The following is a 127,766-nucleotide window of genomic DNA, read 5'->3' as shown; positions in this document are numbered from 1 at the left end:
GCTTGTGTTTGACAGAATCAGTCATCACAGTCTTGAAGGTTGAGAAGGAAAAGCTCAGTGGATGGAAAACAGACTTTGAGAAGGTCAGAGGTCAAACATAAACACAGCTGTACACATGCAAACACAGCAAAGAATATTCATCTGTGCATTTTAGATATTTTAAAGTAGTTTAAGTAGTTTATATCAAGTATGATTAAATAAGATGGTGAGAAAATATTGTAACTACGATGTTCATTATGTTTACACTAAAATATGCATTGAAATCTTATCATAAACATGACACAGTCTCATTCAGTGTTGACAAAATCTAAAGATGTTTGATTTGTTTGCAGGAATAATGTTTGGCATTTAAAAGTATCAAAACTAAAGAGTTTTCCTATGTGTGAAAAGACTCTGGGTGTCACATCTCCTGGTTTTTGATCAGTTTTGTCTGTTTCTCTTTTGCTCACCAGTCATCCCCTGACTCTATTTTTGTGTTTGCCTTTTGTGTCTGTTGGTTGTGTTTGTCTCCCTGCACTTCCTGTATTCCCAGCCCTCCTTGTGTCAGTCCTGTCATCCGCCTCACGTCTCCTGCTCTCCCCTGTCACCACCTTCCTGCACCAAACCTCATCCAGTCATCTGTCACCTCACCTGCTCACCTGTCTCCACATCAGCTCCACCTTTCTGCACCGCTGTTCTTCCAATCATCTAACCTGCTAACTAACCCAGCAGTATTAATCCCTGTCAGTTCTCTGTAATCTTTGCCAGTTTGTCCCACTGGTTTCACCTGTGTGTCATGCCAGCCTGTTTTGTCCCATGATTGTGTTGAACCAGCAGGTGTGTTTTCTCTGTGTGATCATACAGGTTGTATGTGTTTACAAGTTGGATAAAGGCGACTTTTTGTCAGGCGGCTGCTTTCCCCTGTTTTGGCACTGAATCTTTTAGTGGAACAAAGTACTGAACTGTGCTGGCCCACTTTCACTTCAGGATGTCCTGTGTAGCGAATCTGAGTAAAAAAAAAAACTGTTTGCTGTTTGCCAGTTGGCACATGGAGCTCATAATTCACTACCAATTTTTTTTAATGGAGGATGTCAGTCAGGACAGTTAGAGATCACACCACAAACGGGCACAACTGTCCTCTGCATTTCGGGGAACTTTCACTTTTTTGAGCTTAGAGGTGGCTGTTAGTGACACTAAAATTCACAAAATTCTAAATTACTGCCAACACAGTCCTCTGTCTTTGTGTGTGTGTGTGTGTGTGTGTCCTCAGTGAACTGTATCAGTCCCTGCAGTAGCTTCCAGCTGCAGCAGTCACTTCAGTTTCTGTTCAGTCTGAATGAGGGAGGTTTTTGTACGACGCTTTTTCACTGTGTGAACAGAGATTTACTGTTGATATAGTGGTAACTCTGACAGTAGTAAACTGCTGCATCTTCAGCCTGGACTCCACTGATGGTCAGAGTGAAGTCTCTCCCTGATCCACTGCCTGTAAAACGACTTGAAACTCCAGACTGACGGGTTGTAGCACCATATATCAGGAGTTTAGGAGCTTCTCCAGGTTTCTGAAGGTACCAGTTGAGGTAGCTAGGATTTGTACTGACTTTACATCTGATAGAGACAGTCTGTCCTGGACTAACAGACTGAGATCCAGGAGACTGAGTCAGAGTGATTTCTCCTGATGAATCTGGAAAATATCCAAAAGAGCAGAAGGGTTATTGAGACAAATACAGCTTGGAGAAAGATGATGAATATGAAAACAGAAGAGGAGGATTTCTTTAACATGGAGAACAGATGGAAGAAGGTGAATGCTGCTGGTCTCAGTGTTTCTCCATCACAGCAGAAGATGATTGTGGTAAAGCTGGTTGCATCCTGAAGCCAAGTTTTCAGAAGAGAGTCTCACCCTGAACAAGGAGCCCCAGGGTGCCCAGCAGGAGAATGTGTGACATCATCATTGTGCTGCCGGCGTGTCAGTGGCTCTGAAAGGCCTGGACAGCCACTGATCAACACTGGCCTCTTAACGGGTGGAGAGCAGAGAGGCAGGACACATATGCAAACACACACACGCGGACACACACACACAGTGCTGGTGGAATTGACTATTTGAATAATCCTCATGTATATGTGGTTACTATCATGTTTTAATAAAGTGTAGAAAAGTGCTGTTCAGTGAAGTTTAATATTATCTATTTTTAAAACCTGTCAGTAAAATGCTCTGATCTGCTTTCCGTATTGTTATTTTCCTCAGCAGTCTCCTTGTTCTTGCTGCTTGTCTGTATTTCAGTGGCTTGGCTTTATTTTCTGATGCTCAGGTTTCCTTCTACAGTCTTCCACCACATTCTCCTCTTCTGCTCTGACTCAGTGTCTGTACAACAGATGAATTACTGGCTTTTCAGTCCATGTGGAACCAGCACACTTCCCTGCTCACTGTTTGTTCCACATTCTGTTGGAAACCCACTAGCGCCCCCCACAGGTTCAATACTGTCACCTCAATCCCTGTTGTGTGAGTTTGAAGGCCTCTTGATGTTTCTCTCCTTTTCCAATGCGTTCTTTTTTATTGTCTCATTTCAGTTGAATGTTTTCTCCATTTTCCTCAACCTGACAGAAAACAGTGCTCTTTCAAATGTCAGATAAATCCATGTGTGGTATTCTGCTGAGACATGACAGCTGTTGTAAATTGGGGGTGTGGGTTGCTCAGTGATTTGAAATGACCAAAACATATCAGGTTGTTTATTAAAGAGTATAATTCCATGGATGTGGAGCATGAAAGCAGTTTTACCCGTTTCAGTTCTGGCAAAGAGAAGCTGCAAGGAGAGCCGCTCAGTAGACCTGGTCCAGTGTGAACCGACTGACCAGCAACTCACACTGAGGAACATTTTTATCTTCCCATTCTGTGTGAAATGCAACACAACACAAAATATATATTCTTATAATATATATTCATTTTGTACAACAAAGGCTTTTCAATTCATTTCTCATGATTTGGCCTTTTGCACTATCAACAATATGCCACAACAAGACATTTCTAATCATAAATATATAGGCATATATTAATAGAAACTTTTCTTTTACAAACAATAACACCCATCATATAACTGAAATAACAATCAGACTTGAATTTCTTTTGGTGTATGGAGATTGAATATTCTGCATGCATCATCAGCTGTTTTGAAACTCCTACGTGTGTGTGTTTGTTTGCATGTGTGTGAGTGAGTGTGTGTGTGTGTGTGTGTGTTTAGGTGTATAACTGTATAGACACAGAGCTCAACTGTAAAATTTGTCTTAATTTGCCTCTTTACTTTTATACATTTCCTGTCATTGAACAGTTGAACATGTTGATTCAGGTTCAGTCGGCTCTTGTCTCTCTTGACTTTCCTCTGTCTAAATGAGGCTTCCTGATCCAGCTGACTGAATGATCATCCTGATCTGTTTGGATCCTGACAGTCCAGATGTTCCAGCAGCAGCGTGGATAAGCTGTTTGGATCATTCAGCAGTGGTTTGGGGGTCGGCATCAGGGCAGCTCACTTTGCTCCATGTTGTTGTGCTTTTAATGTTTCTGATTGGGCTTCTTCACTGGAACTGTCCTCTTCATTTGGGGGAACTTTCAGCTTGTTGAGGTGGGAGGTGGCTGTTTGAAGCTCAGAGGGAAAACTGACACTGACAGTATGAACAAGATGATATGTTCTCATCAACCGTGTGTGTGTGTGTGTGTGTGTGTGTGTGTGTGTGTGTGTCCTCAGTGAACTGTATCAGTCCCTGCAGTAGCTTCCAGCTGCAGCAGTCACTTGTTTCTGTTCAGTCTGACTGTGGGAGGTTTTTGTACGGCGCTTTTTCACTGTGTGAACAGAGCTTGACTGTTGATAACGTGGTAACTCTGACAGTAGTAAACTGCTGCATCTTCAGCCTGGACTCCACTGATGGTCAGAGTGAAGTCACTCCCTGATCCACTGCCTGTAAAACGACCTGGAATCCCTGATACTCGATTATTAGCATAGTAAATAAGCACCTTAGGAATTTCTCCATCTTTCTGTTGGTACCAGTGTAAAAAGTGGCTGCTTCCAGCAACATAAACATCCTGGCTGGTTTTACATGTGATGGTGATGGAGGCTCCCAGAGCAGCCCTCAGTGCTCCAGGCTGAGTCACTGTGACCTGGCCTCTGGACTCTGAGGACACACAGACAAAAACAGAAAGCAGCGTCATGCTTTTCTCCGCTTCATTTCAGAGGGACGGATCTTCATAGAGGAGAGGACTTTGATTCTCTGGACTTTACCTGTCAAGCAGCAGCAGAGGAGAGTCCAGATGAGGATGGAGCTCAAAGTCATGTTTGGATGAGGAGGATTTCTGGGGCTTCTGTTGTCATGAAGGACAGCTGTCAGTCATCCAGTCTTCAACTCTCAGGACTATAAACTCTCCCAGAGCACTGGAGCATGGTGCTGCTGATGCAAAGTGGCTCTCTATGGAAATGCTCTGACTCACTCCAACAGGGACACACATTACTCTCATCAGGACGTTAATCAATGGATAATTTTCAATAAACTCCTGATAAATAATATTCCTAAGTTATATTTCCATTGGTTTAGTTTGATGACTCAATATGTTTTCAAGATGGTTTTATGTGTGATAATTGATGTCTTCCAAAGCTAGACTAAAGACTAAAGACGATGGATAGACGATGGAAATGGATCATAGAAAATAAAGATTTTCTCTGATCAAAATTTCAACAGCCTGCTGTAGTAGAAGTAGAATATATTCAGTTACTTTTCAATTGTGAAGCCTGTCTGTTGGTGTCGTTCAGTGGCAAACACAACTGCAGTAAACGATGGTGAGATGTTGGTTTCTGCACACACACACAAAAAAAAGTGGTAAAAAAGACTAAATGGCCTCACATTCTTGTCCCAGTGCGTAAATGTAAACTACATTTTTCAGCGGGTAAGTAAAACCTTGGTACTTTGAAGGTCATGTGGCTCTCAGCCTTTATTTTTAACAGTGAAACTCGTCTGTTGCCATGGTTGAGCAGTGACGCCTGTCTGTTGCCACGGTTACTGAGCTCAGAGAGGGAGGAGAAACCTTGAAGACCAGTTTCATCAAATCTCTCCCACTGCTGAATCATCTGAGAAAGATCCTCAGGACCAGCAGCCTCAGGTTCGAACCCGAGTTTCCTGTCTCTCTCTACGGTGCCTGTCAAATAAAGCAGAAAGGGAAAAAAAAGAGTGAGAAAGTCCATGCAGGGAGATGGAAAGGGAGGATGGACAGCGTGTATGTCAAGTTCCATTCCCGTTTCCAGTGAGATCTTTCATTTGTGACCGAGACTGTGCCCATAAAAAAAAAAAAAAAAAAAAAAAAAAAAACATCAATAGTGAAGCAACAGAAAAAAAAATGAATGAAAAAAATGAATTTGTGGTACAAAACAGACATGCAAGAACATGTGTGGTTATGTGCAAATTGTGCAGCTTACAGTGGCGCCATTCAGATACAGCTGTCAGAGGCAATGCATTGTCAGGTGTTTTACTGCCACCTAGTGGTTCAGTTGGAGACTGCATTGAACTTGCTGGTTCCCTTCAGCAATGACAATAATTAGATTTCATTATAAAACTGCCATTATTATAGTCCTCGAGTGATCCATAACCAATAATGGTGTGACACTTTTATCTCTGAAATTTTTGTTTAGTATTATTGTCCAAAACCTCTGGTGCTACTACTACTACTACTACCTCTACTACTACTACCACTACTAATGCCACCACCACTACTACTACTACCTCTACTATCACTACTACTACTACCACTATTACCACTACTACTGCCACCAGCACTACTACTACTTCTATCTCTACCACTACCACTACTACTACGATTACTAGTGTTGTAGTACTCGAGATCGGTCTTGGTCTCGAGACCGGTCTCGAGACCACTTTTTGAGGGTCTCGGTCTCGTCCCGGAATCTAAGGCATTTTCACTCGGTCTTGTCTCGGTCTCGGACTGGGCGGACGGGGGATTTTTGATCAAGACCGGTCGAGACCAGGCTCTCAATACTTTGATAAGAGAAAAAAGAAAAGTGCAGCCTCTGCCTTCCCAGTGTCACACAGCCTTTGCAACACCTTGAGTGACACGCCCCCTGTACACAAGAGTGGATAAAGATGGCTGGAGAAGCGGTGCTTATGTTTGGCGTCCCGGGAAATCGCCATGAAAAATGTCAGCAAACTCTGGCTGGCTTTCTCTCTTGTTGCATAAGTTCTTCATGGTCATTAGGGTATTTTGGTAGTCCTTAAATTGACAATTAAATGTTTTGCAATTTGTCCCGTATTTTCATAAATGCCACATACACGTCTGTCACACACACATCAACACTGAATAATGAACCAAATAAAACACAGGAAATGTTAAAGGCAGCTAATGTAATCGTGGCAGGACCCGCTTAGTGAGGAGCTGACGCGAGGTACAGCGGATAGACCTCCACCTCCCGTGGCTGTGTCTCTCTCTCTGTGACTGTCTGCCTTCCTACCCGCTCCTGTCATGGGTTGCCTAGTTACACACACGGACGCTGCGCACTGCGCGCACCAGGGCACCCGCGTGTTTTAAAGATGTCGGCTACAACCGACACTCCACCACAACTCCAAAAGCAAAAACGTTTGCTAAAGTACAGACGTGAATGCAAAGAGGGAGAACCCGTGGCCTGACAGCGTCAGTGGCAACGAGTAGGCCTACAAGGCAAATTGCAAGACGTGTCGGCGAGTGTTTCTGTGCCTCATGGTGGACTGGCTGACGTGCGGCAACATGCACGAGGGGATCAACATAGAATAAACATGAGAACGAGCAGGAACCAAATGGCAGTGTCACAGTTTTTCATAGCTGTCATGGCTCCTGAGGTCGATACAGTAAGGGACATCATTATATGATCAACTTGATTTCCTATATGGTTGTGTTTTTAGCAGAAGATGTCAGTGCTTATGCTGATGTGGGCATATACCCTACAGCACAGTTTCTCAAATGGGGGTACGAATACCCCTGGAGGTATGTGGAGGAACTCCAGGGGGTACGTGAGATTTTTAAAAATTATACAACACGTAGATCCAACCGAGCAATCTGACTGGTCAATCAGACATTTAGAATATGCTCAAATGAGCATGACAGCAGGGCTAGCCATGCTCAAATGAAAAATACCTCATCACTGAAAATATTACTCCGCCTATAGCTTATTGCCCGAGTCTGTGTGGTTTCTATGGCAATACGGAACTTCTCACTGAAACCTGCATCAAAAGCCACTGTCAGCTTTGTTAGTCTGCATAATGGACCGTTTTGTTGTCAATTTTGATTTCTTTGGAGACCTAAGTTTTGGTAAATTGCTGAACGAGGAAGACAAGACAGAAGAGGGCCGTCAAATGTCTACAAGACTACCTGAAAAACCCCGGGCAAACAGCTGATTTCGCAGGTGTAAGTAAAGAAGAGCTAAACAAATTAAAGCCCCATAAAATTCATGGAGGATCCGTGAATTTTATGGGGCTTTAATTTCTATAATAAAGAGAATGAAATGCACGGACAGTACCTGCTGATGCAGTTTCAGCACCACGGACAGTACCCGCTGAGGCGCATTCAGCACCACGGACAGTACCCGCTGATGTACATTCAGAACCACAGGCAGTACCTGCTGAGGCAGATTCAGCACCACGGACAGTACCCGCTGATGCACATTCAGAACCACGGCCAGTACCTGCTGAAGCAGATTCAGCACCATCGACAGTACCCGCTGATGCACATTCAGAACCACGGACAGTACCTGTAAGATTTTCCACAGAGATGTACAGGCTATAACTTTCTTCTTGTTATTAATGTGTTAATGTTATCAGTTATCAGTTATTAATTAGCCTATTAATCATTATTCATTTGTTTATTCTTTATGAGTTGCCTAGGCCATTGATTTAATTAATTTGTCAATTTGTTTGCATCTGTACATTGAAAGGAATATTTAATAAATCAGCACATCTGTGAAAACTGTGGTCTTTATTTCAGAGGTAAATTGATAATAACCTGAAAAGGTGATTAGCAAAGGCCCCTGAAAGGTGGGGTTGAAATTATATAACTCTGTTCAGGAGTGACACACCCCCAGCTGAAATAAAACATCTGCTGGTGAGTTTATGAAAAGACAGATGTTTGTTTTGGCGCTGACACTGGAAAGCAGTGGCCTATATGTAAATATAACTGTTAATATAAGTTGGTTGTAGATAAAGATCAGCTGTGTTGCTGAGTCGCTGTCACGGCACCTGTTAGATTAAAAATGACTGAGAAGTTGGCAGAAGTTTAACTATCAGTCCATGAAAAAATGTTTTTTTTTTTTTTTTTTTTCCAGCCAATATTCTAGTTGCAATATGATTAAGCTAGCAAAGCAGTTTTGTGTTGCTATGTGTGGTATTTATTCAGTTTCGATAAGCCCAAGTTGGCTGGCTGACAAGGACTAGTTAATGTCAGATCTCATGTATTTCCGCTGAAGTGGAGAGAATGCTAGCAAAAAACTTTTATATTTTGAGAGCAAAATGCCCACAGTATGAATACATTTTGATTATACATTTTATTTTGTTGGTAATAGTTGTATAATCGCATTATTACACTCGAGGGTGTGCTTGACCGTCATTATTGTAACTTCACACCCTCTCGTGTAATAATGCTGAAATATATGTTAAAAAAATAGCATCCATGCAAGGTTCCTTAAAAATCATTATTTAGCCTAATAAATATTCATTAAAATATAAATGGAAGCTCATAAATGGAATTTTATATTCAGTATTCAATTTCATCATCCTGAAAAACCCCGACCCTTACTTTTTTGCATCTTTGGAAATCTACTTGTGTCTTTTATAAGACCCATGCAAAAACTAAAAGAAGGTGTATCTTATTTCAGATGAAGGTGTATTAATCTCTTTACACTCATTATAAGCAATATTCACCTGACAAATCCAGATTAACATGTTATTTCAAGATATAAACAAAAAAAAAAGCCTTAATTGCTTGAAATGAGTCAAACTATAGCTGTCAAAGCACTAAAATGCAAAATGTTCTCAAATTGCTTAAGCTGAAGACCCATGTTCAAGAAACCTTGCTTAAAAGTTTTTTTTTTCTACTTAGTTCATTTAATTTAGGCCTTATTCCTTTTTCTTTTAATCTTTCTTCATGAAATGACATATTTATCATTGCTTGTCAGGTCAATGCAATTTTAAAAAGTATGATGGGCATACTTTTTACAAAAAGTCAGACAACAAATTTCCTTAGATTTGAGATTCGTTTCATTGTGCTGCTACTCTCTAGTCTCGGTAATGTCTTAGTCTCGGTTGGTGCGGTCTTGACTACAACACTATCATCCAGGTTTCACAAAGTAAAATGAATTTCTGTCAGATCATTCCTTCCACAGTGAGAGAGCCGTGTCATCTTGACAACCATGAGGTTTTCAATGGATCAGTCGCTCTCTGGACTTTTAGCGGAGAACCAAAACTAATTGTTGAAAAAGAGTTTCTGCATACATGTTTAATATCATTTGTTTCATTAAATCATTTTTCCTGCTTTCACCATGATGTCTGACTCACAGCTGCTTTATTGCACTTTTCTTTACACATTGTGGACAAACTAAGAAATGTCAACAACTTACATGTCAGGTACATTTCACTTTTTAACCTGAAATTCTGAGCTCTGTGAAAACTAACTTAAGCAGAATGTGGATAAAGATGAGGGAAAGAAAAAATAAATCAATCTTAAAGTCCCCAAACCCCAAACCCAAATGTGTGTGAGGCCTGACATCTGCTGGCGGACATCAGGACACTGAATCGGTGACATGCTATTGGCTGGTTCCAGGTGATGTCATCTGCTGCATAGCACAACAGGTGGTGACATCACCTGGCTGGAACCACAGATCAGCCAATTACAGTTGGCCAGTTGAGCTCACATCTTCTCATAAGTAGACATGAGGCCTTAAAGGACCATCCCAGTGACTCTGAATGTTCAGTGTCAAATCTACAAAATGTTCCTGCTGATCTTTTCCCAAAGCAAGCAGTGGTATTTAAGAACTCACATATCATTTTCCTCCCTTTGATTACAGCCATTGGTTTCCATTCATTCCACTATGACATGAAAATGGATTTTCAGAGACTTCAAGCTGTCATGCAGCAGTGGTTTGGGGGTCGGCATCAGGGCAGCTCACTTTGCTCCATGTTGTTGTGATTTTAATGTTTTGGATTGGGCTTCTTCACTGGAACTGTCCTCTTCATTTGGGGGAACTTTCAGCTTGTTGAGGTGGGAGGTGGCTGTTTGAAGCTCAGAGGGAAAACTGACACTGACACTATGAACAAGATATGTTCTCATCAACCATGTGTGTGTGTGTGTGTGTGTGTGTGCCTCCTCAGTCAACTGTATCAGTCCCTGCAGTAGCTTCCAGCTGCAGCAGTCACTTCAGTTTCTGTTCAGTCTGACTGAGGGAGGTTTTTGTACCACGCTTTTTCACTGTGTGAACACATCTTTACTGCTGATATAGTGGTAACTCTGACAGTAGTAAACTGCTGCATCATCAGCCTGGACTCCACTGATGGTCAGAGTGAAGTCACTCCCTGATCCACTGCCTGTAAAACGACCTGGAATCCCTGATACTCGAGTTTTAGCATGGTAAATGAGCAGTTTAGGAATTTCTCCATCTCTCTGTTGGTACCAGGCTAAATAATGGGTGCTTCCAGAAGAATAAACATTCTGGCTGGTTTTACATGTGATGGTGGCGGAGGCTCCCAGAGCAGCCCTCACTGCTCCAGGCTGAGTCACTGTGACCTGGCCTCTGGACTCTGAGGACACACAGACAAAAACACAAAGCAGCGTCATGCTTTTCTCCGCTTCATTTCAGAGGGACGGATCTTCATAGAGGAGAGGACTTTGATTCTCTGGACTTTACCTGTCAAGCAGCAGCAGAGGAGAGTCCAGATGAGGATGGAGCTCAAAGTCATGTTTAGATGAGGAGGATTTCTGGGGCTTCTGTTGTCATGAAGGACAGCTGTCAGTCATCCAGTCTTCAAGTCTCAGGACTATAAACTCTCCCAGAGCACTGGAGCATGGTGCTGCTGATGCAAAGTGGCTCTCTATGGAAATGCTCTGAACGACTCCAACGGGGACACAGATTACTCTCATCAGGATGTTAATCAATGCATAATTTTTAATAAACCCCTAATAATAATATTCCTAAGTTAGATTTCCTTTGGTTTAGTTTGATGATTCTAAATATGTTTCCAAGATGGTTTTATATGTGATAACTGATGTCTTCCAAAGCTCTTAACAAAGACTAAAAACGATGGAAATGGATCATAGAAAATAAAGATTTTTTCTGATCATCATTTCAACAGCCTGCTGTAGGAGAAGTAGAATATATTCAGTTAGTGCATGTTTTCAGTTGTGAAACCTGTCGGTATCCCTCAGTGGCAAACACAACTACAGTAAACCATTGTGAGATGTTTTCAGCACACTCACTCACACACACACACACACGCACGCACACACACACACACACACACACACACACACACACACACACACACACACACACACACACACACACACACAAATGTTGATAAAAAAGACTAAATGGCCTCACATTCTTGTCCCAGTGCGTAAATGTAAACTACATTTAATAACATATTCATTTTCAGCGGGTAAGTAAAACCTTGGTACTTTGAAGGTCATGTGGCTCTAAGCCTTTATTTTTAACAGTGAAACTCGTCTGTTGCCATGGTTGAGCAGTGATGCCTGTCTGTTGCCACGGTTACTGAGCTCAAAGAGGGAGGAGAAACCTTGAAGACCAGTTTCATCAAATCTCTCCCACTGCTGAATCATCTGAGAAAGATCCTCAGAACCAGCAGCCTCGGGTTCGAACTCGAGCACGGGCCGTTTCCTGTCTCTCTCTACGGTGCCTATCAAATAAAGCAGAAATGCAAAGAAAAGAAAAAAAAAAGAGTGAGAAAGTCCATGCAGGGAAATGGACAGGGAGGATGGGCGGTGTGTATGTCCTTCACACACGAGTTCCATTCCCGTTTCCAGTGAGATCTTTCATTTGTGACTGAGACTGTGCCCATTAAAAAAATACATAAATAGTGAAGCAACAGAAAAAAAAATGAATTTGTGGTACAAAACAAACTTGCAAGAACATGTGTGGGTATGTGCAAGTTGTGCAGCTTACAGTGGCGCCATTCAGAGACAGCTGTCAGAGGCAATGCATTGTCAGGTGGTTTACTGCCACCTAGTGGTTCAGTTGGAGACTGCATTGAACTTGTTGGTTCCCTTCAGCAATGACAATAATTAGATTTCATTATAAAACTGCCATTATTATAGTCCTCGAGTGATCCATAACCAATAATGGTGTGACACTTTTATCTCTGAAATTCTTCATTGTGGAAACTTCTGTTTTGTTTAGTACTATTGTCCAAAACTACTGGTGCTACTACTACTACTACTACTAATAATAATAATAATAAAACTTTATTTGTATAGCACCTTTCATACAAGAATCGCAGCTCAAAGTGCTTCACAATAAAAAGAAGAACACTTGAAAACATTAAATAAAACATTAAAAAGAATAAAACACAAATTAAAAGGAAAAGGCTAAAAGCAAGAACTTTGAAATAAAACAAAAGATGCAAATAAAACGATAAAAGACAAATAAAACAGGAGCTAGTTAAAGGCCAGAGTGAAAAGGTAGGTCTTTAATCTTCTTTTAAAGATATCTAGTGAGCTGGCTTCCCTGATGTCTAAAGGTAGTGTGTTCCAAAGCTTAGGGGCGTAAGTAACAAAGGCGGCATCCCCAATTTTCTTTCGACTTTTGTGGGGAACCAATAAGCCAGCAGCAGACGATCGCAGTGCTCTTTGGGGTGCATAGCCAATAAGGGAGTTGGCAATGTAGCTCGGTCCCAGCCCATGAAGTGCTTTGTATACAAGTAGGAGAACCTTAAACTCTAAATGTTACAGGGAGCCAGTGTAGGGCAGCTAAGACCGGACTAATGTGCTCTCTCTTCCTGGTTCTGGTTAATAAGCGAGCAGCAGAGTTTTGGATGAGCTGAAGTCTGTCAGTGGTTTTCTTTGGAAGGCCAGTAAAAAGTATGTTACAGTAGTCAAGTCTGCTTGAGTTAAAAGCATGTATCAGTTTTTCAGCATCTTTTTGATTTATAAATGGTCGCACTTTTGCGATGTTTCTAAGGTGGAAGAATGATGTCTTCGTCACCTTGTTAATGTGGGACTTAAAACTAAGATCTGGATCCAATACAATGCCAAGACTTGTAACCTCAGATTTAATCCTGGCAGCCAGTTTCCCCAAGTTAATGGACAGCATCTCTCTTTTTGTTTTGGGGCCAACTAACAGGATCTCTGTTTTGTCTTCATTTAGCTTTAAAAAGTTATCACTCATCCATTTGTTCACTGCCATGAGACAGGTAGTGATGGAATTTATCGCTGTAGCATCATTTGGTTCGGCAGAAATATACAGTTGTGTGTCGTCTGCATAACTGTGAAAACATACATTGTGCCTTCTGATGATGTCACCGAGTGGCAGCATGTATAGTAAGAAAAGTAATGGACCAAGGCAGCTCCCTTGTGGAACTCCATAGCAGTTGTCCTGTTCCCCAGACACATGATCTCCCAGTCTGACATAAAACTTTCTCCCTTTGATGTAAGTTTTAAACCAGTGTAACACACAGTCAGAAAGACCAACCAATTTTTCAAGGCGATTGATTAAGATGTCATGGTCAATCGTATCAAACGCAGCGCTAAGGTCTAAGAGGATAAGAATTGAGACCTTATTTTCATCATAGTTCAGTCTGAGGTCGCTGACGATTTTAGCAAGCGCTGTTTCAGTGCTATGATGTTTTCTAAAGCCTGACTGAAATTCCTCTAGGACTTTATTTTCTTTAAGAAAGACATTTATTTGCACTGCAACTATTTTTTCAAGTATCTTACCAATGAATGGTATGTTTGATATTGGCCTATAGCTGCTTAGTGCATTACTATCTAGGTTGGGTTTCTTTAGTAAAGGTTTTACAACAGCTGTTTTGAACTCATTTGGGAAGATGCCAGTTTGAAGTGAAATGTTTATAATTGCCAGGACATGACCTGATACACTGTTGAACACCCGTTTAAAAAATGCTGTAGGTACTGGGTCAACACATGAAATAGTGGAATTGCATTCATTAACAGTCTTACAGAGCTCAGATAATGTTATGCTGTTGAATTTCCCCATGGTTGCATCGTTTTTACAGAATTTTCTGGGATCACCTACGTTTGCATTGGTGTCTGGATTAACAGCAATAGTAGTTCTAATTGATGTTATTTTGTTATTGAAGAACAGTGCAAGTTCTTCACATCTATGCAGAGATCTGTGGTGGAGCGGGAGCAGTGTTGAGTAGCTGGTCAATAGTGGAGAACAATATTCTAGAGTTTCCTGAATTCTCTGTGATAATCTTGGAAAAATAGTTAATTCTTGCCAGACGTACTTCCTTGTTATAGGTGTTCAAGGCCTCTTTGTATATGTTACAGTGAACTGTGAGCTTGGTTTTCCTCCATTTTCTTTCAGCTGCCCGACATGTTCTCTTTGCCTTTTTAACACTGTTATTGTTTAACCATGGGGATATTCTGTCTGTAAACTTCTTTTTCACCTTTAGTGGGGCAACAGTATTTAAAGCAGCTGACAGGGCGTTGTTGAATTGCTTAACCATGTCATTTAGAGTGCAGTCACCACTTTGTGGCGCAAATAATCTCATGAGATTAGCAAAATTAGCTTCGGCCTCATCACCAGGAAATCTCTTTGTAACCAAGTACTCCCTCTTAGTTTTCGTTAAGGTTAGGGTGGCATTGAAGAGCACACAGTGATGATCAGAAATGGGCAGTTCAAGTACTGAAACATTCCCAATGTGTAGCCCTGTTGTTATTACCAGGTCTAGAGTGTTGCCATGCTGGTGAGTGGCTTCAGTTACATGTTGAATGAGTGCAAAGCTGTCCAGTATGTTCATAAACTCAATGGCATTGGAGTCATTCTTTTTGTTGATGTGAATATTCAGGTCTCCATTCATTATTAACCTGTCATATCTAGTGATGGCAAATGAAACCAACTCTGTAAACTCCTGTAGGAATGCTGATGAGTATCCTGGTGGCCGATATAGTGTAATCGTAAGTACTGCTTGTTCTGACTTGAGCTCAAAAGCAAGATATTCAAATGATGCAAAATCACCAAGGTCAATGTCATTGCATACTAACTGTGTAGAAAAAATGGCTGCAATCCCTCCTCCTCTCCTGTTTTGTCTGACTGACTGATAGAACTGAAAATTTGGTGGACAGGCCTCTAACAGTGTTGCTGTACCAGTAACACTGTTTAGCCACGTCTCAACTAAAAATATGCAATCTAAGTTCCTTTCAGTTATCAGATCCCTAATCAAGAAAGATTTATTGGCCAATGATCTGACATTAAAAAGAGCTAGTTTCAGCTGTAGGGATGATGTGACAGGAAAGGAGGATGACTGCTGTTGAACATTGACAGACTTCAGATTGTTAAGACATTTGCCATATGGTCTGTAAATACTACGACGTGTACCTATTATCACAGGGATTGAAAAGGCTATTTGACCTCCATAGGGCCCTGACTTTTCCTGGAGAACATTACTGATATCAGTATCACAGCCTGGACCCGGCACATATCAGTCTGAATCACAGTCGTGAAGGTTTATGGGGGGTGGAGGGGCCCGATGACTTTTGGTTGATGGGTGTTTCAGGCGTGGCGGAATGGGAGGGGCATGAGGGGGGTTTCGGGGAGAAAATATGGGGATTTGACGGGGTGTAAGTTGGATTCCAATACTAACAAGGTCCTTCATCCTGTCAGTGAAATCCAGAAGTGGGGAGTCAGGACTGACGGGAGCAAGTGGGGGGCTTGGTGGGGACTGGGGTGGTGAAGACTGGGACTCTCTACTACTACTACTACTACTACTACTACTACCTCTACTACTACTACTACTGTCACTACTTCCACTACTACTACTACTACCACTACTACTACTACTACTACCTCTACTACTACTACTGTCACTACTTCCACTACTACTACTACTACCACTACTACTACTACTACTACCTCTACTACTACCATTACTTCTGCCACCACCACTACTACTACCTCTACTACCATCACTACTACTACATCTTACACCACTACTACTACCTCTACTATCACTACTACTACTACTACCACTACTACTGCCACCAGCACTACTACTACCAGTACTATTTCTACCTCTACGACTACCACTACTACTACGATTCCTACTACCACCCCCACTACTACTACTACTACTCCTTCTACTACTACTACTGCTACCACAACTACTACTTCCACTACTACCACTACTACTTCTACCTCTACCACTACCACCACTAAAACTACTCTCTCTACTACTACTACTACAACCACTGTTACTGCCGCCACCTCTATTACTACCACTACCAGTCCTGCTACCACTACTGCTACCAATACCACGACTACTATGACTACAATTACAACTACTACCATTACTAATACCACTACTACCACCACCACCACTAGTACTGCTACTACTACAGCAACTACTACTACCACCACTACCACTACTACCACTGCCACCACTACTACTACTATTACTACTATTACTACTACTACTACTGCTACTGCTGCTGCTGCATCTTCTGCTACTGCTACCTCTGCTATTATATTATGTATGTTGTCACTGATAATTAATAGTAGCCTACGTCTGGGAGTATTAATTAGTATCCACACAGTACTGGTGTTTTATATCTTTGACCAGAGCTTCTCAACCTTTTTGGTGCATGACCTCCTGAAGAGTGGCGGCTTTTTCAGGTTGTTTTATCGCTGAATTTTTAGAGGAGGCCTAAACATCATCCAAACTTTACACATGTGGATACCTGTGTGTGTGTATGTGTGTGTGTGTGTGTGTGTGTCCTCAGTGAACTGTATCAGTCCCTGCAGTAGCTTCCAGCTGCAGCAGTCACTTCGGTTTCTGTTCAGTCTGACTGAGGGAGGTTTTTGTACGACGCTTTTTCACTGTGTGAACACATCTTTACTGTTGATTTCATGGACACTCTGACAGTAGTAAACTGCTGCATCTTCAGCCTGGACTCCACTGATGGTCAGAGTGAAGTCACTCCCTGATCCACTGCCTGTAAAACGACCTGGAATCCCTGATTCTCGAGTAGTAAACGAGCAGTTTAGGAGCTTCTCCATCACGAGCAGTTTAGGAGCTTCTCCATCTCTCTGTTGGTACCATGATAGATAGTATGAATTAACTTGATTACCATCATCATCATATTCAATAACAGCAACATCAACATCCTGGCTGGTTTTACATGTGATGGTGACGGAGGCTCCCAGAGCAGCGCTCACTGCTCCAGGCTGAGTCACTGTGACCTGGCCTCTGGACTCTGAGGACACACAGACAAAAACACAAAGCAGCGTCATGCTTTTCTCCGCTTCATTTCAGAGGGACGGATCTTCATAGAGGAGAGGACTTGGATTCTCTGGACTTTACCTGTCAAGCAGCAGCAGAGGAGAGTCCAGATGAGGATGGAGCTCAAAGTCATGTTTGGATGAGGAGGATTTCTGGGGCTTCTGTTGTCATGAAGGACAGCTGTCAGTCATCCAGTCTTCAACTCTCAGGACTATAAACTCTCCCAGAGCACTGGAGCATGGTGCTGCTGATGCAAAGTGGCTCTCTATGGAAATGCTCTGACCCACTCCAACAGGGACTCACATTACTCTCATCAAGATGTTTCTAAATGTGTACATCAATTTAATATTATATATGATGGCTCCTTTTTTCCAGACTTCTGCAGAACAACGATGATATCAATTTATTTTTACTTTGACTTTTCTTTCAACAAATTAAAAAAAGTCATTTTAATGTGTTAAAAATCAGATTTTCCTTTTAGCCAGACTTTTTGAAAATAAAATATATATATTCACTGATATAGAAAAGAAAGTTTAATATTTGCTCTATTTAAGGTGTGTGATGTTCAGAGGGAGACGAGAGGCTTCTTAAAGGGAAGTGAAACAGTGTGTGAGTGAGTGACTGCTGGAGCAGAAAAACCATCTGACAGAAACTCCTTAAAGCCTGATGCTTCAGGAGCATCAGCTTCTTCTCCAAGCAGCTGACTGCTGCTCCAAGCCTCATCCAGATGTCCCAAAATGTCTGTGCTCTATAGAGGCCTCCAACATCAGGAGTCCGTTTTGCCTTCCCATCATTTTTCTCTCAACACTGCTTCTTCTCTCCATTTCTATCAACATTATTCCCTGAGGTTGACACCACCCACATAACGCCCACACACTCAAGCCAAGTTTCTGCTGGCCTCCTTCACTTTTCTCACATCTTCCATATTCAGAGCCTCAACCATAGAGTTCCACCTGTCTGCTTCCCCCTGCATATTCCACCTGTTGTTCTCCTCACAATGTTCTGGTCTTCTCACTGAAATGGACAGAGACCAATCAAACCCACCCACCTCATGTTTATTCATCAGATGTATCCGTCTCTCAGTCCATTTGAAATCCTGGCAAACAGCCTCTCCCTTTAAAGATCTGAGATTCCTGCTCTTTCTGATCTGCTCTTCAGCTCAGAAAGCGCTCACCTAGCTACCTGCCCCTGGTTCCATTCACACTGACGGCAAATCCTCCACGTCCTAAATCAAGCTGCTTCTCCAGCCGTTCCTTCAGCATTGGAGTCACTATTCCAGCTTCTCACCATGGTGTTTCTCAACACATTATCCTCGTCATGAGTCACTTGTCTTCAGCAGTTTTTCTCTGTTGCCGCTCAGATGTGAAAGACCTTTGTTATTCACAGTCACCTCTATCTTCTCAGCAAGGTTTTGGGGGTCCGCTGTTCCCTGGAGGATCATTCAAATAGTTGTGTGTGTTTGCATATGTGTCCTGCCTCTCTGCTCTCCACCCGTTAAGAGGCCAGTGTTGATCAGTGGCTGTCCAGGCCTTTCACAGCCACTGACACGCCGGCAGCACAATGATGATGTCACAGATTCTCCTGCTGGGCACCCTGGGGCTTCTTGTTCAGGGTGAGACTCTCTTCTGAAATCTTGGCTTCAGGATGCAACCAGCTTTACCACAATCATCTTCTGCTGTGATGGAGAAACACTGAGACCAGCAGCATTCACCTTCTTCCATCTGTTCTCCATGTTAAAGAAATCCTCCTCTTCTGTTTTCATATTCATCATCTTTCTCCAAGCTGTATTTGTCTCAATAACCCTTCTGCTCTTTTTGATATTTTCCAGATTCATCAGGAGAAATCACTGTGACTCAGTCTCCTGGATCTCAGTCTGTTAGTCCAGGACAGACTGTCTCTATCAGATGTAAAACCAGTACTGGTGTTGGTAGCTATCTCGCCTGGTACCTTCAGAAACCTGGAGAAGTTCCTAAACTCCTGATATATAAGGCCACAACCCTTCAGTCTGGAGTTTCGAGTCGTTTTAGTGGAAGTGGATCTGGGACTGACTTCACTCTGACCATCAGTGGAGTCCAGGCTGAAGATTCAGGAGTTTACTACTGTCAGCAGGGTTACGCACCGAACACACAGTGAAACAACGTCGTACAAAAACCTCCCTCAGCTGGAGAGGAACTGATCTGACTCAGCAGCTGCAGAGATGCTAAAACACTAGAGACTTTGTGAAAAAGACACAAAGTCAGAGGTGAACAGGATTGGAGTGTGTAATTTAACGTCAAATGTCGCGTTTTACTCTTTTATTTGTTTTTCTATTCAGAAATACTTTTCAGACATCAGAAAATAACTCAAACACGCTGCACAAAACTTTCATCAAATGAACAAAGTATTTATTTTTTTTAATGTTGAAAGCATTTACACATTCTATGTTAGTTCTTCAAACAACCTGTGTATTTTTCAACTCATTGGATCTACAGATACCCCCAAAAATGTTTTTGTGGCGCTGAATTGCACAGGTTGGAAACGATATTTAAGTTCTGACATACTGAGTATTCTTTAGTAAAACCTAACCCTAACACAGATGTGATGTCAGCTTCTTCCTGTGAGTTTAATTTGATATCAGCTTTGAAGGAGAGATGTTGATTCTTGTTCAATCAGTCAAACTCTCACAAAACCTAACAAACATGATCACAGCAAACCAGAGGCCTGTATCACGAAGCAAGCTTAGTTTTCGCTGGATTCGCCAGACCTATCCGTCTACACTAATCGAGATCCTGGTGATCAGGGATAACCGGTATCACTACGCTGGTTATCAACTCGCTCACTCGATCCAGGTTTGCCTCATCAAGAGCCGTGAACGCGCACGTATAAGGGGCGGAGTCTGAGGCAGCAGACCAATCACAAACATGAACCACAAGGGAAAAAAGCACAGCGTATGTCACTGTGGAGGAGCAGCGTATTATAGCCTACTGCAAAAGTATGAGGAGGAAAACAACATTTACACACTAAATCGAACACCGCGGCTGCCGCCAAGAGAAGGCGGAATGCTTGGCAACGAGTTGCCGACTGCATAAATGCGCAAATTACACATCAGTGGCTCAAGTCCACATCTGACGCTGAAACCCATGCACTGCACTGCACAGATGTGTTGCGTGTATGACAGGTATAGTTGAATTCCCCCACGTGTAACCCCTCAGCTGCCAATCAGGCCCATTCTCTCACACAGGAATAATTTGCCCCCCAAAAATATTTAGAACTAATTAATTGTGCCATTTTAAATGTCCCTAAAATGTTGTGAAACGCCTCTAAAAATACTTTTAAGTATCAAATTTCCTTTAATGATCTCTCGTGTGTTTTCCTCTCCTACAGGGTGTCAGCTGTGTATAGCAGGCAGCTGTTAGCCAGGCTGAAGCTGCTTCACATTACATACATTACATTACATCCTTTCTCTCATACAGAGAGTCATCGGCAAAATCTAACGGGTTTCATCGGTCAAGGAAAATCCTTTCACGCCATAATCCTGAAAGTTAGCCTGCCCCGGAGCAGGCTAGCATTCAGGAAAGGATTAGGACAGGTTTTCTATCCCGATCAGAGGTGAACCAGCTTTGTGATACAGAAAATCCGGAGTTGTGCCTGAAGTTATCTCGCTAACACCTTAATCCTGCTTCGTGATACAGGCCTCTGGAGTGTGAGGGTCATTGTCAACTTGCTCCATCAAACCAGGTTTTTCTAATTTATTCATGAGCGGGTTCATATGAAAGACATCACATGTCGCATGGACAGATCCAGACACGGTGAAAAAGGATTATAATATTAATCCCTGAAGCAAATTTTGATCACTGCAGCAGGAAAAGTAATTCATCAAGGACTAGGACATTGAAAATATAAATACAGTATGACAAGCAGCAATACAAAAACAGGGATATAAACAATAAAAGCTATAGTAAATAGGTTTATTTGTGGGATTACATTGATCTTTACTTATACTGTATATATATTCATTTTCTATTCCTTTAGTCAGCAGGATTTTCCTAAAAGCGACTAGACTGATGGCAGGCAAGGACTCAGTAACATGACTCAGCGGCAGGAACAAAGTCAGCCAGCAGAGTTTACTTGCAGATGTTCATCACACAGGTTGACAGGCAGAACATCAGGGAAACAGAGTCTAGAAAGGCCATGACTAAAGCCAGGTCAAAAATACACTGAGAGAATAACACAGTACAGATAAAGTTGGTGTGACTGACACAATGTTCAAAGACTGACTGCCTCAAAGTGAAGGGAACACAGAGACTAAATACACTAAGTAATGAGACACAGGTGAAACTCATCAGGGCGTGGCAGCATAATCACAGTGGAGCGAACACACAGGGCAGGAAGTCAAGTTGTCTAAAAGGATTTCAACAATAAAACAATGAATGAAAAAAGAAAGACGTAAGTTGGGAAACAGGGCGAGACGTTAGACCATAAAGTTTACAAGAAGCCCTGTTTTACTGCCAGCGGGCTCCAAATGGTCCAATCCAGAGCATGTTGATATGGAAACATCTGTATGCCTGATGTTCAGCTGCTGGCTGTGGGGTTGAGGCCAAACTATCTGCCTCAGGTGTTTTCAGCCACCATTGTTTTCCTTGTGTACGTTTCACCGTCGGCAGTGGTGATGTCACTCAGTCCACCGTATTGGACCTTCAGACACGGCATCCCAGAGCACTCCTCATAATAAATGGAGATTTGAATCATGTCAAAAGCTGCAAGACCCTGAAGAACTTCATCCAGAACGTGACCTGCAACATTAGAGGGGATGAGACCTTGGACTTCCTGTCTGCTGATGTGAAGGAGGCATACAGCGCTGTACAGGGCTACCAAAACATACATCTCTGATATAATAACTGATGGAGAGCAAAGTGCTTCTGCAGGTCTGCACACACGTCTCCATGTGAACAGCACAATCTGTATGGCAGGTCGACTGACGCTTTCATTTGAATGCAGCATTTTTGTCCACACCGGGATCCTGTAGGGAAGCAGCTGAATGGGTGGATGGTTTACACGTTTGGATCACTGAGCCTGAACAAAACCTGCTCCACAGCAGGTTAGCTCTGTGGAAACAGTTACCATGGCAACCCAGGTTTTCAAGCCTCAAACTGTATTTTTAAAAATGATCAAAGTTATGTCATATGTTCTTCAAGGTTGATACATGCATGTTTTCTCCAGAAATGTTAACTTTCATGTTTTATTTTACTGATAAAGAAAACAATTTCACTGCCAAAAATTAAATATATTTTCAAAAATAAATATAATCAATTTTGATCATTTTTGACATAGTTTGATGGCTAGTGATGATATGTCAGTCAGTTGTTAGTAAGTTTTCAAACCTGAGGCTGATCTCAGTGAGTTTGTTGTTTTCAAAGTGAGAGAGCCGTGTCTCTCTACAGTCAGAGGTTTTTGTACGGCGGCTCAATGAGTTTGTATCACTGTGGTACACTTTTGGTGGAGGAACCAGACTGGATGTTGGAAGTAAGTTTAATTATTTCATGTTCTTACCAATCTATGAGAAAAATATTTATTTTTTTCATATTATTTGCACTTCATGAAAAAAACTGCCGCACTTGACTTTCTGTGTTAATATCTGATTTTAAACCAACAGTGATCTCTAAGTAGTGAAATCAGAGGAGACTTTGAAAAACTGAATCCAAATGATCGATTAAATTTCTGTAATTTGAGGAAATTTTAAATTTATTAAAATGAAGTTCATTAGACTCTGAAGAGAAAGCATTTATTCCAGATTATTTCTTTAAAGTGGCATCTTGAGGGCTTGTAGTTGTTGCTTTCTCTGACAAAGTGAGAGAGCCGTGTCTCTCTACAGTCAGAGGTTTTTGTACGGCGGCTCAATGAGTTTGTATCACTGTGGTGGACTTTTGGTGGAGGAACCAGACTGGATGTTGGAAGTAAGTTTCTGCACAAATGTCTTTAATGTGTTACTGCTTGCTGGGTTACTTTTATTCTTCTGTGTGAGTGTTAGTGGTTGGTTTTAATATGTATTTTGTTAATTTCCATCACTTATAGTCACTGTTTTTCCTTGCCTGTTTTTCTCCTTAACCACTTAGTTTGACTCAGTACTTCTTTAGACTCTTCATTATAAATTGTGAAAACTGACCAGCTTCAAAGTTAGAAAAGTTGAATGCAAGGCTTTGGTTCCTTCAGACTGTTTGACCAAACTGATTTTAATTTAGTATTTTTACATGACATGTGAAGCTGAATGAAAACTAATTTGAACCGAGTGGGGCTTAAAATTAAAATCTGAAAATGTAGCCAAATTTCATATTCTTAATTTCATCTCATATATTTTTTAACACATGGGATGAAAATAATTTGATGCATTACTTTGTTTGCTGGTTGAAATCAGTTTTGATGAACAGAATTTTGTGGCTTTAAAATCATTATGGCTGAAAATGCTCAGCAAACATTTATTTCAGTTATAGATGCTCTTGTTCAGATTTCTTTAAAACAGACAATATATTGTGCATTTACTTTTACTTTTAACAAAAAAAAAAAAAAAAAAAATTAATGCTGATAAAACTGTAAATTATTTAAACTGTAAAAATTAGAGTTTATTTCTATTATTTAAAATATTTAAGGACACACAGCATTATTGATGAGTGATAATTTTTATGGAGCAGCCAAATATTTTTTTATTTTTATCTGTTATGTGTATTGATGTATTTGTGTTCATATGAGGACTCTTTCTGTGTTGATGTGCATGAGAGGCTTCTTAAAGGGAAGTGAAACAGGGTGTGAGTGAGTGACTGCTGGAGCATAAAAACCATCTGACAGAAAGTCCTTAAAGGGGAAAATGGACTCTCACACAGTAAAGGTGTCCAACCGTCCGCTGACTGACTGCCAGCTGCTTATTTCCCGCCCTCTAAGCTGATTGGTGTCTCCTAGGTGACGCCCCTCCCACCCTGACGGTGCTGCCCCCCTCCAGAGAGGAGCTGCGGCAGGGGAGGGCCACGCTCATGTGCCTGGCCAACAAGGGCTTCCCCTCAGACTGGAGGCTGGCCTGGAAGGTGGACGGCAGCAGCAGCAGCAGCAGCAGCAGCTGGGAGCAGAGCAGGAGCCCCGGGGTGCTGGAGAAGGACGGCCTCTACAGCTGGAGCAGCACCCTGAGGCTCACTGCAGACCAGTGGAGGAAGCTGGGCTCTGTCACCTGTGAGGCCACCCAGGGCTCCCAGGCTCTGCAGGCCGAGACACTGAGGAGAGACCAGTGTCCCCAGTAACTGACCTGACTCACTGGGACTTCTGCTACTGGTTTCACTCTGCAGCTGCTCTCACTCTGCACTCTGCCTCATGCCTCTCTCTCTCTCTCTCTCTCTCTCTCTCTCTCTCTCTCTCTCTCTCATTAAATCTTTAAATAATCTCTTTTTTTGCTCTAATGCTGATACTCTATATATGTTAAAATAATAATAAAAAAAATCTTTTTCCCAAATAAATTGTGTCATTTGTCCTGATCCACACTGATATTATAGCACGGGGATGGAGGAGTGGATTTTAGTTTCAGCTGGCACACACACTGTATTAGTAAGATTTCAAAATGTAAATGAGGGTGTTAGACATCAGGAAAGCTTATCAAAATAAAACATGATATCATCAGTGTTGTCAGTGTTTGTCTGTCTGCCCTGCGATGGACTGGCGACCTGTCCAGGGTGTTTCCTTGCCTTCGCCCCATGAGCGCTGGGATAGGTTCCAGCACCCCCCCCCCCCGCGACCCTAGTGAGGATAAGTGGTTTAGAAGATGAATGAATGAATGAATGAATGAATGAATCATCAGCATATGGGAATATCTTATAAGTGTGACTTCTACTTTTAATGTTTGAAATACTTTTGTGTGCGTATAAAGCCTCTTCAAAGGGCTGAAATACTGAGGAAATTAAAATAGATGACAAATAAAATCCCTTTTGTATTCCCATTTTAAAAAGAAAAAGCTAGCAAATATGAATATGAGGGTCAGGGATAATATATTATTTTTATAAATCATTTTTTAAAGTAATCTTGTGAGAAGATGAAGAAGCAGCATTTGAATGAATGGGGAGCTGAGAGGTCAAAAAAGTGTCACTGAGCTGATGGATCACATTTCTGAAATAATGTCTGCTTCACAAACATTAAAAATTTTAATTTGATTTATTCATTGAAAAGTACTGTTTAATTTCTCTGAATGGCTGATAATACTTGAGTTCTAGTATGTATGAACAACAACCTAAATTTAAACGAATGTCACTATTAATGAAAAAAAAATTACTTAAATTCCAAATGTTGTATAATGGTCTCATTATATCCTCTGTAAGGGTTTTGTATTTTGGACTTTGGTTTTGGACTTTAGTTAAACTTGGTCTTTTTGAGTTTCCCTGGACTTTATTTTTGAACTTTGTGGACCTGTGTGTTCTTGGTCTGGTGTGTTTCCTCTGGACTCTGTGTCTGTGGACTTTGTTCTCTGAGTTCTGTTCATGCTGTGTTCTCCTTTCAACTTCAGTTTTATTTTGGAGTTAGACTCACTGTAGATTCTTATAAATACTGATCCATTTTTAAACTGTGTTTATCTTCATAATACTTGAGAGAGGGAGAAAGAGTATATCATACACAAATGATTAAGTACAATGTTGTCATAAAGAAAATACAAATATTTTATCTGATTACAGTCTCTCCAGTGAAACCTCTGCTGTCTCTGCAGCTGTTGAGTCAGATCAGTTCCTTTCCAGCTGAGGGAGGTTTTTGTACGACGCTTTTTCACTGTGTGAACAGAGCTTGACTGTTGATAACGTGGAAACTCTGACAGTAGTAAACTGCTGCATCTTCAGCCTGGACTCCACTGATGGTCAGAGTGAAGTCACTCCCTGATCCACTGCCTGTAAAACGACCTGGAATCCCTGATGCTCGATTACTAGCCAAGTAAATGAGCATTTTAGGAGTTTCTCCATCTCTCTGTTGGTACCAAAATATGCCTTCTCCAGTAACAACATTAAAATCATCATCTAATGCCAATGCGCTATCAACATCCTGGCTGGTTTTACATGTGATGGTGGCGGAGGCTCCCAGAGCAGCGCTCACTGCTCCAGGCTGAGTCACTGTGACCTGGCCTCTGGACTCTGAGGACACACAGACAAAAACACAAAGCAGCGTCATGCTTTTCTCCGCTTCATTTCAGAGGGACGGATCTTCATAGAGGAGAGGACTTGGATTCTCTGGACTTTACCTGTCAAGCAGCAGCAGAGGAGAGTCCAGATGAGGATGGAGCTCAAAGTCATGTTTGGATGAGGAGGATTTCTGGGGCTTCTGTTGTCATGAAGGACAGCTGTCAGTCATCCAGTCTTCAACTCTCAGGACTATAAACTCTCCCAGAGCACTGGAGCATGGTGCTGCTGATGCAAAGTGGCTCTCTATGGAAATGCTCTGACCCACTCCAACAGGGACACACATTACTCTCATCAGGATGTTAATTCAGAGATCAATCATTTTGATAAACTGTTGATTCAGATGTCACTGAAGTTGTTTTATTCAGCTTGATATGTGTTAACATTTTTCTCCAAGAATTCATTTTTTTAATAGATTTTCACTGTGACTGACGAATGTTTCCTGTTCTCATGGTTCAGCAGTGATGCCTATCTGCTGCCGTCGTTACTGAGCTAAAAAGGAAATGAAAAACTCAAAATTCCCCTTTTGGACATTAAAACAAATTCACAATGGTGAGGGAAAAATTTACAAGTATTAGAAATAAAAAGTAGGGTGTCATCAGCATAAAGGGATTTAGCAACAATGGACATCCTTCATATGTCCCCTTTTCAAATAAAAGGTAAAAGGCTGTGATGAATATGAATACCTGTTTTACACAATATAGTACTTTCATCCATTTTATAAAGGCTTCTCTAAAATAACTTAAGCAAAGTAAGTGAATGAAAGTGTGTGCTTGTGTTTGGACTGAATCAGTCATCACAGTCTTGAAGGTTGAGAAGGAACAGCTCAGTGGATGGAAAACAGACTTTGGGAAGGTCAGAGGTCAAACATAAACACAGCTGTACACACAAACACAGAAAAGAATATTTATCTGTGCATTTTAAATAATTTAACGTAGTCAAAGTTGTTTATATCAAGATATCAAGTATCCCACACACACACACACACACACACACACACACACACACACACATTAATACAAACTCATCATGGTGTTTCCTATTCAGTGCTGGGAGTATCGACTATTTAAATGATCCTCATGCACATGATATTAATAGAAGGTTTAAATGCAGACGACATTAAAGTGAAAAAAGAAAGTGTGTCAGTTTTGAAATGGACAGGAAGCTGATGGCTGTATGACACTGGAAATAGAAAGGTTTTAGTTTGTATTTCAAGATTTCCAAAGAATTAGCTTCACAACTGCAGCAAGACGATGTTTCCAAAGTAAAGTGCTTAGTGCTTACTGCCTGCCGTTGTTTTCTTGATTCTTGTGACAGCAACATAGTGGGCTTGGGTGTGACATGATTTAATTTTCCAGTTTTACTTAAAGAGGACATGAAACACTAAGCAATGTTATCATAATTTAAAGAAGGTATCTCACCCTAAAAAGATTATATGAGTTTTAACACTGATGGCAAAAGAAATATCAAAATATTGCCATTTAAGTTTAACTGTCAAAACAGTGGGGGGCGCCATTTTTATTCTGTTGACGGGCGTGACGTCACGGGATTGGTTGGTGCTACTTGTCAAACTAGCACTCATTCATTCATTCATTCGTTCGTTCATTCAAAATGACAGGGAAAGCGGAGATTCGTAAAAAGGGAGGCATGTTTTGCATTGCCCCTGATGCTCTAATGAGTTTTACAGAGTTACAGGGCGGGAGAAACCAGTACACTTCCACCAGTTACCAGTAAATAGGCCATCTGTTCTCCGAAGTTGGCTAGCTGCTCTCAAGAGGAAGAATCCACCAGCTAGAGCCAGGGTTGTAGTGAGCATTTTGCAGCTGATGATTACATGGAGGAAACCTTTTTTGATGAGGCAGGAGTACTGGTGACTCGTAGAAACAGCAAGCTCAAACCAGATGCTACTCCCTCCCAGTTTGATTTTTCCTCTTATAACGCACGGACGACAGACCGTCCCACTCAGTCCACTAACACAGAGGTGGCTATGCGCCGTAGGGAAAGAGCCCAACGGCGTACCATTTTAACAGAACAGAGAGAGGTTAATACGACCAGTTAAAAGTTAGATAGATAGATAGATAGATAGATAGATAGATAGATATAAACTTTATTAATCCCCGCAGGGAAATTACAGTGCCATAGCAGCAGAAAAAACAGCCACACACAACACAATAGAGACAGTAAAACCACATTAAAAACAGACTAAGAAGTGCAGTAAGATAAATAAGTGAATAAATAGTAAAATAAATAAAATACAATGAAGTAAAATAGTAAAAGTTTAACAATCCAGTAAAAATGTTCCACAACCCAGTTCAGTCTCAATCATGATCATACCCTCAATTCATATTAAGACAATAATTTCATGGATTAGACCCCCCCCCCCCCCCCCAAAAAAAAAAAAAAAAAAAAAAAACTCACCATAACGCTGAATCAGTGGGAGCCTGAACTTATTTCTCTGCAAAATGACGATCCCACAGGGAGTGAAAAGGGACAACCTGTGACTCTCTTAATTAATTTACACTAGCTCGCTGGCTTAAATTTTGGGGTAACGACCATGTCTTGACATGTGTCAAACTGGTGTGAAGTGAGGTACAGCCGGATGTAAAGTCGGACGGTTTTCAGCCACTTTCAAAGTATAATAAACCCTAAGTCACAGTGTCCGTCCTGTTAGATCTGCTCCCGATGAAATAAAATGTTATCACATCAGTCTCTTAAAGCTTATGGCTGTAAATGACTGTATATAAGAAATCTTTTAAATATTCAAACATTACCAAATGTATAATTTCTCATGTGCAAATGAATATGGTAAAACACAAATCAATCGCCAAAATTAAATAATGACACTATGTCCATATTGTGTCCACCTGTAATATTTTATTAATAAATATTTTCTGAACACATCAACTACTAATACTAGACAGTGTGGGACAGGGTAATGCAGGATAGCTCCCCTAGCACACTATCCAAATCCGCCTCACGGCAGCACACAGACTCCACCGTTGTCTGCCTGATGCCGGCCGGTGCCGCGGCATGTGCGGGTCAATACGGTAGTCTAGAAAACTGCCGATTTTTTTTTTCTCGTGTGCCCCCAAGTAGATTGCGGTTGCCCACACTGCCCATAGCAGAAACCGTCCCTGCCGCAGGTACACCATGAGGTGTTGCTGACCCTCTCCTCGCTGCCATCTCCGCCCGGAGCAGCTGCAGCTCCCTCACCCTCCGCAAACACGGGTCTCTCCGCTGTTCTCCTCCTCACTGGCTCAAAGGCATAGGCCATTGGATATGATGGCACAAAAACATCCCTTTCTGCCTCGTCCTCTTGACATTTTTCCTTCTCAATCACTCGCTAGATCACCCGAACTCAACCAATCTCAAACCGAACCGCTAACACCAACCAATCCTGTGACGTAGGCAGTGACGTAAAATAAAGATGGCGCAGAGCACACCCCAAAACGTACCAGAAATGCATTTTTAAAATTTGATTTTCTTTAAAACAGCTGATTTTTCCGCTGTTTTTATTTCAGTATCATGTTTTGAATATATACCCATATCATATATTGGTGTCTGTTCTGTTATTTCATGTCCTCTTTAATGTTAAGGCAGCAGTGTTTTGTACCAAAGTATATTGATAATGGACTTTGGTAAACAAGATAACAGGGTTACAGTATTTGAGTCATTATATAATTATTAATAATTTATTCATCTTCTAAACCGCTTATCCTCACTAGGGTCGCGGGGGGTTGCTGGAGCCAGCGCTCATAGGGCAAAGGCAGTGAAAACACCCTGGACAGGTCGCCAGTCCATTGCAGGGCAGACAGACAAACACTGACATTCACACACACACACAGTCACACCTAGGGGCAATTTAGCTTCTCCAATTCACCTAACCTGCATGTCTTTGGACGGTGGGAGGAAACCAGAGTGCCCGGAGGAAACCCACGCAGACATGGGGAGAACATGCAAACTCCACACAGAAAGGACCTTGGGTGGGAATCGAACCCAGGACCTTCTCACTGTGAGGCGACAGTGCTAACCACTGCACCACCGTGCTACCCTAATAATTTATTTGTATGTCAAAAGAGAGAGTGAACTCACATTTGATGCTGAGATGATGAGATTTTTTACTTGTGACACTATACAGTCACAAAACATAGAAGTGACATTTCAGATTTTTGGGCCAACATGTGACGTCTCTCCTCTATAACATATGTCTCTGTCTTTGTGGACATTAAAGTCTCTTGAACTCTGAATCTGTCTGGTTGCTGTTGAGCAACAGGGAATCAGATGGCCGTCTGTTTACTGTTGTAATGCCCAGAGGAAGTTTCTACATTTGTAAAATTTTAAGTGTTTGATGTGATCAGAATAATGTGAATTTGATTGAAGATGGTAAAGAGCAGTGGCACAAAGACGTAACCTCGTGGCATGCCAGAGTAAACTTTAGAATATTTAGAGATGATGTTGTGATACTGGTTTTAATCTGACAGACGGGACTAACTAATCCTGATCTGTTTGGATCCTGAAAGTCCAGATATTCCAGCAGCAGCGTGGATAAGCTGTTTGTTTCTTCACTGGAACTGTCCTCTTCATTTGGGGGAACTTTCAGCTTGTTGAGGTGGGAGGTGGCTGTTTGAGGCTCAGAGGGAAAACTGCCACTGACACTATCAACAAGATGATATGTTCTCATCAATCGTGTGTATATGTGTGTGTGTGTGTGTGTATATGTGTGTGTGTGTGTGTGTGTGTGTGTGTGTGTGTGTGTGTGTCCTCAGTGAACTGTATCAGTCCCTGCAGTAGCTTCCAGCTGCAGCAGTCACTTCAGTTTCTGTTCAGTCTGACTGAGGGAGGTTTTTGTACAACGCTTTTTCACTGTGTGAACACTCCTTTACTGTTAATTTCATGGTAACTCTGACAGTAGTAAACTGCTGCATCTTCAGCCTGGACTCCACTGATGATCAGAGTGAAGTCACTCCCTGATCCAAAGCATCTAAAACGATCTGGAATCCCTGATGATCGGCGAGTAGCATCGTAAATGAGCAGTTTAGGAGTTTCTCCATCTCTCTGTTGGTACCAGGCTAATTGGTGGTCGCTCCCCCACATATGAACATTCTGGCTGGTTTTACATGTGATGGTGACGGAGGCTCCCAGAGCAGCCCTCACTGCTCCAGGCTGAGTCACTGTGACCTGGCCTCTGGACTCTGAGGACACACAGACAAAAACACAAAGCAGTGTCATGCTTTTCTCCGTTTCATGTCAGAGGGACGGATCTTCATAGAGGAGAGGACTTTGATTCTCTGGACTTTACCTGTCAAGCAGCAGCAGAGGAGAGTCCAGATGAGGATGGAGCTCAAAGTCATGTTTGGATGAGGAGGATTTCTGGGGCTTCTGTTGTCATGAAGGACAGCTGTCAGTCATCCAGTCTTCAACTCAGGACTATAAAGTCTCCCAGAGCACTGGAGCATGGTGCTGCTGATGCAAAGTGGCTCTCTATGGAAATGCTCTGACTGTGTGACTCCAATAGGGACTTGGAACATTCTCTTCATGCTTTTTCCAAATTCCAAATTAATCACATTTTGTTCATGTAGACATTATAGTTTAAATCTCTTGACAAAGACTTTCTCTTTGTATCAGACTGAGAAAGTAAACAAATGCAGGCACACAATAAGAGAAACGATTTGTTCCATAAATCACTTTAATGCAATGTCAAGTCAAGTAATGCTGAAAAAAAAAATAAAAATAACAGTAATTATAAGGATAATGATGACAATGATATTATGGAGATAAATCCACATGTTGCCACTGTGGGAGTGACTGATCTAGAAAGACTTTTAACAGTGAAATATAACTATTTTAAGTTTTTTGTTTGTTTGTTTTCTTTATGTAATGACGACCAGTCTTTGCCATAGTAAACTGTCTCTTAAGATGTTGGCTTAGTCATCAAAATCCTTTTTATAACACATAATTTGTAATAATGAAATTCCTATGCTTCAATTAGATGAGTAAAAAATGTCCATGCTCTCCTGTCACCTGGCTGTTGTAACGGTTTCTGAGCTCAGAAAAGGAAGTGAAAGAAACCTGGAAGAAACCTTTCTCTCTCTCTCTCTCTCTCTCTCTCTCTCTCATTTGACATGATGACCTTGATAGTTTTATACTCTTCATCGCTGCTTTCATTGCTGGACCAAAACTGCTATCATAGCTCTTGCAAATAGTCTTGTACAGATACACATACATGGAAACACTATTTCAGTCATGTTGGAATGGAAAACGTGCGCAGTGATCACTTGTCACCAAAAGTCTGCCACATTGAAGACTTCTGGTTAACTGCAGGTTGTTGTGTCTTCAGTAAGTATGCTGAGGTCTTTCGTCATCTAGAAACATAGGAAAATAAATTTCAGGATAACAAAAAAAGAGGAGGATATCATCAGCATAAAGGAATATAACATGATTTTGATCTCTGGTTTTGACGCAAGAGAAACAAATATACATGTCTCTTCTACACAAGACTCAAGCAATGAGGCAAACTAAAATGTCAACAATAGGGTCGGCATCAGGGCAGCTCACTTTGCTCCATGTTGTTGTGCTTTTAATGTTTCTGATTGGGCTTCTTCACTGGAACTGTCCTCTTCATTTGGGGGAACTTTCAGCTTGTTGAGGTGGGAGGTGGCTGTTTGAAGCTCAGAGGGAAAACTGACACTGACACTATCAACAAGATGATATGTTCTCATCAACATGTTTGTGTGTGTGTGTGTGTGTGTGTGTGTGTGTGTGTGTGTGTGTGTGTGTGTGTGTGTGTGTGTGTGAGTGTGTGTCCTCAGTGAACTGTATCAGTCCCTGCAGTAGCTTCCAGCTGCAGCAGTCACTTCAGTTTCTGTTCAGTCTGACTGAGGGAGGTTTTTGTACGACGCTTTTTCACTGTGTGAACAGAGCTTGACTGTTGATAGAGTGGAAACTCTGACAGTAGTAAACTGCTGCATCTTCAGCCTGGACTCCACTGATGGTCAGAGTGAAGTCACTCCCTGATCCACTGCCTGTAAAACGATCTGGAATCCCTGATTCTCGAGTTTTTGTCCAGTAAATGAGCAGTTTAGGAGCTTCTCCATCTCTCTGTTGGTACCATGATAGATAGTATGAATTAACTTCATTACCATCATCATCATATTCAGTAACAGCAACATCAACGTCCTGGCTGGTTTTACATGTGATGGTGGCGGAGGCTCCCGGAGCAGCCCTCACTGCTCCAGGCTGAGTCACTGTGACCTGGCCTCTGGACTCTGAGGACACACAGACAAAAACACAAAGCAGCGTCATGCTTTTCTCCGCTTCATTTCAGAGGGACGGATCTTCATAGAGGAGAGGACTTTGATTCTCTGGACTTTACCTGTCAAGCAGCAGCAGAGGAGAGTCCAGATGAGGATGGAGCTCAAAGTCATGTTTGGATGAGGAGGATTTCTGGGGCTTCTGTTGTCATGAAGGACAGCTGTCAGTCATCCAGTCTTCAACTCTCAGGACTATAAACTCTCCCAGAGCACTGGAGCATGGTGCTGCTGATGCAAAGTGGCTCTCTATGGAAATGCTCTGACCCACTCCAACAGGGACACACATTACTCTCATCAGGACGTTTATTAATTGATGCATAAATTGAGCATCATAACTCACTGGTTCTTTTGATTTTTGCAGAGCAGCCACTATAATAGTGTACATATACAGTACATTAAGCTCTCAAAATAATCAAAATCAATTTTGTACTCAAATGGTAAAAAAGAGTTGAATGTATTTTTTACTCTCAGTTCTTAAAATAAGGTATGGAGGAGAAATTTTAAAAATAATGACAAATATTTTCTTCTTTTATTCACAATGTCATGTCAAGTATTTCAGCTCCTGTCATGTTTGTGTGCTGATGTGCATGAGAGGCTTCTTAAAGGGAAGTGAAACAGTGTGTGAATGAGTGACTGCTGGAGCATAAAAACCATCTGACAGAAACTCCTTAAAGCCTGATGCTTCAGGAGCATCAGCTTCTTCTCCAAGCAGCTGACTGCTGCTCCAAGCCTCATCCAGACGGCCCAAAATGGCTCTGCTCTATAGAGGCCTCCAACATCAGGAGTCCGTTTTGCCTTCTCATCATCTTTCTCTCAACACTGCTTCTTCTCTCCATTTCTATCAACATTATTCCCTGAGGTTGACACCACCCACATAACGCCCACACACTCAAGCCAAGTTTCTGCTGGCCTCCTTCACTTTTCTCACATCTTCCATATTCAGAGCCTCAACCATAGAGTTCCACCTGTCTGCTTCCCCCTGCATATTCCACCTGTTGTTCTCCTCACAATGTTCTGGTCTTCTCTCTGAAATGGACAGAGACCAATCAAACCCACCCACCTCATGTTTATTCATCAGATGGATCCGTCTCTCAGTCCATCTGAAAGCCTGGCAAACTGCCTCTCCCTTTAAAGATCTGAGATTCCTGCTCTTTCTGATCTGCTCTTCAGCTCAGAAAGCGCTCACCTAGCTACCTGCCCCTGGTTCCATTCACACTGACAGCAAATCCTCCACATCCTAAATCAAGCTGCTTCTCCAGCCGTTCCTTCAGCATTGGAGTCACTATTCCAGCTTCTCACCATGGTGTTTCTCAACACATTATCCTCGTCATGAATCACTTGTCTTCAGCAGTTTTTCTCTGTTGCCGCTCAGATGTGAAAGACCTTTGTTATTCACAGTCACCTCTATCTTCTCAGCAAGGTTTTGGGGGTCCGCTGTTCCCTGGAGGATCATTCAAATAGTTGTGTGTGTTTGCATATGTGTCCTGCCTCTCTGCTCTCCACCCGTTAAGAGGCCAGTGTTGATCAGTGGCTGTCCAGGTCTTTCAGAGCCACTGACACGCCGGCAGCACAATGATGATGTCACAGATTCTCCTGCTGGGCACCCTGGGGCTCCTTGTTCAGGGTGAGACTCTCTTCTGAAAACTTGGCTTCAGGATGCAACCAGCTTTACCACAATCATCTTCTGCTGTGATGGAGAAACACTGAGACCAGCAGCATTCACCTTCTTCCATCTGTTCTCCATGTTAAAGAAATCCTCCTCTTCTGTTTTCATATTCATCATCTTTCTCCAAGCTGTATTTGTCTCAATAACCCTTCTGCTCTTTTGGATATTTTCCAGATTCATCAGGAGAAGTCACTCTGACTCAGTCTCCTGGATCTCAGTCTGTTAGTCCAGGACAGACTGTCTCTATCAGATGTAAAACCAGTACAAGTCTCAGCTACCTCCACTGGTACCTTCAGAAACCTGGAGAAGCTCCTAAACTCCTGATATATTTGGCTACAACCCGTCAGTCTGGAGTACCAGATCGTTTTACAGGCAGTGGATCTAATACTGACTTCACTCTGACCATCAGTGGAGTTCAGGCTGAAGATTCAGGAGTTTACTACTGTCAGCAGTATTACAGCAGGCCGTTCACACAGTGAAACAACGTCGTACAAAAACCTCCCTCAGCTGGAGAGGAACTGATCTGACTCAACAGCTGCAGAGACACCATAACATCAGAGACTTTGTGAACAAGACACAAAATCAGAGGTGAACAGAAGTTGAGTGTGTAATTTAATGTCAAATGTATCATTTTACACGTTGTTTATTTGTTTTTGTATTCAGAAATAATACTTTTCAGACATCAGAAAATAACTCAAACACGGTGCACAAAACTTCTGAACACAGAATTTATTTTGTAATGTTAAAAGCGTTTTCACATTCTATGTTAGTTCTTCAAACAACCAATGTATTTTTCAACTCATTAGTTCTACATATACCCCCCAAAAATGTTTTTGTGGCTGAGTTACATTGGTTGGAAACTATATTTAAGTTCAGACATACTGAGTATTCATTCAGACCTAAGCCTAACCCAGATCTGATGTCAGCTTCTTCCTGTGAGTCTTATTTGATATCAGCTTTGAAGGAGAGATGTTGATTCTTGTTCAATCAGTCAAAGTCTCGTCTCGTAAGCTGGCCTCACAAAACCTAACAAACATGATCACGGGAAACCAGGCGCATGAAGGTCATTGACAACGCGTTCCATAAAATCAGGTTTTTCTAATTTATTTATCAGTGGGTTCATATGACAGACATCACATGCCACATGGACAGATCCAGACAAGGTGAAATAGGATTAAAATATTGATCTGCAGCAAAAGTAATTCATCAAGGACTAGGACATTGAAAATATAAATACAGTATGACAAGCAGCAATACGAAAACAGGGATATAAACAATCAAAACCATAGTAAATAGGTTTATTTGTGTGTGTTGCAGATGTTCATCACACAGGTTGACAGGCAGAACATCAGGGAAACAGAGTCTGGCAAGGCCATGACTAAAGCCAGGTCAAAAATACACTGAGAGAATAACACAGTACAGATAAAGCTGGGGTGACTGACACAATATTCAAAGACTGACTGCCTCACAGCGAAGGGAACACAGAGACTAAATACACTAAGTAATGGGACAGAGGTGAAACTCATCAGGGCGTGGCAGCATAATCACAGTGGAGCGAAGACACACAGGGCAGGAAGTCAAGTTGTCTGAAAGAATTTCAACAATAAAACAATGAAGGTAAAAAGAAAGACATAAGTTGGGAAGCACGGCAAGACGTTACACCATAAAGTTTACAAGGAGCCCTGTTTTAATGCCAGTGGGCACCAAATGGTCCAATCCAGAGCATGTTGATATGGAAACATCTGTATGTCTGATGTTCAGCTGCTGGCTGTGGGGTTGAGGACAAACTATCTGCCTCAGGTGTTTTCAGCCGCCATTGTTTTCCTTGTGTAGATTTCACCGTTGGCAGTGGTGATGTCACTCAGTCCACCATCGCGGACCTTCAGACACGGCATCCCAGTGCACTCCTCATAATAAATGGAGATTTGAATCATGTTAAAAGCTGCAAGACCCTGAAGAACTTCATCCAGTACGTGACCTGCAACATTAGAGGAGATGAGACCTTGGACTTCCTGTCTGCTGATGTTAAGGAGGCATACAGCGCCGTACAGTGCTACCAAAACATCCATCTCTGATATAATAACTGATGGAGAGCAAAGTGCTCTGCAGGTCTGCACACACGTCTCAATGTGAACAGCACAATCTGCATGGCAGGTCGACTGACACTTTCAGAATCAGAATCAGAATCAGAATACTTTATTGATCCCCAGGGGGAAATTACTTTTCGTTACAATAACAACTCCCACTCAAAGTGTAAAGTAAAAAGAGCAAATAGTCAAGAAAAATAAAGAAAGAAAGGAATATAAATATAAATATAAATATATATAGAATAAAAGAAAGAAAAAATATATGTACAAGTGCAAACATGGACAGGAGTTATTGCACTATAGGTTATTGCACATAAGTATGGTATTGAATATGGATTATTGCACAGGTTATTGCACATAAGTATGGTATTGAATATGGATTATTGCACAGAGGGAATTTGCACAAGAGTTCGTTTATGGGGCCAGCCCACTGACTCAGGGTGTCTGACACTCAGAGTGAGGAGTTGTACAGTTTGATGGCCACAGGCAGGAATGATTTCCTGTGTCGCTCTGTGGTGCATCATGGTGCAATCAGTCTGGTGCTGAAAGAACTCCTGTGTCTGACCAACACGTCATGGAGCGGGTTGGACACATTGTCCAGGATGGCTTTCACCTTGTGAAGCATTCTCCTCTCTAACAACACCGTCAGAGAGTCCATCTTCACTCCCACAACGTCGCTGGCCTTGCGGATCAGTCTGTTGAGTCTGTTAGCGTCTGCTACCCTCAGCTTGCTGCCCCAGCACACCACAGCATAGAGGATAGCACTGGCTACCACAGACTCATAAAACATCCTGAGCATAGTCCTGCAGATGTTGAAGGACCTCAGCCGCCTCAGAAAAAAGAGGCGGCTCTGGCCCTTCTTGTACAGGGCATCAGTGTTCTTCCTCCAGTCCAGTTTATTATCAATGTGAACCCCCAGGTACTTGTAGTCCTCAACAATGTCCACATTGACCCCCTGGATGGAAACAGGGGTCACCGGCACCTTGGTCCTCCTCAGGTCCACCACCAGTTCCTTGGTCTTTGTCACATTGAGCTGTAGATGGTTCTGCGCACACCATGTGACAAAGTTGCTCACAGTAGTCCTGTACTCCACCTCATCACCCTTGCTGATGCATCCAACTACTGCTGAGTCATCCGAGAACTTCTGGAGGTGACAGGTCTCTGTGCGGTAGTTGAAGTCGCTGGTGTACAGGGTGAAGAGGAAGGGAGAGAGGACGGTCCCCTGCGGTGCCCCGGTGCTGCTGACCACTCTGTCTGACACACAGTGCTGCAGGCGCACATACTGTGATCTGCCTGTCAGATAGTCCACAATCCAGGACACAAGGGAGGAGTCCACCTGCATCGCCGTCATCCTCTCACTCAGTAGAGCCGGACGGATGGTGTTGAAGGCACTGGAGAAGTCAAAAAACATGACTCTCACAGTGCCCCCCGTCTTGTCCAGGTGTGTGTAGACGCGGTCGAGCAGGTAGAGGATGGCATCCTCAGCTCCTAGTCGGGGCTGGTAGGCGAACTGGAGGGGGTCCAGATGTGGTGTGACCACAGGCCGGAGCTGCTGTAGGATGAGTCTCTCCATGGTCTTCATAATGTGGGAGGTCAGCACCACCGGTCTGTAGTCTTTGGAGCTGCCGGGGCGCGGCGTCTTCGGCACGGGGACAATGCAGGACGTCTTCCACATCACGGGGACAGTCTGTAGACTCCGGCTCATGTTGAAGATATGCTGGAGAACTCCACAGAGCTGGGGGGCGCAGGCTCTGAGCACCCGGGGACTGATACCGTCAGTTTCGCCAGCTGTCTTCTAACATCCTCTGCTGTGATGAACACTGTAGGGTGGGGGGAGGTGAGAGAAGGGCATTCACAGGAAGATGAGAGGCAGTCAGGAGGGCGAGGGGGAGAGAGAGGAGTAGCTGTCGTCAGGGGCCAAACAATAGAGGTGCTGGTGGAGGTGTTGATGGTGGAGTCCGTGGGGGGTGCAGGCACCGCTGTATCAAATCTGTTAAAGAACAGATTTAGTTAGTTGGCCCATTCCACGCTGCCTTCAGTACCTCTATTTACGGCTGGCCTGAAGCCGGTGATTGTTCTCATCCCTCTCCAGACCTCTCTGGTGTTATTCTGCTGGAGTTTCCACTCCAGCTTCCTCCTGTACTCCTCCTTAGCCTCTCTAATCTTGCACTTCAGGTGTCTCTGGATGTCTCTCACCTCCTCTTTGTTGCCAGCCCTGAACACCCTCTTCTTGTCGTTCAGGATGGCTTTGATGTCCTTTGTTACCCAGGGCTTATTGTTGGCGTAACAGTTTATCGTCTCAGCTGGAACAATGGAGTCAACACAAAAGTTGATGTAGTCCGTGATGCACTCTGTGAGCCCGTCTATGTCCTCTCCGTTCGGCTCACAGAGTGTCTGCCAGTCTGTGACCTCAAAACACCCCTGCAGTGTCTCATAAGCATCCTCCGACCATCTCCTCACTGTCCTTGTGGTCTCAGGCTGGCTCTTCACCAGAGGCACATAAGAGGGTCTGAGATGCACTAGATTGTGGTCTGACCTGCCCAGCGGGGGAAGGGGAGAGGAGCTGTATGCATCCTTCACGTTGGCATACAGCAGGTCCAGTGTCTTCTCCTCCCTGGTGTGGCAGTTCACAAACTGTGTGAAGCTGGGTAGTGTTTTGTCCATGGTGACATGGTTGAAGTCACCTGAGATGGCAATGAATGCACTCGGGTGTTGAGTCTGTAACCGGGCTATGGCGGAGTGGATGACATCACACGCCGTGGTCGGGTTGGCGGACGGAGGAATGTACACAGTCACCATAACAACATGAGAAAACTCCCACGGCAGATAATATGAACAGAGGCCAACAGCAAGAAGTTCAATGTCCGAGCTACAAATGCGCTCTTTAATAGTGATGTGCATAGGATTGCACCACTTGTTGTTTACTAGAACGGCAAGCCCACCTCCTTTCCGCTTACCGCTCCCGGCGCAGTCCCTGTCTGCCCGAACAGTCTGGAAGCCACTGATGGAGACGCTGTCGTCGGGGATGTCCTGGTGCAGCCATGTCTCCGTAAAGCACATAAGACTACACTCCCGGTACTCCAACTGACTCTTGGCTAGTGCTGTTAGCTCATCCATCTTGTTAGCCAGCGATCTCACGTTGCCCATGGTGACGGTGGGGAGACTCGGTTTGTACCTCTTATTCTCCATAAGTCTCCGCTGTCTCCTTCTCGTTTCTCTTCTCCACTGGTTCTTCTTTCCTCTGCAACCCCGGTGTGTTCTCCTCCAGATTTCCTCGGGGATGTCTGCCGATCTGGTCGCTATGCCGGCCGGCTTCATAGCGATCAGCTGTTCACTAGTGTAAACAAAGCGGCCGTGTGTTTGCTGCGCCCGGCAGAGTATAAAAAGTATACACACTGCTAGTAAAAAGTCTAAAGCTCTCTCCACCAGCATGTTCGGAGAGGGAACGGCTTAGTAGGTAAAAAAATAGGAAAAAGTTAGAAAACGAGCAGGAGCGCTTGCAACAGGCTGCATGTACAGTCTCACATGCGCACTAAAAAAAATAAAAAATAAAAAAAAAAGCGTTTTGTCCACACCGGGATCCTGTAGGCTGAATGGTGGATGGTTTACACGTTTGGATCAGTGAGCCTGAACAAAACCTGCTCCGCAGCAGGTTACCTCTGTGGCAACAGTTACCATGGCAACCCAGGTTGTCAAGCCTCAAGCTGTAGTTTTAAAAATGATCAAAGTTATGTCATATGTACTTTAAGGTTGATACATGCATGTTTTCTCCAAAAATGTTAACTTTCATGTTTTATTTTACTGATAAAGAAAACAATTTCACTGCCAAAAAAATAAATGTATATTCAAAAATAAAAATAATCAATATTGATAATTTCTGACACAGTTTGATGGCTAGTGATAATATATCAGTCAGTTGTTATTAAGTTTTCAAACCTGAGGCTGATCTCAGTGAGTTTGTTGTTTTCAAAGTGAGAGAGCCGTGTCTCTCTACAGTCAGAGGTTTTTGTACAGTGGCTCAATGAGTTTGTATCACTGTGGTACACTTTTGGTGGAGGAACCAGACTGGATGTTGGAAGTAAGTTTAATTATTTCATGTTCTTACCAATCCATGAGAAAAAAATTTATGTTTTCATATTATTTGCTCTTCATGAAACAAACTGCCATACTTGACTTTCCGTGTTAATATCTGATTTTAAACTAACAGTGATCTCTAAGTAGTGAAATCAGAGGAGACTTTGAAAAACTGAATCCAAATGATTGATCAAATTTCTTTAATTGAGTTAATTTATTTTCAATGACGTTCATGAGAACGAAAAGAGAAAGCATTTATTCCATATTATTTCTTTAAAGTGGCATCTTGAGGGCTTGTAGTTGTTGCTTTCTCTGACAAAGTGAGAGAGCCGTGTCTCTCTACAGTCAGAGGTTTTTGTACGGCGGCTCAATGAGTTTGTATCACTGTGGTGGACTTTTGGTGGAGGAACCAGACTGGATGTTGGAAGTAAGTTTCTGCACAGATATTAAATATCATGTAATGTGTTTCTGCTGCTGGGTTCCTTTTATTCTTCTGTGCGAGTGTTAGTGGTTGGTTTTAATATGCATTTTGTTAGTTTCTATCACATATAGTCGCTGTTTTTCTTGTCTGTTTTTCTCCTTAACCGCTTATTTTGACTCAGTACTTCTTTAGACTTTTCATTATAAATTGTGAAAAATGTTTCAAACTGACCAGCTTCAAAGTTAGAAAAGTTGAACGCAAAGCTTTGGTTCCTTCAGACAGTTTGACCATATTGATCTTCATTTAGTATTTTTACTTGATATGTGAAGCTGGATGAAAACTAATTTGAACAGAGTGGGGATCAAGATTAAAATCTGAAAATGTATCCAAATTTCAGATTCTTAATTTCATCTCATATATTTTTTAACACATGGGATGAAAATAATTTGATAAATTACTTTGTTTGCTTGCTGGTTGAAATCAGTTTTGATGAACATAATTTTGTGGCTTGAAAATGATTACGGCTGAAAATGATTAACCTTATAAAGCCTGAACTATGAAAGAGTTGGCAGAATATTCCAATTTTTTGAATTTGAACCCTTTATTTAGCCCTATAACAAAATATATTTAAAAAATAAAAAATAAAAAAAATATGTTATTACACGACCTTTCTGGTGTATGATATATGATATGTACTTGAAGTGCCAATGGTATGGTCCAGGGTGAACAGGGGAAGTGTTCAAAGGTATAAAACAGGATTTTGGTCATATATTGATTAAACTGAAAATGAAAAACGAAATTGAAAATGTGTATCATATATGATACGAATGGCTTTATAGGGTTAACAAACATTTATTTCAGTTATAGATGCTCTTGTTCAGATTTCTTTAAAACAGACACTAATGTATTGTGCATTTACTTTGACTTTTAACAAAAAATAATTAATTCTGATAAAACTGTAAATTATTTAAACTGTGAAAATTCGAAATTGTCTCTATTCTTTAAAATAATTAAGGACACACACCATTATTGATGCGTGATAATTTTTATGTAGTAGCCAAATAATTTAAATTTTTATCTGTTATGTTTATTGATGGATTTGTGTTCATATGAGGACTCTCTCTGTGCTGATGTGCATGAGAGGCTTCTTAAAGGGAAGTGAAACAAGGTGTGACTGAGTGACTGCTGGAGCATAAAAACCATCTGACAGAAAGTCCTTAAAGGGGAAAATGGACTCTCACACAGTAAAGGTGTCCAACCGCCCGCCGACTGACTGCCAGCTGCTTATTTCCCGCCCTCTAAGCTGATTGGTGTCTCCTAGGTGACGCCCCTCCCACCCTGACAGTGCTGCCCCCCTCCAGAGAGGAGCTGCAGCAGGGGAGGGCCACGCTCATGTGCCTGGCCAACAAGGGCTTCCCCTCAGACTGGAGGCTGGCCTGGAAGGTGGACGGCAGCAGCAGCAGCAGCAGCAGCTGGGAGCAGAGCAGGAGCCCCGGGGTGCTGGAGAAGGACGGCCTCTACAGCTGGAGCAGCACCCTGAGGCTCACTGCAGACCAGTGGAGGAATCTGGGCTCTGTGACCTGTGAGGCCACCCAGGGCTCCCAGGCTCTGCAGGCCGAGACACTGAGGAGAGACCAGTGTTCCCAGTAACTGACCTGACTCACTGGGACTTCTGTTACTGGTTTCACTCTGCACTCTGCCTCATGTCTCTCTCTCTCTCTCTCTCTCTCTCTCTCATTAAATCTTTAAATGGTCATTTCTTTTTCTTTTTTTTGCTTTAATGCTGATACTCTATATATGTTAAAATAACAATAAAAAAAAAAAACTTTTTTACGACATAAGTTGTGTCCTTTGTCCTGATAAACATTGATATTATAGCATGGGGATGGAGGAGTGGATTTTAGTTTCAGCTTACACCCATACTGTATTAGTAAGATTTCAAAATGTAAATGACGGTGTCAGACTTCAGGAAAGCTTATCAAAATAAAACATGATATCATCAGCATATGGGAATATTTTGTAAGTGTGACTCCTACTTTTAATGCTTGAAATACTTTTGTGTGCGTATAAAGCCTCTTCATAGTGCTGAAATTCTAAGGAAATTAAAATTGATGACAAATAAAATCCCTTATGTATTCCCATTTTCTTAGAAAAAGCTAGCAAATATGAATATGAGGGTCAGGGATAATAATATATTAATTTTATGAATCATTTTTAAAGTAATCTTGTGGTGAGAAGATGAAGAACCAGCATTTGAGTGGATGGGGAGCTGAGAGGTCAAAAAAGTGTAACTGACCTGATGGATCACATTTCTGAATTAATGTCTATTTCACAAAAATAAAAAATTAGAATTGATTTATTACTGTTTAATTTTTCTGAATGACTGATAATACTTGAGTGCTAGTATGTTTAAACCACAACCTAAATGACAAAGAATGTCACTATTAATAAAAATAAATAAATAAATAAAAAATACATAAATTCAAATGTTGTATAAGGGTCTCATTATATCCTCTGTGAGGGTTTTGTATTTTGGACTTTGGTTTTGGAATTTAGTTAAACTTGGTTCTCTGAGTTTCCCTGGACTTTATTTTTGGACTTTGTGGACCTGTGTGTTCTTGATCTGGTGTGTTTCCTCTGGACTCTGTGTCTGTGGACTTTGTTCTCTGAGTTCTGTTCATGCTGTGTTCACCTTTCGACTTTCAGTTTGACTCTGGAGTTAGACTCACTCTAGATTCTTACAAATACTGATCCTTTTTTTAAACTGTGTTTTTCTTCATAATACTTGAGGGAGGGAGATAGTGTATATCATACACAAATGATTAAGTACTATGTTGTCATAAAGAAAACACAATTATTTTATCTTATTACTGTCTCACCAGTGAAGCCTCTGCTGTCTCTGCAGCTGTTGAGTCAGATCTGTTCCTCTGCAGCTGAGGGAGGTTTTTGTACGACATTTTTTCACTGTGTGAACGGGAAGCTGGTATACTGCTGACAGTAGTAAACTCCTGAATCTTCAGCCTGGACTCCACTAATGGTCAGAGTGTAGTCAGATCCAGATCCACTTCCACTAAAACGACTTGAAACTCCAGAGTAACGGGTTGTAGCAGAATATATCAGGAGTTTAGGAGCTTCTCCAGGTTTCTGAAGGTACCAGGCAAGGGCGCTACCTACACTTGTACTGGTTTTACATCTGATAGAGACAGTCTGTCCTGGACTAACAGACTGAGATCCAGGAGACTGAGTCAGAGTGATTTCTCCTGATGAATCTGGAAAATATCCAAAAGAGCAGAAGGGTTATTGAGACAAATACAGCTTGGAGAAAGATGATGAATATGAAAACAGAAGAGGAGGATTTCTTTAACATGGAGAACAGATGGAAGAAGGTGAATGCTGCTGGTCTCAGTGTTTGTCCATCACAGCAGAAGATGATTGTGGTAAAGCTGGTTGCATCCTAAAGCCAAGTTTTCAGAAGAGAGTCTCACCCTGAACAAGGAGCCCCAGGGTGCACAGCAGGAGAATCTGTGACATCATCATTGTGCTGCCGGCGTGTCAGTGGCTCTGAAAGGCCTGGACAGCCACTGATCAACACTGGCCTCTTAACGGGTGGAGAGCAGAGAGGCAGGACACATATGCAAACACACACACACACACACACACACACACACACACTGAAAAACACATACAGTCAGTGAAGTGCAACTGTCCACATCATGTCATGGTGTTTCCAGTAAATTATCATCAAGTACATGGGATTATGAGATTATTATGCTGATCATGTGAATGTATTTAAATTTACTCATGCTTGTGTTTGTGAATGCTGGTCAAAGATTGACTATTATTTATGAATTTATTCAATTTATTTTAATTTAATTTAAACCTCCTATTATGTTTGGGGTCAATTTGACCCCAGCCAATGTTTAACGTCTCTAAATAAATGATTAACATCATTTTTTTGGTTTTTTTTTGCTTCATATTTAATGAGTGTTCCTAATGTAATGGGCACTACCGGGTAAACATGAAATTGACATGATGATATGTTTTCAATGTCCTGTTCACACTTTGTAACACATTGGTTATAAATAACAAAAATTAAATCAATAAATCATTAAAATCATTAAATCATTAAAACACCAAAAATCAATATTTCTTTCCAATTTCAGATAAATCAGTGAGATTTTATGGTGATTTGCATATTTTCCCATTGTCGCGTAATAGGAATACTGGATGTATAAGTGGGGGTGGGAGGGAGTTATGTTTTATTTAAAGGGCTATTTAGGTAATCATCAAAGAAACATAAAGTACCTGACATAAACTTTGATAACAATTTTAGTTATAATAATTTTGTGGAAGTTTAAACTGCAAGGGTCAAATTGACCCCAAACATAAAAGATGTTCAAAAACAGGAGGGTTAATTTAATTTGAAATTCTTATGCATTGTCTCTATTTACCTGTCTGTACTTTTAATGCGTTGTACTGAACTTTACTGCACTGTCTCTGCACTGTACCAGCGTTGATAGAGAAGCTAAATAAATAAGTCGTACCTGAGTTTTGATCAATTTAAAGTCTGCTTTACTGGAGAATGACAGTAGAGACTGGCAAGAAAGACAGAGCAGAGAGGGGGCGGGACATGCAGCATAGGGCCTGAGCCAGAATCAAACCCAGACCACGGCAATAACAATATTAAGTACGAGCTCTACCAGGTGATCCACAGTGACGCCTCACAAGGGGGAGCTATTGGAGGTTGGGGCACTATTCTAGTTACTAGTACAACTGATTACTTACTATTCTTAAATTCTTTTGGTCTCCACTCATTTTTTTTGTTGAAGACCTTTCAAGTTGTGCTAGAAGGCTCACAAAGAAGCAGAGACTTTACTTTGTTCATTATTAGCTTTTGTTTGTATATCTGCAATTCTTTCAACAGCAATCTGGTATTGGTGCTCTATCATCAAATTTCTACATTCTCACCATCAAAAGTCTTTTGTGTGTGTTTCTGTATTTGTGTGTGTTCGTGTGTATGTATCAGTGTGTGTTTGTGTGTGTGTGTGTGTGTGTGTCCTCAGTGAACTGTATCAGTCCCTGCAGTAGCTTCCAGCTGCAGCAGTCACTTCAGTTTCTGTTCAGTCTGACTGAGGGAGGTTTTTGTACCACGCTTTTTCACTGTGTGAACAGGAACTGACTGTTGATTTTGTGTTCACTCTGACAGTAGTAAACTGCTGCATCTTCAGCCTGGACTCCACTGATGGTCAGAGTGAAGTCACTCCCTGATCCACTGCCTGTAAAACGACCTGGAATCCCTGATGCTCGAGTATTAGCCCAGTAAATGAGCAGTTTAGGAGTTTCTCCATCTTTCTGTTGGAGCCAGGCTAAAATATGTTTGCTGTCCCACACATTAACATTCTGGCTGGTTTTACATGTGATGGTGACGGAGGCTCCCAGAGCAGCGCTCACTGCTCCAGGCTGAGTCACTGTGACCTGGCCTCTGGACTCTGAGGACACACAGACAAAAACACAAAGCAGCGTCATGCTTTTCTCCGCTTCATTTCAGAGGGACGGATCTTCATAGAGGAGAGGACTTGGATTCTCTGGACTTTACCTGTCAAGCAGCAGCAGAGGAGAGTCCAGATGAGGATGGAGCTCAAAGTCATGTTTGGATGAGGAGGATTTCTGGGGCTTCTGTTGTCATGAAGGACAGCTGTCAGTCATCCAGTCTTCAACTCTCAGGACTATAAACTCTCCCAGAGCACTGGAGCATGGTGCTGCTGATGCAAAGTGGCTCTCTATGGAAATGCTCTGACCCACTCCAACAGGGACACACATTACTCTCCATTGACTCTTTACTGATATTTTAATAAACAGTTTATATTTACATTTGGCTTGACATGTTTACTCCAAGAATGTCCTCTGTTGTGTTTTATTGTGGCACAATTTGATAGATTTTTAACTTTATTATATCAGCTAGGTTTCACAAACTAAAATGAATTTCGGTCAGGTCGTTCCTTTCACAGTGAGAGAGCCGTGTCATCGAGACAACCATGAGGTTTTCAATGAATCAGTCGCTCTCTGGACTTTTAGTGGAGAAACAAAACTGATTGTTGGCAAAATGTTTCTACATACATGTTTAATATCATTTGATTCATTAATTGTTTCCTGCTTTCACCATGATGTCTGACTCACAGCTGCTTTATTGCACTTTTCTTTGCACATTGTGGACAAAATAAGAAAAGTCAACAACTTACATGTCAGAAAAGAGTCACAATAGCATTATTTCCTTTGCTGTGTTATACTATACTGATTGGTACATTTCACTTTTTAACCTGAAATTATGAGCTCAGTGAAAACTAACTTGAACAGAATGTGGATAAAGATGAGGGAAAGAAAAAAATAAATCAATCTTAAAGTCTCCACACCCAAATGTGCGTGAGGCCTGACATCTGCTGGCGGACATCAGGACAATGAATCGGTGACATGCTATTGGCTGGTTCCGGGTGATGCCATCTGCTGCAGAGCACAACAGGTGGTGACATCACCTGGCTGGAACCACAGATCAGCCAATTACAGTTGGCCAGTTCAGCTCACAACTTCTCATAAGTAGACATGAGGCCTTAAAGGACCATCCCAGTGACTCTGAATGTTCAGTGTCAAATCTACAAAATGTTCCTGCTGATCTTTTCCCAAAGCAAGCAGTGGTATTTAAGAATTCACATATCATTTTTTCTTTAATTCTTTATTCACCATGGGATAACCCCTTGAGATGCAGCATCTCGTTTCCAAGGGGGTCCCACACAAAAGCAAGAAGCAGTAACAAGCAGCACAATCCAAAGAACAGAAAGACAAAATAAAATAATAAGTAACAAACAAGACAAAGACAACACTTAACTAAAACCTCAACAAAGAAAATAAAATCAGGGAAAAAGAAAAATAAAGAAATTAGACCAGATTAGATTATCCTAAACTAATTTGATTTTATGATTAAGTAAAAAGCGCAATAACAAACATAGAATGAGGATTGGGGAGTAACAATTAAATTATAATCAGAAGCATTGGCAAACAGGTTGTAAATAAGTAAATAACATATTTTTGAATATATGGAGTGGAAACAACACACGAATATTGAGAGGTAGAGTATTCCAAGTAGCGGGGGCCAGATACTTGAAGGCTTTCTTTCCAATTTCGTTCTCGACAAATGGGACAGCATAAAGACACTGATCTGAACTTCTCAATGTGTAACTACAGACATATGGGACAAAAAATTGTTTCAAGCAATAAGGAAAATTAAAATGAATGCATTTAAAGAGAAACTGAAACCAATGAAATTGTCTTCTATTCTCTAAAGAATGCCACCCAAGTGTATTATATAATAAACAATGGTGTGTGAAAGAAGAACATCCTAATATAAATCTACATAGTTTATTGTACGCAACATTAAGAGGTTGGAGATCAGTTTTTGATGCAGTCATATAGATGATATCAGCATAATCAATAATAGGCAGGATCAGTTGTAATATAAGATTTTTTCCAACATTAAGGGTAAAGCAATGCCGAGAACATAACAAAACCCCTACATCAAAATTAACTTTCTTTAAAGCATAATCGACGTGGTTTAAATGTTAGTCTTGAGTCAATCCAGACTCCCAAATATTTATATTTGTCCACTATCTGGACAACTCTACCATCATTATAGTTTAACACCAAAGAATTTAAATCAGAGTTAAGTTTTTATCTAAAACCAAAGAGCATGGCACACGTTTTAGTTTGGTTGAGTTTGTTTTCTGAGAGCCAAGACTGAAAAATATTAAAGTCATGTTGTAGTGATTCTTGGATTTGTGAGGAGGAGGGCTTAGAAGTATAAATAATAGTATCATCAGCATATCATTTTTCTCCCTTTTATTACAGCCACTGGTTTCCATTCATTCCACTATGATATGAAAATGGACTTTCAGAGACTTCAAGCTGTCATTCAGCAGTGGTTTGGGGGTCGGCATCAGGGCAGCTCACTTTGCTCCATGTTGTTGTGCTTTTAATGTTTCTGATTGGGCTTCTTCACTGGAACTGTCCTCTTCATTTGGGGGAACTTTCAGCTTGTTGAGGTGGGAGGTGGCTGTTTGAAGCTCAGAGGGAAAACTGACACTGACACTATCAACAAGATGATATGTTCTCATCAACTGTGTGTGTGTGTGTGTGTGTGTGTGTGTGTGTGTGTGTGTCCTCAGTGAACTGTATCAGTCCCTGCAGTAGCTTCCAGCTGCAGCAGTCACTTCAGTTTGCGTTCAGTCTGACTGAGGGAGGTTTTTGTACGACGCTTTTTCACTGTGTGAACAGAGCTTGACTGTTGATATAGTGGAGACTCTGACAGTAGTAAACTGCTGCATCTTCAGCCTGGACTCCACTGATGGTCAGAGTGAAATCACTCCCTGATCCACTGCCTGTAAAACGACCTGGAATCCCTGATGCTCGGGAATTAGCCAAGTAAATGAGTAGTTTAGGAATTTCTCCATCTTTCTGTTGGTACCAGTGTAAATAGCTCCCACCATGAACATCCTGGCTGTTTTTACATGTGATGGTGACGGAGGCTCCCAGAGCAGCCCTCACTGCTCCAGGCTGAGTCACTGTGACCTGGCCTCTGGACTCTGAGGACACACAGACAAAAACACAAAGCAGCGTCATGCTTTTCTCCGCTTCATTTCAGAGGGACGGATCTTCATAGAGGAGAGGACTTTGATTCTCTGGACTTTACCTGTCAAGCAGCAGCAGAGGAGAGTCCAGATGAGGATGGAGCTCAAAGTCATGTTTGGATGAGGAGGATTTCTGGGGCTTCTGTTGTCATGAAGGACAGCTGTCAGTCATCCAGTCTTCAACTCTCAGGACTATAAACTCTCCCAGAGCACTGGAGCATGGTGCTGCTGATGCAAAGTGGCTCTCTATGGAAATGCTCTGACCCACTCCAACAGGGACACACATTACTCTCATCAGGACGTTCATCAATGGATAATTTTCAATAAACTCCTGATAAATAATATTCCTAAGTTATATTTCCATTGGTTTAGTTTGATGACTCAATATGTTTTCAAGATGGTTTTATGTGTGATAATTGATGTCTTCCAAAGCTCTTAATAAAGACTAAAGACGATGGAAATGGATCATAGGAAATAAAGATTTTCTCTGATCAAAATTTCAACGGCCTACTCTAGTAGAAGTAGAATATATTCAGTTAGTTTTCAATTGTGAAACCTGTCTGTTGGTGTCGTTCAGTGGCAAACACAACTACAGTAAAGTGTTGTGAGATGTTTTCAGCACGCTCACCCAAACACATTCACACACACACACACACACACACACACACACAGATGTTGATAAAAAAAAGACTAAATGGCCTCACATTCTTGTCCCAGTGTGTAAATGTAAACTAAATTTTTCAGTGGGTAAGTAAAACCTTGGTACTTTGAAGGTCATGTGACTCTCAGCCTTTATTTTTAACAGTGAAACTCGTCTGTTGCCATGGTTGAGCAGTGATGCCTGTCTGTTGCCGCGGTTACTGAGCTCAGAGAGGGAGGAGAAACCTTGATGACCAGTTTCATCAAATCTCTTCCACTGCTGAATCATCTGAGAAAGATCTTCAGAACCAGCAGCCACAATGTCCTGGGTTCGAACCCGAGCACGGGCCGTTTCCTGTCTCTCTCTACAGTGCCTATCAAATAAAGCAGAAAGGCAAAAAAAAAAAAAAAAAAAACAGAGTGAGAAAGTCCATGCAGGGAGATGGACAGGGAGGATGGACGGCATGCATGTCCTTCACACACGAGTTCCATTTCCGTTTCCAGTGAGATCTTTCATTTGTGACTGAGACTGTGCCCATTAAAAAAAAAAATACATAAAATAAAATACATAAATACTGAAGCAACAGAAAAGAGAAAAAAAATGAATTTGTGGTAAAAAACAAACATGCAAGAAAATGTGTGGGTATGTGCAAATTGTGCAGCTTACAGTGGCGCCATTCAGATACAGCTGTCAGAGGCAATGCATTGTCAGGTGGTTTACTGCCACCTAGTCGTTCAGTTGGAGACTGCATTGAACTTGTTGGTTCCCTACAGCAATGACAATAATTAGATTTCATTATAAAACTGCCATTATTATAGTCCTCGAGTGATCCATAACCAATAATGGTGTGACACTTTTATCTCTGAAATTCTTCATTGTGGAAACTTCTGTTTTGTTTAGTATTACTGTCCAAAACCACTGGTGCTACCACTACTACTACTACTACTACTACTGTCACTACTTCCACTACTACTACTACTACTACTACCTCTACTACTACTACTACTACCTCTACTACTACCATTACTTCTGCCAACACCACTACTACTACCACTACTACCACTCAGTGTCGTCGTATAGGGGGAAAGGTGATGACAATTCTAAGGGCCCACACACAGTTAAAAAGGTGGCAATGAATGGGGTATAGGGGCCCACACTGATATTCTTTCAGGGGGCCCAGAATTCCTAGCAACATCCCTGCTACCACTACTACCACTACCTCTACTACTGCCACCACCACTACTACTACTACTACTAGGCTACTACTACCACTGCTGCTGTGGCACCTTCTGCTACTGCTACCTCTGCTTTTACTGCTGCTGCTACTGCAAAAAAGCACTACATGTACTACAAGTACTTATGATAGTATTTGTGCTCTCAATACTGAGCTTCAGTTCTACTAATTTTCCAATAGTACTCGTAGTATGACCAGTGTGTTAGTACCTGGTGGGGAGAGCAGCTCTGATTCCAGCAGAGTTTGAAATCAGAAAGAAACACTTGAGCTGCACACTGTATGTTGTCACTGCCAATTAATAGTACTTCTGGGAGTATTAATTAGTTTCCATAAGGTACTGATGTTTTATATCTTTGACCAGAGCTAATCAACCTTTTTGGTGCGTGACCTCCTGAAGAGTGGAGGCTTTTCAGGTTGTTTTATCGCTGAATTTTTAGAGGAGGCCTAAACATCATCCATACTTTACACATGTGGATACCTGTGTGTGTGTGTGTGTGTGTGTGTGTGTGTGTGTGTGTGTTTGTGTGTGTGTGTGTGTGTGTGTGTGTGTGTGTGTGTGTGTGTGTGTGTGTGTCCTCAGTGAACTGTATCAGTCCCTGCAGTAGCTTCCAGCTGCAGCAGTCACTTCAGTTTCTGTTCAGTCTGACTGAGGGAGGTTTTTGTACGATGCTTTTTCACTGTGTGAACGCAGCTTGACTGTTGATAATGTGGAGACTCTGACAGTAGTAAACTGCTGCATCTTCAGCCTGGACTCCACTGATGGTCAGAGTGAAGTCGACCCCATTTCCTCCTCCACTTCCAGTGAATCTAGAGGAAATTCCTGAAAACCTATCTGATGTTAGTCTGATCAGTAGTTTAGGAGCTTCTCCAGGTTTCTGTTGGTACCAAGCCAGGAAATACTGTGAGCCAGAGTACCGAGCAACTGTTGGATTGGCCTTACAGTCAATAGAGACAGTTTGACCAATCTGGACTGATTTGGCTGCTGGCTGAGTCAAGACAATATTTTGTCCAAAAGACCCTGAAGAGAGAGAAGAAACACTGGACATGAGATGTTGAGGTGAAACTCAGCTGCACTCCAAATGATTTTCACATCACAGAAAAATGATTTTCCTCACCCTGAGTGAAGCAGAGGAGAGTCCAGATGAGGATGGAGCTCAAAGTCATGTTTGGATGAGGAGGATTTCTGGGGCTTCTGTTGTCATGAAGGACAGCTGTCAGTCATCCAGTCTTCAACTCTCAGGACTATAAACTCTCCCAGAGCACTGGAGCATGGTGCTGCTGATGCAAAGTGGCTCTCTATGGAAATGCTCTGACCCACTCCAACAGGGACACACATTACTCTCATCAGGACTTTTTTTTACATCGATATTAGTTTACTATGTACCTTCTTTTTCAGGATGTCCACAAAATGTTAATTATATTTGTGTACATTTATTTTGATTATTGTTTCAACAAAACAAAATTCCAACTTTAAAATGCTAACTTTTACTTCCTCTTCCTGAAATTAAATATATTATCTCATACAGACCACGAATTTATGAATGTTGTCAAAAATGTACCTCTTTTATGTCCAGTATAATGTAAACTATTTCTGAACACACACCCACACACCCACCCGACACAAACACCCCCACCCCCCCCCACCCCCCACACACACACACACACACACACACACATAGTGCTGGGGGCTTTGACTATTTCAGTAATCCTCATGTATATGTGGTTAATATCAGGTTTTATTTAAGTGTAGAAAAGTGCTGTTCAATAAAGTTTATGTTATTTATTTTTAAATCCATGTCAGTAAAATGCTCTGATCTGCTTTCCATATTGTTATTTTCCTCAGCAGTCTCCTTGTTCTTGCTGCTTGTCTGTATTTCAGTGGCTTGGCTTTATTTTCTGATGCTCAGGTTTCCTTCTACAGTCTTCCAGCACATTCTCCTCTTCTGCTCTGACTCAGTGTCTGTACAACAGATGAATTACTGGCTTTTCAGTCCATGTGGAACCAGCACACTTCCCTGCTCACTGTTTGTTCCACATTCTGTTGGAAACCCACTAGCACCCCCCACAGGTTCAATACTGTCACCTCAACCCCTGTTGTGTGAGTTTGAAGGCCTCTTGATGTTTCTCTCCTTTTCCAATGCGTTCTTTTTTATTGTCTCATTTTAGTTGAATGTTTTCTCCATTTTCCTCATCCTTACAGAAAACAGTGCTCTTTCAAATGTCAGATAAATCCATGTGTGGTATTCTGCTGAGTCATGACAGCTGTTGTAAATTGGGGGTGTGGGTTGCTCAGTGATTTGAAATGACCAAAACATATCAGGTTGTTGATTAAAGAGTATAATTCCATGGATGTGGAGCATGAAAGCAGGTTTACCCGTTTCAGTTCTGGCAAAGAGAAGCTGCAAGGAGAGCCGGTCAGTAGACCTGGTCCAGTGTGAACCGACTGACCAGCAACTCACACTGAGCAATATTTTTATCTTCCCATTCTGTGTGAAATGCAACACAACACAACCAGTGGTCTACTGGCCATTGGGCCCATTAGGAAAAGTCCCAGTGGGCCATCAAAAAATCCATTATGATTTACTGACGCTGTTTTTCTCTTTACTGGCTTTATGTTTGCCTTTAATGCAAGGTGTGTGCATGACAGTGTGCTCTGTGTGTGTGTGTGTGTGTGTGTGTGTGTGTGTCCTCAGTGAACTGTATCAGTCCCTGCAGTAGCTTCCAGCTGCAGCAGTCACTTCAGTTTCTCTTCAGTCTGACTGAGGGAGGTTTTTGTACGACACTTTTTCACTGTGTGAACACAGATTGACTGTTGATAACGTGGTAACTCTGACAGTAGTAAACTGCTGCATCTTCAGCCTGGACTCCACTGATGGTCAGAGTGAAGTCACTCCCTGATCCACTGCCTGTAAAACGACTTGGAATCCCTGATGCTCGAGTATTAGCAGCATAAATGAGTGGTTTAGGAATTTCTCCATCTCTCTGTTGGTACCAGGCTAAAAGGTGGTTGCTGTTATAAACATAAACGTTCTGGCTGGTTTTACATGTGATGGTGACGGAGGCTCCCGGAGCAGCCCTCACTGCTCCAGGCTGAGTCACTGTGACCTGGCCTCTGGACTCTGAGGACACACAGACAAAAACACAAAGCAGCGTCATGCTTTTCTCCGCTTCATTTCAGAGGGACGGATCTTCATAGAGGAGAGGACTTTGATTCTCTGGACTTTACCTGTCAAGCAGCAGCAGAGGAGAGTCCAGATGAGGATGGAGCTCAAAGTCATGTTTGGATGAGGAGGATTTCTGGGGCTTCTGTTGTCATGAAGGACAGCTGTCAGTCATCCAGTCTTCAACTCTCAGGACTATAAACTCTCCCAGAGCACTGGAGCATGGTGCTGCTGATGCAAAGTGGCTCTCTATGGAAATGCTCTGACCCACTCCAACAGGGACACACATTACTCTCATCAGGACATTTTTACATTGATATTAGTTAACTATGTACCTTCTTTTTCAGGATATACAAAAAATCCTAATTATATTTTTTTGTGTATTTGTATTTGTGTTTAATGTGTGTATTTATTTTGATCATTCTTTCAACAAAATCAAACGCCAACTTTAAAAGGCATTCAGAATCTGATCTTCCTTTTTACTTCATCTTCTTGAAATAAAATATATTAACTCAAACTGATAAAGTAATCATAAATATGGTCAAAATTTGCCTCTTTTATGTCCGGTACATGTAAACTATTTCTGATTACACACACACACACACACACACACACACACACACACACACACACACACACAGTGCTGGGGGATTTGACTATTTCAGTACTCCTCATGCATATGTGATTGATATCAGGTTTTATTTAAGTGTAGAAAAGTGCTGTTCAATAAAATTTATTAAGTTATTAATTTTTAAAACCATGTCAGTAAAATGCTCTGATCTGCTTTCCATATTGTTATTTTCCTCAGCAGTCTCCTTGTTCTTGCTGCTTGTCTGTATTTCAGTGGCTTCGCTTTATTTTCTGATGCTCAGGTTTCCTTCTACAGTCCTCCAGCACATTCTCCTCTTCTGCTCTGACTCAGTGTCTGTACAACAGATGAATTACTGGCTTTTCAGTCCATGTGGAACCAGCACACTTCCCTGCTCACTGTTTGTTCCACATTCTGTTGGAAACCCACTAGCGCCACCCACAGGTTTAATACTGTTACCTCCATCCCTGTTGCTGAATCGTCTCGAGAAAATGGGCAGGCCTTCAAAATCACAAGCTGATTTTCACTCAATTTGAATCTGAATGGACACTGGCCTTGTTATTGGGATTATGGAGGCTTTCATACAAAATCAGAGTCAGTAACTTTTTTTAATCTAATGATTATCTCAGGTGTTTCCCTCAGGTTTGGAGGGCGGCCCATGTGCTCCCTCTCAGTTAGGGATCTGACCCAGACACCTGCTGTCCTGCATCAAAGCCGTCCTGCTTCCCCTAAATGTTTAAGTCCCTTGTCAACTCACAGTTCAAAAAATTCCTAACTTTCAATTCTGTTTGAAATGCATATCAACCACATGTTGGACCTGCACAAAATACATTATCATAGACTACTGCAATTTCATCCAGTTGACCATCATCATCAGATTATATGAGACAGGTCTGGACCAGGCTTTTGTTGGATGGTGGAGCAATAACAACTATTTAAGAAAACACAGTGGTATCTCCAGCTCTGGGTGTGTTATAAACTATATTATCTTAGAGTTACAAACGCTGCTCCTCAAGGAAGATTCTCATGAATTCTGACTATAATTTTCTAATTTGTGCCTTTGGCAGTTCGACCTGTTTCTAATCACGAATGTCATCGATACTTATAATGAGGTTGTTTTGACGGCCATTTTGATAATCTCATTTCAAAAAGTAGGATCAGATTGTGATTTCTGTAGAGGAACAAATCCTGTCACTCCAAAGAAAGAACTCTTTTTACCCATTCAGGAGGTTGAAGATTCAGTTCAGAGTCATACATGATTAATGGCTTTTAAATTTTAATCTATGTGCGTGTGTGTGTGTGTGTGTGTGTGTGTGTGTGTGTCTGTGTGTGTGTGTGTGTGTGTGTGTGTGTGTGTGTCCTCAGTGAACTGTATCAGTCCCTGCAGTAGCTTCCAGCTGCAGCAGTCACTTCACTTTCTGTTCAGTCTGACTGAGGGAGGTTTTTGTACGACTCTTTTTCACTGTGTGAACAGACGCTGACTGTTGATATAGTGGCGACTCAGACAGTAGTAAACTGCTGCATCTTCAGCCTGGACTCCACTGATGGTCAGAGTGAAGTCACTCCCTGATCCACTGCCTGTAAAACGACCTGGAATACCTGATTGTCGAGTATTAGTCAGGTAAATGAGAAGTTTAGGAGTTTCTCCATCTTTCTGTTGGTACCAAGATAAACAGTAGGCACTGCTACAACTTTCAACCTTTTGGCTGGTTTTACATGTGATGGTGATGGAGGCTCCCAGAGCAGCCCTCACTGCTCCAGGCTGAGTCACTGTGACCTGGCCTCTGGACTCTGAGGACACAGACAAAAACACAAAGCAGCGTCATGCTTTTCTCCGCTTCATTTCAGAGGGACGGATCTTCATAGAGGAGAGGACTTTGATTCTCTGGACTTTACCTGTCAAGCAGCAGCAGAGGAGAGTCCAGATGAGGATGGAGCTCAAAGTCATGTTTGGATGAGGAGGATTTCTGGGGCTTCTGTTGTCATGAAGGACAGCTGTCAGTCATCCAGTCTTCAACTCTCAGGACTATAAACTCTCCCAGAGCACTGGAGCATGGTGCTGCTGATGCAAAGTGGCTCTCTATGGAAATGCTCTGACCCACTCCAACAGGGACACACATTACTCTTATCATGCTTATAAATTGATTCATAAATTTAGTATCATACCTTACTGTTTTTTTTTCCAGATTTTTGCAGAGCAGTCACTGTATTAGTAAGTACATTTACACATCACTCTCAAAATAATCAAAACCAACTTTGTACTTGACTAGTAACAGTTCTTTAAATAAAGTAATATGAGCCTGTATATGAAAGGATATGGAGGAGAATTTTTTTAAATACAGACAAGTATGATCTCATTTTATTTCCAGTGTAATGTAAAAGTTTTCAGCTCATATCATTTTGTGTGTGCTGATGTGTACGGGAGGCTTCTTAAAGGGAAGTGAAACAGTGAAACTCCTTTAAGCCTGATGCTGTTTTTTCATCAGATGTATCCGTCTCTCAGTCCATTTGAAAGCCTGGCAAACTGTGTGTGTGTGTGTGTGTGTGTGTGTGTGTGTCTTGGAACAAGCCATCTTGGAGGAAGCTGACACAGATCTGTGCCCATCAAACCAATTCCTCCCTAGCAGCCGAGACCAATAACAGGTGTCCTTACTTGGATGTAATGTGTTATTGAACATGTGACCGACTTAATTCCAATTATTTAAGTCTGACAATGTTTAGTAGACACTGCATCCTGCCTCAAGAGGAGAACGCCCATGTGGTACTTTAGTTGATGGCCCCCAAGTTACCAGGTGACTGAAACACATTTGTTTGGCCGGGCAGTCCCATCCAGGAGGGTTGCCGGTGCCTCTCCAGCACACTTTGCTTTGGTCCCTGGTGTTCATTTTAACCCGCTGTGCTAATCTATAACTGGCTCACACTCTCACAAGATAGACCTCATTAACATTCAGAACTACACGGTGCAGTTTCCAGGTCCATGGTGGTTGATTAGTCCATGCTATAACTTCATTTATCGAGTCATACCCTTACAATCCATGCATTTGTATGTTCGGGCTATCAGTAGTAAGGTAATATTCCTGGTATTAACTGGTCTGATCACCAAGAGACAGAGTTGTGATCAGTAATTATTTTGCCTATCTGTAAGTAAAACTGCCTTGGTTAATTAATAATCATTCTTATAGTGAATAACAATGGCTTTCAACAATTTCCCCTATCATTTGTGAAAGCCTATCCAAACGAGTATCCTACGTATGTGTGTGTGTGTGTGTGTGTGTGTGTGTGTGTGTGTGTGTATGTGTGTGTGTGTGTGTGTGTGTGTGTGTGTTTGCATATGTGTCCTGCCTCTCTGCTCTCCACCCGTTAAGAGGCCAGTGTTGATCAGTGGCTGTCCAGGCCTTTCAGAGCCACTGACACGCCGGCAGCACAATGATGATGTCACAGATTCTCCTGCTGGGCACCCTGGGGCTCCTTGTTCAGGGTGAGACTCTCTTCTGAAAACTTGGCTTCAGGATGCAACCAGCTTTACCACAATCATCTTCTGCTGTGATGGAGAAACACTGAGACCAGCAGCATTCACCTTCTTCCATCTGTTCTCCATGTTAAAGAAATCCTCCTCTTCTGTTTTCATATTCATCATCTTTCTCCAAGCTGTATTTGTCTCAATAACCCTTCTGCTCTTTTGGATATTTTCCAGATTCATCAGGAGAAATCACTCTGACTCAGTCTCCTGGATCTCAGTCTGTTAGTCCAGGACAGACTGTCTCTATCAGATGTAAAGCCAGTTCAAGTGCGGGTAGCTACCTCCACTGGTACCTTCAGAAACCTGGAGAAGCTCCTAAACTCCTGATATATTTGGCCACAACCCTTCAGTCTGGAGTTTCTAGTCGTTTTAGTGGAAGTGGATCTGGGACTGACTTCACTCTGACCATCAGTGGAGTCCAGGCAGAAGATTCAGGAGTTTACTACTGTCAGCAGAGTAACAGCGGGTTAGCACAGTGAAACAACGTCGTACAAAAACCTCCTTCAGCCGCAGAGGAACTGATCTGACTCAACAGCTGCAGAGACACAAAAACACTAGAGACTAAAGACACAAGGTCAGAGGTGAACAGAATTTGCGTGTGTAATTTAACGTCAAATTTAACATTTTACTGTCTTTTTTTTGTTTTTGTATTCAGAAATCCATTTCAGACATCAGAAAACAACTCAGAAACGGTGCACAAAACTTTTATCAACTGAATAAAGAATTTATTGTGTTGTGTGAAAAGCATTAACACATTCTATGATAGTTCTTCAAACAACCTGTGTATTTTTCAACTCATTGCGTCTACAGATACCCAAAAAATGTTTTTGTGGTGCTGAATTACACGAGTTAGAAACTATTTTTAAGTTCAGACATACAAAGTATTCTTCATTCAAACAATTGGATCTGATGTCAGCTACTTCCTGTGAGTTTAATTTGATATCAGCTTTGAAGGAGAGACGTTGATTCTTGTTCAATCAGTCAAACTCTCGTCTCGTTAGCTGGCCTCACAAAACCTAACAAACATGATCACAGCAAACCAGGGGTGTGAGGGTCATTGTCCACTCGCTCCATCAAACCAGGTTTTTCTAATTTATTCATGAGCAGGTTCATATGAAAGACATCACATGTCGCATGGACAGATCCAGACACGGTGAAATAGAATTAAAATATTGATCCATGAAGCAAAATTAGATCACTGCAGCAGGAAAAGTAATTCATCAAGGACTAGGACATTGAAAATATAAATACAGTATGACAAGCAGCAATAAAAAAACAGGGATATAAACAATAAAAGCCATAATAAATAGGTTTATTTGTGGGATTGCATTGATCTTTACTTATACTGTATATACATTCATTTTCTATTCCTTTAGTCAGCAGGATTTTCCTTATAGCGACTAGACTGATGGCAGGCAAGGACTCAGTAACATGACTCAGCGGCAACAAACATGACTCAACAAAGTCAGCCAACAGTGTTTACTTGCAGATGTTCATCACACAGGTTGACAGGCAGAACATCAGGGAAACAGAGTCTGGCAAGGCCATGACTAAAGCCAGGTCAAAAATACACTGAGAGAATAACACAGTACAGATAAAGCTGGTGTGACTGACACAATATTCAAAGACTGACTGCCTCAAAGTGAAGGGAACACAGAGACTAAATACACTAAGTAATGGGACACAGGTGAAACTCATCAGGACGTGGCAGCATAATCACAGTGGAGCGAACACACACAGGGCAGGAAGTCAAGTTGTCTGAAAGGATTTCAACAATAAAACAATGAATGAAAAAAGAAAGACGTATGCAGGGAAGCAGGGTGAGACGTTACACCATAAAGTTTACAAGAAGCCCTGTTTTACTGCCAGTGGGCTCCAGATGGTCCAATCCAGAGCATGTTGATATGGAAACATCTGTATGCCTGATGTTCAGCTGCTGGCTGTGGGGTTGAGGCCAAACTATCTGCCTCTGGTGTTTTCAGCCGCCATTGTTTTACTTGTGTACGTTTCACCGTCGGCAGTGGTGATGTCACTCAGTCCAACGTCACAGACCTTCAGACACGGCATCCCAGCACACTCCTCATAATAAATGGAGATTTGAATCATGTTAAAAGCCGCAAAACCCTGAAGAACTTCATCCAGAACGTGACCTGCAACATTAGAGGGGATGAGACCTTGGACTTCCTGTCTGCCGATGTTAAGGAGGCATACAGCGCCGTACAGTGCTACCAAAACATCCATCTCTGATATAATAACTGATGTAGAGCAAAGTGCTTCTGCAGGTCTGCACACACGTCTCCATGTGAACAGCACAATCTGTACGGCAGGTCGACTGACGCTTTCATTTGAATGCAGCATTTTTGTCCACACCGGGATCCTGTAGGGAAGCAGCTGAATGGGTGGATGGTTTACACGTTTGGATCAGTGAGCCTGGACAAAACCTGCTCCGCAGCAGGTTAGCTCTGTGGCAACAGTTACCATGGCAACCCAGGTTGTAAAGCCTCAAGCTGTAGTTTTAAAAATGATCAAAGTTATGTCATGTAGTTTTTGGTTGATACATGCATGTTTTCTCCAAGAATGTTAACTGTCATGTTTTACGTTACTGGTAAAGAAAAAAAAAATCACTGCCAAAAATTAAATATATTTTCAAAAATATATGTAATCAATAATGATAATTTTTGACATAGTTTGATGGCTAGTGATGATATGTCAGTCATTTGTTATTAAGTTTTCAAACCTGAGGCTGATCTCAGTGAGTTTGTTGTTTTCAAAGTGAGAGAGCCGTGTCTCTCTACAGTCAGAGGTTTTTGTACGGCGGCTCAATGAGTTTGTATCACTGTGGTACACTTTTGGTGGAGGAACCAGACTGGATGTTGGAAGTAAGTTTAATTATTTCATGTTCTTATCAATCCATGAGAAAAATATATACTTTTTCATATTATTTGCACTTCATGAAACAAACTGCCATACTTGACTTTTCATGTTAATATCTGATTTTAAGCGAACAGTGATCTCAAAGTAGTGAAATCAGAGCAGACTTTGAAAAACTGAATCCAAATGATCGGTTAAATTTCTTTAATTTGAGGAAATTTTAAGTTTATTAAAATGAAGTTCATTACAACCAGAAGAGAAAGCATTTATTCCAGATTATTTCTTTAAAGTGGCATCTTGAGGGCTTGTAGTTGTTGCTTTCTCTGACAAAGTGAGAGAGCCGTGTCTCTACAGTCAGAGGTTTTTGTACGGCGGCTCAATGAGTTTGTATCACTGTGGAGGACTTTTGGTGGAGGAACCAGACTGGATGTTGGAAGTAAGTTTCTGCACAAATATTAAATATCATGTAATGTGTTCCTGCTGCTGAGTTACTTTTAGTCTTCTGTGTGAGTGTTAGTGGTTAGTTTTAACATGGATTTTGTTAATTTCCATCACTTATAGTCACTGTTTTTTCTTGCCTGTGTTTCTCCTTCACCACATAGTTTGACTCAGTACTTCTTTAGACTTTTCATTATAAATTGTGAAAAATGTTTAAAACATACCAGCTTCAAAGTTAGAACAGTTGAATGCAAAGCTTTGGTTCCTTCAGACTGTTTGACCATATTGATTTTAATTTAGTATTTTTACATGACATGTGAAGCTGAATGAAAACTAATTTGAACAGAGTGGGGATTAAGATTAAAATCTTAAAATGTAGCCAAATTTCTCATTCTTAATTTCATCTCATAATTTTTTCACATATGGGATGAAAATAATTTGTTTGCTGGCTGAAATCAGTTTTGATGAACAGAATAATGTTGCTTGAAAATCATTATGGCTGAAAATGCTCAACAAACATTTATCTCAGTTATAGATGCTCTTGTTCAGATTTCTTTAAAACAGACAATATATTGTGCATTTACTTTGACTTTTAACAAAAAATAATAATAATAATTAATGCTGACAAATCAGTAAATTATTTAAACTGTAAAAATTAGATTTTATTTCTATTCTTTAAAATATTTAAGGACACACACCATTATTGATGTGTGATAATTTTTATGGAGCAGCCAAATAATTTTTATTTTTATCTGTTATGTGTATTGATGTATTTGTGTTCATATGAGGACTCTTTCTGTGCTGATGTGCATGAGAGGCTTCTTAAAGGGAAGTGAAACAGGGTGTGAGTGAGTGACTGCTGGAGCATAAAAACCATCTGACAGAAAGTCCTTAAAGGGGAAAATGGACTCTCACACAGTAAAGGTGTCCAACCGCCCGCTGACTGACTGCCAGCTGCTTATTTCCCGCCCTCTAAGCTGATCGGTGTCTCCTAGGTGACGCCCTTCCCACCCTGACGGTGCTGCCCCCCTCCAGAGAGGAGCTGCAGCAGGGGAGGGCCACGCTCATGTGCCTGGCCAACAAGGGCTTCCCCTCAGACTGGAGGCTGGCCTGGAAGGTGGACGGCAGCAGCAGCAGCAGCAGCAGCTGGGAGCAGAGCAGGAGCCCCGGGGTGCTGGAGAAGGACGGCCTCTACAGCTGGAGCAGCACCCTGAGGCTCACTGCAGACCAGTGGAGCAAGCTGGGCTCTGTCACCTGTGAGGCCACCCAGGGCTCCCAGTCTCCGCAGACCGAGACACTGAGGAGAGACCAGTGTCCCCAGTAACTGACCTGACTCACTGGGACTTCTGCTACTGGTTTCACTCTGCAGCTGCTCTCACTCTGCACTCTGCCTTATGTCTCTCTCTCTCTCTCTCTCTCTCTCTCTCTCTCTCTCTCTCTCTCTCTAATAAATCTTGAAATAATCATTTATTTTTCTTGCTGTAATGCAGATATTCTATATATGTTAAAATAATGATAATAAAAAAAATCTTTTTACCAAATAAGTTGTGTCCTTTTTCCTGATCTACACTGATATTAAAGCACGGGGATGGAGGAGTGGATTTTAGGTTCAGCTGGCACGCATACTGTAAGATTTCAAAATGTAAATGAGGGTGTCAAACTTCAGGAAAGCTTCATTTAATTCAGAATAATGCTTCCCAGGCAAAGTAGTGATTAGGCCAAGCATCTTTCATATGCTTTGTTACTGCTTTTATTACTGGAGAAAACCTGCTCTCATTGTTCTCATTATTCACATTTATAAAAATAAAAAAATGTATCATCAGCATATGGGAATGAGTGCTAGTTTGAACAATGACATAAATTTAAAGGAATGGCACTATTAATCTTCACCTCCTATCCACCACCTATTGGTATTAGCCTCAGCATACATTGTTACTGATGTGTATGTGACGTTTTGCTGTGTGGTCAGTGAATGGATGTTAATGTGTGGGGGATAAGCTGTTTGGATCATTCAGCAGTGGTTTGGGGGTCGGCATCAGGGCAGCTCACTTTGCTCCATGTTGTTGTGCTTTTAATGTTTCTGATTGGGCTTCTTCACTGGAACTGTCCTCTTCATTTGGGGGATCTTTCAGCTTGTTGAGGTGGGAGGTGGCTGTTTGAAGCTCAGAGGGAAAACTGACACTGACACGATCAACAAGATCATATGTTCTCATCAACCATGTGTGTGTGTGTGTGTGTGTGTGTGTGTGTGTGTGTGTGTGTGTGTGTGTGTCCTCAGTGAACTGTATCAGTCCCTGCAGTAGCTTCCAGCTGCAGCAGTCACTTCAGTTTCTGTTCAGTTTGACTGAGGGAGGTTTTTGTACGACTCTTTTTCACTGTGTGAACACAGCTTGACTGTTGATTTCATGGTAACTCTGACAGTAGTAAACTGCTGCATCTTCAGCCTGGACTCCACTGATGGTCAGAGTGAAGTCACTCCCTGATCCACTGCCTGTAAAACGACCTGGAATCCCTGATGCTCGAGTATTAGCAGCGTAAATGAGCAGTTTAGGAGCGTCTCCATCTCTCTGTTGGTACCATGATAGATCGTGTGTATAAACTTCATTACCATCGTCATCATAGTCAGTAACAGCAACATAAACATCCTGGCTGGTTTTACATGTGATGGTGATGGAGGCTCCCGGAGCAGCCCTCACTGCTCCAGGCTGAGTCACTGTGACCTGGCCTCTGGACTCTGAGGACACACAGACAAAAACAGAGAGCAGCGTCATGCTTTTCTCCGCTTCATTTCAGAGGGATGGATCTTCATAGAGGAGAGGACTTTGATTCTCTGGACTTTACCTGTCAAGCAGCAGCAGAGGAGAGTCCAGATGAGGATGGAGCTCAAAGTCATGTTTGGATGAGGACGATTTCTGGGGCTTCTGTTGTCATGAAGGACAGCTGTCAGTCATCCAGTCTTCAACTCTCAGGACTATAAACTCTCCCAGAGCACTGGAGCATGGTGCTGCTGATGCAAAGTGGCTCTCTATGGAAATGCTCTGACCCACTCCAACAGGGACACACATTACTCTCATCAGGCTGTTTTGTAAATGTGTAAATTAATTTGATATTATATCGGATGGCTTCTTTTTATTAATGTACTTTAACTTTGACTTTTCTTTCAAGAAATTAAAAAAAGTACTTTAAAATGTTTTAAAAATCTGATTTTCCTCTATTTTAGCCCCACTTTTTGAAATAAAGTACCATATATTAACTTATATAGAAAAGAAAGTTTTTCAATATGGTCAAATATTTTCTCTCTTCATTTCCAGGGTAATGTAAAGTATTTCAGCTCATATCATTTTGTGTGTGCTGATGTGCATGAGAGGCTTCTTAAAGGGAAGTGAAACAGTGTGTGAGTGAGTGACTGCTGGAGCATAAAAACCATCTGACAGAAACTCCTTAAAGCCTGATGCTTCAGGAGCATCAGCTTCTTCTCCAAGCAGCTGACTGCTGCTCCAAGCCTCATCCAGACGGCCCAAAATGTCTCTGCTCTATAGAGGCCTCCAACATCAGGAGTCCGTTTTGCCTTCTCATCATCTTTCTCTCAACACTGCTTCTTCTCTCCATTTCTATCAACATTATTCCCTGAGGTTGACACCACCCACATAACGCCCACACACTCAAGCCAAGTTTCTGCTGGCCTCCTTCACTTTTCTCACATCTTCCATATTCAGAGCCGCAACCGTAGAGTTCCACCTGTCTGCTTCCCCCTGCATATTCCACCTGTTGTTCTCCTCACAATGTTCTGGTCTTCTCGCTGAAATGGACAGAGACCAATCAAACCCACCCACCTCATGTTTATTCATCAGATGTATCCGTCTCTCAGTCCATCTGAAAGCCTGGCAAACTGCCTCTCCCTTTAAAGATCTGAGATTCCTGCTCTTTCTGATCTGCTCTTCAGCTCAGAAAGCGCTCACCTAGCTACCTGCCCCTGGTTCCATTCACACTGACGGCAAATCCTCCACGTCCTAAATCAAGCTGCTTCTCCAGCCGTTCCTTCAGCATTGGAGTCACTATTCCAGCTTCTCACCATGGTGTTTCTCAACACATTATCCTCATCATGAGTCACTTGTCTTCAGCAGTTTTTCTCTGTTGCCGCTCAGATGTGAAAGACCTTTGTTATTCACAGTCACCTCTATCTTCTCAGCAAGGTTTTGGGGGTCCGCTGTTCCCTGGAGGATCATTCAAATAGTTGTGTGTGTTTGCATATGTGTCCTGCCTCTCTGCTCTCCACCCGTTAAGAGGCCAGTGTTGATCAGTGGCTGTCCAGGCCTTTCAGAGCCACTGACACGCTGGCAGCACAATGATGATGTCACAGATTCTCCTGCTGGGCACCCTGGGGCTCCTTGTTCAGGGTGAGACTCTCTTCTGAAAACTTGGCTTCAGGATGCAACCAGTTTTACCACAATCATCTTCTGCTGTGATGGAGAAACACTGAGACCAGCAGCATTCACCTTCTTCCATCTGTTCTCCATGTTAAAGAAATCCTCCTCTTCTGTTTTCATATTCATCATCTTTCTCCAAGCTGTATTTGTCTCAATAACCCTTCTGCTCTCTTGGATATTTTCCAGATTCATCAGGAGAAATCACTCTGACTCAGTCTCCTGGATCTCAGTCTGTTAGTCCAGGACAGACTGTCTCTATCAGATGTAAAGCCAGTACACATATTAGTAACAACGTCAACTGGTACCTTCAGAAACCTGGAGAAGCTCCTAAACTCCTGATATATTATGCCACAAACCTCCAGTCTGGAGTTTCTAGTCGTTTTAGTGGAAGTGGATCTGGGTCTGACTTCACTCTGACCATCAGTGGAGTCCAGGCTGAAGATTCAGGAGTTTACTACTGTCAGCAGCATTACAGCTACCCGTTCACACAGTGTAACAACATCGTACAAAAACCTCCCTCAGCTGGAGAGGAACTGATCTGACTCAACAGCTGCGGAGACACTAAAACACTAGAGACTTTCCTTAAAAGACACAAAGTCAGAACACCTATGGTGATTTTTTTTTAATCAATTCAAGACAATGTGTAAGACATTAATACTTCTTTTATAGTTAGGGTTAGGGCTAGGCTGTTCAAGCAAACTCAAGTATCTCAAACATCGCACAACACAATACTTGATCAAAGATACTTTATTGCATATTTTTTTAGGAACACTTTTTTTCATTTTTTATTTCATGTTTATTTTATCATTTCCAGCGAGCAAACTACATGAAACAAACATTAAAACATCTGTCATAATAAATTATGGACAGCAAAGTGATTCTACTGGTGTGTTCACGCGTCTCCCTCTGAACATACCACACAACTGAGCACAACTCCAGCAAGAAACCCTGCTCTGGTCTTTGCATTGCTGCATCTCCATCTCATTTATCCATCCCTGACAGTTCATCTTGGCCAATTTTATTTAATTGCATGATTGATTGTCTCTCTTTTAGTGTCATTGTCTGCCGGTCTCTGTTTCCTACATGGATATGTTGTATTCTTACTCTAATTTTTATGTCTCCTGTGTCCTTGTTTTTATGTATTATGACCCTTGTGTCCCGTTTTTGTATATTTTAATGGTTCTTTAACATCATGCCGGAGGACTGTGGTTGTAAACTAGCCTCTGGCTAACACTGGCGCATTTACAGTAATGTTAATCAATGTGCATTGTCCTCTCTAAATAAAAAAAAAAAAAAAAAAGAAAAACATCACACACCGTATGGCAGGTCAACTGTCTCCTCCATCTGAAAACAGCATTTTTGTCCTTACTAGGATCCTGTAGGAATGATCCCTGCATCTCTCCAAACAGCTGATTGGTCAGCTGATTGGTTGAGCCTTTACCTGTTTGGATCAGAAAGCCTGGACAAAAACCGAGCCGCAGCAGGTTAGTTCTGTGACATCAGTTACCATGGCAACCCAGCTGGGCTTGAGGTGAGCCTCGTCCGTGACCCTGTTAAACCAGGTTGAAGCTACAAGTTAGCTCGCTCAATCACTGCTTCTGCTCCGTGACTCAGGACCCAGTTCTGTTCATATTTGACCTTTTCATGCCGACCTCCAACCTGCTGAGAGTCGACTTCCCAACCAGCGCCACCATGTGTCTTGTTCCTGCTCAGGACGACATGATCTCCAAAGCCCCCAGCACATTATTTACAGGTTAGAGGGCCCTCCCTTGACCCAGGGCCACACACACACATGCACACACACACACACATAGACACACACACACAAATCTTGCTGTGCTCCATTCAGCCTCAGGTCAGGAAGCTGAACAACACTCTGTCCATGAGGATTTTTCCAGGCACAGCAGAACTCTCTGATCTTAAGGAGACTATGAGACCCTGGAATTAGCACAATATTCATGTCACATTCATCCAGTTATATTCCATCAAGTTAGGCTTTATTCACCGTGTTGAAAATGTTATTTCGATCTAACTGACCATCATGAGAAAAGACATGACAAACAATATCTGTAAGGATTCCCATATTAACAAACCAAGGATTTTTCAAACCAATTCAAACGAATTCTTAGAAATGATAGAAATACAATTTATATTATAATTATTAATTATATTTAAGCAAGTTTAGTTTAGTTTAGGGCTGCTCCTTGTCTACTGTTTGTGATCTTTATGGACAGGATTTCAGGGTGCAGTCACTTTGGTGACCACAGGATTCATCCCTGCTCTTTGCAGATGATGTGGTCCTGCTGGCCTCATCAGCCTGTGAGCTCCCAGCATGCACTGAGGTAGTTTGCAGCCAAGTGTGAAGCGGTCAGCATGAGGATCAGCAGCTCTAAGTCCAAGGCCATGGTTCTCTTTCAGAAAAAGGTGGCAGTGGCAGCAGTTGTACAGTCGCTGTACCGGACCGTCATAGTGAAGAAGGAGCTGAGCCACAAGGCAAGGCTCTCGATTTACTGGTCGGTCTTTGTTCCAACCATCACGTGGTCACGAGCTCTGGGTGCTGACCGAAAGAATGAGATCACAGGTACAAGCGGCAGAAATTAGTTTCCTCTGCAGGGTGGCCAGGTGCACCCTTAGGGATATTGTGAGGAGCTCGGAGTAGAGCCGCTGCTCTTCCACATTGAAAGGAGCCGATTGAGGTGGTTCAGGGATCTAGTCAAGACGCCTCCTGGTCGTGTTCTGGGCACGACCACCTGGGAAGAGGCCCCGGGGCAGACCCAGGACATGCTGGGAGGAGATTATGTATCCCAGCTGGCCTGGGAAGACCTTGGGATCCCCCAGGAGGAGCTGGTGGATGTGGCCCTGGAAAAGGTTGTCTGGGCTGTTTTTTTTCTGTTTTATTGACTTGGAGAGACATGAACATTACTTTACAAGTTTAACAAGATCCTGCAAAAATTAATGAAGGTTTGAAATTGGTACAGTTTGATAGTTTAGCTGATTGTTCCATCAGCTGGTCAGTTTTGGTGGCTGAGACTGAGGAGAGTTTGTTGTTTTCAAAGTGAGAGAGCCGTGTCTCTCTACAGTCAGAGGTTTTTGTACGGCGGCTCAATGAGTTTGTATCACTGTGGTACACTTTTGGTGGAGGAACCAGGCTGGATGTTGGAAGTAAGTTTAATTATTTCATGTTCTTACCAATCCATTAGAAAAATATTCATTTTTTCATATTATTTGCATTTCATGAAACAAACTGCTGTACTTGATTTTCCATGTTAATATCTGATATTAAGCCAACAGTGATCTCTAAGTAGTGAAATCAGAGGAGACTTTGAAAAACTGAATCCAAATGATTGATCAAATTTCTTTGAGTTAATCTAAGTTATTTTAATGAAAAGAGAAATCATTTATTCCAGATTATTTCTTTAAAGTGGCATCTTGAGGGCTTGTAGTTGTTGCTTTCTCTGACAAAGTGAGAGAGCCGTGTCTCTCTACAGTCAGAGGTTTTTGTACGGCGGCTCAATGAGTTTGTATCACTGTGGTGGACTTTTGGTGGAGGAACCAGACTGGATGTTGGAAGTAGGTTTCTGCAAGGTAATTCAAAGTGCTTTACAGAAACATTAAAAGCAACAAGACATAAATTAAAACAATAAAAACAGTCAATAAAAAGGGAAATAAAAATTTAGAATGATAGCGATAATAAAATACAGTAACATAAAATAACAACAGGCTCAGTACACTGCCTGAGCTAGACGGCCAAGGGTCCAGGGCGTGATAGGCCTTATCACCCCTGCGGCTCTTTGCCACCAAAAGGCAATAGGCCAAGGGTCCAGGCCGTGATAGCCTATATCACGCCCGCGACTCCTTGCCACCAGAAAGTGAACTAGACAAAATTTGAGTTTAAATTCAAAACCGGCTCTGTCAGAGATTTCAGCTAGGATCTCTTGTCCCTGGCTCTGAACCATCAGGAATTTGGTTGGTCGGGTCTGTTTTTTTTTTTTTTTTTTTTTTGTATGGGACATCGCCCTTAATAATACACCCAATGCGTGAACACTATTTGCTCTTGAGTCCTTCACTCAGAGTCTTACAGTCCCGCCGGACACAGGTTCCACACTCTGGTCTTATTCAGATCGTAATGAACTCTAAAGATCCATCACAGGACGTCTCCCTTCTAGATCTGAATTCACAGCCTGCTCCCCAGTGTCGAGTCACAGAAGTAGCTGACTCAGACTTCCCGGTCACCCCTCGCAGGGATGCCGACAGCCCAACCTCTTAATTCCTTAGACTCTGAAACCTCTCCTATTAGAGATTTCAGCCCGGACTCAGTCCTCAGCCCTGGAATCTCCGACATTTGCAGCTGATTTAACAATAAACCCAAATAAAACAGTCAGGATAAGAAACAAAGTAAGAAAAATAAAAGGCATAAATAAACAGTGCGTAGTTTAAAAGTACGGGCAGTACAATAGGTAGTCCTTGGAGTGCGGAGGAGGCATAAATCAACAGTGTGTAGTTTAAAGGTACAGGCAATACAACAGGCAAGTATTTAATCTAACAGTACGCTTCAGTGAACAGTAGTGCTTTTAGCCCTGATTTAAAGGAGCTGACAGATTGAGCAGACCTCAGATCTACAGGAAGTTTGTTCCACAGGTGAGGAGCATAATAACTGAATGCTGCCTCACCTTGCTTGGTTCTTGTTCTTGGAACACACAACAAGCCAGTTCCAGATGACCTAAGAGGTCTAGATGCTTCGTAGGGAACCAGTAGATCAAGCATATATTTTGGTCCGAGACCATTCAGGGCTTTGTAGACCAGCAGTAAGATTTTAAAATCTATCCTTTGACTCACAGGAAGCCAGTGTAGCGATTTAATGACCGGTGTAATATGGTCCAGTTTCCTGGTGTTTGTAAGGACTCTGGCGGCAGCGTTCTGAATCAGCTGCAGCTGTCTGATTGATTTTTTGTTAAGGCCTGTAAATATGCCATTGCAATAGTCCAACCTACTAAAAATGAATGCATGAATAAGTTTTTCCATGTCTTGTTTAGACAGAAACCCCTTAATTCTAGCAATGTTTTTCAGGTCGTAATAGGCAGATTTAGTAATAAACTTTAAATGGCTGTTGAAGTTCAGGTCTGAGTCAATAATAACACCAAGATTTCTGGCTTGATTCGTAGCTGTCAGTGACATAGAGCCAAGGTGAGCGCTGATCTTTGCCCTTTCATTTTTTGGGCTAAAAATTAATACTTCTGTCTTTTCTGGATTTAGCTGGAGAAAATTCTGGCACATCCAGTCACTGATTTGATGAATACAGTTACTCAATGAGAGTAAGGGACTGTAGTCATGTGATGACACTGAGATATAGAGTTGTGTGTCATCGGCATATGTATGATAGGAGATGTTGTGATGTTCCATAATCTGGGCTGGGGGTAGCATATAGATGTTGAATAGAAGTGGTCCGAGAATGGACCCTTGAGGAACCCCACATGTGATCGTGGTTCGCTCAGATTTATGGTTACCAACTGACACAAAAAAGTCCCTATCTTGTAAGTAAGATTTGAACCATTGTAGCACAGTGCCGGTGAGTCCCACCCACTTTTCCAGTCTGCTAAGTAGAATATTATGATCAACTGTATCAAATGCAGCACTGAGATCTAGTAATACCAGGACAGAGGATTTGCATGCATCAGTATTCTGATGAATATCATTTAAGACTTTTATAAGTACAGTCTCAGTGCTGTGGTGTGGCTGAAATCCAGACTGAAATCTGTTAAAAAGATTGTTTTGCATCATAAAAGCATGGATTTGCTGGAAGACAACCCTTTCAATGATTTTCCCCAAAAATGGCAGATTTGATATTGGCCTATAGTTACTAATTGTTGTGTGTAACCCGGATGCAAAATGCAGTCAGTCACATGCGTCATGTGACTGATGTGCTGCCAGTCAGCGCCACATAAAGGTGTGTGCGGAAGTGGCATAGCGGGTTTTTTGCTAAGCCACAGGTGTGCCGAGTTGCTGCAGGAGCCTTGTGTTTGGTCCGCCGAGAGCGAGTGTGTCCGGTCCGCCGAGAGCGAGTGTGTCCGGTCCGCCGAGAGCGAGTGTGTCCGGTCCGCCGAGAGCGAGTGTGTTTGGTCCACCGACAGCGAGTGTGTCCGGTCCGCCGAGAGCGAGTGTGTTTGGTTGTTCATAGCGAATTGGCCAGAAAAGCTGGTGAGTGTTTGAATAATTGTCTCTGTTAGCTTCGCGGTTAGCGCGGCTAACACGATGCGGCTAGCATGGCTATAGCGGCTAGCGTGGTTAGCCTAGTGTTATGAGTGCCATAGCGGCTAGCGCGGCTAGCTTATATGAACTGAATTGATTGAATTACTTTATTTTTCTTAATTGTTATTTACTTTATTTATTATTTATTTTACACTTTAGTGGAAGTGTACTCTGTGTTGAATGCTTGTTAACATGAGTATATAATGGAATGTGTGCACAATAATGAACCCAGGATCCTGTCCTATACACAGGCCAGGTTGATGGCGAGCTACCAGGACTGTTGACTTCATAGCCAAGCTTCTACTTCTCTCCTGCCGGTCCTGGTAGGAGGCTCCTTGCAGCCAGTGTTTTTTTTTTCTCTTTTGGGAAGGACTTTTCTTTTGGAGGACTCTATTCTTTTTCTAAAGGAACTCTGGTTGATAACTAAAACCACAACAAACAACTTTCACGGACTTCGGACTATACACTTATATGGACAGCTGCCTTAACTGGCAGTAAGGGTTGAGTATGTTATTCCGCTTGTGCTATGAAATGAATTGTGGAAAAAAAGAATTGAAGAATTAAGTTGTGAACTGTGAATTTATTTAGAATTGTATTGTTTTTGTTTTGCTTAATGGCCATTCTCCCAATGTAACAGCTGTTGCATATTTTTTTTTTATTTTTTTGTTGTCAATACATGGTACCATTCTTCACCAAATTGCATCTTGTGTGATTCAGTACTGTTCATTTCCTCCCTGAGCCGAACCCTCTTCTGATTTCTAGTCCAACTGTTATTTAAATTTACTTTATATAACACATTTTTATAATTTGCTATTCATATAGGTTACATCTTCATTTGGGGGAACTTTCAGCTTATTGAGGTGGGAGGTGGCTGTTTGAAGCTCAGAGGGAAAACTGACACTGACACTATCAACAAGATGATGTGTTCTCATCAACTGTGTGTGTGTGTGTGTGTGTGTGTGTGTGTGTGAGAGTGTGTGTGTGTGTGTGTGTGTGTGTGTGTGTGTGTGTGTGTGTGTGTGTCCTCAGTGAACTGTATCAGTCCCTGCAGTAGCTTCCAGCTGCAGCAGTCACTTCAGTTTCTGTTCAGTCTGACTGAGGGAGGTTTTTGTACGACGCTTTTTCACTGTGTGAACACTCCTTTACTGTTGATAACATGAGCACTCTGACAGTAGTAAACTGCTGCATCTTCAGCCTGGACTCCACTGATGGTCAGAGTGAAATCACTCCCTGATCCACTGCCTGTAAAACGATCTGGGATCCCTGGTGCTCGAGTATTAGCAGCGTAAATGAGCACTTTAGGAGTTTCTCCGTCTTTCTGTTGGTACCATGATAGAATGTCTACGTTAACAGCATTACCATCATCATCTTTGACAGGAACAGCAGCAACATCCTGGCTGGTTTTACATGTGATGGTGACGGAGGCTCCCAGAGCAGCCCTCACTGCTCCAGGCTGAGTCACTGTGACCTGGCCTCTGGACTCTGAGGACACACAGACAAAAACACAAAGCAGCGTCATGCTTTTCTCCGCTTCATTTCAGAGGGACGGATCTTCATAGAGGAGAGGACTTTGATTCTCTGGACTTTACCTGTCAAGCAGCAGCAGAGGAGAGTCCAGATGAGGATGGAGCTCAAAGTCATGTTTTGATGAGGAGGATTTCTGGGGCTTCTGTTGTCATGAAGGACAGCTGTCAGTTATCCAGTCTTCAACTCTCAGGACTATAAACTCTCCCAGAGCACTGGAGCATGGTGCTGCTGATGCAAAGTGGCTCTCTATGGAAATGCTCTGACCCACTCCAACAGGGACACACATTACTCTCATCAGGACGTTCATCAATGGATTAATTTTAATAACCTATTAATAACCTGATAATGTGTCTCACTCCATATTCCATGTTTCATGTTTATGATACATTTATTTTGATGATTCTAAAAATGTTTCAAGAATTATTTGTTTTCAGTTTAATTTATCTTTTGGGTAATGGAAATCAGTGTTCTCTAGATTAAAGAATAAAAACTCAAAGTCTTTATCATTAATTTATTATCATTATTTTGATATCTCTCATTTTTTAAAGTAAGCTTTTTTATTCGTAAAAATCACTTTTATATCCTGATAAGTTGTGTTGTTCAAACACGCACAGTGATCACTTGTCACCAAAAGTCTCCCACTCGACAGACTTCTGGTTTAGGCCTACTTCATGTTGTTGTGTCAGAAAATATGCTGAGATCTTTATTTTCTGAAGACTGGGTAAAAGAGTTTCAGGATAACAAAAACAGGAGGATATCATCAGCATAAAGCAATATAACATGACATTAATCTCTGGATTGACCAATGAGCAAATAAAATATGCACGTCTATTCTACACAGGGCTCAAGCACTGACTAAAATGTCAACAATTGGGTCGGCATCAGGGCAGCTCACTTTGCTCCATGTTGTTGTGCTTTTAATGTTTCTGATTGGGCTTCTTCACTGGAACTGTCCTCTTCATTTGGGGGAACTTTCAGCTTGTTGAGGTGGGAGGTGGCTGTTTGAAGCTCAGAGGGAAAACTGACACTGACACTATCAACAAGATGATACACTATATTACCAAAAGTATTCGCTCACCCATTCAAATTATCAGAATCAGGTGTCCTAATCACTTGGCCTGGCCACAGGTGTATAAAATCAAGCACTCAGGCATGCAGACTGTGAAAAAAGACATTTGTGAAAGAATGGGCCGCTCTCAGGAGCTCAGTGAATTCCAGCGTGGAACTGTCATAGGATGCCACCTGTGCAACAAATCCAGTCGTGAAATTTCCTCGCTCCTAAATATTCCACAGTCAACTGTCAGCTCTCTTATAACAAAATGGAAGCGTTTGGGAACAACAGCAACTCAGCCACAAAGTGGTAGGCCACGTAAAGTGACGGAGAGGGGTCAGCGGATGCTGAAGCGCATAGTGCAAAGAGGTCGCCGACTTTCTGCTCAGTCAATTACTACAGAGCTACAAACTTCATGTGACCTTCAGATTAGCCCAAGTACAGTACGCAGAGAGCTTCATGGAATGGGTTTCCATGGCCGAGCAGCTGCAGCCAAGCCACACATCACCAAGTGCAATGCAAAGCGTCGGATGCAATGGTGTAAAGCACGCCGCCACTGGCCTCTAGAGCAGTGGAGACGCGTTCTCTGGAGTGATGAATCACGCTTTTCCATCTGGCAATCTGATGGACGAGTCTGGGTTTGGAGGTTGCCAGGAGAACGGTACATTTCAGACTGCATTGTGCCGACTGTGAAATTTGGTGGAGGAGGAATTATGGTGTGGGGTTGTTTTTCAGGAGCTGGGCTTGGCCCCTTAGTTCCAGTGAAAGGAACTTTGAATGCTTCAGGATACCAAAACATTTTGGACAATTCCATGCTCCCAACCTTGTGGGAACAGTTTGGAGCGGGCCCCTTCCTCTTCCAACATGACTGTGCACCAGTGCACAAAGCAAGGTCCATAAAGACATGGATGACAGAGTCTGGTGTGGATGAACTTGACTGGCCTGCACAGAGTCCTGACCTGAACCCGATAGAACACCTTTGGGATGAATTAGAGCGGAGACTGAGAGCCAGGCCTTCTCGACCAACATCAGTGTGTGACCTCACCAATGCGCTTTTGGAAGAATGGTCAAAAATTCCTATAAACACTCTCCTCAACCTTGTGGACAGTCTTCCCAGAAGAGTTTAAGCTGTAATAGCTGCAAAAGGTGGACCGACATCATATTGAACTCTATGGGTTAGGAATGGGATGGCACTTCAGTTCATAGTATGAGTAAAGGCAGGTGAGCGAATACTTTTGGTAATGTAGTGTATGTTCTCATCAACCATGTGTCTCTCTCTCTGTGTATGTGTGTGTGTGTGTGTGTGTGTGTGTGTGTGTGTGTGAACTGTATCAGTCCCTGCAGTAGCTTCCAGCTGCAGCAGTCACTTCAGTTTCTGTTCAGTCTGACTGAGGGAGGTTTTTGTACGACGCTTTTTCACTGTGTGAACAGCCACTGACTGTTGATATAATGTTGACTCTGACAGTAGTAAACTGCTGCATCTTCAGCCTGGACTCCACTGATGGTCAGAGTGAAGTCACTCCCTGATCCACTGCCTGTAAAATGATCTGGAATCCCTGATACTCGAGTATTAGCAAAGTAAAAGAGCAGTTTAGGAGTTTCTCCATCTCTCTGTTGGTACCAGGCTAAAACGTGGTTGCTGTTATAAACCTGAACATTCTGGCTGGTTTTACATGTGATGGTGACGGAGGCTCCCAGAGCAGCCCTCACTGCTCCAGGCTGAGTCACTGTGACCTGGCCTCTGGACTCTGAGGACACACAGACAAAAACACAAAGCAACGTCATGCTTTTCTCCGCTTCATTTCAGAGGGACGGATCTTCATAGAGGAGAGGACTTTGATTCTCTGGATTTTACCTGTCAAGCAGCAGCAGAGGAGAGTCCAGATGAGGATGGAGCTCAAAGTCATGTTTGATGAGGAGGATTTCTGGGGCTTCTGTTGTCATGAAGGACAGCTGTCAGTCATCCAGTCTTCAACTCTCAGGACTATAAACTCTCCCAGAGCACTGGAGCATGGTGCTGCTGATGCAAAGTGGCTCTCTATGGAAATGCTCTGACCCACTCCAACAGAGACACACATTACTCTCATCAGGCTGTTAATCAATGAATCGATTTAATCAATTTAACAAACTGTTGATTGAGATGTGTTTTTTTTTTTTTGTTTTTTTTTTTAAATCTTGATATGTGTAATATTTTTCTCCAAGAATTTCTTCCCTGTTTTATTGTGGCAGAATTTGATCGATTTTTGCTGTGACTGACTGAAGAATGTTTCCTGTTCTCATGTCACTGCTGTACAACTTTTATAAAACAGAAATCATAGCTTGATAAATACAAAAAGTCGGTTTATAGCAAGAGAATCTTTCATCATTTATCTTCACTCGTGAAACTTGTCTGTTGCCATGGTTCAACAGTGATGCCTATCTGTTGCCATGGTTACTGAAGTCGGAGGGAAATGAGAAACTGAAGATTCCCCTTTTGGACATTAAGACATATTTGCAATGGTGAGGGGAAAATATACCAGGATCCAAAATAAAAAGCAGAGTGTCATCAGCATAAAGGGATTCAACATAAAAGGGATCTTTACAAACCACTGAAGACCTGAACCAAGTGGTGACAGTGGACACCCTTTATGTGTCCCCATTTCAAATAGAAGCTTGAAGACTGTGACTCATTTCTAAATATGAATACCTGTTGTGTACAATATAGTACTTTTATCCATTTTATAAAGGCTGCTCTAAAATAACTCAAGCAAAGAAAATGTTTGAAAGTGTGTGCCTGTGTTTGGACTGAATCAGTCATCACAGTCTTGAAGGTTGAGAAGGAACAGCTCAGTGGATGGAAAACAGACTTTGAGAAGGTCAGAGGTCAAACATAAACACAGCTGTGCACATACAAACACAGCAAAGAATTTTTATCTGTGCATTTTAGATATGTCAAAACTATGACCACAAGGATTGAACCCAGTCGCACGACTCACACAAGAGTTGAACTAAACAGTCTTTTAATAAGAAAGTAACAACTTAAATATCAATACAAAGTAACAACTGAAATTTCACGATAACAAAGTAGTAACCAAAATCACTCTTGACGAGGAATTACTGAAAACAAAGGCAAGACCAAAGTATCAAAGAAACTTGAGAACAAAACTATGACCAAACAAAGTAGCAACGGAAATACAAAACCTGACTTGAGACTTGACGTGACGTGACAAGGATCATGGACGTGACGTGACGAAGCAGGACCAAACAAGACGAAGCAGGACCAAACAAGACGAAGCAGGACGAACTCGCCCAGGACAAAGGGAAACACGGACTATATATACACACACAAGGTAATGGGGAACAGGTGGAAACAATCAGGGCGTGGCAGACAATCAGACTAGAGGGAAACACACAAGGGGAAGGGCAAGTGACCTGACACAAGAGGAGAGTGGGATATCAAAATAAAACAGGAAGTCACGAGACAAGACATGACATAAAACTTAACAAAACAAAACATAATTTCTATGACATGACAAGATAATCTAAAATAGTTAAAGTAGTTTAAATCAGGTATGATCAACTAAGATGGTGAGAGAATATAATAATAATAATAATAATAATAATAATACTAATAATAATAATAATACATTTTATTTATAAGCGCCTTTCAAAAACACTTTACAAAAAATGAAACAAACAGAAAAACACAGGCAAACAAAACTGTATGAAATAAAATGGAAACAGTGCAATAACAGAGAGTATGCAGTTTTAAACAGATGAGTTTTGAGTCTAGATTTGAACAGAGGAAGAGAGTCGATGATACGGATGTCCGGAGGGAGTGAGTTCCAGAGTTTGGGAGCAGAGCGGCTGAAGGCTCTGCTCACCATGATGCTGAGGCGGGCGGAGGGCACAGTGAGGTGGATGGAGGAGGAGGATCTGAGGGAACGGGAGGATGAGGCAATGTAGAGGAGGTCTCACAGATAGGGAGGGGCGAGGTTATGGATGGCCTTGAAGGTATATAGAAGGATTTTCTTGTCAATTCTGAATTTCACCGGGAGCAAGTGGAGTTATTGTAACTAGGAAGTTCATTATGTTTACACTAAAATATGCATTGAAATCTTACTAACATGACACAGTCTCACTTAGGGTTGACAAAATCTAAAGATGTTTGATTTGTTTGCAGGAATAATACGTGGTATTTAAAAGTATTAAAGCTAAAGAGTTTTTCTATGTGTGAAAAGACTCTGGGTGTCACATCTCCTGGTTTTGGATCAGTTTTGTCTGTTTCTCTTTTGTTCACCAGTCATCCTCTGACTGTGTTTTTGTGTTTGCCTTTTGTGTCTGTTGGTTGTGTTTGTCTCCCTGCACTTCCTGTATTCCCAGCCCTCCTTTTTCTCAGGCAGCTGCTTTCCACTGTTTGGGCACTGAATCTTTTAGTGGTACAAAGTACTGGACTGTGTCGGCCCACTTTCACCTCTGGATGTCCTGTGTAGTGACTCTGAGTCCAAAAACTTTTTGCCAGTTGGCACATGGAGTTCAGAGCTGACTACCATTGTTTTTAATGGAGGATTTCAGTCAGGACAGTCAGAGATCACACCACAGACACATCTGTCCTCTGCATTTGGGGGAACTTTCATCTTTTTGGGGTGGGAGGTGGCTGTTAGTGACACTAAAATTCACAAAATTCTAAATTACCGCCAACCCAATCCTCTGTGTTTATGTGTGTTTGTGTGTGTGTGTGTGTGTGTGTTTCTGTGTGTGTGTGTGTGTGTGTGTGTGTCCTCAGTGAACTGTATCAGTCCCTGCAGTAGCTTCCAGCTGCAGCAGTCACTTCAGTTTCTGTTCAGTCTGACTGAGGGAGGTTTTTGTACGACGCTTTTTCACTGTGTGAACACAGCTTGACTGTTGATTTCATGTTGACTCTGACAGTAGTAAACTGCTGCATCTTCAGCCTGGACTCCACTGATGGTCAGAGTGAAGTCACTCCCTGATCCACTACCTGTAAAACGATCTGAAATCCCTGATTCTCGAGTATTAGCCCAGTAAATGAGGAGTTTAGGAGTTTCTCCATCTTTCTGTTGGTACCAAGATAGAAGGTCTACATTAACAGTATTAAAATCATCATCAAAGCCAGTACCAACATAAACGTTCTGGCTGGTTTTACATGTGATGGTGACGGAGGCTCCCAGAGCAGCGCTCACTGCTCCAGGCTGAGTCACTGTGACCTGGCCTCTGGACTCTGAGGACACACAGACAAAAACACAAAGCAGCGTCATGCTTTTCTCCGCTTCATTTCAGAGGGACGGATCTTCATAGAGGAGAGGACTTTGATTCTCTGGACTTTACCTGTCAAGCAGCAGCAGAGGAGAGTCCAGATGAGGATGGAGCTCAAAGTCATGTTTGGATGAGGAGGATTTCTGGGGCTTCTGTTGTCATGAAGGACAGCTGTCAGTCATCCAGTCTTCAACTCTCAGGACTATAAACTCTCCCAGAGCACTGGAGCATGGTGCTGCTGATGCAAAGTGGCTCTCTATGGAAATGCTCTGACCCACTCCAACAGGGACACACATTACTCTCATCAGGACGTCTTTTACATTGATATTATTTTACTAAATACCTTCTTTTTCAGGATGTCCACAAAATGCTAATTATATCTGTGTACATTTATTTTGATTATTGTTTCAACAAAACAAAATGCCAACTTTAAAATGCATCCAAAAACTGACCTTTTTTTTTTTTTTACTTCCTCTTCTTTAAATTAAATATATTAACTCATGCAAATGATGAATTTATGAATATTGTCAAAAATGTGCCTCCTTTATGTCCAGTATAATGTAAACTATTACTGAACACACACCCACACACCCACCCATACGCACACACACACACACACATACATAGTGCTGGGGGCTTTTGACTATTTCAGTAATCCTCATGTATATGTGGTTAATATCAGGTTTTATTTAAGTGTAGAAAAGTGCTGTTCAATAAAGTGTGTTATTAATTTCTAAAACCATGTCAGTAAAATGCTCTGATCTGCTTTCCATATTGTTATTTTCCTCAGCAGTCTCCTTGTTCTTGCTGCTTGTCTGTATTTCAGTGGCTTGGCTTTATTTTCTGATGCTCAGGTTTCCTTCTACAGTCCTCCAGCACATTCTCCTCTTCTGCTCTGACTCAGTGTCTGTACAACAGATGAATTACTGGCTTTTCAGTCCATGTGGAACCAGCACACTTCCCTGCTCACTGTTTGTTCCACATTCTGTTGGAAACCCACTAGCGCCCCCCACAGGTTCAATACTGTCACCTCAACCCCTGTTGTGTGAGTTTGAAGGCATCTTGATGTTCCTCTCCTTTTCCAATGCGTTCTTTCTTATTGTCTCATTTTAGTTGAATGTTTTCTCCATTTTCCTCATCCTTACAGAAAACAGTGCTCTTTCAAATGTCAGATAAATTCATGTGTGGTATTCTGCTGAGTCATGACAGCTGTTGTAAATTGGGGCTGTGGGTTGCTCAGTGATTTGAAATGACCAAAACATATCAGGTTGTTGATTAAAGAGTATAATTCCATGGATGTGGAGCATGAAAGCAGTTTTACCCGTTTCAGTTTTGGCAAAGAGAAGCTGCAAGGGGAGCCGGTCAGTAGACCTGGTCCAGTGTGAATCGACTGAGCAGCAACTCACACTGAGCAACATTTTTATCTTCCCATTCTGTGTGAAATGCAACACAGCACAAAATATATATTCTTAGTGTGTCCGCTAACATTTTGAACAGCAAAGGCTTTTCAAGTCAGTTCTTATGATTTGGCCTTTTGCACTATCATGAATATGCCACTACAAGACGTTTCTAGTCATAAATATATTGTCAAATATTAATATAAACTTTTGTTCTTCAATCAGTAACACCCATCATATGACTGAAATTATAATCAGACTTGAATTTCTTTTGTTCTGTGGAGATTCAGTATTCTGCATGCATCCTCAGCTGTTTTGAAACTTCTATGTGTGTGTGTGTGTGTCTGGGTGTATAACTTTATAGACACAGTTAAATTGTAAAGAAAACATTTGCCTCTTTACTTTTGTACATTTCTTGTCCTTAACCCTATAAAACCATTCGTATCATATATGATACACGTTATTAATTAATGCATTCCGTTTTCAGTTTAATCAATACTTGACCAAAATACTGTTGTATACGTTTGGACACTTCCCCTGTTTACCCTGGATCATACCATTGGCACTTCAAGTACTCAGAGAGTCTCAGATGGTTTGACCCAACTTGCCTGCCTTCACGTGTTGCGCAGGTGGTGCTAGCATCAACAATCAAATTTTGTTTGAAAGGTGTTCTTGTACGTTTACCTTGTATATCTTGAAGTTTGAAGTTTGAAGTTTTGAAGTTTGAAGTTTGAAGTTTATTTCGGCCAAAAAGTAGCAACAAAAATACAGAATGCATACTAGCACATTAAATGAAATTTGACTATCCCATAAGATAAATATACTTGTATAATTCCTAACAAATGAAAGGCCGAAATAGGAAGAGGCGGAAGCCAAAGGCTTATTTTAGCCTATCCTTTATCCTATCAAACCAGACTAAATACACACATAATGGCAAAGAGAAAAAAAAATAAAAAAACAAAGCAAGGAATAAACAGAGGAAAGGTAAAAAGGCATTTACACAGAATTTGGGAAGAGTCCCAACCCTACACAGAATATTGAAGCAGCAACTTGCGTTTTAAGTTACATTTAAATTTCTGTAAGGAGCTACATAGTTTCAGGTCATCGCTAAGGATATTCCACAGTTTAACTCCCAGAATAGAAACACTTCTGCTTTTAATATTCGTCCTAGCCTTACCTACATTATAAATACAAGATCCTCTTAAATTATAGTTGGATTTTCTCAGCGAAAATAATTTAAGGATACATTCTGGCATAGTTTTTAATCTTACACGGAAGACAATTTCAAGGGTTCTACTATACACTATATCTGGGAATTTTAAGAGGCAGGACTTGACAAATAGTGGATTTGTTGTTTCTCGATAACCAGCTTTATTTATTATTCTGATTGCTCTCTTCTGTAATTTAACAATAGGATCTAGATTTGTTTTGTAAACATTTCCCCAAGCCTCAACACAGTATGTCATGTGGGGCATAACGAGTGAAAAGTACAACAGATGGAGAGCTTTTTCATTTAGAAGGTCCCCAGCTTTATACAAAATACCAACAGATTTGGCTAATTTGCCACGGATAAATTCAATGTGTGGTTTCCAGGACAGTCTGTGATCTATAGTGACCCCCAGGAATTTAATATCGTAAACTCGCTCAATTTCAATTTCATTTAACTTAGGTTTGATTTCACAATCAGCCACCCCACTCCCAAAGACCATAAATTTTGTTTTGTTTTCATTTAAGGAGAGCTTATTTCTATTGAAGCATTTTTTTAGCACGGCCAATTCTCTTTCCACTGTCGATAGTAATTCATTCAATTTACCTCCTGAACAATATAAATTCGTATCGTCAGCAAATGTGACGCATTTCAAAATGTTTGATACTGAAAAAATGTCATTTACGTAGAGAATAAATAGCTTGGGCCCCAGCACAGAACCCTGTGGAACACCACAGGTCACTGGTCTGAGGTGTGACTCGGTGTTGTTAACTTTGACATACTGAAACCTTTTTTCTAAGTAGGTTCTTATCCATTGTAGGGTTACACCTCTAATCCCATAACGTTGTAATTTCTCCACAAGGAGAACGTGGTCTATAGTGTCAAATGCTTTTCTTAAATCAATAAATACGCCAATGCTGAACTGTTTATTGTCCAAGGCTGTTGCTATATTCTCTACAAAATCAATTACTGCTAAGGAAGTGGAGCGTTGGGTTCTAAAACCATATTGATGATCACTTAATAATTTGTATTTTTCGATAAATCCATCCAATCTATTTACGAATATTTTTTCTAGTATTTTAGAGAATTGAGAGAGCAATGATATAGGTCTATAATTTGAAATAAGATGACTGTCACCGCTTTTGTATATCGGTACTACCTTTGCTGTTTTCATTTTTTCTGGGAATACACCAGTTTCAAACGATTTGTTGCATATATACGTGAAAGGCACAAGAATACAGTCAATGACTTCCTTAACAACTGACATACTAATATTGTTTCCATCTGTTGACTTTTTGTTCTTAAACTTCATGACCACCTCTAGAACATCACTTTCACTAACCCCACCAAGGAACATTGAGTTGCAATTTGCTGCAAGAGATGAATCAATGTCATCTTCAACAGTAGGCATAATTTCTTTGGCAAGGTTAGGGCCAACATTAACAAAAAAATCATTAAACTCATTGACAATGTCTTCTATGTTTTCAATGATTGAATTATCATTTCGAACAAAGTAATTAGGAAAATCTTTTTTACTTTGTTTCCTCATCAGTTCATTGAGCACTCTCCATGTTGCCTTGGTGTCGTTTTTATACTTTTGTAACAATTGGTTGTAATAAGCTTTTTTTTGTAGTCGCATAATAGATGTCAGTTTGTTTTTGTACATTTTATACTTTTCCTCCTTTTCTTTAGTACGGTACTTTAAAAAGTCCTTGTACAGCCTGTTTTTCTTTCTACAAGCCAGTTCCAAATCCTTGGTTAACCATGGTTTCTTTTTGGGATTTTGTTTGTTTACTATTAATGGGCAGTAATGGTTATATCGTAACATGAAAGAATCCAGAAACGCATCATATGCTTCATTGGTGCTGTCCACATACACTTCCTGCCAGTGGTGATTCCGGAGTTCAGCTTTCAGAGCCAAAATTGCCTCTGGTGTTTCCCTTCTAATCAAATTAAAGTGCCTATTTTTACTTACTCTTAAATTTTTCATTTCTAACACAGCAAAGACAGGCAGATGGTCACTTACATCAGTAACCAATAATCCACTACCCTCAATTACATTAGTAAAGATATTGTCAATCAAAGTTGCACTGTCCTTTGTTATTCTACTAGGTTTTAGAATTAACGGGTATAGACACAGACTGAACATAACTTCAACAAATTCCTTGGATGCTGAAAGCTCATCAGATTTAATTAAATCAATATTAAAGTCACCACATACCAAGACCACCTTTTCTTTCTGTTTATCAAATAATTCACAAATCTTCATGTTAAACAAGTCAATACCTGTCGATGGTGCTCTATAAATATAACTAATTAATATGTTCTTTGATCTCTCCACATTGATTTCTATGGTTATACACTCCATCACATTGTCAATGGCAGTTGTCATATTGGCAATAACTTTACATTTAAGAGTAGACAACACAAACAAGGCAACACCCTCACCTCTTTTTTGTGCCCTGTTTTGATAGAATAAGTCATAGCCATCTAATCCTTCATGAAGTTCTCTATCATTTCGCATCCAAGACTCCGAAATTGCAATTACACAGAACGTATGATTGAGTTGTTGAAGGCATTCTTTGATTTTTGAGAAGTTGCTGTAGAGACTTCTACTGTTGAAATGTATAACTGAGAACTCCTCACCAGTCACATTAGAATTAAACTTGTCTTCAGAGTAATATTCACAATTTACATTAATGTTCTGGGAAAAGTGGACCTCCGGATCTACACTACTCACAAAAAGTTAGGGATATTCGGCTTTCGGGTGAAATTTCAGGATGAACCTAAAATGCATTATAACCTTTACAAGTGAACTTAATGTGACCTTCTGTAAACTTTTGAATGCACATGTCCAACTGTTCAGTGTTTCAGTACTTTTTGCACAAGTTGCTGTTCTCTAACAAGGAGTTTAACGGCAAAATTCACAACAGGTGTTTGATCCATGAATCGACCAATAAATTTCCTGGTTCAATTAGAATTGGTATTTAAACAGTCCTCCTCATCATGCTGTTCACATTTTCACATCATGAGACCAAGACGACACCTAACAATTGATCAGCAGCACCTCGCCATTGCGAGGCTTCAAACAGGATGTTCTCAGACGGAAGTGGCCACTGAGCTTAGAGTGTCACAGAGTGTCATCAGCAGGTTGCAACAGAGATACAGAGAGACTGGAAGAGTCACAGAAAGGCATAGAAGTGGACGTCCTTTGGCCACATCCCACACTGATGACCGCTTCATTGTGAACAGTGCCCTGTGGAACCGGATGATGAATGCCACTCAACTCCAGGCACATTTAAGGGAGGTGAGAGGCACCCAAGTGTCACATCAGACCATTCGAAACCGTTTACATCAGCATGGTCTGCGTGCTAGACGACCTGCAAGGGTACCTGACCACACCACCAGGCACAGGTGTCATCGTCTTGCATGAGCCAGGGAGCATTTACGCTGGACGAGGGACCAGTGGGCCTCAGTGCTGTTCTCTGATGAAAGCCGATTCATGTTGAGCAGAAATGATGGCCGCCAATGATGTTGGAGACGTCAAGGAGAGCGCTATGGATCAGCCACTGTTGTCACGAGACGAGCCTTTGGTGGTGGTGGTGTTACTGTGTGGGCAGGTGTGTCTGGTCAGTACAGTGAACTGCTCTACACTTTGTGACAAGCCCATACTACCTGAATAACATCATTAATCCAGTCATTGTACCCCTGCATGAACAACACAGGCCTAATTTCATCTTCATGGACGACAATGCTCCAGCTCATCGAGGTTGCATCATTAGGGAACGGCTGCTGGAGACTGGGGTACCTCAAATGGAGTGGCCTGCACTTTCTCCAGACCTGAATCCCATAGAAAACCTATGGGATCAGCTGAGTCGCCGTGTAGAGGCTCGGAGCTCTGTACCCCAGAACCTCAATGTCCTGAGGGCCGCCCTTCAAGAAGAGTGGGATGCCATGCCTCAGCAGACAATAACTCGACTTGTGAACAGCATGAGACGTCGTTGTCAAGCTGTAATTGATGCTCAAGGGCACATGACAAGTTACTGAGACATTGACATTTTTTGTTGTGGTATATCCACCGCTGTTGTTGGCTTTTGTTTCAAGAAATTGTTTGAGATGAGGAAATCACCAGTGTATACTTCTACTTAAATGCCCTACTTTCATGATATAATATCACTGTAGCGTGGACTTTTTACATTTTCCGTAAATTTCACCCGTAAGCCAAATATCCCTAACTTTTTGTGAGTAGTGTATGTCATTTACTAATTCATGCTGTTTATGATCTATATTATCAGCTGAATTGAACTCAAGAATACTCACAGATTCGTACATATTATGATCAGCAGGCTCGGGTGAATCGGAAGAACCTACAGCCATTTCAGTCCAGCGTCATTTCCGCGGATGTCCCGCGGCATCATTGAACAGTTCCATCATCTCTCCAGACCACAATCAATTTCACAGTCATTTTCATGTGCGACCGACAGACCTCCCGGCCTTCGTACTGCACAGCTCTATCATTCCAATCCACAGTTGGTTTATTATTGCAATCCCAATCCACCGTCACTCTCCCATGCAGTCCGATGCGCTGAAACATTACATTGTGACTGTCAGTTTTATAATCACGCTGGAACATTACTTTGTAACTGTCCGTTTTATAATCATCCATCACTGATACTTGTCGAGTTCTTTGATGTCCTTGATCACAATCACCTTGGATTCTTCCGGCGTTCCATTTAGCTTTATGAATACCTTGCAATTTGCCGTCCAAGTGGACTTGATCTTCTTCTGCTTGTACAAAAAGCGAGCCGCCTTGGCAATATCTCCATTCTTTTTTGTTAAGTGATCGTTCAGGTAAACCTTTGTGCCTTTAAGACATTTCCTCTGCTTCAACAGCGCCACTTTATGTTTCCGATGTGTAAATCTCAATATCACAGCGGGAATGTCAGTCTTCTTTCCCCGGGGGAGAGGGTGACAAGCCTCGATGCAACTCCGGTCCACCGCTATCCCCTTGGATCGGAGGTAGTCAGTCACCTGTCTCTCCATGCTGTTGTCCTCTGCCGGGCTGGGCTCGTTCAACAATCCCTCCTCCGTTGGTGGGCCCGTCACCGCCTCGGCAAAATTCCAGGGTTTGATAGGAATACTGTTCGAGTTCCTCTATCCGCTTCTCCAAACGTGTAGCTGTGTCCTCCTTCTCAAGCTCAGCCACCCGGCTCTCAAGTGCCGCAATTTTAACATTCTTCTCAGTGATTTGAAGTTGAAGTTTCTTAACTTCTTCTGTCAAACTGAGAATCTTTTGCTGCTCCGTTCTGAACGCCGCGAAATCATTTGCCAGAGAGTCAAGAGTCTCTTTGATCTCTTTGATGGTCGGCGGCATGGCGAAAACTTGTTACTAAACTTGTTACTAAACGCCTGTACAGAGTAACGTAGGCTAGGCTGATAGAAAAGGTAAAAGACTGTTTGAATAGTTCTAGACTTAAGAATGTCTAAACTTTAAAACAAACAATCAAACAAACGGAGAGGAGCCGCGAGGCTTCCCTCCACCATCATGTGACGTCACACTAATATTTACTAATATTTTGAGAAAAGGGTTAGATGACTTGAATAAACTTATGATTAAGCCAAACTTTTCATTTTTGTGTGCAGTAAACTGTGTTGAAAATGCGTGTATCATATTTGATACTACAGGTTTTAAATAGCAAGTAAGCATTTGGGAGCACATTTGCTCCATAACAATTTTATTGTTTTTCTTTTGAAATTGACCATTTTTCTTGCCATTTCCACATATGAATTGTTCCAAAATAAAATAATCAATGTTATTAGCCCCTGAATTTTATTTGTTTTACCCCCATCAACATCCCCACCAGGATGTGTGGCAACCCCACCACCTCGGAAAAGGAGGGCTCCACGCGTGCCCCCTGATGTGCGAAAGGATAACATTGATCACTTCCCAACATGGAAAACCAGCTTTGCACAGGCAATCACCTCTCTTCTATTTACTGTGGGAAATGCCGCGTCCACCTGTGCCTGAACAAGGACAGAAACTGCTTCCTTGTGTATCACAAAGCGAAGTAAAAAACGGATGAAAATAACATATTTGAGAGAAATGTTTGAAAGAAAGACAAAAACTGGTTAAAGTGCATATAAATAAAGAGTTATATTGCTGCTATGTTAAAAAAAGAAAACTTGCTGTGACCAATTGTGTTATGTTTAATACCTGATGTATCATATATGATACAACAGAAAAATCATATAAAGACATATTTTTTGAATTTTTTTTTTTTTTTTTTACATTTTGTTATAGGACTGAATAAGGGGTTCAATTTAAAAAAATGGAATTTTCTGCCAATTCTTTCATAGTTCAGGCTTTACAGTCTAACATGTTGATTCAGGTTCAGGCTCTTGTCTCTCTTGCCTTTCCTCTGTCTAAATGAGGCTTCCTGATCCAGCTGACTGAATGAACATCCTGATCTGTTTGTATCCTGACAGTCCAGATGTTCCAGCAGCAGTGTGGCTAAGCTGTTTGGATCATTCAGCAGTGGTTTGGGGGTCGGCATCAGGGCAGCTCACTTTGCTCCATGTTGTTGTGCTTTTAATGTTTCTGATTGGGCTTCTTCACTGGAACTGTCCTCCTCATTTGGGGGAACTTTCAGCTTGTTGAGGTGGGAGGTGGCTGTTTGAAGCTCAGAGGGAAAACTGACACTGACACTATCAGCAAGATGATATGTTCTCATCAACCGTGTGTGTGTGTGTGTGTGTGTGTGTGTGTGTGTGTGTCCTCAGTGAACTGTATCAGTCCCTGCAGTAGCTTCCAGCTGCAGCAGTCACTTCAGTTTCTGTTCAGTCTGACTGAGGGAGGTTTTTGTACGATGCTTTTTCACTGTGTGAACATATGCTGACTGTTGATATAATGGTAACTCTTACAGTAGTAAACTGCTGCATCTTCAGCCTGGACTCCACTGATGGTCAGAGTGAAGTCGACTCCATTCCCACTTCCACTTCCAGTGAATCTGGTGGAAATTCCTGAAAACCTATCTGATGTTCTGTAGATCAGTAGTTTAGGAGCTTCTCCAGGTTTCTGTTGGTACCAAGCCAGGAAATACTGTGAGCCAGAGTACTGATGAACTGTTGGATTGGCCTTACAGTCAATGGAGACAGTTTGACCAATCTGGACTGATTTGGCTGCTGGCTGAGTCACGACAATATTTTGTCCAAAAGACCCTGAAGAGAGAGAAGAAACACTGGACATGAAATGTTGAGGTGAAACTCAGCTGCACTCCAAATGATTTTCACATCACAGAAAAATGATTTTCCTCACCCTGAGTGAAGCAGAGGAGAGTCCAGACGAGGATGGAGCTCAAAGTCATGTTTGGATGAGGAGGATTTCTGGGGCTTCTGTTGTCATGAAGGACAGCTGTCAGTCATCCAGTCTTCAACTCTCAGGACTATAAAGTCTCCCAGAGCACTGGAGCATGGTGCTGCTGATGCAAAGTGGCTCTCTATGGAAATGCTCTGACCCACTCCAACAGGGACACACATTACTCTCATCAGGACATTCATCAATGGATCAATTTTAATAACCTCATGATAATGTGACTAACTTCATATTCCATGTTTCATGTTTATGATATATTTATTTTGATGATTCTAAAAATGTTTCAAGAATTATTTGTTTTCAATTTAATTTACCTTTTGGGTAATGCAAATCAGTGTTCTCTAGTTTAAAGAATAAAAACTCAAAGTTATTATGATTCATGTATTATCATTATTTTGATATCTCTCACTATTTAAAGTATGCTTTTTTATTTGTAAAAATCACTTTTATATCCTGATAAGTTGTGTTGTTCAAACGTGCACAGTGATTATTTGTCACTAAAAGTCTCCCACTCGAAAGACTTCTGGTTTACTTCAGGTTGTTGTGTCTTCAGAAAATATGCTAAGATCTTTATTTTGCAACTGGAAAACTGGGGAAATGAATTTCAGGATGAAAAAAAACAGGAAGATATCATCAGCATAAAGGAATATAACATGACTTTGATCTCTGGTTCTGACCCATGAGAAACTAAAATATGCACGTCTCTTCTACACAGGGCTCAAGCACTGACGTAAACTAAAATGTCAACAATTGGGTCGGCATCAGGGCAGCTCACTTTGCTCCATGTTGTTGTGCTTTTAATGTTTCTGATTGGGCTTCTTCACTGGAACTGTCCTCTTCATTTGGGGGAACTTTCAGCTTGTTGAGGTGGGAGGTGGCTGTGTGAAGCTCAGAGGGAAAACTGACACTGACACTATCAACAAGATGATATGTTCTCATCAACCATGTGTGTGTGTGTGTGTGTGTGTCCTCAGTGAACTGTATCAGTCCCTGCAGTAGCTTCCAGCTGCAGCAGTCTCTTCAGTTTCTGTTCAGTCTGACTGAGGGAGGTTTTTGTACGACTCTTTTTCACTGTGTGAACACATTACCACTGTGGAGACTCTGACAGTAGTAAACTGCTGCATCTTCAGCCTGGACTCCACTGATAATCAGAGTGAAGTCGACTCCATTCCCTCCTCCACTTCCAGTGAATCTGGGGGAAATTCCTGATAATCTCTCTGATGTTCGTTTGATCAGTAGTTTAGGAGCTTCTCCAGGTTTCTGTTGGTACCAAGCCAGGTAATACTGTGAGCCAGAGTAGTGATAAACATTTGGATTGGCCTTACAGTCAATAGAGACAGTTTGACCAATCTGGACTGATTTGGCTGCTGGCTGAGTCACGACAACATTTTGTCCAAAAGACCCTGAAGAGAGAGAAGAAACACTGGACATGAAATGTTGAGCTGAAACTCAGCTGCACTCCAAATGATTTTCACATCACAGAAAAATGATTTTCCTCACCCTGAGTGAAGCAGAGGAGAGTCCAGATGAGGATGGAGCTCAAAGTCATGTTTGGATGAGGAGGATTTCTGGGGCTTCTGTTGTCATGAAGGACAGCTGTCAGTCATCCAGTCTTCAACTCTCAGGACTATAAACTCTCCCAGAGCACTGGAGCATGGTGCTGCTGATGCAAAGTGGCTCTCTATGGAAATGCTCTGACCCACTGCAACAGGGACACACATTACTCTCCATTGACTCTTTACTGATATTTTAATAAAGACAGTTTCTATCTACATTTGGCTTGACATGTTTAATCCAAGAATGTCCTTTGTTTTGTTTTATTGTGGCACAGTTTGATAGATTTTTAACTTTATTATATCAGCTAGGTTTCAAAAAGTAAAATGAATTTCAGTCAGGTCAATCCTTTCACAGTGAGAGAGCCGTGTCATCAAGACAACCATGAGGTTTTCAATGAATCAGTCGCTCTCTGGACTTTTAGTGGAGAAACAAAACTGATTGTTGGAAAAATGTTTCTGCATACTTGTTAAATATGATATGATTCATTAAATCCTGTTTCCTCCTTTCACCATGATGTCTGACTCAGCTGCTTTATTGCACTTTTCTTTACACATTGTGGACAAACTGAGAAAAGTCAACAACTTACATGTCAGTAAAGAGTGAAAACAGCATTACTTCCTTTGCTGTGTTATACTATACTGATTGGTACATTTCACTTTTTAACCTGAAATTCTGAGCTCAGTGAAAACTAACTTGAGCAGAATGTGGATAAAAATGAGGGAAAGAAAAAATAAATCAATCTTAAAGTCCCCAAACCCCAAACCCAAATGTGTGTGAGGCCTGACATCTGCTGGCGGACATCAGGACACTGAATCGGTAACATGCTATTGGCTGGTTCCAGGTGATGTCATCTGCTGCAGAGCACAACAGGTGGTGACATCACCTGCCTGAAATCACAGATCAGCCAATTACAGTTGGCCAGTTGAGCTCACATCTTCTCATAAGTAGACATGAGGCCTTAAAGGACCATCCCAGTGACTCTGAATGTTCAGGGTCAAATCTACAAAATGTTTCTGCTGATCTTTTCCCAAAACAAGCAGTGGTATTTAAGAACTCACATACCATTTTTCCTCACTTTTATTACAGCCATTGGTTTCCATTCATTCCACTATGACATGAAAATGGACTTTCAGAGACTTCGAGCTGTCATTCAGCAGTGGTTTGGGGGTCGGAATCAGGGCAGCTCACTTTGCTCCATGTTGTTGTGCTTTTAATGTTTCTGATTAGGCTTCTTCACTGGAACTGTCCTCTTCATTTGGGGGAACATTCAGCTTGTTGAGGTGGGAGGTGGCTGTTTGAAGCTCAGAGGGAAAACTGACACTGACACTATCAACAAGATGATACAGTGTGTGTTTTCTTTGTGTGTGTGTGTGTGTGTGTCCTCAGTGAACTGTATCAGTCCCTGCAGTAGCTTCCAGCTGCAGCAGTCACTTCAGTTTCTGTTCAGTCTGACTGAGGGAGGTTTTTGTACAATGCTTTTTCACTGTGTGAACAGATACTGACTGTTGATATAATGTTGACTCTGACAGTAGTAAACTGCTGCATCTTCAGCCTGGACTCCACTGATGGTCAGAGTGAAGTCACTCCCTGATCCACTGCCTGTAAAACGATCTGGAATCCCTGATTGACGAGTATTAGCATAGTAAATGAGGAGTTTAGGAGCTTCTCCATCTCTCTGTTGGTACCAGGCTAAAAGGTGGTAGCTGTTCCACACTCGAACAGCCGGGCTGGTTTTACATGTGATGGTGGCGGAGGCTCCCAGAGCAGCCCTCACTGCTCCAGGCTGAGTCACTGTGACCTGGCCTCTGGACTCTGAGGACACACAGACAAAAACAGAAAGCAGCGTCATGCTTTTCTCTGCTTCATTTCAGAGGGACGGATCTTCATAGAGGAGAGGACTTTGATTCTCTGGACTTTACCTGTCAAGCAGCAGCAGAGGAGAGTCCAAATGAGGATGGAGCTCAAAATCATGTTTTGATGAGGAGGATTTCTGGGGCTTCTGTTGTCATGAAGGACAGCTGTCAGTCATCCAGTCTTCAACTCTCAGGACTATAAACTCTCCCAGAGCACTGGAGCATGGTGCTGCTGATGCAAAGTGGCTCTCTATGGAAATGCTCTGACCCACTCCAACAGGGACACACATTACTCTCATCAGGATGTTTCTAAATGTGTAAATTAATTTAATATCTGACAGCTTCTTTTTCCAGATTTCTGCAGAACAAACACATATTAATGTACATTTACTTTGACTTTTCTTTCAACAAATTAAAAAAGTACTTTAAAATGTGTTAAAAATCTGATTTTCCTCTATTTTTGCCCCACTTTTTGAAAAAAGTACTATGTATTAACTGATGTAGAAAAGAAAGTTTTTAAATATCTTTAAATATTTTCTCCTTTTATTTCCAGTGTGATGTAAAGGTTGTCAGCTCATACCATGTTAGTGTGCTGATGTGCGTGAGAGGCTTCTTAAAGGGAAGTGAAACAGTGTGTGAGTGAGTGACTGCTGGAGCATAAAAACCATCTGAAAGAAACTCCTTAAAGCCTGATGCTTCAGGAGAATCAGCTTCTTCTCCAAGCAGCTGACTGCTGCTCCAAGCCTCATCCAGACGGCCCAAAATGTCTCTGCTCTATAGAGGCCTCCAACATCAGGAGTCCGTTTTGCCTTCCCATCATCTTTCTCTCAACACTGCTTCTTCTCTCCATTTCTATCAACATTATTCCCTGAGGTTGAAACCACCCACATAACGTCCACACACTCAGGCCAAGTTTCTGCTGGCCTCCTTCACTTTTCTCACATCTTCCATATTCAGAGCCTCAACCATAGAGTTCAACCTGTCTGCTTCCCCCTGCATATTCCACCTGTTGTTCTCCTCACAATGTTCTGGTCTTCTCACTGAAATGGACAGAGACCAATCAAACCTACTGACCTCATGTTTATTCATCAGATGTATCCGTCTCTCAGTCCATTTGAAAGCCTGGCAAACTGCCTCTCCCTTTAAAGATCTGAGATTCCTGCTCTTTCTGATCTGCTCTTCAGCTCAGAAAGCGCTCACCTAGCTACCTGCCCCTGGTTCCATTCACACTGACGGCAAATCCTCCACGTCCTAAATCAAGCTGCTTTTCCAGCCGTTCCTTCAGCATTGGAGTCACTATTCCAGCTTCTCACCATGGTGTTTCTCAACACATTATCCTCGTCATGAGTCACTTGTCTTCAGCAGTTTCCAGCTCAGATCTGAAAGACCTTTGTTATTCACAGTCACCTCTATCTTCTCAGCAAGGTTTTGGGGGTCCGCTGTTCCCTGGAGGATCATTCAAATAGTTGTGTGTGTTTGCATATGTGTCCTGCCTCTCTGCTCTCCACCCGTTAAGAGGCCAGTGTTGATCAGTGGCTGTCCAGGCCTTTCAGAGCCACTGACACGCCGGCAGCACAATGATGATGTCACAGATTCTCCTGCTGGGCACCCTGGGGCTCCTTGTTCAGGGTGAGACTCTCTTCTGAAAACTTGGCTTCAGGATGCAACCAGCTTTACCACAATCATCTTCTGCTGTGATGGAGAAACACTGAGACCAGCAGCATTCACCTTCTTCCATCTGTTCTCCATGTTAAAGAAATCCTCCTCTTCTGTTTTCATATTCATCATCTTTCTCCAAGCTGTATTTGTCTCAATAACCCTTCTGTTCTTTTGGATATTTTCCAGATTCATCAGGAGAAATCACTCTGACTCAGTCTCCTGGATCTCAGTCTGTTAGTCCAGGACAGACTGTCTCTATCAGATGTAAAGCCAGTACAAGTGTTAGTAGCTATCTCGCCTGGTACCTTCAGAAACCTGGAGAAGCTCCTAAACTCCTGATATATCGTGCCACAACCCTTCAGTCTGGAGTTTCAAGTCGTTTTAGTGGAAGTGGATCTGTGACTGACTTCACTCTGACCATCAGTGGAGTCCAGGCTGAAGATTCAGGAGTTTACTACTGTCAGCAGTATAGCAGCACACCGTTCACACAGTGAAACAATGTCGTACAAAAACCTCCCTCAACTGGAGAGGAACTGATCTGACTCAACAGCTGCAGAGACACTAAAACACAATGGACTTTGTTAGAAAGACACAAATTCAGAACAGATTTTGTTAATTTTTTGTAATCATTTGAAGTGTAAGACATTCCTGATTTTTCCCATTTTTTCACATTTACAAAGGGGACTTTCTTTTGGGGTTTTTTTCAGCTGTTTTTTTTTTAATTCAGAAATGCTGCTGTTCAATCACACTCGAAGAATTCAAACACATTGCATAATTAAGTATTTCAGTTTACATTAAAGACAAATGTGATTCTGCTGGTGTGTTCACACGTCTCCCTCTGAACATCACACACCGTATGGCAGGTCAACTGTTGCCTCCATTTGAAAACAGCATTTTTGTCCTCACTAGGATCCTGTAGGAATGATCACTGCATCTCTCCAAACAGCTGATTGGTCAGCTGATTGGCTGAGACTTTACCTGTTTGGATCAGAAAGCCTGGACAAAAACCGAGCCGCAGCAGGTTAGTTCTGTGACATCAGTTACCATGGCGACCCAGCTGGGCTTGAGGTGAGCCTCGTCCGTGACCCTGTTAAACCAGGTTGAAGCTACAAGTTAGCTCGCTCAATCACTGACCCTGCTCCGTGACTCAGGACCCAGTTCTGTTCATATTTGACCTTTTCATGCCGACCTCCAACCTGCTGAGAGTCGACTTCCCAACCAGCGCCACCATGTGGCTTGTTCCTGCTCAGGACGACATGATCTCCAAAGCCCCCAGCACATTATTTACAGGTTAGAGGGCCCTCCCTTGACCCAGGGCCACACACACACACACACACACACACACACACATTGAGCCTCAGGTCAGGAAGCTGAACAACACTCTGTCCGTGAGGATTTTTCCAGGCACAGCAGAACTCTCTGATCTTAAGGAGACTATGAGACCCTGGAATGAGCACAATATTCATGTCACATTCATCCAGTTATATTCTGTCAATTTAGGCTTTATTCACCGTGTTGAAAATGTTATTAAGATCAAATTCACCATCATGAGAAATGACAAACAATATCTGTAAGGTTTCCCATATTAACAATCTACAATTATGTTTAAGCAAGTTTAGTTTAGTTTAGGGCTGCTCCTTGTCTACTGTTTGTGATCTTTTTGGACAGGATTTCAAGGCGCAGTCACTTTGGTGACCACAGGATTTCGTCCCTGCTCTTTGCAGATGATGTGGTCCTGCTGGCCTCATCAGCCTGTGACCTCCCAGCATGCACTGAGGCAGTTTGCAGCCAAGAGTGAAGTGGTCAGGATGAGGATCAGCAGCTCTAAGTCCAAGGCCATGGTTCTCTTTCAGAAAAAGGTGTTTTGCCCTTTCTAATTGAGGAGTGAGTTGCGTCCTCAAGTGGAGGAGTTAAAGTCTCAGGGTTTTGTTTGACAATTGAGGGGAGAATGGAGCGGGAGATCCACAGGCAGATCGGGGCAGCAGCAGCAGTTGTAGTCACTGTACCGGACCATCATGGTGAAGAAGGAGCTGAGTCAGAAGGCAAGGCTCTCGATTTACTGGTCGATCTTTGTTCCAACCCTCACCTGTGGTCACGAGCTCTGGGTGGTGACCGAAAGAATGAGATCGCAGGTACCAGTGGCAGAAATGAGTTTGCTCTGCAGGGTGGCCGGGTGCACCCTTAGGGATAGTGTGAGGAGCTCGGAGTAGAGCCGCTGACCCTCCACATTGAAAGGAGCTGGCTGAGGTGGTTCAGGGATCTAGTCAGGATGCCTCCTGGTCGCCCCCCGGTGGAGGTGTTCTGGGCACGACCACCTGGGAAGAGGCCATAGGGAAGACCCAGGACACGCTGGGAGGAGATTATGTATCCCGGCTGGCCTGGAAACACCTTGGGATCCCCCAGGAGGAGCTGCTGGATGTGGCCCTGGAAAAGGTAATTTGGGCTGACCTCCTCAGCTCGCTGCCACGACAACCTGGCTCTGGAAAAGAGGCCAAAAAAGAATGAATGAATGAATGAATGAATGAAGTTTAGTCTGATGATTCTAAAGATGTTTTCAAAATGTTTTTTTCTGTTTAATTGACTTGGAGAGACATGAATATCACTTAACAAGTTTTACAAGATTCTGCAAAAATCTAATTAATGAGGGTTTAAAATTGGTCCAGTTTGATAGTTTAGCTGATTGTTCCATCAGCTGGTCAGTTTTGGTCGCTGAGACTGAGGAGAGTTTGTTGTTTTCAAAGTGAGAGAGCCGTGTCTCTCTACAGTCAGAGGTTTTTGTACGGCGGCTCAATGAGTTTGTATCACTGTGGTACACTTTTGGTGGTGGAACCAGACTGGAGTTTGGAAGTAAGTTTAATTATTTCATGTTCTTACCAATCCATGAGAAAAATATTCATTTTTTCATATCATTTGCACTTCATGAAACAAACTGCCGTACTTGATTTTCCGTGTTAATATCTGATTTTAAGCCAACAGTGATCTCTAAGTAGTGAAATCAGAGGAGACATTGAAAAACTGAATCCAAATGATTGATCACATTTCTTTAATTGAGTTAATTTAAGTTATTTTCAATTAAGTTCATTAGAACGGAAAGAGAAAGCATTTATTCCAGAATATTTCTTTAAAGTGGCATCTTGAGGGCTTGTAGTTGTTGCTTTCTCTGACAAAGTGAGAGAGCCGTGTCTCTCTACAGTCAGAGGTTTTTGTACGGCGGCTCAATGAGTTTGTATCACTGTGGTTGACTTTTGGTGGAGGAACCAGACTGGATGTTGGAAGTAAGTGTAATTATTTCATGTTCTTACCAATCCATTAGAAAAATATTTATTTTTTCATATTATTTGAACCTTATGAAAAAAACTGCCATGCTTGACTTTCTGTGTTAAGTTCTGATTTTAAACCAACAGTGATCTCTAAGTAGTGAAATCAACTTTATTAAAATGAAATTCATTAGAAACAGAAGAGAAGGCATTTATTCCAGATTATTTCTTTAAAGTGGCATCTTGAGGGCTTGTAGTTGTTGCTTTCTCTGACAAAGTGAGAGAGCCGTGTCTCTCTACAGTCAGAGGTTTTTGTACGGCGGCTCAATGAGTTTGTATCACTGTGGTGGACTTTTGGTGGAGGAACCAGACTGGATGTTGGAAGTAAGTTTCTGCACAAATATTAAATATCATGTAATGTGTTACTGCTGCTGGGTTACTTTTATTCTTCTGTGTGAGTGTTAGTGGTTGGTTTTAACATGTATTTTGTTAACTTCCATCACTTATAGTCACGGTTTTTTCTTGTCTCTTTTTCTCCTTAACCACTTAGTTTGACTCAGTACTTCTTTAGACTTTTCATTATAAATTGTGAAAAATGTTTACAACTGACCAGCTTGAAAGTTAGAAAAGTTGAATGCAAAGCTTTGGTTCCTTCAGACAGTTTGACCAAATTGATTTTATTTTAGTATTTTTACATGACATGTGAAGATGAATGAAAACTAATTTGAAGAGAGTGGGGATCAAGATTAAAATCTGAAAATGTAGCCAAATTTCACATTCTTAATTTCATCTCATATTTTTTTCACATGTGGGATGAAAATAATTTGATATATTACTTTGTGTGTTTGTTGACTGGAATCAGTTTTGCTGAACAGAATTTTGTGGCTCTATAATCTTTTTGGCTGAAAATGCTCAACAAAGGTTTATCTCAGTTAAAGATGTTCTTGTTCAGATTTCTTCAAAACATCCACTATTTTAGTGTGCATTCATTTTAACTTTAAATAAAACACAATTTGTAATGACAAAAACTGTAAATTATTGAGACTGTGAAGTTCCATGTTTTTTTTCTATTCCCTAATTTGTTTAAGAAACATGGCATTAGTGATAATTTTTATGGAGTAGCCAAATAATTTTCATTTTTATCTGTTATGTATATTGATGTATTTCTGTTCATATGAGGACTCTTTCTGTGCTGATGTGCATGAGAGGCTTCTTAAAGGGAAGTGAAACAGGGTGTGAATGAGTGACTGCTGGAGCATAAAAACCATCTGACAGAAAGTCCTTAAAGGGGAAAATGGACTCTCACACAGTAAAGGTGTCCAACCGCCCGCTGACTGACTGCCAGCTGCTTATTTCCCGCCCTCTAAGCTGATTGGTGTCTCCTAGGTGACGCCCCTCCCACCCTGACGGTGCTGCCCCCCTCCAGAGAGGAGCTGCAGCAGGGGAGGGCCACGCTCATGTGCCTGGCCAACAAGGGCTTCCCCTCAGACTGGAGGCTGGCCTGGAAGGTGGACGGCAGCAGCAGCAGCAGCAGCAGCTGGGAGCAGAGCAGGAGCCCCGGGGTGCTGGAGAAGGACGGCCTCTACAGCTGGAGCAGCACCCTGAGGCTCACTGCAGACCAGTGGAGGAAGCTGGGCTCTGTCACCTGTGAGGCCACCCAGGGCTCCCAGTCTCCGCAGGCCGAGACACTGAGGAGAGACCAGTGTCCCCAGTAACTGACCTGACTCACTGGGACTTCTGCTACTGGTTTCACTCTGCAGCTGCTCTCACTCTGCACTCTGCCTCATGTCTCTCTCTCTCTCTCTCTCTCTCTCTCTCTCTCTCTCTCTCTCTCTCTCTCTCTCGCTGTTTCTCTATTAAATCTTGAAATAACCATTGGTTTTTCTTGCTGTAATGCTGATACTCTATATATGTTAAAATAATAATAAAAAAAATCTTTTTAACAAATAAGTTGTGTCCTATGTCCTGATCTACACTGATATTAAAGCACGGGGATGGAGGAGTGGATTTTAGGTTCAGCTGGCACACATACTGTAAGATTTCCAAATGTAAATGAAGGTGTCAAACTTCAGGAAAGCTTCATTTAATTCAGAATAATGCTTCCCAGGCATAGTAGTGATTAGGCCAAGCATCTTTCATATGCTTTATTACTGCTTTTATTACTGGAGAAAACTTGCTGTCATTGTTCTCACTATTCACAGTTATAAAAATAAAAAATGATATCATCAGCATATAGGAATGAGTGCTAGTTTGAACAATGACATAAATTTAAAGGAATGGCACTATTAATCTTCACCTCACACTGTTTACAGAAGTCACACAGCATAATCAAGGACCCTTTCCACCCTGCCCACCACCTTTTTGAACTTTTGCCATCTGGCAGAAGACACAGATCCATCAAAACATGCACCACACGATTCTGGAACAGTTTTTATCCCACAGCCATAACCACACTGAACAGTGACACAACACTAATGTAACATGTAATCTGTTTAACAGACATTTTATTGCACTATTGGTATTAGCCTTAGCATACATTGTTACTGATGTGTATGTGACGTTTTCCTGTGTGTTCAGTGAATGGATGTTGATGTGTGGGGGATAAGCTGTTTGGATCATTCAGCAGTGGTTTGGGGGTCGGCATCAGTGCAGCTCACTTTGCTCCATGTTGTTGTGCTTTTAATGTTTCTGATTGGGCTTCTTCACTGGAACTGTCCTCTTCATTTGGGGGAACTTTCAGCTTGTTGAGGTGGGAGGTGGCTGTTTGAAGCTCAGAGGGAAAACTGACACTGACACTATGAACAAGATGATACAGTGTGTGTGTGTGTGTGTGTGTGTGTCCTCAGTGAACTGTATCAGTCCCTGCAGTAGCTTCCAGCTGCAGCAGTCACTTCAGTTTCTGTTCAGTCTGACTGAGGGAGGTTTTTGTACCACGCTTTTTCACTATCTTTTTCATGTATGTATAAGCATTAATAATGTGAATTACCTGTCATAAATAGTTGATTTTTTTTTTTCTTAAATTTGAATTTGATTATTTGATTCGTGTGAATGTTAATGAACCTGCTTGCAATAAAATATGACAGGGAAATATATTTGTTTTCCAAAAAAATTTAATATTACAAGTTTTAATTAATTCTAAGTATTTTATAATGTGTAAATAAATACTGATTTAAAAACTGATGCTGTGGCTTTATTTTCATTCCTCTAGAGTTTTAGTGTTTCTGCAGCTGTTGAGTCAGATCAGTTCCTCTCCAGCTGAGGGAGGTTTTTGTACAATGCTTTTTCACTGTGTGAACAGATACTGACTGTTGATATAGTGGTAACTCTGACAGTAGTAAACTGCTGCATCTTCAGCCTGGACTCCACTGATGGTCAGAGTGAAGTCACTCCCTGATCCACTGCCTTTAAAACGACTTGAAACTCCAGACTGACGGCTTGTAGCAGAATATATCAGGAGTTTAGGAGCTTCTCCAGGTTTCTGAAGGTACCAGGCGAGGTAGCCAGTATTTGTACTGACTTTACATCTGATGGAGACAGTCTGTCCTGCACTAACAGACTGAGATCCAGGAGACTGAGTCAGAGTGATTTCTCCTGATGAATCTGGAAAATATCCAAAAGAGCAGAAGGGTTATTGAGACAAATACAGCTTGGAGAAAGATAATGAATATGAAAACAGAAGAGGAGGATTTCTTTAACATGGAGAACAGATGGAAGAAGGTGAATGCTGCTGGTCTCAGTGTTTCTCCATCACAGCAGAAGATGATTGTGGTAAAGCTGGTTGCATCCTGAAGCCAAGTTTTCAGAAGAGAGTCTCACCCTGAACAAGGAGCCCCAGGGTGCCCAGCAGGAGAATGTGTGACATCATCATTGTGCTGCCGGCGTGTCAGTGGCTCTGAAAGGCCTGGACAGCCACTGATCAACACTGGCCTCTTAACGGGTGGAGAGCAGAGAGGCAGGACACATATGCAAACACACACACACACACACGCACACACACACACACACACTGAAAAACACATAGAGTCAGTGAAGTGCAACTGTCCACATGATGTCATGGTGTTTCTAGTAAATTATCATCATGTACATGGGATTATGAAATTATTATGCTGATCATGTGAATGTATTTAAATTTACTCATGCTTGTGTTTGTGAATGCTGGTCAAAGATTGACTATTATTTATGAATTTATTCAATTCAATTTAATTTAATTTAAACCTCCTATTATGTTTGGGGTCAATTTGACCCCAGCCAATGTTTAACGTCTCTAAATGAATGATTAACATCATTTTTTTTGCTTCATATTTAATGAGTGTTCCTAATGTAATGGGCACTACCGGGTAAACATGAAATTGACATGATGATATGTTTTCAATGTCCTGTTCACACTTTGTAACACATTGGTTATAAATAACAAAATCAATCGTTCTCAATATTTCTTTACAATTTCATCAATATTTCTTTCCAATTTCAGGTCAATCAGTGAGATTTTATGGTGATTTGCATATTTTTCCATTGTCGCGTAATAGGAATACTGGATGTATAAGTGGGGGTGGGAGGGAGTTATGTTTTATTTAAAGGCTATTTAGGTAATCAACAAAGAAACATAAAGTACCTGACACATTAACTTTGATAACAATTTTAGTTATAATAATTTTGTGGAAGTTTAAACTGCAAGGGTCAAATTGACCCCAAACATAAAAGAAGTTCAAAAATGTGAACATAACAGGAGGGTTAATTTAATTTGAAATCCTTATGCATTGTCTCTATTTACCTTTCTGTACTTTTCATGCGTTGTACTGAACTTTACTACACTGTCTCTGCACTGTACCAGCGTTGATAGAGGAGCTAAATAAATAAGTCGTACCTGAGTTTTGATTAATTTAAAGTCTGCTTTACTGGATAGTGACAGTAGAGACTGGCAAGAAAGACAGAGGAGAGAGGGGGCGGGACATGCAGCATAGGACCTGAGCCAGAATCAAACCCAGACCACTGCAATAACAATATGAAGTACGTGCTCTACCAGGTGATCCACAGGGACGCCCCACAAGGGGGAGCTATGGGGGGTTGGGGCACTATTCTAGTTACTAGTACAACTGATGACTTACTATTCTTAAATTCTTTTGGTCTCCACTCATTTTTTTTGTTGAAGACCTTTCAAGTTGTGCTAGAAGGCTCACGAAGAAGCAGAAACTTTACTTTGTTCATTATTACCGTTTGTTTGCATATCTGCAATTCTTTCAACAGCAATCTGGTATTGGTGCTCTATCATCAAATTTCTACATTCTCACCATCAAAAGTCTTTTGTGTGTGTTTCTGTATTTGTGTGTGTTCGTGTGTATTTATCTGTGTGTGTGTGTGTGTGTGTGTGTCCTCAGTGAACTGTATCAGTCCCTGTAGTAGCTTCCAGCTGCAGCAGTCACTTCAGTTTCTGTTCAGTCTGACTGAGGGAGGTTTTTGTACGACGCTTTTTCACTGTGTGAACAGCCACTGACTGTTGATTTTGTGTTCACTCACACAGTAGTAAACTGCTGCATCTTCAGCCTGGACTCCACTGATGGTCAGAGTGAAGTCACTCCCTGATCCACTGCCTGTAAAACGACCTGGAATCCCTGATGCTCGAGTATTAGCCCAGTAAATGAGCCGTTTAGGAGTTTCTCCATCTTTCTGTTGGTGCCAGGCTAAAATGTGTTTGCTGTCCCACACATTAACATTCTGGCTGGTTTTACATGTGATGGTGACGGAGGCTCCCAGAGCAGCCCTCACTGCTCCAGGCTGAGTCACTGTGACCTGGCCTCTGGACTCTGAGGACACACAGACAAAAACACAAAGCAGCGTCATGCTTTTCTCCGCTTCATTTCAGAGGGACGGATCTTCATAGAGGAGAGGACTTTGATTCTCTGGACTTTACCTGTCAAGCAGCAGCAGAGGAGAGTCCAGATGAGGATGGAGCTCAAAGTCATGTTTGGATGAGGAGGATTTCTGGGGCTTCTGTTGTCATGAAGGACAGCTGTCAGTCATCCAGTCTTCAACTCTCAGGACTATAAACTCTCCCAGAGCACTGGAGCATGGTGCTGCTGATGCAAAGTGGCTCTCTATGGAAATGCTCTGACCCACTCCAACAGGGACACACGTTGCTCTCATAAGGATGTTTCTAGATGTGTATATCATTTTAACATACTGCCTCATAGCTGCTTTTTCAAATTTCTCAAGAAAAAAAAAAAAAAAAAACCTGAGCTAACATAATAACCGTCTTTATAAATGTAATTTTACTTTGACCCTTTAAAAAAACTTTGTACTTGAAAATGTGTTAAAAATCATATTTTCCTCTTTTAACATCTTCTTGAAATAAAGTAACACATGTCAACTGATATACAAAAGGAAGTTTTTAATATTGTCAAATATCTGCTCTATTTATTTCCAGTGTAATGTAAAGTATTTCAGCTCCTATCATGTTTGTGTGCTGATGTGCATGAGAGGCTTCTTAAAGGGAAGTGAAACAGTGTGTGAGTGAGTGACTGCTGGAGCATAAAAACCATCTGACAGAAACTCCTTAAAGCCTGATGCTTCAGGAGCATCAGCTTCTTCTCCAAGCAGCTGACTGCTGCTCCAAGCCTCATCCAGACGGCCCAAAATGTCTCTGCTCTATAGAGGCCTCCAACATCAGGAGTCCGTTTTGCCTTCCCATCATCTTTCTCTCAACACTGCTTCTTCTCTCCATTTCTATCAACATTATTCCCTGAGGTTGACACCACCCACATAACGCCCACACACTCAAGCCAAGTTTCTGCTGGCCTCCTTCACTTTTCTCACATCTTCCATATTCAGAGCCTCAACCATAGAGTTCCACCTGTCTGCTTCCCCCTGCATATTCCACCTGTTCTTCTCCTCACAATGTTCTGGTCTTCTCACTGAAATGGACCGACACCAATCAAACCCACCCACCTCATGTTTATTCATCAGATGGATCCGTCTCTCAGTCCATTTGAAAGCCTGGTAAACTGCCTCTCCCTTTAAAGATCTGAGATTCCTGCTCTTTCTGATCTGCTCTTCAGCTCAGAAAGCGCTCACCTAGCTACCTGCCCCTGGTTCCATTCACACTGACGGCAAATCCTCCACGTCCTAAATCAAGCTGCTTCTCCAGCCGTTCCTTCAGCATTGGAGTCACTATTCCAGCTTCTCACCATGGTGTTTCTCAACACATTATCCTCGTCATGAGTCACTTGTCTTCAGCAGTTTTTCTCTGTTGCCGCTCAGATGTGAAAGACCTTTGTTATTCACAGTCACCTCTATCTTCTCAGCAAGGTTTTGGGGGTCCGCTGTTCCCTGGAGGATCATTCAAATAGTTGTGTGTGTTTGCATATGTGTCCTGCCTCTCTGCTCTCCACCCGTTAAGAGGCCAGTGTTGATCAGTGGCTGTCCAGGCCTTTCAGAGCCACTGACACGCCGGCAGCACAATGATGATGTCACAGATTCTCCTGCTGGGCACCCTGGGGCTCCTTGTTCAGGGTGAGACTCTCTTCTGAAAACTTGGCTTCAGGATGCAACCAGCTTTACCACAATCATCTTCTGCTGTGATGGAGAAACACTGAGACCAGCAGCATTCACCTTCTTCCATCTGTTCTCCATGTTAAAGAAATCCTCCTCTTCTGTTTTCATATTCATCATCTTTCTCCAAGCTGTATTTGTCTCAATAACCCTTCTGCTCTTTTGGATATTTTCCAGATTCATCAGGAGAAATCACTCTGACTCAGTCTCCTGGATCTCAGTCTGTTAGTCCAGGACAGACTGTCTCTATCAGATGTAAAACCAGTACAAGTCTTAGCTCCCTCGCCTGGTACCTTCAGAAACCTGGACAAGCTCCTAAACTCCTGATATATCATGCCACAACCCTTCAGTCTGGAGTTTCAAGTCGTTTTAGTGGAAGTGGATCTGGGACTGACTTCACTCTGACCATCAGTGGAGTCCAGGCTGAAGATTCAGGAGTTTACTACTGTCAGCACTATTACAGCAGGCCGCCCACACAGTGAAACAACGTTGTACAAAAACCTCCCTCAGCTGGAGAGGAACTGATCTGACTCAACAGCTGCAGAGACACTAAAACCGTATAGACTTTCCTTTAAAGACACAAAGTCAGAATTTGAGTTTGTAATTTAAAATTTTACTCTTTCATTTGTTTGTTTTTTTATTCAGAAATAATGCTTTTTAGACATCTGAAAATAACTCAAACACGGTGCAAAACTTTTATCAACTGAAGAGAGAATTTATTTTGTAATGTTAAAGCATTTACATATTCTATGTTGCTCCATTGTCCACTCGCTCCATCAAATCAGGTTTTTCGAAGATATTCATGAGCAGGTTCATATGAAAGACATCACATGCCATACGGACAGTTTCAGACAGGGTGAAATAGGATTAAAATACTGTATTGATCTGAATATAAGACGATATTTTTTTCCATTGAAAATGCCCTGAAAAAACGCCCTCGTCTAATATTGGGGGTCTAAGCAAATACACATGTTTTGTACTTGCATGTTCCGTGCTTGAATGCAGTACACTTCCCCCGCTCTGGCACGGTTGGAAGGGGTGTGCTCCAGCACGGTACGGGTGTTCATGCACGAGCACATGCACGGTCACGCACGCAGCGCGAACGTGGATACAACATAAATCATGCAACTTTCCTCCTGCCTCCGCAAAATCGATTAACGCGCGCAATCAATAATCAACCATGTTGTCTGTGTCGCTGTCCATGGTGCTGCTGAAACCGCGTATAAACAAAAGTTGATTTATGATCAAAGGTATATATGGCAGTCTGTGTGTGCCGCGCACCTGTCAGATCTGGCAGACCTGACCGGGTGGGCGTGGTGCCGACCGAGGCACCTGCCGGCATCAGGTAGGCCGGCCGGTGTGCGCCGCCACCCGGTTGAATGTAGCAGCCAGCTGACATGTCGCTCCGGCTGTCAGTTGGACGCTTTCTGAAGTTACCTCCGAAACTGTCAAGGTAAACAAACATCCCTTAACCCTGGCCCTGAGTGCAGTGTGAGACGGTGGCGGTCTCAGAAAGAAGAGCTAAAAAATGCCCACAGCCAGAGAAGGACTTTTCGTGGTCCACAAACTGGTCGATTCAACGAGATTGACAGGAGGGTGTGCGATTTTGTGAATGAGAAACGTAGTGAAGGACTGCCTGTTACGAGGGCTGTGATGCAGCAAAAAGCACTTGAAGTTGCCACAGAGCTCAACATACCCCGCACTGAGTTTAAAGCTAGCATGGGCTGGTGTCGCATAATGTCCATATAAAAAGTGTATTTCCAAAAAAGGGTCTTGAAAAAGAGGGGTCATCTAAAAATCAGGGTCGTCTTATATTCAGATCAATACGGTATTGATCCCCAAGGCAAAGTTAGGTTGACAAGCCGTATGACAAAAAAGGGACATAAACAATAAAAGCCATAGTAAATAGGTTTATTTGTGGGATTGCATTGATCTTTACTTATACTGTATATACTTTCATTTTCTATTCCTTTAGTCAGCAGGATTTTCCTTATAGCGACTAGACTGATGGCAGGCAAGGACTCAGTTACATGACTCAACAAAGTCAGCCAACAGTGTTTACTTGCAGATGTTCATCACACAGGTTGACAGGCAGAACATCAGGGAAACAGAGTCTGGCAAGGCCATGACTAAAGCCAGGTCAAAAATACACTGAGAGAATAACACAGTACAGATAAAGCTGGTGTGACTGACACAGTGTTCAAAGACTGACTGCCTCAAAGTGAAGGGAACACAGAGACTAAATACACTAAGTAATGGGACACAGGTGAAACTCATCAGGGCGTGGCAGCATAATCACAGTGGAGTGAACACACAGGGCAGGAAGTCAAGTTGTCAGAAAGGATTTCAACAATAAAACAATGAATGAAAAAAAAGAAATAAGTTTGGAAGCAGGGCGAGACGTTACACCATAAAGTTTACAAGAAGTCCTGTTTTACTGCCAGAGGGCTCCAAATGGTCCAATCCAGAGCATGTTGATATGGAAACATCTGTATGCCTGATGTTCAGCTGCTGGCTGTGGGGTTGAGGCCAAACTATCTGCCTCAGGTGTTTTCAGCCACCATTGTTTTCCTTGTGTACGTTTCACCGTCGGCAGTGGTGATGTCACTCAGTCCACCATCACGGATCTTCAGACACGGCATCACAGCACACTCCTCATAATAAATGGAGATTTGAATCATGTTAAAAGCTGCAAGACCCTGAAGAACTTCATCCAGAACGTGACCTGCAACATTAGAGGAGATGAGACCTTGGACTTCCTGTCTGCTGATGTTAAGGAGGCATACAGCGCCGTACAGTGCTACCAAAACATCCATCTCTGATATAATAACTGATGGAGAGCAAAGTGCTTCTGCAGGTCTGCACACACGTCTCCATGTGAACAGCACAATCTGTACGGCAGGTCGACTGACGCTTTCATTTGAATGCAGCATTTTTGTCCACACCGGGATCCTGTAGGGAAGCAGCTGAATGGGTGGATGGTTTACACGTTTGGATCAGTGAGCCTAGACAAAAGCTGCTCCACAGCAGGTTAGCTCTGTGGAAACAGTTACCATAGCAACCCATGTTGTAAAGCCTCAAGCTGTAGTTTTAAAAATGATCAAAGATATGTCATGTAGTTTTTGGTTGATACATGCATGTTTTCTCCAAGAATGTTAACTGTCATGTTTTACATTACTGGTAAAGAAAAAAAAATTCACTGCCAAAAATTAAATATATTTTCAAAAATAAATGTAATCAATATTGATAATTTTTGACATAGTTTGATGGCTAGTGATGATATGTCAGTCATTTGTTATTAAGTTTTAAAACCTGAGGCTGATCTCAGTGAGTTTGTTGTTTTCAAAGTGAGAGAGCCGTGTCTCTCTACAGTCAGAGGTTTTTGTACGGCGCCTCAATGAGTTTGTATCACTGTGGTTGACTTTTGGTGGAGGAACCAGACTGGATGTTGGAAGTAAGTTTAATTATTTCATGTTCTTATCAATCCATGAGAAAAATATGTACTTTTTCATATTATTTGCACTTCATGAAACAAACTGCCATACTTGACCTTTCATGTTAATATCTGATTTTAAGCTAACAGTGATCTCAAAATAGTGAAATCAGAGCAGACTTTGAAAAACTGAATCCAAATGATCGGTTAAATTTCTTTAATTTGAGGAAATTTTAAGTTTATTAAAATGATGTTCATTGGAACCAGAAGAGAAAGCATTTATTCCAGATTATTTCTTTAAAGTGGCATCTTGAGGGCTTGTAGTTGTTGCTTTCTCTGACAAAGTGAGAGAGCCGTGTCTCTCTACAGTCAGAGGTTTTTGTACAGCGGCTCAATGAGTTTGTATCACTGTGGTTGACTTTTGGTGGAGGAACCAGACTGGATGTTGGAAGTAAGTTTCTGCACAAATATTAAATATCATGTAATGTGTTACTGCTGCTGGGTTACTTTTATTCTTCTGTGTGAGTGTTAGTGGTTGGTTTTAACATGTATTTTGTTTATTTTCATCACTTACAGTCACTGTTTTTCTTGTCTGTTTTTCTCCTTAACCACTTAGTTTGACTCAGTACTTCTTTAGACTTTTCATTATAAATTGTGAAAAATGTTTAAAACATACCAGCTTCAAAGTTAGAAAAGTTGAATGCAAAGCTTTGGTTCCTTTAGACCGTTTGACCAAACTGATTTTAATTTAGTATTTTTACATGACATGTGAAGCTGAATGAAAACTAATTTGAACCGAGTGGGGATCAGGATTAAAATCTGAAAATGTAGCCAAATTTCTGATTCTTAATTTCATCTCATATTTTTTTTCACATATGGGATGAAAATAATTTGATGCATTACTTTGTTTTTTTGCTGGTTGAAATCAGTTTTGATGAACAGAATTTTGTGGCTTGAAAATGATTATGGCTGAAAATGCTCAACAAACATTTATCTCAGTTATAGATGCTCTTGTTCAGATTTCTTTAAAACAGACAATGTATTGTGCATTTACTTTGACTTTTAACAAAAAAAAAATAAATAAATAAAATAATTAATGCTGACAAATCAGTAAATTATTTAAACTGTAAAAATTAGATTTTATTTCTATTCTTTAAAATATTTAAGGACACACGCCATTATTGATGAGTGATAATTTTTATGGAGCAGCCAAATAATTTTCATTTTTAATATTTTATGTGTATTGACGTTTTTGTGTTCATATGAGGACTCTTTCTGTGCTGATGTGCATGAGAGGCTTCTTAAAGGGAAGTGAAACAGGGTGTGAGTGAGTGACTGCTGGAGCATAAAAACCATCTGACAGAAAGTCCTTAAAGGGGAAAATGGACTCTCACACAGTAAAGGTGTCCAACCGCCCGCTGACTGACTGCCAGCTGCTTATTTCCCACCCTCTAAGCTGATTGGTGTCTCCTAGGTGACGCCCCTCCCACCCTGACGGTGCTGCCCCCCTCCAGAGAGGAGCTGCAGCAGGGGAGGGCCACGCTCATGTGCCTGGCCAACAAGGGCTTCCCCTCAGACTGGAGGCTGGCCTGGAAGGTGGACGGCAGCAGCAGCAGCAGCAGCAGCTGGGAGCAGAGCAGGAGCCCCGGGGTGCTGGAGAAGGACGGCCTCTACAGCTGGAGCAGCACCCTGAGGCTCACTGCAGACCAGTGGAGGAAGCTGGGCTCTGTCACCTGTGAGGCCACCCAGGGCTCCCAGGCTCCACAGACCGAGACACTGAGGAGAGACCAGTGTCCCCAGTAACTGACCTGACTCACTGGGACTTCTGCTACTGGTTTCACTCTGCAGCTGCTCTCACTCTGCACTCTGCCTCATGTCTCTCTATCTGTCTCTCTCTCTCTCTCATTAAAACTTTAAATAATCATTTATTTTTCTTGCTGTAATGCTGATACTCTATATATGTTAAAATAATAAAAAAAAATCTTTTTAACAAATAAGTTGTGTCCTTTTTCCTGATAAACACTGATATTAAAGCACAGGGATGGAGGAGTGGATTTTAGGTTCAGCTGGTACACATACTGTAAGATTTCAAAATGTAAATGAGGGTGTCAAACTTCAGGAAAGCTTCATTTAATTCAGAATAATGCTTCCCAGGCAAAGTAGTGATTAGGCCAAGCATCTTTCATGTGCTTTGTTACTGCTTTTATTACTGGAGAAAAGTTGCTCTCATTGCTCTCATTATTCACAATTATAATCATCCTGGACCCTACCCTCTCATTTGAGAGGGTAGGGTCCCCCAAACCTGGGTCCCCCAAACCCCCCAAACCTGTCTGATCTTCTCATCCCTCACCGCCCCACCCGAGCCCTCCGTTCTTCCACTACTCTCACCATGACTGTACCTCCTTCCAGACTAAAGACTTTCGGCGACAGGGCCTTCTCCAGATCAGCCCCCCGACTGTGGACCTCACTTCCCCTAACTGTCCGTGACTCTCCCTCTCTTCCCACATTTAAAAAATCCCGTCTTAAAACCCACCTTTTTTCCCAAGCCTTTGATCTCCCCTACCCCTAACCACCTTTGGCTCGCCCGGCCTCTCCTTGACACCCCCCCACCCCCACTCCCACCCATCTGTATGTGTGTATATGTACTAACATGAGGTATTTTCCGCGATGTCATGTTATCTGTATTTTTCCTTGCTTGTCCTCCTTATTTTGTTTGTTTTTTTCCTTCTGCCTGTTACCTGCCCTTTTGATTGTAAGCGTCTTTGGGTCATTGAAAACCACTGTATAAATAAAATGGATTATTATTATTATTATTATTATTATTGTTGTTGTTGTTGTTATAAAAATAAAAAAAAATATCATCAGCGTATGGGAATGAGTGCTAGTTACAGCCTAAATGACCTAAATTTAAAAGAATGGCACGATTAATCTTCACCTCGCGCTGTTTGCAGAAGTCACACAGCATAATCAAGGATCACCACCTTTTCGAACTTTTGCCATCTGGCAGAAGATACAGATCCATCAAAACACGCACCAAGAGATTCTGGAACAGTTTTTATCCCACAGCCATTAGCACACTGAACAGTGATGCAACACTAACATAACATGTAATCTGTTTAAGAGACATTTTATTGCACTATTGGTATTAGCTTCAGCATACATTGTTACTGATGTGTATGTGACGTTTTGCTGTGTGGTCAGTGAATGGATGTTGATGTGTGGGGGATAAGCTGTTTGGATCATTCAGCAGTGGTTTGGGGGTCAGCATCAGGGCAGCTCACTTTGCTCCATGTTGTTGTGCTTTTAATGTTTCTGATTGGGCTTCTTCACTGGAACTGTCCTCTTCATTTGGGGGAACTTTCAGCTTGTTGAGGTGGGAGGTGGCTGTTTGAAGCTCAGAGGGAAAACTGCCACTGACACTATCAAGAAGATGATATGTTCTCATCAACTGTGTGTGTGTGTGTGTGTGTGTGTGTGTGTGTGTGTGTGTGTGTGTGTGTGTGTGTGTGTGTGTGTGTGTGTCCTCAGTGAACTGTATCAGTCCCTGCAGTAGCTTCCAGCTGCAGCAGTCACTTCAGTTTCTGTTCAGTCTGACTGAGGGAGGTTTTTGTACGACGCTTTTTCACTGTGTGCACACATACTGACTGTTGATAGAGTGGAGACTCTGACAGTAGTAAACTGCTGCATCTTCAGCCTGGACTCCACTGATGGTCAGAGTGAAGTCACTCCCTGATCCACTGCCTGTAAAACGACCTAAAATCCCTGATGCTCGAGTATCAGCATCGTAAATGAGGAGTTTCGGAATTTCTCCATCTTTCTGTTGGTACCAGTGTAAACAGCTCCCACCATAAACATCCTGGCTGGTTTTACATGTGATGGTGACGGAGGCTCCCAGAGCAGCCCTCACTGCTCCAGGCTGAGTCACTGTGATCTGGCCTCTGGACTCTGAGGACACACAGACAAAAACACAAAGCAGCGTCATGCTTTTCTCCGCTTCATTTCAGAGGGACGGATCTTCATAGAGGAGAGGACTTTGATTCTCTGGACTTTACCTGTCAAGCAGCAGCAGAGGAGAGTCCAGATGAGGATGGAGCTCAAAGTCATGTTTGGATGAGGAGGATTTCTGGGGCTTCTGTTGTCATGAAGGACAGCTGTCAGTCATCCAGTCTTCAACTCTCAGGACTATAAACTCTCCCAGAGCACTGGAGCATGGTGCTGCTGATGCAAAGTGGCTCTCTATGGAAATGCTCTGACCCACTGCAACAGGGACACACATTACTCTCATCAGGACGTGTTTACATTCATATTAGTTTACTGTATACCTGATGGTTTCTTTATTAAGATGTCTACAAAATAAATAAATAAATAAATAAATAATAATAATAACAATAATAATAATAATAATAATAATAATACTAATAATAATAATTTTATTGTATTAAATAAACTGTAGATAGATAGGTATACTATGTATAGGTATTTTTTTTTATCTTGATATGTATAACATTTTTCTTCAATAATTTCTTCTCTGTTGTTTTATTGTGGCAGAATTTGATCGATTTTTGCTGTGACTGACTGAAGGATGTTTCCTGTTCTCATGTCACTGCTGTACAACTTTTACAACACAGATATCATAGCTTGATAAATAGAAAAAGTCCCTTTATAGCAAGAGGATACATCTATCATCATTTATCTACACTAGTGAAACTTGTCTGTTGCCATGGTTCAGCAGCGATGCCTATCTGTTGCCATGGTTACTGAAGTCGGAGGGACATGAAAAACTGAAGATTCCCCTTTTGAACATTAAAACAAATTTGCAATGGTGAGGGGAATATTTTCCAGGATCCAAAGTAAAAAGCAGGGTGTCATCAGCATACAGGGATTTAACATAAAAGGGATCTTTACAAACCACTGAAGACCTGAACCAAATAAAAGTGGTGACAGTGGACACCCTTCATGTGTCCTGTTGTGCACAATGTAATACTTTTATCCATTTTATCAAGGCTGCTCTAACTCAAGCAAAGTAAGTGACTGAAAGTGTGTGCGTGTGTTCAGACTGAATCAGTCATAAGTCTTGAAGGCTGAGAAGGAACAGCGTTTAAGAAGGTCAGAGGTCAAACATAAACACAGCTGAACACATACAAGCAGCAAAGAATATTTATCTGTGCATTTTAGATCACTGAAAGTAGTTAAAGTAGTTTAAATCAGGTATGATCAACTAAGATGGGGAGAAAATATTGTAACTCAGATGTTCATTAAGTTTACATTAAAATATGTAAGTAAGTAAGTAAGTAAGTAACATTTATTTGTATAGCACTTTTCACAGAGAAAGCTCACAAAGTGCTTTCCAGGGTTAAAAGGAAACACAACAAAACAAGATTGCATTCAAACAACAAACATGAATGCATACAAACATGAAACATAAATAAAATAACACAGTAATGTCAGGTGTCAGGTCAACAGGAACGCCTGCCTAAACAAATACGTTTTAAGGTGCTTTTTAAAACTGACAACAGATGCTGCAGCTCTCAGGGTCTGGGGGAGAGTGTTCCACAGTCTAGGCGCAGCCGACTCAAAGGCTCGATCTCCTCGAGTCTAGTGCGGGGAACTGTCAACAGGTTGTGGTCGGCAGACCTGAGTGTCCTGCCAGGAGTATAAACATGGAGGAGTTCGGACAAATACTCCGGTGCCTGACCATGCAGAGCTCTAAAAGTTAAGACCAGAACTTTAAACTGGATCCTATAACGCACCGGAAGCCAGTGTAAAGATGCTAAAACAGGAGAAATATGACGGTCTTTTGATGTTTTAGTTAATAGCCTAGCAGCGGCATTCTGCACAAGTTGGAGGCGATCAATAGAGGATTTACTAAGGCACAGAAACAGAGAGTTACAATAATCCAAGCGGGATGACACAAATGCGTGAATAATCATTTCAAGTTCGGCATTTGATACAATAGAACTCAGTTTTGCAATATTTCTCAAGTGAAAGAAGCATGTGCGGGTCAGGGTCAGAATATGTTTATCAAGGTGCATGGCCTGGTCAAAAATAACTCCAAGGTTTCTCAGACTAGAGCGAACATTAGAATTCAGTGATCCAATACGACTAGACACTTTTTGGGCAGTGCCTTCAGGGGCGACAATCAGGACCTCAGTCTTAGCCGCATTAAGCTGAAGGAAGTTGTTAGTCATCCAGACATTGATTGCAAACAGACAGTCATGCAGTATGTTCAGATCGTCGGTACAGTCAGGATCAAAGGAGAAATACAACTGAATATCATCGGCATACATATGATAAGAGATACCTTTAAACACATTAATAATGTTGCCGAGAGGCAGCATATACAATGCAAACAGAATCGGTCCTAATACTGACCCCTGAGGCACACCACATGACAAGGGGACTGACTCAGAGGTGTAAGGGCCAGCAGCAACAGAGAAATTTCTACCAGTAAGGTAGGAGGCAAACCAATTAAGGGCGCTGCCGGAAATACCTATGTGGTCACTGAGCCTATCAAGCAGGATCTGGTGATCCACGGTATCAAAAGCGGCGCTAAGGTCAAGCAGAACTAAAATGGTGGATTTGCCACTGTCGGAGGCCATCATGATGTCGTTAGACACTCTAAGAAGCGCTGTCTCAGTGGAGTGCATCTGACGGTAACCTGATTGAAATTTGTCAAAGATGTTGTGTCTGTTTAATACAGTGACTAGCTGGTTTGCAACCACCTTTTCTAGGACCTTAGATAAAAAGGGTAATTTGGAAATGGGCCTAAAGTTGCTGGGCAGTGAAGGGTCAAGGTTGGGCTTCTTGAGAAGTGGTTGAACGATCGCCTGTTTAAAATAAGAGGGAAAGCAGCCAGACACAAGTGAAGTGTTGATAATGTGAAGCAGAGAAGAGCCAATGGAACCAGTAACTTTTTTCAATAGTGATGTGGGTAAGATATCTAACGGACAGGAAGAGGATTTTGTGCTGCTGACTAGCTCAGTTAGGTCATGTAGGGAGATTGGTGAAAAGCAGTCCAGTATTGACTGACGTTTGGGACAGGCTGGGGGAGGGGCTGAAAAGGGGGTTATACTTGCCCTAACACAGGCCACTCTGCCAACAAAAAATGATAAAAATTTATTACAGTCTTCAACTGAAGAGACAGGTACTACAGAGGGCTGAGGAGCCACAAGATTATTTATAATATCAAAAACGACCTTGGGATTTCGCTTGTTGGAGGAGATGAGGTCAGCAAAATAAGTGGCCCGGGCTGCCTTGACCATGGAGTTATACTCAGTTAAAAGTTCTCTAAAATGCAGGCGATGCACCTGGAGCCTGGTGGACTTCCACAGGCGTTCAGCACGCTGCCATTTGCGCTTCAAACAACGAATGTCATTGTTGATCCAGGGGGTGGAATTGACAGTGGCAACTGTGCGAATTTTCAGGGGAGCAATTCTGTCTAAACTGAGTGAGCAGAGTAAGTTAAAAGAATCAACTAGGGAATTGACATCACCTTCCTCACAGAGAAGTTGCTTTGAGTGGACATTATAAACAGAAGCAAACTTCTCAGCAGACAGATCATTTAACATACGTGAACAAATAACACGCTTACAAACAATACAGTCAGTGTTAATACATACATTAAAAAGAATGCAGTTATGATCAGTCACGGGCAGCTCCTCAGAGCCAGTGATGTCCAGGTGTAGTTCAAATGTAAAAACCAAGTCCAAGGTGTTGCCCTTAATGTGAGTTGGGCCTCTGACATGTTGAGTAAAATTCAAAGAGTCCATGACCTTTAAAAAGTTTACAACAAAACTGTTCGTGATGTCATTCACAGGCACGTTAAAATCACCAAGAAGGAGAATTTTCTCGAATTTGATAATGGATGCGAGGAGATCACTAAACTCAGATAAAAAAGGGCCATTTAAACCAGGAGGGCGGTAAATCAAAACACAGTAAAATGGGTTAGCACGCCCAACTTTAGTCACTAAGAGTTCAAACGAGGTGTAAGTTCCCAAGGTCACCCTGCGGGTGGAGAGACAGTCCTTATACCACAGCTAGCCCCCCCCCCCACGGCCTGTGGTCCTCGGGGCACAAATGTAAGAACAGCCTTGTGGGCAGAGCTCATTCATGAATACATATTCATCGCTCTTTTGCCAGGTCTCTGTGAGGAACATAATGTTTAGTTCTTTGGAAACGAATAAATTGTTCAATATGAATGCCTTATTAGCAACAGAGCGGGCATTTAACAATGCCAGCTTAAAAGGCTTAAAATCAGCGGTGGAAATAGTGGGTGCAGGTGGTAGCGGGCGCAGATACCGGTTACAGTTAGAAGAAGATCTAGTTGCAATCAAATTAAGTGAATTTCTATAATTAGCACATAGAGAGAAAAATTTGTGCAATCTATTTGTCACCCTTACAGGGATGCTCCTGGGTGTAGTGAGACTGCCGCACAGGTAGGGGGAGCTACACGGGGTCAACGCGAGTCAGGTTGAGCAGGAGCGGAGGGTCAGTTTAATGTTGGTGGCTAAGAGGCGTGACCCTTCAAAATTTGGGTGTAAGCCGTCTCTTTTAAACAGTGTAGGCCGGTTTAAAAATGCAGCAAAGTTGTCCACGAAGGGAACACCTTTATGCATGCAGTACCCTTTCTGCCATATGTGGAGCTGTCGGAGGCGACTGAATTTAATATCGCCAAAACACGGAGAGGGCAGCGGACTGGAAACAATCACCTGCTTTCCGGTGTCCAGCAGAGTGTCAACGAGGCGTGAGAAATCTTCTTTGAGCTCCTCTGACCACTGGTTTTTTATGTCGTTTACACCTGCCTCAACGACCAAGGTGGGGACAGAGCCATACTGGTCGCTCAGGTGCAGTGCAGCAGACTTAATGTCCTTAACAGAGGCACCAGGATGACAGAAAGTCCTGCCACCGCTCACCACCACATGCCTGACCAGCGATGTGCCGATCACAAGCACAGAGGGAGCATGTTGCGCCTGGGAGTGCACCGCTGACCTCCGCGGTGAGGGATGATCAGTGCTGGGGGAGTGCCCAGCTGACCTCCGCGGAGAGGGATGACCGGTGCCGGGGGAGTGCACAGCTGACCTCCGCGGTGAGGGGTGGCAAGCGCTGCGAGCCCTGGACCACTGAGGGGCAGGAGTAAACACAGGCTGGGATTGCCTGCGAGTGTTGCCGCGGGGGAGACACCCACCTGTTGATGGTGGGGGTGCCCGTGATGTATCATCCAGGGAGGGGAAATCCTTGACGCTGAGGATGTCGTATCTGTTGTTGAGGTGGATGTTGAAGTGGGGGGGTGCCGGTGCAACGGAGGGGGGGCTGTCTCTCCGCCGGTTAGCTCCCACTCGGACCCAGCGTCCCGGATGGGATGGTGTGGAGCTGGCAGCGGCTTTAGGCTTCGCTCCGAGCCGTGTCCAGGTGTCATCGGGAGTGGTGACCGGGAGAGGTGCGTCGGCATCCGAGAGGTGAGCGATGTCACCGGGTTCATCAGGGCACGTAGCTCCGGCGGCCGGGAGGGGAGCGATGGTCTCCGACATCTGGGAGTCAGTTTGTCCAGGTCCGAAGATGATGGTGTCCATGAGATTCTCCGCTGCCTGGATCTGGTACAGTGTGGATATTCTCTTTTCCAGTTCGGATATCTTGTCGGACAGACGGACACAGCTGAGACAAGCTGACTGGGACGGAGAGGTGAGTGGAGCCATTTTCTGTCCAGTGATGGTAGTTGAGGAAAAAAGAAAAACAGCGGCCGTGGCATAAAGACTGGGCCTGCCGCGGTGGGTCGGCGTCAGGTGAGCTCGGTGGGCTGGCTCAGAGGTCCCTTGCCAGGTTGTAGCTTAGCAGCTAGGTTAAAACAGCCGGGGCAGCTCACTCCAAGATTCCTCGAAGCACGTTTAAAAGTCTTTAAGTTGCTTCGGATGAGTGCCGAAATACCCACAGGGGGCTCCTCCAAGAGGGGAAGGCAGCCGAGTCCGTTTTGTTGGGGATTAAAACCAAAAAGAGGATAAAATGCTAAAAGTTGGTGTAAGTATCAGCCATGTTCGGCTGATGGCGGTGTGCCTCGGAGGACCACACAAACACAGTAAAAAATACAACGATCGGATGGTTCGATCATTAAAAGCAACAGCCCGACTAAAAGAGATACTAGTTAAAAAGAAAAACGTGAACTTAAAACAACTTAAAAACAATACGGAAAGGTTTAAAATGAGCTGAACTGACGGAGACAGGTCAGACGCCACGCCACGCAGGTGGCATTGAAATCGTATTATCAACATGACATAGTCTCACTCTGTGTTGACAAATATAAAGATATTTGATTTGTTTGCAGGAATAATACTTGTTATTTTAAAGTATTGAAACTAAACAGTTTTCCTACGTGTGAAAAGCCTCTGGGTGTCACATCTCCTGGTTTTGGATCAGTTTTGTCTGTTTCTCTTTTGTTCACCAGTCATCCCCTGACTCTATTTTTGTGTTTGCCTTTTGTGTCTGTTGGTTGTGTTTGTCTCCCTGCACTTCCTGTATTCCCAGCCCTCCTTGTGTCAGTCCTGTCATCCACCTCACCTCTCCTGCTCTCCCCTGTCTCCACCTTCCTGCCCCAAACCTCATCCAGTCATCTGTCACCTCACCTGCTCACCTGTCTCCACATGTCCAGCTCCGCCTTTCTGCACCGCTCTTCTTCCAATCATCTAATCTGCTAACTAACCCAGCAGTATTAATCCCTGTCAGTTCTCTGTAATCTTTGCCAGGTTGTCCCAGTGGTTTCACCTGTGTGTCGTGCCAGCCTGTTTTTACCCATAAGTCCATTTCTGCTGTTGATCTCTGCTGCCTGTCCTCTGGAGGTTGATTTGTCCCCACTGCTCCTGTGCTGTTGCCTGGTCAAATACAATGATCACATTTCAAAGGTACTGATCATTCCTGTTATGTGTAAAATACCACCACACTTTCAAAACCACATAATATGTACTAATTATACTTTCTTATTGTTGTTGATGTTATAAATTACAACTAAAGAAGTGACAACAAATGTGATAATGTTTCAAACTTCATGAAACATGTAATTCAAGCCAATTTCATGATGTCCTCAGTGGTGAGAGCAGAGTGGAGTTCTTGCTGGTTCTCCTCAAACTCTCCTCCTTCCTAACATGCCGCGCCCATCAGTCCACAGCTCTGACCTGGGCACAGACACACTGGAACCCAGAATAAACACTTTATAAGTAACCTATACTACTCACAAAAAGTTAGGGATATTTGGCTTTTGGGTGAAATTTATGGAAAATATAAAATGTTCACGCTACAGTGATATTATATCATGAAAGTAGGGCATTTAAGTAGAAGCATACACTGGTGATTTCCTCATCTCAAACAATTCCTTGAAACAAAAGCCAACAACAGTGGTGGGTATACCACAACAAAAAATGTCAGTGTCAATAACTTGTCATGTGCCCTTGAGCATCAATTACAGCTTGACAGCGACGTCTCATGCTGTTCACAAGTCGAGTTATTGTCTGCTGAGGCATGGCATCCCACTCTTCTTGAAGGGCGGCCCTCAGGACGTTGAGGTTCTGGGGTACAGAGCTCCGAGCCTCTACACGGCGACTCAGCTGATCCCATAGGTTTTCTATGGGATTCAGGTCTGAGAAAGTGCAGGCCACTCCATTTGAGGTACCCCAGTCTCCAGCAGCCGTTCCCTAATGATACGACCTCGATGAGCTGGAGCATCAAACACCTGATGTGAATGTTGCCGTTAAACTCCTTGTTAGAGAACAGCAACTTGTGCAAAAAGTACTGAAACACTGAACAGTTGGACATGTGCATTCAAAAGTTTACAGAAGGTCACATTATGTTCACCTGTAAAGGTTATAATGCATTTTAGGTTCATCCTGAAATTTCACCCGAAAGCTGAATATCCCTAACTTTTTGTGAGTAGTGTAAGTGTTGACTGTGCTGAACTAGCGGATGTGTTTTCTCTCTGTGATCATACAGGTTGTATGTGTGTTCAAGTTGGGAAAGGTGACTTTTTGGAAACAAGGTTATAACTTGTAATCTACGAAGTGCTGCTTGTGTGTGTGTGTGTGTGTGTGTGTGTGTGTGTGTGTGTGTGTGTCTTCATGTCCTCCATGTTGTTGTGCTTTTCATGTTTCTGATTGGGCTTCTTCACTGGAACTGTCCTCTTCATTTGGGGGAACTTTCAGCTTGTTGAGGTGGGAGCCCCTTACGAAACAAAAATATATTGCAGTATACTGGAAAATATCATGTGATATATTAGATATTACATTTCCATATATGGGAACTAGTCTTTATATTTTACAATATATTGAAATATATGCATAGACCATACATGTCTATATATTCATACATATAAAAAAAAAAATTGCAATCAAGACCAAAAACGGAACTATATTTTTACATGCAATAGTTTGTCTTTATATGTTCAAATATACTGCAATATATGCATATACCATATATGTATATATATCGCAACATAATATATAAAAAAATATATTGGGATTTTTCTTAACATTGCATATTTTCCAATAAACAACCATAACATATGCATGGACCACGCATGGCATATATTTTGGGTCCGGGCAGCTTAGGACACCGGACACTATTGTATTCCCAGGACTTCTTTCTTTCTTTCTTTCTTTCTTTCTTCTTCTTTCTTCCGAGGAAATCATACTTCCCATGGGTGAAAACTCACCAACCTTTGCACAAAGGTCCAGATTACCTCAGCTGCAAATTCAAGCCAATAGTCCTGATGGTGGCGCTATAGCAAGCCTTTAAAGTTCAAAACTTTGAAAATTCATAACAAATCAACCATATGTGCTACAGCTTCACAATTTTCATCAAACTGTAGCCTCAATATAGAAGAAACTTTTGTACATTTAAACCTATTGAAAATTACGAAGCCATCACTCTGTTTTTTTTTCAAAAACTGTAAAACTTCTTAAACCTTTCTCCTCCCACAATTTTTGCTCAAATGTCACCAAACTTGCTACAGAGCATCTTCAGACTGTCCTACACAAACGATGTTCACAGATTTTTGATTTATCAAAAATTAAGCCTACAGTGCATCAAAATGTTTTACTGTAAATGCTACTGTAAACATATACCTGCAAAGTCTTGCTAAATAAATCTTCAATGTTCATGAAAAAATTGACAAAATTCTGGAGTCATGGTCGATGATGTGTGGTAAATTTCAGAATTGTATCTCAAAAACTGAATTTTTGACAGCATTTTGAATTTTGCTCTCGTGAACAATTGGAGTCAATGTAAAAATGGCATTTTTAAACATCAATTTTTCACCTATGGAGCCAATCAATCATCGTTAAAAACAAATTAACATCATCTCCCTGTTGTCTAGATAAGTGTTTCTCAAATGGGGGTACGCATACGCCTGGGGTACTTAGAGGAAATCCAGGGGGTACTTGAGATTTTTTAAAATTATAACACGAGACTACGTTGCGTAGATCCGACCGAGCAATCTGATTGATCAATCAGACGTTTAGAATGTGCTCAAATCAGCATGGCAGCACAGCTAGCCGTGCGCAATACTGATTTGAATACTGAATCAATCAATGAAAATAATACTCCGCCTAACATCTTATTGCCCGAATCTGCGTTTCACCAAAACCTGCATCAAAAGCCGCTGTCAACGTTGTTCGCCTGCTGAACCGTTTGGTTGTCAATTTTGATTTCCTTGGCGACCTAAGTTTGGATAAACATCTGAACGAGGAAGACAAGACAGAAGAGAAAAAGGAGAGATACGCGAGAGTGACGAGTGAAGAGCTGGATCAGCTGGAGAGGTCAGGAAATGAAGCCGGTACGGCCCGGTCAACGCCTTGGGCCGTCAAATGTCTACAAGACTACCTGACAAACACCAGGCAAACAGCTGATTTCTCAACTTAAGTAAACAAGAGCTAAACAAGATCCTCCGTGAATTTTAATTTCTATAATAAAGTGCCTCAGCGGAGTCAGCACCACAGACAGTAGGCTGCCTGTAAGATTTTCCATGGAGATGTGCGGCTGTATATTGTTATCAGTTATTAATTAGCCTATTAATCGTTATTCATTTGTTTAGTCTTTATGAGTTTCCTGGGTCATTTATTTAATTAATTTGTCAGATTTGTTTGCGTCTGTACATTGAAATGAACTTTTAATAAATCAACACATCTGTGAAAACTGTCCTCTTTATTTCAGAGGTAAACTGATAACAGCCTGAAAAGGTGATTATATAACTCCCTTAATGTCCCCAGCCTTAATGTGGCTGCTTACTGTCCTTACTTTGGCTGCATAGCCATATTAATCGGAGCTGACATTAAATTGGAATGACACAGCCCCAGCTGAAATGAAACATCTGCCAGTTAAAAATGACTGAGAAGTCGGTAGAAGTATAATTATCAGTCCATGAAAAAAAAAATATATATTTTTTTCCAGCAGATATTATAGTTACAACATGATTGAGCTAGCAGAGCAGTTTTATTTTGCTATGTTTGGTATCTATTCAGTTTCAGGAAAACACGATGTAACCACTGGCTTAGTCAAATTGTCAAGCTGCTACTGAGCTGCTACTTGCCAATTAGCTCAGGGCGGTAAATGACTGTCTTTGGTTCCAGAGGTTGCAGGTTCGAACCTCGACTGGTGCAGAATCCACATTGTAACGTGAACATCTTAATCATGTGCTCCAAACTGCGTGAGTGTGACTGATCACTGAGCAGCGTCTTCCTAAAAATGCCTGGACCCCACCCATCGCTGCACAGCAGCTGTAATTTTACGTATATTTCCAATACATGTTCCCATATATTGGAATGTCATAGATCATGTATTTATAAATATATTAACCCAGTATTCATCACATAAATGTAAATACATTATGAAGGACTTTTATACATATAAAAGTCAATATATGAACACATATATTATATATTTATATTGCAATATATGGCAAATATATGAAATGCGCAATTGTTGCTGTATTTTTCCATATATTAACATATATTGCAATATATTGATGCAATATATAAATATATGCCACATATATGATTCACCTATATATTACACCATTTATTTCTGAGACATTTTCAAATATATAATATATTTCTATACATTGTTGTTCACATATTAAATGTAATATATTCTAATACATTACAATACATTGCATTTCATATATTGGTAAATATATTTTCTTTCCGTAAGGGAGGTGGCTGTTTGAAGCTCAGAGGGAAAACTGACACTGACACTATCAACAAGATGATATGTTCTCATCAACTTTGTGTGTGTGTGTGTGTGTGTGTCCTCAGTGAACTGTATCAGTCCCTGCAGTAGCTTCCAGCTGCAGCAGTCACTTCAGTTTCTCTTCAGTCTGACTGAGGGAGGTTTTTGTACGACACTTTTTCACTGTGTGAACAGCCACTGACTGTTGATATAATGTTGACTCTGACAGTAGTAAACTGCTGCATCTTCAGCCTGGACTCCACTGATGGTCAGAGTGAAGTCACTCCCTGATCCACTGCCTGTAAAACGACGTGGAATCCCTGATTGTCGAGTATTAGCCACGGAAATGAGGAGTTTAGGAATTTCTCCATCTTTCTGTTGGTACCAGGCTAAGTACTGGTAGTTGCTCCAAACAAAAACATTCTGGCTGGTTTTACATGTGATGGTGACGGAGGCTCCCGGAGCAGCCCTCACTGCTCCAGGCTGAGTCACTGTGACCTGGCCTCTGGACTCTGAGGACACACAGACAAAAACACAAAGCAGCGTCATGCTTTTCTCCGCTTCATTTCAGAGGGACGGATCTTCATAGAGGAGAGGACTTTGATTCTCTGGACTTTACCTGTCAAGCAGCAGCAGAGGAGAGTCCAGATGAGGATGGAGCTCAAAGTCATGTTTGGATGAGGAGGATTTCTGGGGCTTCTGTTGTCATGAAGGACAGCTGTCAGTCATCCAGTCTTCAACTCTCAGGACTATAAACTCTCCCAGAGCACTGGAGCATGGTGCTGCTGATGCAAAGTGGCTCTCTATGGAAATGCTCTGACCCACTCCAACAGGGACACACATTACTCTCATCAGGACGTTCTTAGATGTGTACATTAATTTAATATTATCCCTGATGGCTTCTTTTTCCAGACCTCTGCAGAACAACCACTATATTAATGTACGTTTACTGACATTTCTTTCAACAAATAAAAAAAGGATTTTAAAATCTGATTTTCCTCTATTTTAGCCCCACTTTTTGAAATAAAGAAATAAAGAAATTAAGAATTAACTGAAACAGAATTGAACATTTTTAAATATCATCAAATACTTGCTCTCTTCATTTCCAGGGTAATGTAAAGGTTTTCAGATCTTATCATGTTTGTGTGCTGATGTGCATGAGAGGCTTCTTAAAGGGAAGTGAAACAGTGTGTGAGTGAGTGACTGCTGGAGCATAAAAACCATCTGACAGAAACTCCTTAAAGCCTGATGCTTCAGGAGCATCAGCTTCTTCTCCAAGCAGCTGACTGCTGCTCCAAGCCTCATCCAGACGGCCCAAAATGTCTCTGCTCTATAGAGGCCTCCAACATCAGGAGTCCATTTTGCCTTCCCATCATCTTTCTCTCAACACTGCTTCTTCTCTCCATTTCTATCAACATTATTCCCTGAGGTTGACACCACCCACATAACGCCCACACACTCA

At 42.0% G+C, this 127,766-nt stretch overlaps 17 gene segments (V, D, J or C); 6 read left to right on the top strand and 11 right to left on the bottom strand.

Annotated features, from left to right (window-relative positions):
* Nucleotides 1-3,805: 3,805 nt before the first annotated feature.
* Nucleotides 3,806-4,296, bottom strand: LOC115367925 (Ig kappa chain V region 3381-like). The segment is given in 2 exon segments: nt 3,806-4,137; nt 4,245-4,296. Coding segments are annotated over 2 exon segments (384 nt in total).
* A 6,157-nt stretch (nt 4,297-10,453) lies between these two features.
* LOC115367647 (immunoglobulin kappa variable 4-1-like) lies at nt 10,454-10,920 on the bottom strand (the record flags this gene model as incomplete). The annotated part of the segment is given in 2 exon segments: nt 10,454-10,785; nt 10,893-10,920. Coding segments are annotated over 2 exon segments (360 nt in total), but the record flags the coding sequence as incomplete, so codon positions are not given.
* A 6,137-nt stretch (nt 10,921-17,057) lies between these two features.
* On the bottom strand, nt 17,058-17,596 carry LOC115367924 (immunoglobulin kappa variable 4-1-like). The segment is given in 2 exon segments: nt 17,058-17,437; nt 17,545-17,596. Coding segments are annotated over 2 exon segments (432 nt in total).
* Nucleotides 17,597-19,023: 1,427 nt separating this feature from the next.
* Nucleotides 19,024-24,786, top strand: LOC115367643 (Ig kappa chain V region Mem5-like). The segment is given in 4 exon segments: nt 19,024-19,075; nt 19,292-19,588; nt 22,930-22,965; nt 24,394-24,786. Coding segments are annotated over 4 exon segments (717 nt in total).
* A 10,729-nt stretch (nt 24,787-35,515) lies between these two features.
* LOC115367644 (Ig kappa chain V-III region MOPC 63-like) lies at nt 35,516-64,710 on the top strand. The segment is given in 5 exon segments: nt 35,516-35,567; nt 35,784-36,080; nt 41,739-41,774; nt 43,513-43,861; nt 64,664-64,710. Coding segments are annotated over 4 exon segments (714 nt in total).
* LOC115367646 (immunoglobulin kappa variable 3-15-like) lies at nt 45,153-45,728 on the bottom strand. The segment is given in 2 exon segments: nt 45,153-45,460; nt 45,677-45,728. Coding segments are annotated over 2 exon segments (360 nt in total).
* Nucleotides 50,499-50,980, bottom strand: LOC115367923 (Ig kappa chain V region 120-like). The segment is given in 2 exon segments: nt 50,499-50,821; nt 50,929-50,980. Coding segments are annotated over 2 exon segments (375 nt in total).
* Nucleotides 52,241-58,438, bottom strand: LOC115367921 (Ig kappa chain V region 3315-like). The segment is given in 4 exon segments: nt 52,241-52,273; nt 53,520-53,535; nt 57,954-58,281; nt 58,387-58,438. Coding segments are annotated over 4 exon segments (429 nt in total).
* On the top strand, nt 59,917-64,684 carry LOC115367645 (Ig kappa chain V-III region MOPC 63-like). The segment is given in 4 exon segments: nt 59,917-59,968; nt 60,185-60,476; nt 63,283-63,317; nt 64,315-64,684. Coding segments are annotated over 4 exon segments (708 nt in total).
* A 993-nt stretch (nt 64,711-65,703) lies between the features above and the next one.
* LOC115367549 (immunoglobulin kappa variable 3-15-like) lies at nt 65,704-66,212 on the bottom strand (the record flags this gene model as incomplete). The annotated part of the segment is given in 2 exon segments: nt 65,704-66,053; nt 66,161-66,212. Coding segments are annotated over 2 exon segments (402 nt in total), but the record flags the coding sequence as incomplete, so codon positions are not given.
* Nucleotides 66,213-67,664: 1,452 nt separating this feature from the next.
* LOC115367547 (immunoglobulin kappa variable 1-39-like) lies at nt 67,665-68,288 on the top strand. The segment is given in 2 exon segments: nt 67,665-67,716; nt 67,933-68,288. Coding segments are annotated over 2 exon segments (408 nt in total).
* Nucleotides 68,289-77,986: 9,698 nt separating this feature from the next.
* LOC115367920 (immunoglobulin kappa variable 4-1-like) lies at nt 77,987-78,477 on the bottom strand. The segment is given in 2 exon segments: nt 77,987-78,318; nt 78,426-78,477. Coding segments are annotated over 2 exon segments (384 nt in total).
* Nucleotides 78,478-80,338: 1,861 nt separating this feature from the next.
* On the bottom strand, nt 80,339-81,947 carry LOC115367919 (immunoglobulin kappa variable 4-1-like). The segment is given in 3 exon segments: nt 80,339-80,485; nt 81,448-81,788; nt 81,896-81,947. Coding segments are annotated over 3 exon segments (540 nt in total).
* Nucleotides 81,948-94,836: 12,889 nt separating this feature from the next.
* On the bottom strand, nt 94,837-95,327 carry LOC115367918 (Ig kappa chain V region 3381-like). The segment is given in 2 exon segments: nt 94,837-95,168; nt 95,276-95,327. Coding segments are annotated over 2 exon segments (384 nt in total).
* Nucleotides 95,328-96,786: 1,459 nt separating this feature from the next.
* LOC115367537 (Ig kappa chain V-III region MOPC 321-like) lies at nt 96,787-101,917 on the top strand. The segment is given in 4 exon segments: nt 96,787-96,838; nt 97,055-97,353; nt 100,110-100,143; nt 101,512-101,917. Coding segments are annotated over 4 exon segments (714 nt in total).
* Nucleotides 101,918-103,408: 1,491 nt separating this feature from the next.
* Nucleotides 103,409-105,921, bottom strand: LOC115367917 (Ig kappa chain V region 3381-like; the record flags this gene model as incomplete). The annotated part of the segment is given in 2 exon segments: nt 103,409-103,649; nt 105,827-105,921. Coding segments are annotated over 2 exon segments (336 nt in total), but the record flags the coding sequence as incomplete, so codon positions are not given.
* Nucleotides 105,922-107,582: 1,661 nt separating this feature from the next.
* LOC115367536 (Ig kappa chain V region Mem5-like) lies at nt 107,583-112,909 on the top strand. The segment is given in 4 exon segments: nt 107,583-107,631; nt 107,848-108,135; nt 111,077-111,124; nt 112,578-112,909. Coding segments are annotated over 4 exon segments (714 nt in total).
* The last annotated feature ends 14,857 nt before the right edge of the window (nt 112,910-127,766 follow it).

Source organism: Myripristis murdjan, chromosome 11 (assembly GCF_902150065.1).
Source record: "Myripristis murdjan chromosome 11, fMyrMur1.1, whole genome shotgun sequence".
In the NCBI taxonomy this organism is placed as follows: domain Eukaryota; kingdom Metazoa; phylum Chordata; class Actinopteri; order Holocentriformes; family Holocentridae; genus Myripristis; species Myripristis murdjan.
The sequence above is the reverse complement of the archived record's forward strand: the minus strand, read 5'-3'. Positions and strand labels throughout refer to the sequence as shown.